The 144179-nt window shown below is 37.4% G+C and overlaps 5 protein-coding genes across 8 annotated transcripts; 2 read left to right on the top strand and 3 right to left on the bottom strand.

Moving 5' to 3' along the window:
- Nucleotides 1-4952: 4952 nt before the first annotated feature.
- On the top strand, nucleotides 4953-7368 carry LOC145772825 (uncharacterized). Its single transcript, XM_082584707.1, has 3 exons — nucleotides 4953-5083; nucleotides 5386-5867; nucleotides 6381-7368. Coding segments are annotated over exons 1-3 (591 nt in total). The 5' UTR covers nucleotides 4953-4976; the 3' UTR covers nucleotides 6383-7368.
- A 12582-nt stretch (nucleotides 7369-19950) lies between these two features.
- Nucleotides 19951-37493, top strand: LOC145772796 (sodium/glucose cotransporter 4-like). The gene is made up of 13 exons (XM_082584674.1): nucleotides 19951-20111; nucleotides 20448-20624; nucleotides 20964-21128; nucleotides 22997-23183; nucleotides 24541-24746; nucleotides 28107-28242; nucleotides 28505-28621; nucleotides 28707-28848; nucleotides 29155-29323; nucleotides 32496-32711; nucleotides 33547-33624; nucleotides 36071-36182; nucleotides 36470-37493. Exons 1-13 carry the CDS (start codon nucleotides 19983-19985, stop codon nucleotides 36691-36693), a joined length of 2058 nt encoding a protein of 685 aa, XP_082440800.1. The 5' UTR covers nucleotides 19951-19982; the 3' UTR covers nucleotides 36694-37493.
- Nucleotides 37494-40697: 3204 nt separating this feature from the next.
- LOC145772167 (basigin-like) lies at nucleotides 40698-47164 on the bottom strand. 2 transcript variants are annotated; one of them, XM_082584016.1, is made up of 6 exons: nucleotides 46941-47164; nucleotides 45255-45497; nucleotides 44674-44813; nucleotides 43901-44056; nucleotides 43277-43406; nucleotides 40698-42839 (listed from the first exon to the last, which is right to left on the bottom strand). In XM_082584016.1, exons 2-6 carry the CDS (start codon nucleotides 45304-45306, stop codon nucleotides 42748-42750), a joined length of 570 nt encoding a protein of 189 aa, XP_082440142.1. In that variant the 5' UTR covers nucleotides 45307-45497; nucleotides 46941-47164; the 3' UTR covers nucleotides 40698-42747. The 2 variants fall into 2 exon arrangements, with proteins under 2 accessions (XP_082440142.1, XP_082440141.1); XM_082584015.1 differs by lacking the exon at nucleotides 46941-47164 and adding an exon at nucleotides 46609-46721.
- Nucleotides 47165-56761: 9597 nt separating this feature from the next.
- On the bottom strand, nucleotides 56762-76745 carry LOC145772016 (N-acetylglucosamine-6-phosphate deacetylase-like). 3 transcript variants are annotated; one of them, XM_082583822.1, is made up of 9 exons: nucleotides 67038-67173; nucleotides 66353-66489; nucleotides 65975-66114; nucleotides 62053-62104; nucleotides 61360-61569; nucleotides 60651-60750; nucleotides 58587-58720; nucleotides 58208-58337; nucleotides 56762-57438 (listed from the first exon to the last, which is right to left on the bottom strand). In XM_082583822.1, exons 1-9 carry the CDS (start codon nucleotides 67097-67099, stop codon nucleotides 57171-57173), a joined length of 1233 nt encoding a protein of 410 aa, XP_082439948.1. In that variant the 5' UTR covers nucleotides 67100-67173; the 3' UTR covers nucleotides 56762-57170. The 3 variants fall into 3 exon arrangements, with proteins under 3 accessions (XP_082439948.1, XP_082439947.1, XP_082439949.1); XM_082583821.1 differs by lacking the exon at nucleotides 60651-60750 and adding an exon at nucleotides 60781-60880 and having other exon boundaries at nucleotides 56764-57438; XM_082583823.1 differs by lacking the exons at nucleotides 60651-60750; nucleotides 67038-67173 and adding exons at nucleotides 60781-60880; nucleotides 76188-76745 and having other exon boundaries at nucleotides 56765-57438.
- Nucleotides 76746-98011: 21266 nt separating this feature from the next.
- On the bottom strand, nucleotides 98012-119354 carry LOC145772247 (mitochondrial import receptor subunit TOM22 homolog). Its single transcript, XM_082584105.1, has 4 exons — nucleotides 119213-119354; nucleotides 118482-118603; nucleotides 104493-104610; nucleotides 98012-98580 (listed from the first exon to the last, which is right to left on the bottom strand). Exons 1-4 carry the CDS (start codon nucleotides 119249-119251, stop codon nucleotides 98506-98508), a joined length of 354 nt encoding a protein of 117 aa, XP_082440231.1. The 5' UTR covers nucleotides 119252-119354; the 3' UTR covers nucleotides 98012-98505.
- Between the last annotated feature and the right edge of the window lie 24825 nt (nucleotides 119355-144179).

The raw sequence follows: 144179 nt of genomic DNA, 5'->3' as shown, positions 1-144179 counted from the left end.
TTAAAATACAAACTACCAAACTTTATAGCCTAGTACGGTACGTTAGTCTTTGATTAACTATGACGTGCTTTCACCCAGAAGGTTTTTTCACCCCATATGGTTTCACCCAGAAAGCCACTACTGGTTTTTTCAAACACTTCCAACAAAAAAGGTTTGAGTACCTTAAAAAATTATTTCCACATCAAACTGATATAACTAAAATTTTCTAAATATTGTAAAACTACAATTTTTGATAAAAATTTTAAGTAAAAAACTTTTAGTTTTATCATTTACAGTAAGATTTACAGTAAGATGTTAGCATTAGCATGCGAACTGCGAACTATCCTGAAATATAACAGAAAATATAAAGTCCACCACTTAAGCGCTGAATTAGTCAACACAGTAGCGAAATCATATCATTGGAAGTGTGTTTTGGAAACGTTTTGAAAGCTAGTCAGCATTGCTGGTTAATAACTAAACAATAATTGTACTGACACATTATGCTTTTGTGGTCCATTTGATAGCTTGTATGTGTAAACAATGTTTATGTGAATCATAAGTTACCAAACAGATATCGCTTTGAAAAGCTTAGACGCGTTAAGCCAAACAATAGACTTACCTTTAAACAATTTAGAATACTTCGATGGAGTCTTTGTAGTTTATCGGAAGTGAAGTCAAACAATTACAATTATCATTTTTGAAATAGTTTTACAATTAAAATGTATCCGGAAAGTTGGTCAGCGGCGGCTAAAAGTCAATTTTAAACAAACTAATTATATTTATTTAAACTCGTTTCAAGTTAAATATTTTCACCATGATGTCTTGCACAAATACAAATTTAATAATAATAATACTAACATGTTTTATTTTGCGCCCATTGCGACAACATACAGTACACTGCGATTACATATGCAACACAACAGAGGACTGGAAGCAGCGAAGGAACTATACAGTTATCAAGTCAGCTGCTCCCATTATTTTGGCCTTTAAGTGTCTTGCCGAGACACAGCCGCGTGCTCTACAGCGGTGTCGAACCCACGTCCTTTCGAACGTCGCGCAGACGCTCTCACCACTCGGCAACGCAAGGCGGCAAACACTTTACAAATGTTAAAAAATACCAAATCCAAAGCTGGGCATAAAAGCAAATTTGTACTGCTGCGTAACTGTTTCTTCTGGTCACACGCAATGCAGTAGGCCTATCATATTGAAAGCAAAGTTTTATATCTCTGCCAAAAGAATGAGTGCTCACTGCTCATTGCACATGTGAGTGCTTGTTGCTAGCAAAGCATTGCTCATAAATTTAAAAAGACTAAAGCCTTCACAGTGATGGCTATCACTGTAGAAACATCATACAGGATGATTTAATTATACCGACTTCTGCTTACATCGACAGTTAGCCTGTATTGACACTTTTGTTGGTCTGGGTAAAGTTTCTATCTTTTACATACATTCGAGTTCCACCACATCATTTTGTTCATTTCTGTTCAGTTGTAGCTGACCTTGTCACTCCGGGTCGTAATCCCACCTACGAATTTCTTTTCGTAAGAAGCACACAACAAGCAAGAAGTTCGACTCTCGGAGCGTGCGCTTGAACAACGAATTCTAAGGACTGCTCTCCATTCAGTGGCACCTAGTGAATGGAATAATTCCCCGGCAACAACATTTCAACAATCGGAAACTTCATCCTGTCAATCTCGGTAACCGGTCCTGCGTCAAGAGCCTCTACAAGTATGCGAAAGTACCAGGAATAACCTATTAAGGCTTTGTCAGTCCGACAAGTCCGAGGATACAAATTCAAAACCAACCAACCAACCTAGTCTTTCTGATTTGCTAACACAAATTCAGCAACACTTGCAGTAAATTTGTCACAAAAACAAAAATGTATATTTTTTAGCAAGAACGCAAAGGCTTCTGCAGCTTACCTTGCAATGTCGTTACGCCAAATTGATTTCCATCAATACCGTCTTGTGTGTATTGCGTGTCAGTACAACTGCAATCTATTGTCCATTATTTTTCCCAATTTGTTGTTTGCGTTATTCTGGGCCGATTATGTGCAAAAAAAAACAATAAAGCTAAAGTTAATTTTCAATAGAGTAGGCTTAATTCTTACATGGAACTAAAGCCAAAAATTAAACGGATTCTTTTATGTTGACATTTTGTCTATTTATAGGCTATTGACACATTTTTCAGTCTCTTGAGGTGTTAATGTGGGCTAGTCGCATTGTATTTCGTCCGAGATGTATTAAAATTCAGACAGAAGTTTTTAGCAATGAACAGTATGAAAAATAACCGATTCACAATGCCATAAAATCCTAGAAAAGATTCTTGATTATTTTAATTGCATGAGTGATGTCAAGCTATACGAATGTAACGTTATAAATGTACATTCCAGCTTGAAAAGCATGTTTTTGCAAATTCAACGTCTGCAGACATTGAATCAATGTAAAATGGACGAATTTTGCTTGCGAGGATAATGATACATTTCCTGCTGCACAAAGTGGCTGTAAACATTTCGATGTGTTTGTGCAAATTTTAGTTTTGACTTGAAGCACGTTCTTCTCTGTTTTCGGTTGCGATTTAGAAGTCTTGCAAAATCCTGTTTTTAACAACTCTGCTGTTTTTCGCATTAACAATTTAAAGGGTTTCTGAATAGTCATAGAAGATACTTTTAATATTAATCGCAATTGGTCGAATGAATAATTTATTCTGTTAAAACAACAAAGTTTTAATGTTCATTTTTCCTCTGCATAAAATGAAAAAACAGTACAGTATTTATAAACAAGTTAAAGTCTAAAAAATATTTTCTTCGACTGTTTTTTCCTGTGAAGCGAGTTTTTGGGGGGTTTTCTGTCTAAAAAATAGACAGCCGGTTAAGCCCCGGGCATTATTAAATAATTACAATACGGATGTAGAACGATGTTAATTAGAGAATAGTATCTTTTTAGAAACGGTTTTAATTTTCTAATTCAAACATCTTTGCAATATAATTGTTGAATTTTTGTTAACTCCGCAATCTTTAAATAATGTGCTTCAATATTAATTAAATTCACTTTTTGTTACTGCGCTGAAAATGGAATGTCACGTTTTGCTTGATTGTGACAGAGTTTTTTATATTTTATGCGAAAGTAAGCAATCCCTGATGCCACTCAGATTTAAATTAAATTGCGGCTGAACTGAAGCAAGATTTCTTGGAGTAGTGATGGCAGTTACAAAAATGACAAAACAAGTTTCTTCCTTTTCCTAGAGCTCATCTTCTGCGTCATGTCCTGAAAGCTCACTGTCTTCAACCGATGTGGATTACACTCGTATGACTGAACGCGGTAAATGTGTAAATCGAATGCGACTTCTGTGCTCTGAACACAGTGCCAATTAATTTTCATATTGAAATGGATACAACCTTTTTTGAAAAAAACATGGATATATATTCTTCATCATGCCAAATCTATAACACTTTGGTGCAGCAATTTAAAACCTGGGTAGTTGTTAGGGCTTACTGTAAAGGTTCCTCTGAAATGCTAAACGCGCGTCCTTTTAATCATCATCAGTCGTCATCCCCAGCAGATTGCACACCAGCATGGTTGTTTCCAAGAGCGGCGATTTTAACTAACTCGCCCAGTATGGCAAAATCTAGTCATGTCCATGCCTGAATGTTGTCTTGCCATCGGTTTGGTTGTCTGCCACGTTTTCTTTTTCCTTTGACTTTACCTCCTGTGCAAACCTTGTCGATTCCGAATTTTGATCTTTTGGTGTGGTCTAACAATTTTAGAACTTTTCATTTTATTGTTGCTGCAATTGGGTGTTATAGTCAATAGATCTTCTATTTTCATGTGGTCAAGTAGCGTTTTTTCGGTCATGCTTCTCATCATCTGATTTTGGAAAGTAATGAGTTTTTGCATTGTTGATGATGTCCAATTGACGCATTCCAGTCTTTCAAATAAATGCAACTAAAATTTAGTTTTAATTAACACAAAATAATATGTTAACTACCCAAACAAAAGCGCCGTTTAAAGCGTTCATGAAAAGTTTATTTCGTTTCTTAAGAGTCAACACATATCGTCTGATACTTTTGCAAAAATGATGTAACTCCAGCATCCCTTGACGTCATCTTGTAATAGCAGCGACATTAGCACTAGCAGGATCTAAATTTTACTGTCTTGCCTAAACAATTGACTGTGGGTTAGAAGACTGACATGAGAAAATGATGCAAGACAATCGCAGCGAATAGAAAGCTTTGTGTGATGCCTTGAAAGAGACTAATGACACATTTTCATGTTATCAAAGACCCCTCCGAAAATAACCTAAATAATCTATCGAAAGAATTTCAAAAAGTCTTTCTTTTCACCGACAATTGAATAAATATTTAGTAATAAAGTAACGAAAAATATGCGTTTTTTTACGTTACCCTTATTACGCGAGACGATCAATAACGGAAATATTGGTCACTTGCTAATTCGCAACAGAAGTGAGATGACATCACAATCATAGGTATTTGTGAGTTTAGAAAAAAAAGCGGACAGGTTAGACGGAAAGAAAAAAGGGACATGCCTATATATAGATCATTAAAGTGTTCACTCCATCTCCAGTTTACCTGAGCATCCAAACAGAAGTGTTCAATAATTCTGATTTTCGTAACAGCAGTATGGATTGATGTACTTGAGTTAAAGCCATTTTGCGCTTTTAAGATTTTTATTGACTAAGGCGTATTGAAAAAATTTTACGAAATTTATTTTTAGGAATTATCAAACCAGCAAAAGAAATAATCACACAAAACGTACTTACGACAAAAAAAGATTTTCAAATTTAAAAATTGTACTTTAAATTAACCTACGAAACTTTGGAAAAGTGGCGTGAATGTCAACTTGATCGGTTTTTAATGGGATAAAAATTGTTGATCGGATATTAATCGGTTATTTCTTGAAATAAATCAAAAAGTTTAACAAGTCTTATGTGTTTAGATATTTATTTTCAACGTCAAACAAAAGTGATTTAAAGAGACAATGAATATTTTAAAACTTGCTTTTATTTTCTTTGCCTTGCTGAGTGCATGTGGGTCTGTTTTCTCAAAGGCTATTCCTCAAGAAGAAAAAGAAAAGCACAAACGAAGGTAAGAGTTCGACTAAATGTGTGAATAGATGATATATTAAAATAAAATTCAACAGCATGTCTTGATATTTTTGCTTTTGTTAGAAATTTAAACATTTATTAATTTGGTGCTAACATCAATGTATTTTTGATACATATATACATAAACTACTATAAGCCTACAATTTGCTAAAATACTATTGCCAAGTAAATTATTTTTTTCTTAACTTAAATGGTTACCTAGGCATTGTTAAAAATATTTTATTGAACAAAACTCTTAACATTATAGAAGTGACGCAACTAACAATTGTGATGTTTTTGCAGCAAAAGATCTAGTTCTGCGGATCACACCATAGCTGAAAAGCAAGGTCGAGATAAAGAAGCTTTGAAAAGACAATTATATCTCGCCCGATTATTGAAGCCTCTCGACACCAGCGGAGAAATCGTCGAAGTCTCTGAAGCCCCATCTGGTTCAGGAGTTCCCACAACATCCACTATCAAGCTCCGGAATCATCACGACGGAAGTGGAGGATCCAGACACCATAAAAAAGGAAGAAAAGGAAGAGGACGAAGAGGAAGAAAAGGAAAGAAAGGAAAGAAGAGGAGAAACCGCGGACACAAGAAACACCCGCGTAACCGACGGAACAGACGAAACCGACGAACCCGAGCCGTGGCCGATGATATCGCTGTTTTACTTGAAAGCAAAAAAGGTGAATCAATTCTCGAAGCGATCTCCAGCGTCATGGAACACGACTATGACAGTTATGAACTGCTCGAAGATATCAACAAAAACACAGCAAAAAAATGTAAGTATCCTCCAATAGAACCTGTAGAGAAATAACATAGCAACTTTAAACCGATGAGGCAATCGTATGCTACCAAAACTTGTGATACAACCATCAACCTAACGTTGCATAACAAATAGAGTCCTAAGCAGAAACCTCACGTATTGTATATTTCACTGCTCCATAGAAAATATTATAGTTGCTTTTTACATTAAATTTTAGCATGTTGTCGGCGCAGGTGCCGCATGGTTCTTTTACGTTCAGCAATTATTTAACAAGTCTATGAAAATTATAACGTTCTTTTTTGGTAGCATACGTAGTTAGATATTTACTTTGTCACTTTCTCACTTTGTAGTAACTTTAAGTCTTACATGATGTCTTGATATCTCGATGATACAATAACAACCTTTTTGTTTGTTAACACAATCATAACATCTGTGCATGATTAGTTTTCCACTTTAGGTTAGAAAAGTTTATTCAACCGATTATATCCGAAAAAATAACACATCATCAACAAAAATATCTTGATTTCAGAAAACAGAAGATCGAAAGAAAACGCAAATGATTCACACTGCCATGGAAAAGAATCTTCCACCAGTAGTCGCCCAGTAAAGCTCATAGAAACCTAGCTGCATAGGAGAATCTCTTGGAGAGGCAGAGACTTTGACTGCTTTCAGTAGACACTCAGCTGGTTTTGGTGGTATCATCGTAGATTCTAGGACAACCACTTGCTCTTCAAACATTGCCATGCATTTTTACCGCAAGATTTAGGTGGTTCGGTATCATATAAATAATTGCTAGAGCTGACATAAACCAGTTACCTAAATTTAGATTTATACAATAAAAATTCTAAAAAATTTTATTTAAAAAAACAATGTAAAAAACTCGGATTGTTTTGCAAAGCTTCGAAAATCGAAGGAAGTCAGAAATCTATCCAGTTAGAAAACGACTTTAAATTCTTTAAAGAAAACTAAATTTGTTTGGGGAGTTTTAAAGAATACTTCAAATTAATTTATCGTCAGATGACGTCAAACCTGGTTTTGCTATTGCAAGCAAATAGCTATTTAGCGTTTTTCTTTATATTTTTTATTTCTGTACTTTTAATTTATTCTTTTATATCAGTCTGTACTATTATGCGTTTCAGTTTTCTGATGTTCACCCACAGAATAAAAATTTAGGCTATAAAAATTCTTTTGGCATAATTAATCAAGCGATAAAGTTTCAGTCTTTGTGTTTAAAATTTACAGAAAAATAAAGTTGCATTTGCATTTCTAAAAAAGCGACAACTGCAAAATTGACAGTAATCGTAATCATTTAGAATAATTACAATTCTGCTAACACTGGCGCTTTCCTAAAATTTTCTGTGTTCTACTCATTTATTCATCTAAAATGCAACATATCATCAAGTCGTAAAAGAGCGGCGTTCCTGACTTTACCAACATAGTGCAGTTTTTCTCATATTATTTATTTTATTTGTTTTTTTTTCACGGTTTTGTATTTTGTCTTGTTATTTAACACAAACCAATTTTTGCTTTTTGTTGTTTTTGTTTGCCGATAGATATTTTTGCACCACTGTATATCGTTCAATAAAAACTGTTGACAATTTGTTAATATACTTGTATTAGTATTCATAAATTACGGAGGCAATCATTGAATATGACCCGCCTTAGTACAGTGCAGAAAGATTGTAGGCCTATTTAGAAAAGCTTGAAAAATTAGCTATTTTCAAAAGGGTAGCACTCCTTTTTACATTTATTTTTAAAATGCACATTCATTTGAAAAAGCAGATTGTGGTTTGGGCCCTCTCACGGAGCCATCCGTGAGGATTTAAACTAATTTTTAAAACTTTGAGTTTTTCTTGTTGCTATTAATAAAGAAAGCCTGTAACAATTAAATAAACTTACCTCTTGTAGATGTTAACATCGAAAAAACAAAGTTTTCATGAAATGAATGCGTTAACAAAACCGAAAATAAATAACAGCCAACCCATTTCAACTCTAAATGTGCCTGAAAAGCAATGTTAGGTGTATTGATAAATACTGTATGATTATGCATGTCGTCTTATTCCAGAAGCTATTTCCACAAAAAGAAAATAACAACAAACGCAAATAAAATATCTTTGTAAATGAGGTGCCAATTTGATAAACAGATTTTTAGCAATAGACTACTGTACAGTATATGGTGTTTGAAGAAGCATTAGGAAACCTTAAGTTTTAAAGTAATGATTATTTTTGCACACATTACGTTTAAGTGTTGCATAGTTGTTTTCCTGTGTTTTGTGAGCTTGCCATAATTTTCACTGACTTAATTGAGAAGATGAATTGGCGTAAAAACGATGAAGTAATTTCTTTAAAAGACCGACAAGTGAACTAAGCCCTTGTTCATGCTTGCTAAACCATTAAGTGAATTTTGAAGCTGCTGTTAGAAAAAAAATCGCTCAATTATAAAGTATTGCCTGTTCGGTCAGTTAATTCGTCTGTCAAACAACTACTGTAGTTTTAATTTATTTTTAGTTTCAATCTTCGAAATTTATAAATTCTTTTGCTTGCCATCAAAGACTCGAAAGACCACAAAATAGATACCTTGTTCTGTTGCCTATATTTTGTTACAACAGAAGGTGCTTCAAAGCATTATTTTGTGGTGTTTCTAACGTCATAATGCAAGTAAAGCTTGGCTTACTAGGTTTACCTGTGGTTTAGAAAGAAAAGACTAAAATGAAAAAATTCTTATGAATTAAATTCATTATACAAATATCGGTTGTAGGATACCAAAAGTTAATCAGAAAAGTTATACCATTATTAATGAGTTTAATTTCTGAAGTCTACAAACCCACACAAATTGTTGAAAATTTCCTTAAACATTTGTGATATTCCAGATGGCACCATGTTAGCATAAATACGTTTTTAATAATTTTGTAAAAAATCTGAAAATACAAGACAAGTTCGGTTTTGTTAGCGTTGTTTTAATTCATGGCTCTCCAACTGCTTTTTGCGACTTTGCACAGGATGAATGATCTTTTGCCTTTGTTGTGTTGAAAAAATTGTTCACGCAAATTACCAACAAATTTCTAACAGTTTTCAAATTTTACGCTTTTGTACATAACTTATTGAATCAATATATATTTTTGCCTAATTTCTGTGCAGTGTTATGTTGTTGCAAAACAAGTTAAATAATTATATCAACTTCCTTTCCGTATGAAGACGGAAAAAGTAGTTTTTTCAATAACTACAATAGCCCATAAAGCATTTCTAAGCTTGACGAGTTATTAACAAAGAGTCATAGTGGACCAGTGCCAGGTAATTTTGGATGGACATGTCCACTTTAAATTTGGCAGTGAGTTGAGTTGCGTTAAATATAGCGCTTTATTGTATATGCACCTTTGTCTGTAGTTGCTCAACCGTGACGTATTAAAATACTCAGTCGATGAAAAGACATTTTATGACAGAAAAAGTAAAGACATTGTCATTTTTCCCACGGCACAATTATAAGTTGGAAAAAAGCCTGTATAAACAAAAACAGGAACGGATACCCTGAAATAAATTTTTATCCCTAGTTGAGTAGAATGAGACAGCAGCTTGGACTTTTCCAAACAAAAGACTCTATGATTCGGCGATACTTTTTCACCACCTAAAAAGAAAACTGTCAGAATCGTTCTCCCTAATCCTCTGTGACTAAACGAGTCGAAATAAGTTTAAAAAGATCGTATTTCTCGAAATGAACAATTACTGTCAATAGATTAAAAAGTACCTTTGCGAGGCAGCAGCTAAAATAGGATTAGACATTTGGAAAATTCAGTTTGTAACTCAAAGATGACAAACAAGCGCATTGTTTGAAATCCGGCATAGAAAATGAAATCATCTACTTACAAAAACAATATAAAAACAACAATTTTGCAAACATTTCAAAATTGAGGGGCTTCCATATATTCAGCAATAAATCAGGGTTTCCTTCTTGGCCTCGGAAACCTGTTTAGGTTTCTAAATATTTTTATGTCATAATCTCCATAAAATATTTCTATAAAAGTTGTTTTATAACACGTTGAAATCTTCAACAACACAAGCTACACTTTATAAGTAGGCTATACAAATACCAACACTAAATTTCAGTTGTTTTTAGATTGCTCTTGCCAAAAACTTGAACCAATAAAATGAATCCAAACAAAAAAACTACAATTTTAAATGTATATTTTGAACTTTCTATAAACGAAAAAGAATTATATGTTTAAGATTTTATCTACAGAAAAACATACTAAAATAGCACAATAATCGTAGTTTTTTTTTTTAGTGGTAGACTACATTGACCAAATGAGCCACAGTCAAGTTGTTGTAGAATGCTGATAACTAAAAGACGTAAAAGTTGAGAAAAGCGAAGGTCTACACAGCCTTTACTGTTCGTCTATATTACAATAGCCTACTCTTTTTTGTCTGTTTACTCTTTAGCCTACTCTTTTTTTGTCTCAAAAACTGTGAGTAGCCTAGCTAGAATAAATTGAGAAACTGCAGTGGAAAAGATTTTTCAATGTCCATTTGTGCTTTGAAGTTGATATTTTTGTGTTTACCCTGAATGATTGTGAACATTATAATTGGACAACTTTGATCTCTGGTAATGATAATGTTGGTTCTGTAAAGGATGATCCACAGAGTTGTTTTGAAAACTGTGCTGCTTTTTTGAAAGGAAAATTTTACATTTCGTCTTAACGTTAAAATGAAGTTCCTAGTTCATCGAGTAACACTTCGTTTAATGACGTCAAAATAATGGATATTGGTCGTATTTATCAAATTAAATATTGTTTTTGGATAGATCTCTAAGGTTAGACCTCTAGGTTAAACCTCCAAGTTGAACCTTCTGCTCGGAGTGGTCGTTTAGTTTGCTTCATATCAAAAAAATAACATCCGTCAGCAAATCAAAATAATGTTGGGACAAAACGTTTGAGGTATGAATAATCGATTGCTGTATTGTAACGTTTAAGGGATTAATTCTTCTGTCATAACTCTTTGACAACGTTTATTTTCTTTAGGTCAGTGGAAACAAAAAAGCGGAAAGTCGCAAATGTTTAGATGGGTCTATTCAAACAGTTTTTTGAGTAAACTTGCTATTGAGATGGTTTATAAATTTAGTCATATTTTAGCACTTTGTCACACACGTAGCCCAATGCAAACAAGTTATGAAATATAAATATACACCAAGTACAAAGAGTGTTGCAGAACTTCGATAACTGATTGTGCTGTGACGTCAAACAACAAATCGATAATAAATTAAACAATGAAGATGCTTTTTGTTCTTTTATGGTTTCATCATTTGTCGAGTATGTGACTTACCATTTCATGTTTTGTTTGCGAAAAAGTCTACAAATGACTTTGTCAAAAAACATGTTCGACAAAGATGTTTCTACAAACAAAGAATGATAATAACCACACTCGTCGTCAATTGTTTATTTCGAGAAGACAACTGAGTTGGATGAGCGTATGACATTGCAAACTTAGAAACGGTAAGATCAAACTGCATTGGTTCAATTCTCCAGGTGTGCGCTTGAGCGATGGCTTGCAAGGACAGCTTTGCATGATGGCACTTTATGGTTGAACTTGAAGTAATATACAGACAACCGCATTTCAAGCGGAGACTTGTTTTACAAAAATATTTTATGGTTAAACAAACTTGTTAGTTGCAATGAACAGGTTAGTCAACTTTAATATACAAGTGTAAGTGAAGGACTGGGTCGAAAAAGGCAAGGATAATCAAAAATGTACGCAATGATCACATTCAGATGCTATTTTTTTAATTTAAAGTGTGAATTAACGGCAGTTTTCGATTTTCTTTACCCGGTGAGCCTCTCGATCTCTCTCTCATTATTTATTTTTTTTAATGCTCAATAAAACGATGTTTTCTATAATAATAATAATAAGATTGATTAGAATACTTATTGCAGCACTGCAACCAGTGTAGGTTTCCGCAAGCGTGCGTGTTTATTTTATATCTTTGTTATGCCCACTTGCCATGTCTGTACAGTTTGTTTGTTACTAACTCGGTTTAACTTTACTATTGTGCATAAAAAGAGGCACAATCGGTACCAATTTTGCTACCGTTTTTGCACCATTATCGGTACCAGTACCATGACTTGACTACGAATTGATCCCAGGCTCCTTGAAGTCAAAACTGAAGGAAAAGATTAATAACTGGCCGACCACTACTCGTTTTTAGGTTTTATTGTATAGAAGCCTAATTGGACCATTTGAAGTAAAACTAGGCTACTGCTCATCCAAGCGTACCACCCGCTTGAATAACCGGTCTGGTTGGTTGGTTTTGAATCTTTATCCTCGGACTGACAAAACCTTGATAGGTTATTCCTGGTAGTTTTGTATGCTTGTAGAGGCTTGTCATTGAATTTCTCTCATCATCAACACCATCATCACCATTATTATCACCATCACCATTATCATCACCATCATCATTATCATCAGAATCATCACCACCATCACCATTATCATCACCATCATCATTATCATCACCATCACCATTATCATCACCATCATCATTATCATCACCATCACCATTATCATCACCATCACCATTATCATCACCATCATCATTATCATCACCATCACCATTATCATCACTATCACCATTATCATCACCATCATCATTATCATCAGAATCATCACCACCATCACCATTATCATCACCATCATCATCATCACCATCATCAGCCAGTCATGACACTGCTGGCAGATGGTCTCACATATTTTTCCACACCAATCTGTTATTCGCTATTCTCATTCAGGTGATGCCAAAATTTTCTTTAATGCCATCCCGCCATCTTCTTTTTGGTCTCCATCTAGTTCTTTTCCTCATATCTTGGTGTCCATTCCGTGGTTATTTTTTCCCATCTGTGGTCTGTCATTCTTGCTACATGCCTCGCCCATTGCCACTTCAGATTTGTTGCTGTTCCAATGACAGTTTTGATATGTGTTTTGTTTCTAATAACTTCATTTCTACTCTAGTCTTTTCTATTTATGTTTATTATTATTCTAGTCATGATCCTTTGCTCTGCTGCCAGTTTTCTTGTTGGCTGTTTTGTGAGTGACCACGTTTCTACTCCATATTATGTTAATGTTGCCATTATTATTCTGTCCATAATTTTTAGTTTTAACCTAATTGGAATGTCCTTACTCTTTATAAAAGTTCATCTATATTGATCAAATCTTCACTAACCTGGTGTTATCCTTTGGGTAATTTCAGTTTCGATGTCGTTTCCCGGTGTTATCATTTCCTTAGGTATTTGTATTGATCAACTTCTTCTAGCTTTTCTCCATCTATCCAATTACCCGTTCTTGGTTGTTTCCTTGCTATCTCATTAAGCATTAATTTTGTCTTTTTCTTGTTCATCTTCATTTCATCTCGTTTTCCTTCCTGGTTCAGTTCCTCAAGCAATTGTTGCAGAATGTATTCTGACTGCAAAAAGAATGATGTTATCTGCAAATCTGAGATTGCTCAGCAGTTGTTCATTAATGACAAGACCAGTCTCAGACTTCAGCGTCATACTTTATATCTTCAACTGCATCTGTAAACACAACAGGTAAAAAAGTGTGATCTTGGCGAACCCCTTTCTGAATCTTTATTTTATCACTTAACCTTTCTGTTCTGATTTGTGCAGTGCCATTTGTGTATGTATTTTTGATAATGTTTTCTATTTTATCTGATATACCATGAGTTTGAATTGCATTAAAAACAGAAGAGTACTTAATGGAATAAAATTTCTTCTCATAGTCAACAAATGTCATAAATATGGGTTGCTGGTATTCATTCATCTTCTCTAACTTCTCTCTCTACGTAGTCAAAGATTATTCATGTGACTTACAGAAAATGTGAAATCATCTGGAGGCAAACGCGAGACTAGTTTAGTTTCTCGCGCGAGCTGTGGTGATCGAAGCCAAACGTCACAGCCTATCATTTGCCTGGTGTTTTTTATTTTGTGAAGTAAAAGTAGATTTCCATAGTTTTGTTTAGTGTTGCCTCTCGTAATTATTTTTAAACTGACAATCATAAATTTTAATGCCTACGCCACTGTCAATTGCAGCATAGTTTTGTCAACGTATTTTTGTTCTCTCCTTATCAAGCGTATTAGCAATCTTAAGTTTCTTTTTTAACTCTCTAATTTGTTTAGCCTTTCTGATAGTCACATTTTTAATATGTTTAGTTTTGTCAGCCCCAGAGCCAGAGTGGTAGAAAAGTTTTTACGTTCCCCGAGTACATGTTTTATGTCTTTCGCAACTGCTAACGCTTTCATCTCATGTAACTTTGAAACTTTGATGGTCTTGCCATTGTTTTCTTTCATATTACTTTTTTGACTAATTTCCTACCACACACAATTTCTGTGGTACTTTTTTGGTGTCCAAACCTGTCCAGATTTTCGCTTTATCTCTTTGCCTAGTTTTTAGCCGGCTTGGATAATTGAACTCAAATACATCAAAACATGTGTTTGCCTTAGCACTTCCTCCTACAATTTTGCTTGTTTTTTATCAAAAATGTGATGCAAAACTGAACAGCTCATCCATTGGTAAGTTTAAAGTGCTACCTAGCGGATATTTTATACTGACAACACAGCAATGGTTAATCAACAACATTATTTTATTTACAATCGCGTAATTTCTTTGGCATTAATCAGGTATTGGTGTACTCCAATCAACTCAGTTTAACCTTGAACATACCAAGCTTATCTCTATAGCGTTGTTTACCAAGTTGTGTCCTCATGATGCATTGACAGCTTGTTGAGTATTTAAGGACAAAGTGTATTCAAACTACGTTGTTTGCGACTGAGAAACTGAGAAGCTGTTAATTTAATCATTGCTTATTTTAAAATCCTGGATCTCTGATTGAAGTTTATATCTCTTTATTTTAAAAGAATTCAAACAATGAAATAATACATAAATGAAAAAAATAGTTTGCATACAGTAGCGTTGATAGGGGGGGGGGGGGAGGGCCAAGAGTAGCCTACTTTTGGACCGGGGCTCGGGATAATTTTTGGGGCCGGAACCTTTCCAAGGGGCCCAGAAACTTGAGAATTCACCGCGTATTTTTGGATATGATGCGTTTTTCTTAGAAGTGCCTTGGTTTGGAGCTCGAGGATCTAATTGGTACTGGGCCCAAAAAATTCCTCTTGACGGCCCTGCTTGCATTACATGCCCCGTGCCCGGTCAATAATGTAGGAACCGTTTAGATTGGGCTTTAGACTTATTAGCCTACTGGAAATTCGTCAGCGAGATTTCATCTGAATAAAACCGTAATAAATATCATTTTAAGAAATTAAGGTACTAGCCTACACAAAGATACAATTTTAAACTAGATAATATCACATAGCCTAACATTTGTGCTTTGCAGGAACATATATGAAATAATTCTGGCGTTTCCGGTTGATACAAAGCCTATTTGAAGAGTGAAAAGTCATACACACACAAAATAAACATAGCCTACAAAAATACACACACCTACCTTGAGGACTCCCCTTGGCATGCTGAAGGTAATTGTTACTTTTTAAGTTAGATATTTTTATACACCATGGACGTTTATAAACAACAATATTCTAGACTAGTGGTTCCCAACCTTTTTAGGCTCACGGCACCCTTCAGAAAAGAAAAATTATTTCTGGAAGTTTCATCTCGAATGTAGCATGTTGTTAGAACAAACCTTAATCGTTTCATATCAAAGACTTTAAAAAATAGTATCCATGGCTTCTCTGCTTGACTTCCAACTCTAATGCAGTGTAGAGAAAAGTAGACAAGTTCGCTTGTTGTGCCTGCTTTTAAGAAAGGTAATTAATAACATTTTCAGAAATCAACATAATAATATAGTTACATTTCAATTTTACTTAGTAATTGAAATCCACTTTGAAATGACATTTTGATAAGAAAAGTTTACTTAATTCGAAGTCAGTGTGAAACTTAAATAACTGAACTTCCCACAGCAATAATAACCTCTCCCTGAACAGTGCACAGCATTCACCGACAACAATCGACAATCAGCCCAACTTATAGGTTACAAACGTTGACATCACAAAACCACAGCAATGCAGAGTGCCACACTAACAATTCGTGACAACAAAACAACATAAATCTACGGTATCACAAAAATCGTGCATGAAATGTTTTATCAGCAATAATGATCCTAGTTAATATTTAGAAGATAGATTAAAAAAAACAATATGAGAAATAGATTGTGGCACCCCCAGAGTATTGTAAATGGCATTCCGGTTGGGAACCACTGGTCTAGGCCTATAATATAATTTATTTTTTGTTAATGTTGACATAAAAATTGCTCCTAACTTGATTGTTTGAGAGCATTTTTATCCTCGAAATGACAAATCCTTTTTATAAGCTTAATGATGGAAGTTTCACATACTTGTGGAAGCTTTCAAACACTGACGCAGGATGATGATCACCAAGATTGATAGACTAAAGTTTCCGCTTGATGAAGTGTGGTTGTTTGTAAATTATTCCATCCACTAGGTGCCGTTTGATGCACAGCTGTAGGCTACTTGAGGTGCGTTGCTCAAGGGCACAGCCAGAGAGTTGAACCATGGACTTCTAAATAGTAGCATCTGGACTGGGTCCATGGTTGAACCATCTTTTGCTTGATTGAGATTCTAAAAAGTCTTTCTCAGTCCGAGGATAAAATTTCATTCCCACAATTGATCAACAGTTTCAATAAGTGATCAACACATCTTTAACGTCACAAGTAGCGTAATAAGTATTAAAAGCTTCTTTCATGACTCCAACTCGCAAAGTCAATTATGTTTTCCTTTTATTTGGTTTGTAAGATAAGTGAAAGATTCAACAAAACAGGTTGGTTTTGCAGTTACACACCAAACTCAAACATCAAATCAACCGTTTTTTTACATTGATTTAACGTTTGCAGATGTTGAATCATTGTAAAAAAGGATTGATTTGTTGTCTGGGAAAGGTTTTCTTTTCTTTTTGTTTTCTGAACGAACATAAGGTTATCGCAGCTTAAAAGTTTTGTCGGTCAAATGGCAATGAACTATTGCCAACACAGCATTAAACATTTCTTTTATTTTCTAGATTTTACAAAATCAGCGTTTACTGATAATGATTCATGCTCATACTTGCAGGAGATGTCGCTGGGTAAATGTTTGAACAACTATAAAATCAATCAGTTACTAGAGAACAATTATGCTTGGAATAGCATTACGTTTGCACAACTAAAGACATCATGACATGGTTTTGTCATAAATCGCATGACGCCAGAACTAAAGAATACAAAAGTTAAAATGAATTAGCAATTTTTACCACAAGTTTTTCATTTCAAATTTGAGATCAACCTAATATTGAATTAACTGCTTAACTGCACATGTTAATCTGAACTATCAGCAAAAAACTGTAGTTTGTAATTTTACAACAGTGTATCTAACTGCACACAATCTAAGAAATGAACTGTTTCATTTTTAATGACCGTTTTTGTTGTTGTTGAACTGAATCTTCGAATTTGTAGCTTTAAAACAGTAGGAAGCTAGTGACAAAGTTTCGTGTTTGTGTCAAGGAGTAATCGTAGCTGGAAATAGCCGTCTGGTCACATTTGTGATATAAATGTCGTTCTTGACAGCAAATATAACAAAAGGAGTTTCCAGCTTCTACATTAGACTTGCCAACCAGAACTTTTGTGTTTCTTTAGTTGCTGTCAGTCACACTTGTGCTTACTGAGGAAGCAGTAGCCTATTTTATCGCTAACTTTAGTGCTTTTCTGTGATTAGCATTTTGTTTTTGCACCTGGTTGTGTTGACAACAGGGCCGGATTTAGTTGATGGGGGGCCCGAGGCACTTTTAGATCGGGGGGGCCCCCGTGCAAAAAAATTTTTCAAGCCTACGGCGCGAAAAACCACCTCTACGTCTTCAGTAGCATCAGTCCAGTACTGCACAGCATTTTGCAGAAACTTTAAAGGCCAAAAGGAAAAAATAACACAAAATCACATTTTTTTTCACATAGGGGGGCCCTTCAAAAGTCGGGGGGCCCGGGGCAACTGCCCCCTCTGCCCCCCCCTAAATCCGGGCCTGGTTGACAATGCTTGCAAAGTTCTACTAAACCTGACGTGAACTGAGTTGTTAGAATGTGATTTGTGAAGCACATTCCTGAAATCAAATCGGATGTTTTTTCTAAGAAAACGAATTTTTTAAAAACAAAAAAAATCGGCTAGGTGGTGTGGTGAACATTTTCAACACGAAAAAATTAACTAAGTGTTGTGAAAAAAACAACACACTAAAAGCACTAACTTGTAAAGTAAATATACTGCAGCCCAGTTTTAAAAATACAGATAAATTTTTACTGCGTTTAATTGAATGACGCGCAATGATTTATGGCAGCAAACAGACAAATTTCCATCGTCAATGCTTTTAACTTTTGTCCAACAAGCATCGTTTCCTTCTACCGAGCATAGCAGTGATCGATCACACCCCAGAGCAAACTATGATTTTAATGATTTACCAAACTGCGATGAGATTTTGTCATTTCTGTTAAAAGTTCTTATGCAACTGAACTGTACTATGTTAGTTGCTTTGCAGAACACACATGCGCAACACTAGTTGCATAAGCTCAGCCAGGTGTGAAGCGAGAAAATTGTAAAAAAATACATCAACAGTGGTTTAAAAAATATTTATCGACTTTTAAGATGAACTAAAGCAAGTAATTCAATATGTTAAATAAGAGCAGGATAAAATGTGAAAGGAATGCATTCCATTATAAAACAGCAAAAACTTCATCTACTTAAGTGATAAATAATTTTTTCTAGGCTTATAAATATTTATGTTGGGAAAGACATGAGCATAGCATGCATAGACAGAGGACAGTAAACAATAAACAATATCTGCTTCTCCAGTTTTGTCAATAATTATCTCAATCATTTATTGTCATTATTCAAAGTTATTAGTTCTGTAGATGTATTAGGTTATTTCTTGATGAGGGCAGAGAACTTTGCCGAAAGTCTTCGAGTTTTAATATGCTATGTAAAATTGTTAATGTATCGTAGTGTTTTTTGAATAATGCCATTCAATCCAATTAAGTTGTTGTCTATCATAATGCGCAAAAATGTGAACAAGTACAGAAACTAAAATGAAGAAATTAACCTAGCCATAGTTCAGTAAACGTTTTGAAAAGTTTTGGAATATTTACTTCTAATATAGACAAACAAAACAAAGTAACTTTAGCAGGTTTAACATGTTTTTTATTTCATGTTTCAAATTTGAAAAGAAGTATAACGCATAACTAAATGAATAGTTAAATAAAAGTTTTTTTTTATTTTTTAGCTATGTTGTATTTCTTAGTAATGAAACATGTTAAATCTGCTAAAGCTGCTTTGTTTTGTTTGTCTATGGTTCAACAAAGCAAACTCTCTACCAAAGCTTTAAAATATAAATCCTGAATACACTATTCTTCTCATTTAGGCTACCCATGTGAAGAGAGACTATGTGGTTTTATATACGTGTGGTATTGCGACTTAACTTCCTACTAAAACGTTTAAAATTTTTGGCCAAGCAAATATTTCAAGAACTAAATATTTCTTTGATTTATATCGTTAATTTTTTTGCAAAATATCATCATTTGTTGAATGTACGATCACTGATGAAGGACAATTTTTATTTGTTATGCTTGACACCAATGCCGAAGGAAGAGATCTGTAGGCACAGCGCACAGTTGTATTTTGGCTGGAACTTGGCAAACGTTTTTAAGTTTAAGATTATTTTAAAATAGCTTGCGTGTATTTCTGTCATTGTATATATATGTGAAGAGATATAAAATGCATACTATGCTTAAAGCATGGTTAGCCTACAGTACTTTTTTGTAAATGCGTTTTCATGGACTTGTAAACCTGCTCGTTAGCTAAAACGAGTTAAAGCAACAAACGGCTACTTCCCAGCCAGCAAATGTTTTTTTTTACATTGATTCAATGTCTGCAGATATGTCAAAATTTTAAAAATGTCCTGGTTTGCAAGCTAGGTTACTTTACTTCTGCTTTGCAAAACCATTGAATGCTACCAAAATAAAAGTGAAGAAAAGTGTAACAATTAAATTATTCTTGTTTTGAATTAAAATTTTAGCATATTTAATCAAATAAGAAACGTCGTAGCTTATAAAATGGCAACTACGGCGTCTCAAGGTTTCACTGGAACCACTGAGCCCCAGCTTCCGGATGCAGGGATTGAACCTGCCGACATTGGTGTGATTGTTGCTTACTTTGCCGTTATACTAGCCGTGGGAATATGGGTGAGTGACACAAGAACTTGATTTGAAATAATTATTACTATCTAAACTTCAAAGACTTGCAAATATTAAGTGGTAAACAGTAGGCTAAAAGTTACGGCTTTCTGTGAGATTCTCTAGTAAGCCTTAAGGTTAGGCTTGGGGTTAATGCTATACTATGACGTTTAAAGAAAGTCAAACTGAGGTGTGGTTTGTAGCACATGCATTATCGTTGTATAACAAAGCAAAAAATAAATTTTATAAAAATTTGAGAAAACTTTGATCATTTTAACGCTGCACAGGCAAAACCTTTGTCCAGTTTTCTTTTGTCTCAAACAAAAAATCGGTTTCGTTGTCTAGGCGATGTGCAGGACAAATCGAAGCAACGTCAAGGGATTTTTCCTTGCTGGACGAGATATCACATGGTTTCCAGTTGGCGCCTCCTTGTACAGCAGCAACATCGGTAGCGGTCACTTTGTCGGACTTGCCGGATCCGGAGCAGCTACTGGAATAGCTCAAGGCTCATTCGAATGGAATGTAAGTCTCATCAAACATATCAGATTGATTCTAAATTTATGTATAGAAGACAGACATATTGACCAGATTAGGAATTTCTACGGGGATTTTCTATAATTGAGTTAAGTGTCAGTAAAAATGTAAAGAAGTTAAATCAAGGAAAGGGGAAATGGCCACGCAATTTTCAATCTTGACATTTTATGATTGTAAATACAAAACCAGCATATCCTTATTAGTAGCTTTCTGCGTGAAAATAACCGCAATGCAGTATTAATAAACAGTTAGTTTTAAAACACCTAATTTTGTTTCAAAGACGCATTTTTAATGCTTTTTTATGATTTCGTTTTTGTTTTTAACCAGGCGATGTTTACTTTGGTCATCCTCGGTTGGATATTTGCTCCTATTTATATTGCGTCGGGAGTTGTCACAATGCCGGAGTACCTCAGGGAGCGATTTGGAGGACAAAGAATTCGAATTTTTCTTTCTGTTTTATCTCTGGCAATCTATATATTCACAAAGATATCTGTATGTATTCTACTGCAATGTAGAATAAAAAACCTTTTTAACATATAGAATTTATTACCTCAATTGAAGTATTGTTCTCTATATTCTTTTACTTCTCAATGCAGGATATAGAAAAATAAACGTAGCACAAATTTGTTGTCTTCTTGTTTTTAGTAAACTACGCCTAATAACCAGTTGCTTGAAATCTGTCAAAAACATAACTTAAAACTTGCAATGTCAATGCTGACAGTAACTCTAAGATATCTTTTTCCAAAAACGTGTATTAGACTAAATTCTTTTACCCCAATTTTTGATTTTCTTTGAAACTGTAGAATTTACCGTACGATTAAGCTTAGATTTATAGTAGCCTAACTAGCTTTTAACTATCTTGTGTCACAAATAACGTAACATACGATAATTGACTAATTAGTCTCATTGCAATCAAAATTTTTCAAGAATATGGCTTACCATCATTTCAATTAAGGTGTCCTTTATTTTGACATTGTAAACAGTTTACTTTTAAAACTTTCAGGCAATTCACTTCAATAAAAAATATGTGTAAAGTTTTTAAAATTAAATTTACTGAGGTTAGCTTGCCAAAGTAAAAAATAAAAGATGATGCGGGTTACTGACGAACGCGATTAATCGCTTTTCTAAGCGACAAAAGTTTTTTACATTATCATCCGACGTATGCATTGCGTAAGTCTAATTTTTTAAATGTCAAAATAAAAGCTACACTATCATGTGTTTCTACGCAGTCGAGTGTAACAAGAATTGACAGCGATAGACACATGTTTCGCCCATGAGGCTGGACTCGTCAGTATCGCACCTCTAATTCGTGCCACATAGTTCTTAACCGCTGCTTTTGGCATGAATAGTGGCGCGATACTGATGAGCCCAGCCACAAGGGCGAAACACGTGTCTATCGCTGTCAATTCGTCAATTCTTGCTGCACTCGATTGCCGAGAAACACATATTTTTGGAAAAGTCTTGATGGCTATAATGGAGGCTACACTGGTATGGTTAGCGAAACACAATGCCCGCTGTTCTATAGTGAGTAGTCAGGTAGTGCTGTTGCCAGGAAGATCGCCCCTTCTCAACAGCTACACTATCACATAGCTTACCGCATGTTGTAGGATAATGATTAAAGGAAAGTAAATGTATTGAGAATAAACTGAAACGACTGCAATTTTTACAAAACCAATATAAAGGCAATAATCTAAGATACAAAAAAATTCAATATATAGGCTAAGTTATTAAAAAATTACTGTCACCCCCCTTCCCCTCGAAAAGCCGTGTGATATCCACCGTACGTTTAGTTTATTCCGTTCCAAGCTTCCAAGTGCCCAGGCTATTGACTTTTGTCTGATTACATAATGTCAACATTGAAAGCGACGTCAGAAAGTAACCGTTAAACAATGATTCTGCAAATAATTTATTGCTCAATCTTAGCGATAAACAAGGTTCAAAATTTTCAGACATTTTTAATGTATAAATGCTTTAATGTTAATACGCCAGATTGACAATTGTAGTGTAACAAAGTGTCATAATAGCGTACTCATTTTGTTAGATCCCTAATATTTTTAATAGGCCTATTCACGTAGTTTTACGTATCCTAGTAGTACCAAGTACAAGTTTGCAGTTATTAAAGGGCCAGTTTAGTTTTTTTTTTTTACCGGCATTTTCATGTTTTGAGCAATTGCTCAAATTCCGTACTTTTTAGTGAAATTTGTTGGTTAAAATTATTTTGAATGTAATACGCTGGTATTACATTTGTGTATAATTATAATCTAAACATGTCCATTTCTCTGTGCAAATTAACGACTTAATACTGACAGAATGTAGAGTTAACGGCTTTACCTTATATAACAATATCATTTCCCATTTAGGCTGACCTTTTTGCTGGGGCCATCTTCATTCAGGAAGCTCTCGGCTGGAATTTGTACTTGGCTATTTGCGTATTACTCGCCATTACAGCGCTTTACACCGTCACGGGAGGTCTTGCAGCCGTTATTTACACAGATACTGCTCAGACCTTCATTATGGTAATTGGAGGTCTTATCATGATGGGCTTATGTAAGTTCAAATTTCAAAACTTTAATTTGAACGGTAATAAAAATACTACACATAAAGTTGTAAATTATATAAGGTTTGTCATATGAACAAACAAAAAGAATTATTTTAGTTAATAAATGGCTTAATACAAATAGCCTTTAAAAATGCTTTAGGCGTATAGCCTATAGATAACTTATTTATAAAAGATAAAAATAATAATAGAAATGGTTTATCAGCCTAATTCATAAAACAATTTAGGTAGAGAGTTAGTTTTTTAAACTATAAACAGACTACTAAGTAACAACACTACATTTAACATTATATTAAAATTAAGTGAACGTTTTCGGCTATTCATATATGGTATATTTATGATATAAAATATGGTATATTTTTGCTGTGATATTGTGTGATTCTTTAGTATTTCTTTTAGAACATTTTTTTTATACACTTAAAAAGGGTTATATGAATAGCCGAAAATGTTCGTTTATTGTTTTTTTTTTATTTTTATTTTGTTAAATGTAGTGCTGTTGCTTAGTTATGTCTGTTTATGCTTCATAAGAACATAGCAAAACTGCAAAAAACTAAATTCATAGTTTAGCAAAATTATGCATACAGTAGTTTACACATTTCATCTCCAGTGCTAAAAAGTAATAATATCACATTGTTGTTGTCACAATTGTTTCTAACTCTTACACGTTAAAAGACTTTGGAAAGATTGACGATGTAGGCTACTTTATTGGGATATCAAACGTTAAACAGTCAGTTAAATGGTCGAATAGTTTTACTTGTGAGATGATAGATAAAATCCTTGAAGGATTAAACAAATGGTTCACCACTTCCAGCATGTGAAGAAATCAAATTCTGAACAGCACACGTCTTCGTCAATTTCAAAATAAATATACACTACTATTTGCATCAGCTACTTTACAATTGGCAATAACTTTCACAATCTATACAATATCGGCTGGAACTCTATAAAAGTCTTCGACATACTTTTATTAAAACTTCTAATCCCCATAATTTATAATACATAACTCTAATAACCATACTCAAATCACGTGGCTATTTATAATAGATTTGCTTTGACTAGAAGTTTTCAGAGACTAAAGTAATATTACATTACAAGAAATCATTCTTCTGGTCAACAAGTCAAAAGATATATTGAGAATCGTAATACAGACTCTTCTAGTAGCAGGTTTCGCACTAAAAGATTGCGTAACCTAATTAAAGGTTACTATAGGTCAGTGATTGACGAAATAGCTACCACAGCAGAATTACACAATAAAATAGTTCACCTATTCTGGGACACAATGCAGCCTGCTACGGGACTACGCATATTAATTGGGACAGTTGCCATGTACATTTATAATTGTTTCAGCTTTTGACTACATTGGTGGTTATAACAGTTTGGAACCAGAGTACATGGCAGCCATACCAGACGTACGACCAGAAAACACGTCTTGTGGTTTGCCCCGAGAAGATTCCTTCCACGTTTTCAGAGACCCAATCGACAGTGATTTGCCATGGCCTGGCATGATATTCGGTATCTTCATCAATTCAATTTGGTACTGGTGCACAGATCAGGTTTGTTTGCAGTGATCTGTAGGCCTTTTTTACAGTGTTTTATGTAAAAGTCATATTTTTGAAATAAATTTTGGTCTAATATTCCAATATCTTTTCAAGAGATAGCCCACTTTCACTTTTGTCATTTACTCTTTTACATATCGTTCATTAGGCTACTTGACAAACAGAACAAGTTTTCATCTGCAAATTGTATTTTGCAATTTATGATATAGTCAGTGGCGTACGCAGGATTTTGTCAAGGGGGGGGGGGGGGGCATTGACAGTAGCGTAGCCAAGAATTTTGAAAGGGAGGGTTTTTGACGACCGGCGGGCGAAGCCCGACGGCGTTTTCGCCTAAGACGACACCCAGCGGAGGGGGGTCTGGGGGGCCTCCCCCAGAAAATTTTGAAAAATTACTTTGAATTTGGTGCATTCTGAGAGCATTTTCAACAAAAATGTGGGTATAAATATTCCTGTAAAATGGTGCTGTCAGGTGGCATAGCAAAAGGATAAGATCATGTTTTCTTCGGCATTTTTAGGAATAAAGCTAAGTCTCTATGTTTTCTTGTTGCTAATTCCTGGCTGAGATGTTTGAATGTTTAGTATTGGCAAAGCTCGCTCTTTTAATGCAGTTTTGTTTAAAATTAGGCAAGTTTTTTTTAGACTGAAAGCATCATTCCCAAGCATAAAGAAACTGAAAGCATCATTCTCAATATCGTGAAGTCACACGCGTGCCAAAGGGGGGGGGGGATTGTAACCCCCAAACCCCCCTGGCTACGCCACTGGCCATTAATATCCCAGACATCTTCATGATATCCCAGTATGGTTTTAGTTTAGACTTTATCCATTTCTTTCTCACTATAATAGGCTTACAGAACACTATGCTACATTGGCATACCTGGGGTGGGGTAGGTGGATTGGGCTATGTATTTCGTATTGGCTTAGTCTATAGAACAACATTGTTAATTGCTTTAACAGTGCAATCCAAAACATATTAAATGCTTTAATCTACGTCGTTAACTACTAAAACATTTAAGGGGGGGGGGGGCATGGCCCAATGGCCCCCCCCCCCCTGCGTACGCTAGTGGATATAGTCAAGTTGTTTCAAAAGTAATCATTGCAATTCAAATGTTGTTCAAAATTGATCTATTTCCTTTTCTCATGTTTTTGTCTTAGATTTATTATAAAATGGATAGGCTACACATGGTTCATTAAATTATGATTGATTAAAGTTGGTTGTTAGGTATTCTTTGTTAGTAGTTTCACAGAATATTTTTCTGACAAACAATAAATACTGTGCTGGTGTAAGAAAAAACTTTTAGTCATAACAAACTGTTCAAACCTAATTAAAAACCACATCAATTGGTTTGTTTGGAATGTTTGGTGAAAATTTTTAATCTCTTGTAAATCTCATTGTGCCCTAGGATACATTTTTCTAAAGTGATTGCTTGTTTAATTGTAGAAATATTTATCCTCAGACTAAAAAAGGTTTTTTGAAAGCTTAATTCTTGCAGTTTCTCATACTTGTAGAGGTGCTGAGCCACGGACGCAGACCGGGTCATTGAGATAAACAGTGTAAAGTTTCCTTTTATTGTTGAACGTTGTCTGGGAATTGTTTCACCCAATAGGTGCCGCTGAATGGAGAGCAGTCCTTGAAATGCGTTACTCAAGCGTAGGGTAGGCTACACCTCGAGAGCAAAACCAGCACTGCTTGATCGTGCAGTTTTTTTGTTCGTAAAGGCAGAAGCTTCACCAACTCATAGCCGTACGAGCCAGGGGGGCAGGGGAGGCAGCTGCCCCCCCTGTTGTTTCAAAACGTCGCGAATTCGGGCAAAATCTTGCAATTATTAGGGAAAACATGGCTATATGAAAAGCTTCAAAATTGAATGAATTAAGAAAAACTACAAATTAATATCTTTTACCTATCAAACTAAGTATGGTACAGCCTCTTATTTGCACAAGAAATATGTGCAAAATTTTCATTCGGCACACCCGTATTGATGTATTGTATGGTGATCAAACTGTAGTACGAAATGCATTTAACCAAATGCATCATGCCAATTTGGGCAGCCACCAAAATATTTCTCTAAAACTTTTATGAATCTGCCCAATTCAAAACACAACATTTGCTATATAGATAATTTTATTAATTTTCACAAATGCATCGTGTTGATTTGGGCAGCTGAAAACATGACGTTATCTGATTAGTCTGTTTATGCAACTGCCCAAATTAGCGCGAGGCAGTTTCCCCAAAATGAACAAATTCATTAATTTTTCCTATTTACATAACTGTACCGTTTAGATTTGGGCAACAAAAAATATGAAATTATCTGATCATAGTCTATTTATAAAACTTCCCAAATTGGCATGATGCAGTTGCCTCAGCATCAAAATTTACAAAGTCTTTAATTTTTTTCATAATATCCGTAAATGCATCATCTTGATTTGCGCAACGAACTACAAAATATGAATTTATATAAATCTGGTGAATACTTTTATAAAACAATTCTAGTGGAGAGGTTACAGTACTTTTTCAACCATAAACGGACATAGCTAAGCAACACCACAACATTTAACGAAAAAATGTTATACTGTACCTGTTAAATGTAATGTTAATGTTGTGGTGTTGCTTAGCTTTGTTTGGTTACTTTTTATAAAACTATCCAAATTAAAATGATGCAGTTGCGCCCCAAAATAAAAAATAAATACTTAGTTTGTATATACAACTGTGTCATGTTAATTTCACCAACATTTAAAATGCTACTGCTGAAATATATAATACCCTAAATGTTACTCCTACCTACCATGCCACAGTGCAGAAGCATCGAGCAATGCACAAGCAAGGTATATTCAAAGATCAGTTCAGTTGTTCTATCTTGACTACTTGGGTAAGAAATTCTAGCTAGCTGGTGATCTTGTTATGCTAGTTTTTCACTGTTATCATGCACCGCATACATTATATTTGGGCAATTTCTATAAAAGCGTGCAGATTTGGGCAAATTTACGTTCTGCCCCCCCCCCCCAAAATGGTTTGGTCTCGTACGGCTATGCACCAACTATACCAAAAATGAACATTAATGCTACACAAATCAATTATAATTTGTTGTTCAATACTCCATGAAAATGCGTACAAGTTATGGGAAGTCCACATTAAATCTATAAAAACGCATTGCATTTGTAAATATCAAAGACAGGCAAGACACAACAATAACACAGGGTTGAGCATTACAACAGTATATTACATATTTACAAATAGTTCAACATATCAAACGTTTTCGACTTAACTTAAGTCCTCATCAGGAATCTGTAAATAATTATAAACTACAATCAATTTCACTTCTTGACAGTGGGTTTGTTATAGTCTATGCATGGTTTTTGTAGGTGATAGTACAACGCACTCTGGCAGCTAAAAATCTCTCACACGCAAAAGGTGGTTGCGTACTGGCTGGCCTTTTAAAAATTCTTCCAATGTACATGATGGTGATGGTGGGCATGATCAGCAGAATCATCTTTCCAAGTCAGTATTTTGTATGGTAGCAATGTAAATTTGAAGACTAGTTCTAAAAAATTTACTGACAAAATAAACCTAGAAGTATGTACATAGGCAGCTATGATACCATTGGCATTGCCAACAATAGCTAGCCTTGATACTGGCCCAGAGTTATAGAAAGTTATCAATAATGGTAGCCTATCTGTGAACAATAAGGAAAAAAATGTAGACTACAAAGTTCCTTGTGTTCAGATTAGGTTGTGATTGTGATCAGTTTGATCCATTTTAGATTCAATTGGATGTGCTGATCCTGAAGTTTGTTTGGAAGCTTGCGGAGCGAAAGCGGGATGCACCAACTATGCCTACGCTAAACTAGTTTTGTTTATTATGCCGACTGGCCTCCGAGGTAAGCAGAAAACACATTTCTTTAGTTTTTCTGCTTTAACGTCAACCTGCTTTCAATCTTCATCTTGTCAGTTTTTATCTTGCAGGCTTGCTTCTTGCTGTCATGATCGCTGCTCTCATGTCTTCCTTGACATCAGTATTCAATAGCTCTAGCACCCTGTTCACGTGTGATATCTGGGTTAAACTGAGACCTCAAGCAAAAAACAAAGAGCTTATGTTGGTTGGCAGGTACATTTCTAGTCAGACTAAAAAATAATGATTGGATTATGGAAATGTATTAACTCCTCTCAGACAAAGCTTTACTTTTAAAACGTTCTGGTACACGTAATTGCCATTCGGCTATATATTCTTATTCTTACATTAGTGATGAGACGATTTCTGATGGATTAAATCATTAAATCACGAGTGGTTACGTTGTTATCAAAACTAACATCATTGTGACATTCTTTTGTTGATTGCTAAACGTTTGAGAGTAGTTGGTATTAGACTAGATATACTTTGATAACTAAATCGTGAGTTACTTTTGCACTACAGAATATTTATTCTGGTTATGGTGGGAATCAGCATAGCTTGGGTCCCAATTATTCAAGCGGCTGCATCATCACAACTCTTTGACTATATTCAAGCCATCACGAGTTATCTTGCTCCTCCAATCACAACGGTGTTTGCTTTGGCCGTTTTTTGGCCAAGACTAAACGAACCGGTCAGTACAAATTGAAAACCTCGAAGTTCTTGTTTTGTATTTGATATCTAATGTTTAGAAAACAATTTTTATTAAAATTTAATTGCTGTTTTCACTACAGGGATGTTCTCTTTTTTTCAGTAGATAAAATTGACAGCCATGTTTACAATGTCCCTGTCTCACTACAACGGTATGAAATTTAATCATTTCAAATTGTCTTCATACGCCACTGACCATAGTAGCTTCATTTCATTTTATTTATCTTTAGCTCCCGGAATATGGCACCTCTCTGAATTGATATATCAGATAGGCCACTGTCTTTTATACTATCTATATCGTCATCTCTAGTTTTAGTTGAAACGTTTTATCTGCTAAAAATCTGCTGGAACAATAAAACAAGAAGTACGATAGCTTAAAATAACTTACTAGGAAAAAACTATCAAAATAGTTAGGCAGCGCACATTAAGTCAACAAGCAATAATCACAAAATATATCTATGGGATCCTGTAGGCTACAATATTTGTGGAATCTCTTTCGTCGGATAAACTCCAGCTTGTAAACGGTTTAGTTTTGATATGAATCAAGATTTGATATTAAACATGTTATTGTGAAACGATATTTCGTAGGTTGAACCATAGCCTTAACCCAAACACTCTTGAGAGCTTCCAAATCAAGGTAGACATTTCACATGCTATTTTACATCATGAGCTGGTAATTTTGTTCTAGTTCACGAGTCGAAAACTGTCAATAAGTATCAATAATATCGTCGTCATTAACTACAATGCAATTTTAAGTAAGCTACAAGCTATAGTTTCTTTTTGTATTCTGTGAAATACAGTAGCTAAGTAAAAGACGATTCATATAAAATTGATAAAACTGGAAACTTCTTGGCTACACTAAGTCGACTGCATTTTATTTCTATGAAACTTTATTCGTAATAACGCAATCCCTTTGAACGACATTTTTGCTTTTAAGTGTCTTCAAATATTAATTTATATCTTTTTCTTGGTGTTCTAAATCTAAACCAATGGTCGGCAACCACCGGGCGTCACCCCGGTAGCGGTCCGTGAAGAGTTCAGTTCGCCCGTGGAGATTTCATTTCCGGTCCATATACTTTTTCAAGTTAAAATGCGTAGGAATCCGTAATATATTTTCATTAATAACACAAATATTTGTGGCGCTTCTGTAGGCTATTAAGTGTTCAAGACTCATGGCATTGGCCAGATTGGTCGTTTGTAACCTTCTGAGAATTCTCCCGTTTCTTGCTGCGTTTGCCGTCAACTAGTTCCAACTAGTTGCAATCGGATCACATCACTCATAACTTTTCAAAGCCTCCTGCTCTGGCTGAAATATTTGATCATACGCAATGTGTTTTTGTTGTACTAAAAACGCCACAGCCTCTCAACTATTCAAGTCTCTGAATCATCATTCACACAGAACCGGATTTACCTGATGGGGGGCCCGGAGCACTTTTAGATCGGGGAGCCCCGTGCAAGAAATTTTTTCGCGCCAAGCGCGAAAAACCACCTCTACGTCTACAGTAGCATTAATCCAGCACTGTACAGCATTTTTCTGAAACTTCAAAGGCTGAAAGAAAAAAAAATAACACAAAATCACATTTTTTCCACGTAGGGGGGCCTTTTAAAAGTCGGGTGGCCCGGGACATCTGCACCCTATGCCCCCCTAAATCCGGGGCTGCATTCACAGTACAACTGAAGTGGTCTTTTTGTGTCTTTTGTGTGCTGTGTGCACGGATGGGCACTGTAGCCATAATTGGCCGTTTATCTGGTTTAACTTCGGATAAAGGAGGTCGCACCAGAGTGCGAGACCACTCATTGTGTCACTCACAGAGAAATGCTGGCGAGCTGAAAAATATCACAGTTTCAAATGGTGTGTTCGATGATGTAGTTAAAGTGGGCAACCTCATTAAAGCTGATTTACATAACACCCGGCTGTTTGAGCAAATATGTGAGCACATGGATGCAGAGCACAAATGCCTTCTCTTGCACACAGAAGTAAGGTAGGAAAATTATTGAACAGGGCATTTGAATTACGTGCACCACAGCCAAGGTTTCTGTTGGAGAAACATTCAGACCTTACTAACAAATTTATTGGAGAAAAATAGGTTTTCAAACTTGCCTACTTGTGTGACATATTCAATCTGCTATCAACATCTGCGGCATGCAACTGTGGTGCAGAGGAACAGACAGCAGATCACATTCTCTACCACTGCCCGACGTTTACTCCTCCAAAGGCAGTTGGCCTGTCAACGCTGGAGGACGCTACAATCAAGTGGCTGCTCGAAGAATGCCCGGACATTTGACCCCAAGGAAATGTAGTCCAAACAATCAACCTCTCATACGAAAGAAAAAGAAGAATCTGCTCAACGAACTAAATCTTTCCCTTCAGGGCAAAATGACAACTGTATTAAAGTTGTCATATAAGATGACTACATTTAAAGACAAACTTAAATTGTGGGAGCAACGCATAAACCAAGGAGTAGGCCTAGGTGACATGCTTCAAACATTAGCAGAGACTTGAAAGACAGTCAACCTGAAAGCGTTCTCCGACCTTATCAGTCACTTGCGTGTGCCTAGAATCCTAGAACTGCAAATAAATGAATCCGTAATCCATTTATTTTCAAACCAGATGAATCGATCTTACCTGTAAGACAAGAGGACCAGTTGCTAGACATTGCAAATGATGATAGCCTGAAATATATTTTTCATACAACGACTCTATCAATGTATTGGATGAAAGTCTTGCCAGAATACTCTGACCTTGCCATAAAAGCATCAAAGCATCACCCTTGTTGCCGTTTTCGACATCTCAATGCGAGTCTAGATATTCAGTGATGGCAGCTCTTGATGGCATCAACAAAGACAAAACCGCGAAACAAGACTCGACGTGGGGGATACATTGCGGGTATCATTGAGTTGCATAATTCGTAGGTGGGAAAATCTTGTTTCGGCAAAACAAGCTGAAGGCTCTCTTTGAATCAAAATTATGATAATTTATACCAGCTGTAATAAATTTTCATTGCTAAACATTGGTTGTTTTTTGAAGGCCGGTCCGCCATACAATTTCAGTTTTAAACCTGTTCGCAGTGCAAAAAGGTTGCCTACCCCTGATCTAAAGAATGGTCACAACTAACATATTATATTAACTAAAAGGGTTTGCTGATAAATTGCAGGGTACGTTTTGGGGACTAGTTCTTGGAATGGTTATTGGAGTTGTTAGAATGATCATGGAATTCACCATAGGAGCTCCAATTTGTGGACAACCAGAGTATCGGCCAACTGTTTTGTACAAAGTTCATTACCTTTACTTTTCCATAATACTCTCCGCTTGCACTGTTATCATTTCTGTTTGCGTCTCGTTAGTCACTCCTCCGATTGACCACAGATGTGTGAGTATTTTTGTAAATACAGATTTCGTATTGCGTGTTTTCTTTTTTTTAATCACTCTGACAGTGATGTTTGAATAGCTTATCGTAAAATTAATGTTTAATTAAGTTCTTGATCCTTGAAACAAAATAAATTAAATCCAAAGACTGAGTTATTGCAGTAGACCGAGTTGACCAGAAATACATTTAAGTTGCTTGAACCGCAAAACTAGAAGCAAATAGGCCTACATAGGCCTATGTCTTTTATTAATTTAGCTTATTCAAAACGAAACACAATTGTCGACTTGACAAAAAAATCTTGACATAACTGTCAGTGTCAGCTAACTTGTATCTAACCATTGTAGTCAATCGGCTGTTGTCTATTCTTCTGCTCAACCAAAAAAAATTCCTAATAGCTAGAGGTGATAAAATTTTATGATCAACTGTCAACTAAAACTATTAAAGCGTAGGTTGAAATGGAAACTTCTAATGTTTCAAAGTTTTGCATTTGCAAACTTTTGGCAACCACAACAACTTTACGATAAAAAGTTTTTAAAGATACTTTAGTTCTCACACATCTTGAGATATTTCAGTTTAGCTAAAGCTACTTTTCTTTGATGAACCCAATCGCTTAGAGTAGGCTATAGCCTACAATAGACTATATCTTTGGAAAGATTAACGTTAAATTGTCATTTAGCCTACTGCTATACTGTAGCCTACTTGGGTTACATTGTAAACCTACCTTATTCGTTCAATATTTGTTTGTGAACTAACTTATTTGTTACAATTTAATTTAAAACAGCAACCTAATACAAACTCTGACATGAACAAATAATAGCATTTGCATTGAAATGTTCAGCTTGTACGATTAACCTGGTGGAATCGCTACAGCAAACGAAAAAGATTACACTTGGGAGACCTGATGACAGAACAAAAGGTTCGAGTTTTAATGATAAAATGTAGCAAATAAAAACATAATACACTTAAGTTATCAGTAGCGCACCCAGCATGGGGCTAAGGGGGCTCAAGCCCCCCCCAAACTCGCCACAAAAAATAGAGTTTTTGTATGTTCCCTATGTAGGCTAGGCTATACCTTTTGCTTACAGGTTAGATATGAATAAGACACAACAATACAACCGGCCCGAGCATTATAACAATATATTTTACATAATTACCGTACAAATAGTTTTAACAGTCGAACGTTTTCGGCTTAATTTTAAGCCCTAATCAAGAATCAGAAAATAATTAATAAATGCAATAAATTTTAACTTTTTGAAGGTAAATTTACATTAGGAAAAGGCAACTACATAAATAACTACAAAAACATGTGCACTACAGGGAACGTGATATATCAAGTAAATGTTGAGGAGAATGGACGCGCCTCCAGCAAATAATTGTTTGTTTAAATTTGGGTTGTAGCGTATAGCGTTAACAGTGCTTCCTGAATTTTGGTGTCAAATTGGGATTTTCCTTTGCGTAAAATTACAAATAAGTCAGCAGAAAATTTTTGATCTGTGCAAAAAGAACACTCCATGATATGGTCTTTGATGGCACCTTTCTTTAACTCCCTAAAGCTCAGATGCTCCCGTACTCTCGTGGTCAAATGTCTGGTGGATAACTGGACATACCGATGTACCATAGCGTCATACGTCAATGCCGAATCACACGGACATATAAAACTGTATAGGCCTACGACATTTGAGCAGAAAGACGAAGGCGTCTGGGACTTTAATTGAAAATACGAACTAATTTTGAATGTTTTGTAAATAGAAAAAACGTCCACATCAAATTTACTGTTTACAAAATTAGTGTTTTGTTTCAAACTGTTTTCGTGCTAGTTGTTGGTTTCGCACTTATCTGTGTTGGCAAACGGAAAGCTAATTTTATCTTGTCATAGGCCTAGATGACGAAAAGTCGAGATCTATAGAAGATTGCGAGAGTGGACGTAGGGATGAAAGTGTTGATGGTTCTAATAGAGTGGGGTTCACTAGGCCAACTTCTAATCTGATTTAAGAGAACGAATCCTGATGTATCGGCAAACCTGTGGGTAGTGGGCCGTGAGTGCCTTTAAATATTAATCAAAGGGGTGGGCACAGTGCCGGTCTTAGGGTATTTCGGGCCCTGTGCGGAATATACTTTGCTGGCCCCAATGACAATGATCCAATTCAGTAGCGAAGCTAGATATTTTGAAAAGGGAGGGGGGGGTGGTCTTACGGTCGGCGGGCGAATCTTGACGGCGTCATCGCCGAAGGCCACCCTGTGGCGGGGGGGTCTGGGGATCCTCCCCTAGAACATTTTGAAAAATTACTTTGAATTTGGGGCATTCTGAGAGCATGTTCAACAAAAATTTGGGTATGAATGTTACTGTAAAATGGTGCTGTCCGGTGGCATAGCAAAAGGATAAGATCATGCTTTCCTCAGCATTTTTCGGAAATATAAAGCTATGTCTCTATGTTGATTTGGATGCAACCTATTTCGTCCCCTAAAAAATTCTTACCCCGATTCCGTACCCTGAAATCGGAGTAACAAAATCAAATTTCGACTTAATTTGTCCCCTGAAAAGATCAAGAGAAGTTTTGAAATGTTTGCGGCAACTCCGATCAGCGACTTCGGCTCTGTTGTTTTTTTCTCGATCTTTTCAGGATACGAAATATTCAGGAGACAAAATAGGTTGCACCCGTTGAGTCTCTATGTTTTCTTGTTGCTAATTCCTTTGTTGAATTCACTTTGTTGAACTTTTCCATTGGAAATAACAAAATTACTGCATTTTCTGAGTAGATTGCGGGCCCCCTAATTTGCGGACCCTGTGCGATCGCACGGTTTGCACACCCCAAAGACCGGCACTGATGGGCATTGGCCTACTGTCACTATTATCGCAAATCACTCGGCCGACATTTTTGAATTAGCCCCCCCCTAAATTTTTTTCTGGGTGCGCTACTGTAAGTTATAATACTTTTTGCCGTGTCAAGATAACGTGGTTTGTTTGCCTCTTCTTCAATACATCCTCTTTGTTGGTGACATTTACTGGGAAGACACGTTAAGACAGTAGGCTAGGTTAGGCCAACTAGTACTGTAGAAAAGTAAAGAGGTAGTTTTTAGAGTTTTCGATTTGTCTTTTTTTTCATTATTCAAAATGATTTGTCTTTTCAATTCATTATTCAATTCGATTCATTATTCAATTCGATTTGTATTTTTAAAATTCGAGGGAGCGTGATTATAACAAAGTGAGAAAAAAGCACAGGGCGGGCATATATTCAGATGCCACCATCATGTGATACTTATTTTATTAAACCCAATAGAGCAAGATCAAAATTTTGGAGATTCCAGCGTTTGAGTGATCTCGAAACTTTTCTCAACTATATCAGTTTCTGTTCATGTTACAGAAGAAGGCCCGAGGCGGAATGGAAAATGGAAGTTATGAACAAGACGAACCCAAAGTTGAAACAGTAGAGTTTAACGGCAACGAACCAGAAAAAATGGAAACCTTTTCAAATGGTTTGTTTAAAAAACGTTTTTAAAGTGGTAAAATGCTTGAACGACCAATTTATCAAACTGAACACCGGTTGTTGACGAGCATAGTCGTTTACTATAGTATATTTTCAGTCTTTAAAGGATAGGGATTGACAATTTATTAATATTTTCTAATTAATAACATAAGGCAGCATTCTCGACCCATTATCTCGTTAGGCATCTGGTGGCAGTGTTGTAACATGGCTTCGTTCTGTGATTAATCTGATGGCTCACCCTTATAGTCTGCTAATATTTCACTTATTTTGGTAAAGATTCCGAGCAAATTGCCCAAAACATACCATTATGGAAAAAGGCCGTCAATTTATTCTGTGGTTTGGACGAATCACAACAAGTCGAAGTGAGTGCTGAAGAAGCTCAATTGCAAGAAAATGCTATGATTGACATTGAAGAGGAAAAATGGCCAGCCATATTCGTCAACATTGGTTGCGTTTGCATGATTTGCGCTGGGGTGTTTTTATTTGCTTTTTACGCATAGATTTAAGCAAAAGGTTTAATTTTCTTTCCAAGAGATCGTTTTTAAAATGGACGTTTGAGGTAGGGTAAAGCATCCTGGCAAAAATACTAAACCACTTAATACGAACAAAGACACAAACAAGTCCGGTAAAAATGATCATTAGACATTTCGAATTTAAATTAAGCTAACCACCAAAACCGTTTAATTGTTTTGTCTAATAGTATTTTTTTAACAAATATTACGAAGAACTGTGCCTCAAGTGACAATTCAATTCGTTTTAACCATCATGATAAAACTCGTTTTATTCCGTATGTCGGATATAGATTTTAACGTACTGTAACCTAAGCTACTTCAGTGTTTTATGTAAGAGGCTGTTCATGTGTCATTTACTTTCGTTTTTTAACCCTCCTACCCATATCCCGGCTTTTGCCAACTACCGCAATATGATTCTGATCTCTATTTCTGTAGTACAGAACATCACATTCACACGATAGCTATAGGCTAGTTGAACAGTCTCCTAATCAGTGGTTCTCAATCTAGTGATGCATATAGCCTATCTCAAAGGGGTGAATGCGTTGTTTTTGGAAAAGGTAACCTATTAAAATTTAATTGTAGCCCAGAAGCCTACAATAAAGAGTAGACCGTAGGCTATTCCACTTTCGCAAAATATTCACTCAGGTTCACTCTTAAGCTTGATAATTCTTTGAATGAGTTCCGTAACTAAAAAAGGGTTAGGAATCACTACCTTCACTGAACGGCATTGCTGGTATTGCTTTATTTTAAAAGTGTAATTCTTTAATACAATTCAACAAAATTTCCTACATGGGAAGTCGTGTTTCAGCAAAAGCTTGTTTAAATAACAGCCAGTTTAAGCACCAGTTTTAAGTTAGAACAACAGAAATCGTTCAGTGATACAGAAATCAGTAGACTTGCCAGCATCACATTTTATGTCCTGAAGCAGTTTAACATTGCCTACCTTAATACGAGAATGATTTATTCTTGATGAGAAACATCTGAACAAGCATCTGCAATGACAGAAAAATGCTTGGAACTAGCATTTTATTCAAAATTTTGTTTATGTTAATACAGATTTATTGTAGCAAAAAAATGGACCCTCCTCAAAAGCGAAAAAAAACGACTCGTTTCTCCTTTACATTGTTATGCTAGGGGGAAAGTTGTCCGACTTGCCTTCCCTCTCGGAGCCCATGGCTCAGGAACACTTCGACAAAACTTCAATGAAATATAAAAATACCGTAGGCTACGGACTACGGAGTGCGTTTTTATGATCAGCAGCAACCACGTAGTATTGTGAGCGTTCTTCTCGAATCTTTCCAATGTAAAGTACCGCAAATAGAACGAACGATTCGGCATCTAAAGATTAGCGTAAAGATTTGGTCAATAGAGTTTGAGAGATAATTATTTTGACGACGTGGGTTCGATTTCCACCGCTGCCATCGATTCCCACCACTCACAAAGCGAGTATCAATTCTTTGTCTGAGTGCTTCAAGAAGTGCAGTCAGCTGGTTGATAGAAAAAATTGTCGTATCTCTACCAGTCAAAACACTCCATCTGCTGCAGCGACGTGCAGAGTACAACTTCGCCAACGGAGCTCAATCTATTTACACGAATTAACGTCGCTTGTCCGCATTGCGAGGATTGGATGACAATAAATGCCTAATTGCCTATTGTATCCAATGGCATTTCTCCATACCGCCCGGTCGTGAGGAACGACCGAAACAAAATCTTCCAGTCACAGATCATCTCGAATGTTTTCTTTGGACGTCTTTGAGGGTTATTCCTATGGACGTCAAAGGACTGAATTTTCTTCGGCCACGCGTTGCTCGTGTCCGCACCACTCGGTCACAAAGGCGCTTGGAATAGATCCATCGTTCCACGGCATTGTCGTAGCGACATAGCCGATTTTACACTTCGACAGTGATGGACCAGACAGAGAACCTTTGTATGATGGATAAAAAGTGATACTTGTAAAATGCGACGTGTACTGTCTGCCATAGGCGCCGACTTTTCAAAAAACCTTGGGGGGTGAGAAAGGTGATGACGTCATAACGAGAACGCTATTTTACTCAATTAAAATAGCCTTTGATTAAGCTTACTGTCTTGTTTATATTGACACCTAGATCGCAAACCGAATTTATTAGAATCGCTGCTTGAAACGACTAGTTTTACTTTTACGCATGCAGTATGCCTAGTCGCAAAAATTTTGATATTGTTAGCTCATAATTGGAACGGTTGGAAAACAAGCCGATTCATTTCCTTTTCGTGCGAGTGAATAACGATCAAGACAGTGAAGCTATCGAAATAAAACGCAAAAAAATCATAATCTCAAGCAGAGTGGAAACCCGCTATCAGTTTTATTACCTCGTTTCGCTCGTTTTGCTAATAACTTACCTTCAAAGCGTTAACAACGGCGAAGTGTTTTCTCTTTTGTTTTTTATCGAAAGTCTTAATAAGTTAGTCTTTTATCGAATGACCGTATATACTCGAGATGTTAGCAAGTAATTTTTACCTCAAAGACAGGTTGGTTCAACTTATGCACGGGACAAGCTGTTGTCTCCAGCTCTGCAGTTTACAAAATGAACGCATTTTTGCTGCAGAAAAATCATTGCCGACGTAGATTACGGAGTAAAAGGCCGAAGTAAAAGTTTTGAAGACCTGTATTGGCAGTGGTTCAAACTTAATTTTCATATTCAACGATTTCTTGTCAATTCTAAACTTTATGCACTTGTTGAGCATTGAGCAATATATGCAAAGCTCACGAGACAAAACAGCAGAAAGAGCTGTTTGAAAAGATCAATTTTTTTATTATTGCGTGTAGGATATACAGTAATTGTTCTTATTACGTAACATTCCATGATCGTTGAAGTCGATGTCTAACCTTAGCGACCGCATAAAACAATGATGTCAGGTTGGCTAGGTGATAATAGCGGTAAGAGACGACGTTAATGCAGGCAATATCTGCGACCAAGACCATAAAACACCTTTTCTTTTATCGGTTTTCGATTTAATTCTCACACATTGTGAACAAAAAAATGCGTTCTGTTAAATCATAATTGATCTCACAGCGGGAAGACCTCGTTGAAAATAGCGTGTCTAATTTAGCTGGTTTACTTGATATTGCCCTGAATAGTTACGTGACTATTCCAGCAGCATAAGTTACTCTAAGATCTACTTTGAAATGTCCTCCAAGTATGTTAATGCCAATACTTAGATGAACCATCGAATGGTAGTGTCGGAAGCTATTCGACTTATACACTGGAGAAGGAAATATCACCGATTTTCAGCTCAAAAGTAGGGGTTCGACCTATACTCGAGTACTATAGGCTACTACACGGTAGCGCAGGAGTGTAAATTGATGAGTGTATGGCAATGAATGAGATGTATATATTTTCACAATATTTACATCAATACAGTGTTTATTGAAGCAAAACACGGATGACAGTTTTGAAAAATGCATTTTTTCTTTAAGCTTTATTCACGTAATTGTTCGTTGCGTCGATGTTTCAACTCGATAAAGTTTACTAAAATCGATTTCATATTTGAAGTCACCAAAAATCCAACGGACGTTTGGATAACTCGTGAAATAAGAATAAACATGCAACCTCGCATTTGCTTTTTCGCTACCACGCGTTTTGACTTTGAAGTTGCTCCTCACGCGCGGGAAGATAAGCAATGTGTGACTGTGAGCGTGCATGCCGTGCGCATCTCAGAAGTAATTCACGTTCCAGAGAAAGCCATGCGATCAGCTGCTGTTTTGTGGGCGAGAGCAACATAGGCTGTTTTTCGCTTTCGGCATTCTTTAAGTCCGATTAAATGATCAAAATCTCTTTCGTATAGTATTTTATCTTTGAAACACCACTTGTAATAGCGATTTTTGTTGCCCCTCAATCATAAATTCACGGGGGACGCCGCCCCCCGGAAGTCGGCGCGTATGCTGTCTGCCATATTATTTTTATCGACTCGTTTCTACTGCGTAGGTAACTACAACAAGTTAAACCATCAATCAATTTAATGCACGCAAAAGCACTCAAGAAATTAAGTCGCACACAAATGAAATTAACTTATGATGTAAAGGGTGTTGGAAAGTTAAAAGTTGAATCTTTTGTACCACGTGAAGCGCACCATTTAGATTAAATCTCGCACAGCAAATGAAAACATTTTTTTACAAAATCACGTCACATCTGAGTGGTTCTGATGATGCATAAAAATACAAAACAGTGTGAAGAGAAATGACATGCTTTGCAGGTGATAGTTTGGCTCCATATTTATTTATAATAGTAGGGGATTACATACTGAAATGCTCTTGGAGTGTAACAAATGGTTTTCAATTAAGCAAAAATTCTTTTGTATATTATGCGGCATTTGCTGATGATGTTGCTCTGCTGGATAAAAACATCAAAAGTGCCCAAAGCCACGTTGAAAGACTGCAGGAGCTAGCTTAAGAGGTTGGACTTGTAATTACAGAGCACAGCACGGAAGAACTGCGACAGTTGGCTGAAAATCGTCACCTATGAAGACTTTTAATTGACGCTATTTTATACCCCACTGGCATGAAATAAATTATTATTATTACAGGAGTTTGTGGCTTAGCTCAGTAAGCAGTGACATGATCTGACTGCTTTGCGAAAATCTGATGTTGGAATTACAAAATACAAGCGATTCTGTTATTATTGCTGGCTAAGCAGAGTGAGTTTTTAAAAACCATCCAACGTAAAAACGTTTTTTTAAAAATATGATATCACAGAACCAATGACTAGCATTCAGCAAGCAAAAAGTAAGAAAAAATACACTCTTCATCCTTTGTGCGTTCAGCAAGTAAACATACAATAATGAAATAGCAAACCACTGTACAGAAATAATCCTGATGAAAGAAAAACTGGACAATAGCGTGTCGTACAAACAAAGCGGTGTTGAATGTCAGTAAAACTTGTCAAGATTTCAAGTAAGGATAATGGATTAAAGCAATTTCATGTATAACAAGCTAGTACCACTTTTCAGCATTATGAAGTGATAAATACAAGTATACAACTATTCATAGACACTCAATTAAAACAAAAATGTCTTGCAACTTATCCGTGCAAAGAATGATGAGTTTCATAATCTTCCGCGTTTTAGCAAACAGGTGCTCTTCACTTCTACGTAGGTTACGCAACACAAAAACGATCCTTGAGAAGTTATTGAATTACTTGATACAAAAAGGAAAGATACATATTACAGAAGCACAGAGACAGAGAAAACGTTAACAGTTCTTTATTAGCTTGATTTTATTCGAATGTTACGTCAATTGCGTCAATACGTCGAATGTTACGAACACACGTTACGTCAATTGCTCAAACAAAACTGTACATTGCTTTACATACGATATCACACAAAATGTGCTTTCAGATTCCAATAATCAGTAAGTAAAATTAATATAGATGAACATCTAGCGGCTGAGCACATAATGTGTTGTGTACACTGTACTGAGCAGGTCAAAATTACGCCGATTGCTCTTCTAATCACAAAAAATTATGTTAAAGCCTGCTACAAAGCATTGCGATTGAGGAAGCCCGTGCAACAGAAACATCTTGTTTATCGACAATCAGGAACCCGTGTGAGTTTCGGACTAATTGGAGCCATGCGGTTTCCATCTGTGACTCGGTTTCATTTTTGAGCACCCCGATACATCAATTTTAATTAGGGCAAAAAACATAACTTTTCAATCTTTACAGATCTTTTTAAGTCTTTAATCAATTGGACGATACTTTCTGACGCAGCAATTATTTTACGACAATAAACTTGAAAAGCTACAAAAATAAACAAGCACCAAAGAAATATCTGTTTTCAAATGCAACGTACCGTAGTTGTCGGATGATTTCTGACATTATAACTGTATTTTTATCTTATCTCAAAGACAACTTAATATTTTCTTGACACATCTTACCTTCCTAGAAAAGCAACAACAAAAAAGTTTGAAGTTTACAAAAATGGCACGTTCTCTAATTGTAACTCTCATCAATACCATTTCATGTAGAAAAAAGCATGCAGTTAAGTGCAAAGTTTTACCAACACAAAAAATTATTTCCTGGTTCCGCCCCGGTACCTGGCGCTTGAGCTCCCCTCATCTTGAGAACTGTAGGAATAGGATTCTTTCAAAGGCTCTTTCAACTCTGTTATAAAAATATTAAATGTATGTATAGTAGTTTCAAGGCAAACTGCCAAAGCTCGTTTCAACATGAGATAAAACTATTGCTCAAAAGTACCACTCTTGCTCTTGCTTTTGAAAAAATTATCTTCGACTTTTTTTTACAATATTATTATTGAAAGATCGATTTTGCACCAGAGGGGTTCGCTTAGGTTAGGCGGAAGCAGTGTATAAAAAAATAATTTTATATATAAGTTTTTATTGAAATGGTCAGTAGGAAATGTGGAGATAAATGGTCAGCCGAAACTGACCACAAGCAGACAGAAGACCGAGTAGGTGAAAACGCACATTAAAAATCATTGAAAGAAAGCAATACCATGAATTGAATACTACTGTAGTACCAGTGTGACTGGTCTACATACGACTTTTTAATCGAATAAAGTGTGAAAAAATGCAGTCTACCTTCTTCTGTTGATTTTGATTTTCTCCTGACAACGAGTATAATGCATGCCACGATAAGAACTTCACAAACTATCCCCAGGAGTGGCCATAAAAAGGCAAGTCGTGAGTGAACACGAATCAACACCGAAGTCTGAAAGAAAATTTTTAATCAATGCTCCACAAAACTGATACAATTCTACCACATTCTGCCTGTAGTGTTGGTCCAATACGCTATCTGGATGGATGTAAACTACGGTCGCTGCTAGAAAAGTAAATAAAGTGATACTTGTTGATTACAACAATTAGCCAGATGCTGTAACTTTGTAAGTGAAGATTTTGAGAGATAAGATATTTCGTATTTTGTTACAAGGCCGACCAAGCGTTAAAAATTAAAACTAAATTTTACAGAAAAGGCTATGTTTTGTAACGGATTACTTTACATTGTAGCGATTTAGCATAATTTTTTTTTTTTTAACTTTTTGATGGGAATCGCAAAAAAATTAGTAATCTCTCAAGCACATATAGCTCCACACAAAGTAAAAATTACATGAATTTGTGTGGAGCTACACGTGCTTGAAAGGTTGCTGATCTTTTTGTTCTCACTGTTGTCAATGCTTAAAAACTTGTTTCTAATTTCCTTCTTACAGTGGCAGTTACGTTGAGAGTGTTGCTAGTGGCTGTGCAATTGTAGACACCCCTCACATTATAATCGACACGAGATATGATCAAGGAAGATGATCCCGGAGTGCTGTTCTGAATTGAATACGTCTTGCTGTCACTCCCACTCAACACAACAGGATTCTGAAATACAGTTAGGTTTGATTACCGTAACTATTGCAACCAAAAAAAAATTCTATTTACAGTAATAGGAAAGTTCAACTTTTCAACATACAGCTGATTCATCTTATTCTTTTTTAAAATCAGTCTTATTTTGAGTTGATCTTAATTTATTATAGTCTTGATATTGCTGTTTTTTTATTAAAATTTTGTAAATAAGGTGTGCTTGTAAACAAGTAGGCTAACTAAAGGCTAAAAAACAAGAAAAAAGGTTTCAGCATCATTTGCCATATAACTAAAGCAAGAAACCAAACAAAATATTCACCATGTGCAACATAGGCTTTAAAAACACATTATGATGAAATATATTGCACTTCAAATCAATTTTGAAGTTTTCTGTTGGAACTTAAAGATCTCCCAGTCCCTGTCTCACTGTTAGATTTCAAACTGTAAGCAATTACGGTACCAGTCCATCAAAAAAAAAATGCTAATATTGCAATGCCTGATACTTGTAAAACATATGTATTATATTATGTACGTTATTTTACCTTTAAACCACAGGACCAAGCAGTAGAGAAGATAAAAAAACTATTTCTTAATAATGTCACAGCATATTAAAGGGCTTAATTTGCAATGCTTACTGGGTCATCAGGGAAAGTGATGGACCAAACTAAATTAGGAGTTGGATAGGCATATGAATAACAATCCAAACTTCTGTCTTCGTCACCTTCCACAAACACTATTGATCTTCCTGTGTGAGGGATCAGTGGATCAGAAAAATCTGAACAAAATTACCAGCAAAATTTAAAATTTTGACCTACGTCTTTACACTTGACACAATGCCATAAGTCATTACAGTACATGCAGTCTAAACAAATTTTAAAACCATGAGTTCTTCAAAAGAGTTTCCAAAATTGGAAAGCAATATACCACAAAGTCACAATAGCAATTAACAATTGTAAAAAATATCTTGCTATGACTTGTTCTGTCTGTTTGTTAATGAACCTATTTGGCTATTTTTTTAAAAAGTTTTTCTGAAGTGTGCACAGGCCATTTTGTCAGACACTACTTATATTTCAATAAGTTATATGAATATTGAATAATTGTCATATTGCCAACAATAAATTAACCGAAAACGTCGAGGAACAAGAACCGATACAGGAAGATGACATGTTTGCTTTATTGTAAGAACAGAGAATAGCCAGAATCTATTAAAACTCACTCTGTGCAGTGAAGGTTTTCATTAATAATCCTCCTACTTCACAAAAGTACATCCCAGTATTGGAAGAAGATGAGATTGAGTAACTATTGCCATTTGCTTCCAAAACTTTTTGTACATTAGTACTTGAGGATGAAAATTTCCATGTGTAAGATTTGTTATAAGCTGTCGTTGTGCAAATTAGGAGTATCTGATTTGTTTCAGATGCTTTTGTGATATCAACTACAGTGGACGTAGCTTGACTTTCTGTCATAACATTAATTATGAATTAGCAAATATATAAATTTCATGCAATTGGTTTTGTATTGCGGTACAAAATAATAAAAACTTATAACACACAAGGAAAAGTGCTAATGAAGTAGCTAGCTTTATGGGAAGATCATGGAAATCTTTAAATTCAATTTTACCAATCCTTGCTAAAAAAGATAGTCGATTAGTCCAGGCTAACATGACACAGCTAGGTTCTGGGGGTAGCAGACAGAAGATTTCAGAGCATGTGTCTAAATCTTTTGCAAGGAGAAAGTGTCAAGTCTACAATAGTACCAACCAGCAGGTAGGTAAACACTCTCACAACTCAGCTACACAACCAAACTGAAAATATTTCTTTGTAAATAAGAAAAATATCTACCAAAAGGATTTGCAAAATTGTTTTAACAGTCTAATTCAAAAATTCTCTTGCAATAAGACTAACAACGTATTAAATTCATCATAATAAAAACCAATAAAGTAGTATGTTTGAAATATGCAAATTGTATAAAGTATAATATAATATATATACATTGCAAAAGTGGCACAAGTTGAATTCAATACATTCTTAGTGTTACAACAAGAAAAGTTTTGAACAAAAATGTTGAAGTAATTTTGAAAAACCTTTTAGTAAATACAACAAATTCTTTGAAAGTAAATTGTACAACTTGTTCGACCTTCCACCATAATCTTTTATAGGTGTCGAATATCAATCAATAGTTTATTTGCCAGAAGCAGGAAAAGTATATACATGTTTGAAATATGCAAATTGTATATACACTGCAAAAGTGGCCACAAGTCGAATTGAATACATTATATATAAGCGTTATTGCAAGAGAATTTTTAAACAAAATGTTAAAGCAATTTTGCAAATCCTGTTAGTAAAGTCAATTTCCTTCAAAATAAATTGTAGAACTTGCACTACCTCTTTGCAGACTTGACTGTACAATGTACATTGTTCAGGTGAAGTCAATCATCATTGAAATATGGACTAACTCAAATACCGTTTTGCATTAAGTTGTTAATGTACTTATCACACTAGTTTGAGTAGCCTAATTAAATTCATATATACAATAGCCCAGTCCGAGTAAAACACAAGGTTGTCACTCACCTACATAACACCATCTTTGAGCACACAACAGCAACACATACCATAGACTTAAAAACCAACGCAGCATATCATTAAATGGTTACAGAAAATGTTAGAAATAATTCTAGTTGTCTGTGTTTTGTCAAAAAAGCCACAACTTTATGGGTTACGGCAATCAAAACTGAGCAAAGTCCTGAACATGAGCACTCATTGTCCAATGTTACCGCCCACCACTTAAAGAGATGTAGGTTGATTTATCAATATAGCCTAGCCCACATGTCAAAAAATAAATTCAATAAATCCAATTAAAATCCATACTTCGACCACAGTATCACATCTAATCTGGGTCTCACCTGGTTGCAGGGTTACCAGATGTAAATTTGGCAAGGGGCCAACTGCACGATCAAAAAGAGCCAACTTCTAAAACAAAGGGCCAACTCAATTTCAAGTACTAAGAAGCAATTTCACTGAATTAGTAACACATTCTTAGCAATATAGCCACATATTTCACATGTAAACAAAATAATTTAAGTAGCCAGTAGCCTAATACCTTAGTAAATAGTTACTGTGTACACAAAAATAAGGAAAATCGACAAACATTATTTCCAGAAGTGGAACAAACATTGCAGCGCTGAAACATAACATACCATACAACATGTAAGATCATACTTCTGGAGAGACACAACAATAACAAGTAAACAATTTCCAAAAAGGCATGCAGAGAATGTGACCCCAATGAATTCCACCGAGCAAGTTATCTAGCAGTTAAATAAACATTTCCACGTTCAATTCACCACAGGCCTCGAAATTCACGGCGGACATGTCAGCCGTCACAGCATGTGATGTCCGCGGGAAGTACCCTCTAGATCGGTCATATTTGTCCGCCGAGAAATATCGCAGAAACTGGCGATACAAATCGTCATTGCATAGCACGAACAACTGTTGCAAGAATATAATTTGCGCTGGGAATGCGAAATTATCGCATTCCAAGCGCGCATCTAGAAAAAGTTAATACTGTACCTCTTACCTTCCATTCAAGCAGAAAAACTTTCGAATTTTACGTTGCTTCAACGATTGATGACATTGAATCAGCGTAACAGAGGTGAATTCTTAGCTAAGAATTGATGGGAGTACCGGTACTTCTACACTAATCACGCGCAACTTAGTTCAAGTCTTATGTCACAATGTCTGGCTTTGATCTCCGAGTAATATTGATAATGCAAGGTTGGTTACAAAGTTAGATTATAAGAGTATAGGCTACTACAGCAAGATGCCGCAAAACTTAAGTTTTGGTATTACAGTAAGAAAGAAGAGGCCCAGGGAAATTTCTGAAAGTGAGAATGAGGGCGATGAACCTACTACTAGGAATTTTAGTGGTGATAGACGCATATACTAAAGGAACAACGAATGTAAGGATTAGCTAGCTGTCAAAGATCACAACACATCGTTTACCCCAAGCCATCAATTTCCGGTCATCAAGGCCATCGACAATATGAGTGACAACAAAAAAAATCAAAATTAAGAGGTTGTTTGAAATCGCATATTTTATCGCTAAAGAAGAGCTCGCATTTACGCTTTTCCCTCAACTAGCCGGTCTGGAGAAAAGACACGGAATAGATCTCGGTATCACGTATCTTAACGACAAGCAGTGATCTCGTGGAGATTGGCGCACGTCTTTGAAGATCGATGTTATTGAAGCTCTAATCATGCGCATATGTTTGAATGGCCTTGACTGCGCTGATTATAACTCCGAGCCTGCCGTGGTCTCGTGGAATACTGATACTATTTTGGAGAGGCGACCGCATCACGGAGAGGGGAAAAAATAATTGTGCTTTTTCTAATGTTTTGTTCATTCTTTTCATCACTTTCGCTCACATGACACGCAAAAATAAACCTAAAGAAAAAAGCCTAGTGAAACTTTGCACATCAGAAAATAGTAGCGTTACGCGTTAGTGTAGAAGTTTTCCGACTCGTGCCCAGAGCATTGTGACGCAAGAAGCCACACGACCTCGTTCGGTGGAAGTTAATCAGTTATGCGGTGGATTATTTTTTTATTATTTATTTGCATCAGACACAAAAAGTCCATAGAATTTAAATTTTTAACAATCATCATATTATGATCATCATCATATTTAGTAGCTACACGGCGTCAAGCCAACGTCGTTGGTCTGATGAAAGCCTTTCAGAGTGACTTCGCCGAAGTTTTAAAAAGCCTAAACCGTAGCTATGGTTCTCAAATGGCGAAGACTTATCAAGATAAAGAGATTAAGTATGACGATCGACGTTACAACTGGTGTGTCCGCCGTAAGACTTAATTTGTCCGCCGAGATAGCTGCTCAGACCGGACACGTTTGTCCGCCGTCAACAAAAACGAATTTCGAGGCCTGCACCATCATCCTCCTATTCGAGTTCACAGTGAAATACACAATGTCTGTGGTAAGTTTTTCCCCAATTGCCGTACTATTGTATTTCCTACCGCTCTCATATCCTGCTTTCTACTTCTTTGGCACCCTAGTTTTCCTGAATCAACTCCAACAAACACAATAAAATTGTGTATCTGTATTACACTGCCACAGTAGCCTAACTAGTGTTACTGTGTTACCACCTTCTCCAGAAGACAAGACAAAAATAATCACTTGCAAAAAGACATTCCACAATCCCTCACACTTTGAAAACGGCCAAACAAGGCCCAAAAAAAGCTAATGGACTGAACTGAAATTTAAGGAACCAACTGGTTTTCAAAAAGGGCCAATAAGCCAACCCAAAATTAGAGAGCTAACTGGCTTTCAAAAGGCCAATTTCTGAAATTGGCCCCAAAAAGGACAATGTAGCAATCCTTTAACTCACTAGAAAAAGGTCATGCTGATATCAGACTCGATCAGAGCCGCGTATGGAAAGAAAACAGGTAACGTCTAGAACATCACATGGCCAGGGCGAAAGAGAAAATTGAATTGAGTCCTGTCTTTGTCATGAGTTACCATGGGGGGTGGGGGGACAGGTTATACCTGGGACTGGTACATAAGTCCCCCCACCCCCTTGGTAACTCATGACAAAGACAGGACTCAATTCAATTTTCTCTTTCGCCCTGGCCGTGTAATGTTCCAGTTTTTTCTAAGAAAACAGGGTGAAAAATCAGAAAGTCAAGAGTTCCCAAAAAATACGTTTTGATTTCCATATTGCTGAAGCTTTACAGAAAAAATCTAGGAAATAGTTCTCAGTCTGCTCATAAAGAGCCAACGGGCCAACCAAAAATTTGAGGGCCAAACAGCTTCAGAAAGAGCCAGATTTCTGAAAGTTGGCACCAAACAGGCCAACCTTGCCTGGTTGTGCAACTGACGGACTCACTTCAGCGGTGCCAGATGTTTTAAAACTATTGTCCTTTTTCCTATTTTTTAAATTTAATTTCACTGTAGTTGCTATCGAAACTGAAACGTCGATTTTCACAAAATCTGACAAAAGTATGCATTTATATTTTCTGATCAAGCTTTAAAGGGGAATACAGAGAACAATAAACAATATTTAAAAAACAAAATCAAAATAAATTTTACTAAGTGAATAAAGAAATAACAGTACGGTAATCTCTCAAGTAGGTTACATGTAGCTCCACACAAAGTGAAATTTACATGACTTTTGACTCTGCTTTTTATTTGTTTAAAAATAATGTCTAAAAAGACATTTTGACTCTTTTATGTTTGTTTAAAAATATTGTTTAAAAAGACAAAGCAATGGCGAGTGGTTAGTGCGTTGGGCTCACAGTCGAAAGCCTGCATGTTCGACTCCAGCCACCCGCACTTGCTGTTGTTTCTCTAGGCAAGAAACTTTACGACAATTGCCTCTACCCAGTGATCGATTTCGAGTAATGGGTAGTACTGTACCAAATTTAAGTCGTAAGTAAAGTAGACAACCGGAAACAGACATTGCCGTCGGCTGCAGCGTGGGTCAGGTGTACGTCGGAAGGCGTACACCGATGCATAGCGCTCAAGTCCGCTTTCCGCAATGCAGGATAAAGATAAACAAACAAACAAAACATTAAAAGTAACTACGGACAGTGTCCAGTGTTTCGATCTTCCGATCTGTTCAGGGTAGTAAAATGAAAGTGGATCAGTTTTTAATTTTATCACGAGTCTCTGATTGCAGGTAGTCTTATTTGCTCTGTGCATCCTATTTTAAAATTAGTTTTTTCGCACCTTGCCAAGCCTGTTTGACGCCATCGCCATTTGCAGTGACCTTTGAGATTCTCGTGTTTATTGCCAAGTGTTGAGCTAGGGGACGTTCAAATATTACGTAACGCCTTCGAGGGGGAGGGGGGGGGGGTTTATGCAAAGCGTTACGTTAGCGTCACATCGGGGGGAGGGGGTTCAAACAAAACGTTACGTAACGCTTTCGAGTACGGAATGGTAGTTTTTTGTGCTGAATTTGTAGTGAAAAAGCGTTACATGGGGGAGGGGGGGGGATTGAAAAAAGCGTTACGTTGGCGTTACATGGGGGAGGGGGGGGGTCAAAAATTCGGAAAAAAAAGCGTTACGTAATATTTGAACGTTCCCCTAGTCAAAAGCACTGTTCAGTTTTTGTTTTTTCCCTGTTGATAAATTTAATAGCCTATTTAACCATTGTATTTTTTAGATGTAAAAGTACTGTAGCCTATGTTATTCCTGAAGAGGACATCTTGCGATGCCGAAAACGATGGAAATTTGTTTCTATGGAGTTTTCTTTTTTGTCTTGTGTAAATATTATTGTAGCCTAAACTTAAATTTGATTGCGTTGCTGTGCTTCGTGTGCCTGTAGTTCAAAAAGATAAACTCATAATCAAAGCTCTAAATACTATTAATACTACAAACAGTGCTCAATGCAAAGCAAAAAAGCCAAGTAGAGCAAATTACATCAAATATTTTTGTAGGCCTACAAGGCTATTGCGGCATCGGATGGGAGTATATAGCCCTTTGCAATTCTGAGTTGTTTTTTTGCAGACTGAATTAAGGCTATAATGATTAATAGCTTTTCAGTAGGCTAGTACCATTTTAGTATTTTTCAGGACCTCCTGATTATCTCCCTTTTAGTGTGAAACAAGCTGTGGAGGTTTTAGAAAGTAGTAGCCTAACTAATGTAACTATATTTGATGTAACATTGTTGCAATCCAATATCATGCCAAACACTTAATCCATACCGTACGTCATTTCCTAAAGATTTTGTATTTTTCCATCTAAGCTGCACTAGCCTAAATAGAAAAAAGGTAACAGAAAATAAAACTGTTCACACTCGCCTTTTGAGAAGAGAGACAAAGGGACACGAGAATAAAAAATTAGAAAGTAGGCTATATAGCCTACAACCCAGCCAGCAAGCCTATATGGGCCCCACATGGGGACCCATATGGGCTGATGTACGGGCCCCATGTGAGATGCCCATATGGGACCCATACACATTGTGTCCGCGGGCATCACATTGCCCCCATATAGGCTGCCCATATTCATTTATGGCAGTGGTTCTCAAACTTTTTTTTGTTGCGACGCCTCTGGAAAAGTTTTCTGGACATGCGACGCACCAGCAAATAAAAGTTAATGAGGAAACTTATTATTAAAGTTTTGTTTATTGATACAACAACAAAAAGCAATGCATATTATTTAATGTGACGTGTGGGCTTGTTTGTTTTTACAAAGTTCATTAAATCTTGGGAGAATTTTTGAAATTGCCACCCTCATTTTTCTTTCAGTGTTTATTGGTGATTGTTCCCGACAATGGTTCACCTAATCAAACGTCATATAAAAACCGTTATGGTCTACTTAACCTAGCTGGCATCTTACGTCATGGAAGTTGCTAGAAAATGAGCCAAAATTGCAGCATCGTTCGTAAGACTTGTGTCAAACCTGTTTAAACATGAAACATTGCATCATCGCCTTTGAACACCTGTTTGAATTGCGTAACAATGTCTTTCACTATTACGTCACAGTACTGCGTACGTGAGTTTGAGATATTGATATCTATTCTGGTCATTCATGAAATGGTTGCTTGAGAGTTGTCGCACATTTAACTGTTTGCTTAGTGCTTGCTAGCTGGACAAAAATTCCGTCTTTATCTAAGTAGTTTGTTCTGTAGTGACACGTTTTAGAGGTGTACGGTGTTGCATCCCAATTTCGACAGCCAGGTGGCTAATTTTACAGAAATACAATTTTGAATAGACGTTTCAAAGGAGTGTTTCTTTCGGTCATTACATTCAGACGAACGGATTTGGGAATCTTATGTTACAATTTTCCCACGAAGAGATTATGGTTTACCGCTGTGACCAGTGATCGAAATTTGCTTTTTATCACTTGCCTAGGCAGAAAATCCTGCTTCACATAAATATGACGTGACATATGGGATAATAATTCGTAGTGCTTTCTTCACCAAAGCTGGATAATCGCCATTCATTGAAATCCAGAAATTTGCCGGATTTCCTGAATTAAACATCCTTTTCAGGGAATTGTCACAAGAAAGGTCAATGTAGGCTTCTTTTTCTTCTGCAGTAAAAGACAGTGGAGTAGATTGGACGAAAGGATCACGAATCCATTCGTAGTTTGATAAATTTTTCGGGAAGTATTTTGCAAATTTCGACTCGAGCTTGGACAAATGTTGCCCAAATATGCTTCACAAATTTCAAGGCAGCGTCATACTTTTCTTTTCAAGCAAATTGGACGAGAAAGTGAAGTATCGAGAGCTTCCAGACAGGTTTGCTATATACCTTCCTTCCACAATAGCAGGGTAGGCACTTTTACATAACCCACTCGTCGAAGAGTGCCTGCTTTTCAATGTGAAATTGCTTTGTGTTTTAGTCACAATTTCGACTTGTTAAAGTGGCTACCATTAAGATCCTTCTTGCACTCAGTTCAGTTGCAGAAGAAAAAATAGTATTAGCAGAGGGTGGGAATCGAACCCACGAAATCGAAATTACTACTCCTTTGCCCTAACCATTAGGCAACGGTGGTTGTGGTGAAGCATTCAGTTAAATTTCTTTGTATCAAAAATTTTCGATCAGAATATCACGTGTCGAGTCACATGACTGAAATCAGCTGAATCGCCAATGAACATGTCACGCATGATTGCGTACCTTTTCGACGAGTGGGTAATGTTAAAGCGCCTACCCAATAGCAGCTTTTTAACGAATGCTGCAATTTTATCTGAAATGTCATTTTTATTCGGCCCTGCATAGAAATGTTCAGTTTGGCGAAGATATCACACAAGTAAAGTAAGCCAATTTCAATAAGAAATTGTTCTGAGCTAAACAATCTGCAAGTGGATTATTTTCTTGCTGCAAAAAGCCTGAAGTTCATCCACCAATTCGTAGAAGCGTTCAAAGAATTTTCTAAGCGAAAGCCACTTGGATGAAAATTAAAAGAGCAAACTCCGATGCGCTGCATTCATTTCTCCACAAAGTTTTTTGAAAACTCTTGACTTCAGTGGGCGTGTTTTAATGAAGTTAACAACTTTGATGACAACTGAAACTGCTAATCAAAGGATTAGCCTATCCTCATCTGTATAAAATAAACTAAATTCAGCTACGAAACGAAACTCTTCTGCGACGCCAGGGATATCTATAACTACGGGATTGGAAACTCTATCCAGTGCTATACATCAGTAGGGTCATCACATTACTACGATTACAGAGAGATTAACAAAACAAAATACCGACTAAAAGATACACAAAATTTGATTTTACAATAATAATACAAAATGTACACTTACATTAAAACTTAATTGATTATAAAAGTACATTTACGCTGCTAGAAAAAAAAACGATGAATCCAAAAAATGAATGAATGCAACGAGTCCAAAAACCGCCTACTGTTGTTCTTTAGCATTTTGCGTGCTGCAAATCGGATCAGAAGTAAATGAGGAGTGTTCAGCAATCAGTGAAATATGTTGTTGTATCATCAACTTGTTCACAGACCAATCTAGTACGAAACTAATCCGTTTACGATGTCATCAGAACTAAAACCAATCGTCATTCTGGAAATTTTTTAAGCAGCAAACAAAATACAACATGACTGCACTAATGGAATACAAACAAATAAACAAACCAGGCAAGCGTAGACCTTACAATTTACAGCTGGTGAATTGATTGTTACACTTTTGGTTGTTCGTTTAGCCTAATACTTGCTGCCCTTTGAGGTCAATTTATGTGATTACTTATCACAGCAGCGCACAAAGAAAAGTGACCCTACTGGTGTATAAAATGGTTTTCAGTTCCACAGAGTTTCCAATCCCGTAGTTATAGATATCCCTGTGCGACGCCCTTGGAAAATTGAAACGACGCACCAGGGCGTCGCGACGCACAGTTTGAGAACTACTGATTTATGGGTTGCTCACACTCAACCCACAAATCTAATATGGGCTGCCTATATGTATATCAGGTATATAACTACAGACAGATGCCAAAGTGCCAAACTGCAAGCAGTGAACTTTGCGCAATGCATAGCAAGGTGCCCCCAGTAAAGTGCTCAATCGGGGTAAGCCAAGATTTTTGATGAACTGTTTTATTTTGGTCAACGACGCACGAGTACAAAATAATTGACACGGCGAGAAGAACACAATAAACATAGCCAGGTCAGAGACTTTAAAGAACCGGCCTGCCACGCCCCGTGGAGGCGGGGAGCGGCGTGATTATGGGGTGGCGATGCACCCGGAAGGGAAATCCACCAGCTTAGGTCGCGGGGGCCAGGCTGGGGAGTCTAGGTACCTGTGGAAGGAAAGTGTGGATCGAGATTTTTGTGCGACTCGTCCGCAAAAGTTAGAATGGCGGAACGGGCCAGGGGCGTCAACTGCAGACAGTGCACACGATGATTTATTTTGATCAACAACACACGAGTAGGTATATAGCTCCATGTGACATTTTCCTATTTGTGGTACGTAAGCACAAAAAATAGTACTACTGCTAACCTTGCCAAAGTGCTCCAACTGCAAGCAGTGAGCTTTGCGCAATGCATAGCAAGGTGCCTCCAGTAATTTTGCTTGTTCAATTTCATTTTGTGTTTGTTTAAAAGATCAACAAAAGTCGTTTGAGACAACTAAAAAATCTCAAAGTCTAGACAAATGCTGATCGAGGTGTATATCATATTAGTATGGGTTGCCCACAAACCTTTGAATCACTGTGTGGGTAGCCCATGGTCTGCCCATAAAACATGTGGGCAGTCCATGGTCTGCGCATAAAAAATGTGGGCAGCCCATGGCCTGCCCATGAAAAATGTGGGTAGCCCATGGTCTGCCCATAAAAAATGTGGGCAGCCCATGGCCTGCCCATGAAAAATGTGGGTAGCCCATGATCTGCCCATAAAAAATGTGGGCTGCCCATGTTCTGCCCATAAAAAATGTGGGCAGCCCATGGTCTGCCCATAAACAAAGTGGGCAGCCCATGGTCTGCCCATAAACAAAGTGGGAAGCCCATCAATATTTCATGCTTAGCCCATGATCAATAATTTTATGTGGCTAAATTTCTTAAAATGCATTTATATGATCACGCATTTGAAGATTGGAAGTTTTATATTCCACCTTGTCATTTAGCAACACATTCTGCAAGAAAGCCCATATTGGGCGCATATGGCAAAAACAAAAAACCCACATGCCCACAAGCCCATTAAAATAGTATATGGGGCCCATATGGGCTTGCTGGCTGGGAATTTGGATGAGTGTTAAAATGTGATAATACGTAATCTCTTGTTATTTCGTTATTTTATAATAGTGTTTAAATTCATATTGTTACAGATCTACCATATTACACAAACAACTTCTGAAAAATCATAATTCGAGTAACAATTGTTCCTTCAGGCATGCCTTTAAGTGTCCTGCCAACGACACAGCCGCAAGCGGTGTCGAACCGGCGCCCTTTCGATTGCCGTTCCTGGGCTCTCACCACTTGGCTATGCAGCCGAAAACAATTGTGTGGAAATAGTTTAACTTTAATGGATGGATTGGATATAGTCAAATTAGTTAGAATGTCCGTCAACAGAATATCATTAGACAGCCAATTAACATTTGAAATCTTAATAAAACCATCTTTACACATAAAACATATTTACCACAACATGATGACTATGTTGTTTGATGTTTGATGTCTTTATACAACCCGCACAACCTATTCAATCAATATATTGTGATCTTCCAGTCTAGTACTGTATTAGCCTACTGTCTCACTCGCTCCTTTGTTTAGCAGATTTCAAACTAATTTATAACTTATTATGCAATAAATATGTTTCTTTATTTGCAGGAAACGAGCGGAAGTTGTTAGGCTACAAGATTAATTCAAAGTCTGATGGCCATAAACAATAAACATCAACAAAATGACATAAGCAACAGCAGCCAGCTTAATGTGATTCTGATGTAGAAATTTTAACATACTAAGTTTTTTCCAGAGTTTCACCAACGCCACACTAAAGGGTGATGAAATCTCTTCAGCCAACCCGGAAAATAGGTCACTCTCCATTACAACCAACTATAATGTTTGAATGACTGAAAATTATGTTGTGTAATACATGCAGCCCAATATGTTTAATTAAAACAAAAAGCAAGAATTATAACCATGATTAAGTGCATAGCAACTAAAAATAAATTTTTGTCTACGTTTTTTCGCGTATCAGTTGTAAACCACGTGATGTGAACTGTGGGGAAACGTAAGCCTCCTTTCCCGCCAAGAATGTCGCTTGGACACGCAACTCATCATCCAAAAGTATGAAGTCCGCATCTGACTCGTAGTCCAGCGTTCCTTTCCGTTTCTCCACTCCGAGGCAAAGAGCGGGATGAAGAGTAGCGGCTTCCAGGGCTTCTTCCAAAGAAGAACCAGTTGCAGATTGAAAATATCTCACACAATGGTCCATAGTTGCGATGCTGTAAACGAACGAGATTAATCTTTGCACTAGCCTACTGTATAGTTTGATTGTACCATTAGCACGCCATTAATTGTGCCATTCAAAAAATATCATAACCAGCCTAACCAGGGCTGTGGAATCGGGCGAAAGATATACGGCTCCGATTCCTCGATTTACAACCGGTCGACTCCGATTCAGTATTGCCAGATTTTTGAGGGTTGCCAGTTTTTTTTAAATTGCATCCTTTTTCATTTTCTTTTTTAATTTGATTTCGCTAAAGTTGTGATCGAAATTGAAACAGCGACTTTCACAAAAACTGACAAGAACAAACACTTCTATTTTCCGGTATAGACTTAGAGCGCAATACGGTGAAGAAAGACTATTTAAAAAAAGGTTTGCAAAAACAAAAAATTGTTGATCGTTTTGAATCAAGCCGGAGTCGGCCTTTTCTTTAACAACTTTACAACTTTGGTGATACCGCAGTCACACAACATGTGGTGTTAAGAAGTTCTTATTTGCAAACACTGTTTGGTTAATGCAGGCAAAAGTTATGTAAATATTTGGCCAAATTTAGACGATATTACAAAGTTTTTTCCAAAATTTAACAGAAAGTTTATTAAGTGTTGAATATTAATAATAATTTTATCACTGTAGAGAAAGTAGAGTAATTTAAACTGTTGAACTTAACATAGCAATTTTGATGTTCACAACACATGCAAATTTTTCGACAACGCAGGTTGCCGAGCGTAAGTTGCATGTAAGCGATTTTTAAACGAGTGTTGCGCTACCTGCCGGCTAGGATGTTGCTGTCAGTCAAGTAAGCTCCAAAACCGGAAATTTGCACACTCTGTTGTCCCAGCTGATAGATTCCTGGTTCAAGTCCCATAGCGGCAATGGCGTCAGTTATCAAGATCAGACCTTGGAATATCACAAATTTAGTAAATTAAGTCACTGTCTGGTAGCACATGCATGATTAGTTTTAGATTAGATTTGAACAAAAAACGTGAAAAAATGTTGAAATGGTCTCTTCAATGTCAAACCATACAGCTGACCCTTAACAAAGTTCAAACATTTTAATTACCTCGTAGATTTATCGCATGATACACAATGAAACCAGCACGAAATATCATATAATTTTAATATAATAGATTGATCACGGCCATATACCTTTAGGATTTGTTCTGTAGGCGATTCTTAGTGCGGCTGGGTTAGTGTGAATCCCATCTGATATTATTCCGTAATATATCTGAAGGTTTTGAGGGATCTTTGAGCTGGTTAGTAATCCTACTAACCCAGGGTCTCTAAACAATCAGTACTTCATGTGTGAGTAAAATATTAAACCAGCAATAAGCTGTGAGTGCACGCTTAGTCAAACACATACATATATCACACACACACACTTGATTTTATAACACGAATAGATGTGCAATTCAGCAAGAATATTGTTGCGGGTCATCATCCGTAGCATAGTCCTCAAAGTTTTGTTGTAAAGTTATTACACTGTGTTATTGCGGAATACCTCAAAGTTTTCAAAAGTGATAACATTGTCAAAAGTTTTTATATGCCACTACAGACCGACGGTACTACACAAAATCAACATGACAAACGCTAGCACTGCAATTATTTACATTGTTATATGTCATTTGCGAACTAGCATGAAAACATCACGTTCAACACAAGATTCCTTGTGAGCAAAGTGCAGTGATTATGATCGCGATTGACAGCGGCGCTTTCACGCGAAATGCATCAGATGATTTAAACCGCAAGGAAACTTTGCAACAAATTGATTGCGCAACGATGTTCAAGGAAAATGGTTTGTACAATGTACATATGTACCTGCAGCAACCAAAGCTTTTATGCCATTTTTCAAAAATAAAAAAATGCTTCTACACCCAGTGATTGAAAAAGAAGTTTGGCCTTCAAAACCAAATTAATATTTCGTATCTTGGAAACATCATTTTGGAAATATAAGGAATTTTTAGGAGGAGATACAGATTTGAAATAAAAACTGAAACTATTATTATATATTGTTATATCAAAATAATTATGTCATATGGACATAAAAGCTAGACCTACAACAAAGAAATTCACAACAAAATTAACGCTTTTCAACTCTGGTGCTACAAGAAAATATTTAAAAAATCATATAAAAACACATTACAAACGAAGCAATTAGAGCAAAAAATTGGAGTGCAAGATAGATGGTAAGATGGGCATACAATTTAGCATAACAAAAGGTGCAATTCGAGGGACGTATTTTGAAAGGATTAGCAGGATAGCTACATCAATTGGTTATTGAGGGTAATGATGGAAGCAAAGAGGTGCAGGGGAAGAAGGAGACAAACTTATGGAGATGATGTAAAACAGTGGGCTGACTTGTCAAGCATCGGGGAAGCAAAAAGAGTAGCGGAAGAACGTGGCGTGTGGAAGCAATTGACAGCAACCTTCATTTCGGAGACGGCACATGATGATGATCTTGAAACCGTAAAGCTGAAGTCATGGTAAAAGCTGCTCTGCAGAGACTACCAGAATGTTTATAACAAAAAATTTTTTCGCGTTTCAAGCCATGCAGCAACTGACAACTTCAAATACCACTACATCAGATCAAATTATCTAAAATAGCATAATCGTAAAAATTGTTTCTCTAGCCAGCAAAGTAGCTATCTTTGCATCGTTTGAACGTTTTGTGACGTTGAAACGATAAACAAATTACAAGTTTTGCAAGCATGCTTGTAAAATTGCTGAAACACGATTACAATCATGATCATTAAAGCAATAATATATGAATAACAAAGGTTCTTGCGTTTCGTTGTGGGTGAATCAGAAGAGAAAGCATGCCATACTGAAAGTAATTAGTAACGACTGATTGTAACTCACCAAGAGTGGAAAATACTGTCAGACTGTCGGGCAAAAACCGTATAAAATGTGACCAGCGAACCTGATTAGCGCTAAGGTCGTGTACATTTGATGCTAATTTTGCAACCGTAGACGATTCATGCTTATTGCTTCTGTTGCTAACTTATTTATGAAATAATTGTTTCCCGATTCAGATAAACTTGAAAAAACGAGTTGGTCCACCATTGACTTACAAAATTTTCTACAACTTTACGATTTCATAAAAAAAGCAACATAGTTAATGGGTTTTTATCAGGTATATAAACATTCAATGCAGAACTAAAATTAAGCTGCTATTGCTTGCGCAAACACAGAAAAGCCATTGGAGCAAAGTACCTTTTGTGAAACAGTTGCATACCATTAAATAAATGAGTGATTACCCTGGCTCCGTGGCTCACTGCTGTCTCTGCCAGAGACAGGTTCGCCACTGAATGGCCTGTGGTAAAATTGAACAGAAATTTAGTACCTGTGGTGAAATGGCAGCATGGCATTAAAGAGATGAGTAATTAGATTTGCTCCATGGTTCACAGCTACTTCTGCCTCTATTAGATTACCTACGGAATGCCCTGAAAATTTCGAAAAATCGGCGTACTTGATGCTTTAAGAGAAAGAAAAGTGAAGAATATTTCCCAAGGTAAGTTTCACGCCTAAAATTTTATGAAATCTATTTTCACTTGAATGAACAGATTAAAACAACCTGTTACTTTTGATGCACTTTTCAGTCTTTTCTATCATGTAACATTAACGTTTAATTTCAAAATGCAGTACAACTATTTACACATAAAAAAAATAATAGTCCAGAGGAATCAAGTGAAACGTTATTCTAAAAAGTGGTATTAACAATTTGTTGTTAAAAATGCATTGAAAAATATTGATTCCTATTAGAAATGCATGCACTAGTTTTATCACAAATGATAAAGACGGCATAAAAAACAGCATGTCAAAATGACTACTAAAAGATATTCCGATTCTGCACAACAAAACTACATTAAAAACACAAATTAATTCAACATTGGAAACAATCAAATAATTGCACTTTGCTTACCTAGAGACACATTTATATTTCTGTCTCGCAACTGTTCAATAACTTCAATGCAATTTTCTATTTCAGGTGCAACTGTCACTATAGAGACGTTATCTAGGTTTCCATACGTGCTCATCAATGTTTCAGATCCTTTATCCAAATATTTTATATACTTGGCAGGGTGGGCACCTCTCTTTTCTTTGCTTATAAAGGGTCCTTCCAGATGAACGCCTAGAAAGTTTTTACTTTGCTCTAGTTTTTGCCATAGTATTGTTTCTGTAACTTAATTACTATGCACACTGCACAGTACTATCTTTGTTATTGCAAATGTTATGATATTATATGCATATATTACTGAAGTAATTCTGTCAACTCTAGTGGTAAGCTGCACTTTTGTTAAGGTTTGGATGTTGATGATTACTTTTTCTACTTTATTTTATTTTTTAAGTTTTTGTAACAAAGGGAACATTGGTAGAATTTACGAACTGAGCATCAAGTTCATCAAAGGCCGCATCGGCTATGATGCTGTAATGGTAGTAATACATTCAAACATTCAAAGTGGGTAAAACAAATAAGTGCACAAAAATACTGCACTCCATAAAAACAAATCTAAAAACCATTCATCAATAAAGTCATTATTTCAAAAAATGCACAAATATATTTAGAGTGAATGCCGGTTTACATCACCTCACAGTAAGCAGTAATTACAATTACCTAAAACTCCAGCACCTTCTTTTGATTCACATCTTTTTATTTTTGGTAAAATCTGAGAAAATAAAATATGCCAGTTCAAAAAAAAAAATCTTTTCGATTCAAAGTTTATTTGATGTGTTTGAAATACAAAATTGTTCAGTAAAACAACTTATATAATGAAATAGTCTGTATATAATTCTTACAAAGTATTGGATGGGATTTTATTTGGTGAGAACTTGTAAAGTCTGTGGGGAAATAATGTAAGAATTTCAACTCAATGCCCCATGCTCAAAATGTAATTGTAAATGTAATTATTCTGGAATGCCAGCTTTAATTTGCTGTATACAGATACGTATATGAGCTCTACAGTCCTAATTTTAGAGCTGTAGACTGTAGAGCTGTAGGACTGTAGAGCTGTATGGACTGTAGGAGTCCTACAGTCTAGGACTACAGTCTAGGACTGTCCTACAGTCTAGGACAGTCCTACAGTCTAGGACTGTAGACTGTAGAGCTGTATAGAGCTCTACAGTCCTAATTTTTAAAACCTTAAAACATTGAACTTGATGATGAAAAAGTCTAAAAAAGTATTGTAAACTATTTTTAGTCAAATGGTAACATTTCTTAGCTGGTTTGATGGGAACATGCTACAAAAAGATTGTTAACATTTAAAGACAACTGAACAATTACAAACACAGTCAATCATAGGCGCCGACTTTTATTTTTGCATGGGGTGGCGGATAGCACAATATGGCAACCTAAAAACTTTCAAACTGCATGTTTTTGTTTGATTTTTACTAAGCGTGTTTCGTACATGCAATTGTCTTTTCACACCTGATTTGTAGCTCGATAATTTACAAAGCAACTTTAAAACAAAGCACAGGAAGTATGTCGTGAATTTTATTGCTATGTTTCTGCTCTTGACATTTAACATTTGGCAAAAGTATTTTTGCGAACAGCAGCTCTGTCAATCCAACTGTTAATCAACTGGTCAAGTTGTAACCGTAAAGCTTCAGCTTGGTAAACATTTAAAATTAGGACGTGGTTCAATCGCTGTTGCGTCATGGTAGATCGCAAGTAGGTTTTTATGCGCCTGAGTGCACTAAACGATCGCTCCGTCTCGCAGGTGGTGGAAGGCAACGATAAGTATATTTTCACAATGCAGACCACGTTTGGAAGCATTAATGAAATTGTTTCATTATATTGATTAAGAAATCCCATTGTAAACCTAACAAATGTAACAATGACTTATGACAAGTAACAAATAAAACGATCGCAACAACAACAAGGAAAAAAACTCGTAGCCACGTGTTGCGTAATCTTCACGTAGCTTGCATGATGTTACGCGAGTATCATGCTTGTGACAAAAACAATCAATCATTTTCTTCGCAATACTGTATTGGTTCACCTCTTGCTTTACGTTGACTTGAAGCGAAAACCAATGATCAAAAAAAGATTTAAACGTCCGTTCAAATTACATTTATTTGCAGTAAGTAATGTAACCTAAACGGGGTGGCTGCCACCCCGCCAATGCGGTTACGGGGTGGCGTGGCCACCCCGTAACCCCGTAAGTCGGCGCCAGTGCAGTCACGGAATGGCCCGTTTCGGCGAGTCCGATTCGGCGAGTCCGATTCGACTAGTCCGATTCGGCGAGTTCCCTATTCGGCGAGAGCCTTTTTCGGCGAGTGCCCTATTCGGCGAGTTTTTGAAATTTTTAAAATGAAATTATCGGGTACCGTAGCCTAATTACAATTGCCGTTTTTACATCGTTTTAACATCGCTAAACGTTTAAATCGTGCAGAAAGGAATAAAAATAAAATGTTTGAACTATTAAATTAAAATTCGTCATGTCAGTTCAGTTATTTTTATTTTTGACCATCATATCAAAAACAATACACGTCAACATAGCAAAGGTCGAGAAAAAGGTAGAAGCGACAAAACGCGAAGTTAAAACGTGCTTGTGACCGAAGTAAGTTATTGAGTTGAAAGAAATTTGGCACGGCCGCAACACCTTCAGAAAAATTTAAGATATGAAGGGAAAATAAAACAAAGACAATGTTACAAAAAAAATCATGTTTATGTCTATAAGTTAGTACTTTTGAATAGTTAAAATGATTAGTTTGGATCAACAAATGTGTGACCTACAGCTTAGATTGAAAGGAAATTATCGGGTACCGTAGCCTAGTTATCCCGACCAGCAAAAATTTGTTCCAAGAACCCAGTTAGCTTAACAGTTCATTTTTACATTGTAGTAACAGAATAAAAAGGCTAACCAAATGTGTGGCCTATCGTTTTAACGTCGCTAAACGTTGAAATCGTGTAGAAAAGAGAACTTTGCTGACTAGGATACGTTGAAACTGAAAAACATTCACAGAAGCCCTACGATACGTTGCATTTTTAAGATAATGTATTCAGACGTTGAATCAATGTACAAATGAAATGTTATGCTAAATGGGTTCTTGGAACAATTCGAAAGGCTTCTGTGAATGTTTCTCAGCTTCAACGTATCCTAGTCAGCAAAGTTCTCTTTTCTACACGATTTCAACATTTAGCGACGTTAAAACGATGTAAAAACGGCAATTTTTGCTGGTCGGGATAACTGGGCTACGGCATCCGATAATTTCCTTTAACAAATTTCAAAAACTCGCCGAATAGGGCACTCGCCGAAAAAGGCTCTCGCCGAATAGGGAACTCGCCGAATAGGGAACTCGCCGAATCGGACTAGTCGAATCGGACTCGCCGAATCGGACTCGCCGAATAGTAGCAGACCCGTGCAGTCAATATACAATTATAGATATAGAGCATAAAATGAAATTTTGCATGAAGCTTTTCAGGAATCAGTTGCAGCAAGTGCAAAAAAGTGCTCAAATGTAGCTAGCGGAACTAATGTAAATGACAAAAAATTAAACTGGCTAAGTCATGCGCTACAAAAGGTTTCAGGCTAGGTGGCCTAGCAATTGTCAGGTGCAACACTGAAAACAAAAATAAAAAGTAAGCAGGAAAAAGTTGAAATTCTAACTGATGGAAAGCAATCAAGTAAAAGCAGAAAATATTGAATTAATATAAAATCAAAATTGTTTGCCGTAAAAAATAGCACACAATTTAGTTAATTATAATGCAGCACTAAATGCCAAAAATGTTAACTCAAATGAATAAAATAAACTAAAAAGTGTGAAATATTGAATCAAAATGCGTGATAAAATTGTAACAAATCAGAAAAAGTATTATAGTTAGTAGGTTAGGGTAACGATTTGAAAACAAAGGCAATGATATAAGAGGGTTGAATCAGTTATAGCTTTTTAATTTAAATTTATTTCTGTACCCGCACTTTGAAATTATTTTGTCTCTTTTATTGATGCATGAAAAAGAATCTGCAGTGGCGATGAAAATCTTGTCTGTGAGGCACAAATCGCATCTTCTTGATCCAAATTCATATATATAGCATTAAATTGGTGACAATTTTCCATTTGATTATACAATTTGTGTTATGATTTTTCAAAGACCAGATTAAGGTTGATGTTGAATGGAGTGATTAAGCTTGATCTTCCAAGAAAAGCACTGTTTTCTAAAGGTGAGTTCACCAAACCTATTGTTGCATCATCTTGACAACCTTCAATTTTCTAGGAACAAAGTTTCAAACTTTTTCTGCAGGGTGAAGGTGAACCACCCCATGTTTTTACTTGATTGCTTTCCATCACTTAGTAGCATTTCAACTTTTTTTTGCTTACTTTTTATTTTCATTGTTGTGCTTGATGATTGCTCAGCCACCCTTAGGTAGCACATGACTTAGCCAGTTTAGATTTTTTTTTGTAATTATATCATAAGTTATATATATTTTTAGCCTAGTGTACTTAATCTCACAAAAGTAACATATGAACTGTTATTTATGACTTGAGTGCATTTTTCAGGTCAGGATATGACATAGAATTACAAGTTCGGGTAATACCTGATTATAAATATGATCCGGAGAAGTAACAAGGGTAGGGCAGAATGAGGTAACGCCATGTTGCAAGATGCCAGCTGCAACTGTTTTAATTCCACCTTCAACATCAGCAACATTGGAAGAAAAATCAACATGAAAACCACCTGAGAAAAAAACGTAGTAGGATTGTAGCTTATAAAGTACTACCATATAAAAAAATCAAGTTACAGAAAGTATATAAAGCTTTAACACTTGTGTACTAACACAGATGGTGTTTCTCCCATACATCACATTGTGTAGAGAAATTGATATTTTAACCAAAGTTGTTAAACTATAAGAAACCAAAAATAATAATGTATTACCATACGACTTATGACCTTTTACCTCATTTAAATTAGTTACCATTTAATTGAATATCAATATATCCAGGTGAGATTATTAATCCATGGCAGTTCACTCGATAGTCTGGCTTTATTTTCTCTTCAAAAAATAGCATTCTTGGGTCAAGAATTATGCCGTCTCGAACCCATAAATCTTCCCTGAAATAATACAATTATTACAAAATTATGACATAACTATGAAAGCATGTTTGTTTATTCATAGCTCATATTTTACAATAAGAATACGGTACAACAGATAATCATGTTCAAAGCATTAATTAATTATTTATAGCCTGAATTGTTAGCAGGTCAAACTTATATAAATCTATCAACTACCGGTATGGTATATAATATATAGAATAGATATTATAATTCTATTATCATCAAATGTAGTTTTGGTCATTTTGAGAATAACTAAAACAATGTTGCAACATGGCTGCTACACTGAATTTAGTGTCAAAGACTGAAATTAAAAACATATGGTATCAAATCAAATAATAATGAGCGATAGGTACAAAACGTATCTGCAGCAAACCTATAATACCATTGAAGATAAAGACAGTTTAGTTTTCGAACAGTTGCTACACATGAGTTCAGTATCTACGGTACATTTTCGGCTCTTATGTTTAGATTAGACTGGCTAAGCAAAGTAAGCATTCTAACCATTTCACTCAACAAATAGGTATATAATAAATTTTTATGCAAACCAAATAAGCTTGTGTTTCCATAATATCCTGCAGTTATGGTATTGAGTTAACACTGATTTCATGTTTCCAGAATGAAGTACGATAAAACAGACCTAACTCTTCTAGCCGTAGTCTAATAGGCCTAATATAGGCCTAAAGTATCCCTGATAAAACAATATCAAAATGAAGAAATACGGTAGCCTAGTTGATATAAAAGCGGAGATGCACAAAATTAAAAAGTTTAGTTAACGCCCTACAGTATTAAAATTCAGTGTGACCAGTTTTAAATCAGTCATTAGCCTACAGACTTAATTGCTTTAATTTTAGGTTCGTGCAGGTTGCTTTAACTGCAAGATACAACTACAAGTTTGTTTTCATTGTGGAACTGAAAGCAACCTCTGTGTGATTTTCAGATAATCTTGGTCAAGATAGGGTAAAACCATTTTTTTAATTGTAAAAATGCTTTTTTAATAATAATCATGCTTTTACAGGAAGCAACGAAGTGACATATAGTTTTCGAGTCAGCTGCTCCCCTTAGTTTGTCTTTGCCGAGCACAGTCGCGTGCTCTGGAGCAGTGTCGAACCCATGTCCTTTCGAACGTCGCGCAGACGGGGTGCAACCTAGTTCGTACCCTCAGTTCGTACCCTGAAAAGATCGAGAGAAAAGATTAAAAAAGCCGAAGTCGCTGATTGCAGTTTAATAGTAGGGATGGGCAAATTCAGGTCGATTTTTCAGGACTCATTTTTTCTAATGCCATTTGGGCTGGTAAATATAAATCCGTTGATTTTTTTGCTCTATGACGTCATAATAGGTTGGTTCAGTGGCCATTTTCAAAATGGCGGCCAAAAATGGCTATTTTGCTCTCAGGACATACGAGTGAGACGAATATACCTGTGCAATATGTTTAAACATATGTTTTGAGGGTCAAAGATTACGGGTCTGCTACTATTCGGTGAGTCCGATTCGGTGAGTCCGATTCGGTGAGTCTGATTCGGTGAGTTACTAACTTCTAACCCCTAACCCAAACCCTTAACCCCTAACCCTAAAACGGCAATGATAATTAGGCTATGGTACCCGATAATTTAAAAAAAAAATTGAAAAAATCCCCCGTTAAGGGATCGGACTCACCGAATCGGACTAACCGAATCGGACTCACCGAATCGGACTCACCGAAACGGGCCATTCCGAAAGATTACAATAAAAGCACTTTTAGCTACCTGGCATGATACCTTCTTGTATTTTTCTGCAGAAAAGATCATTTTAGGTTATTATTTGTGTATTTATTACGATCGTTTGAGCTTCTGCAACCATGCAACCATGTTACCAGGAAGATTGAGAAGGCACTTTCAAACTGCATGGAAGTTCACGGATATTCGTTTTTGTACTTTTAGTTCGTGGTTGTTGTCAACTTTCAAGAGCTTCGTTCACTGAACTTCACACATGAAGCGAAAATGGCGCGCAAACTTCCGTCAGCTCAAGAAAACTTACATCCCGATTTTTTGTTTTGCTGGGTCCAGGTTCTTAGGCTAGGCTATTGAGAGTTTTGAGGTTAGCGGCTTATCCCGTGGGTGTTGGCTTTTAGTGCTGCAAATCCTGCCGTTCAGATTTTTTTGACACTGTGGTGGTTTAGTCAGAACGATAATGTTTTCCATTTTTGTTTGCAAGCTATTTTGCTTTCTGCGTGAAACGAAATGAGCAACAGAGTCGAAGAGGTAGATCTCCACCTTTATTGGAAGTTACTGGTATCTTGAGCTGAAAAAAACTTCTGAATGTGATGTAACAAAACCTTATACAATCGCCATATTCTGCCATATCATAGTGGTCTACCACAAGAACGGTTTGAATTAGGGGAATAACCGTTCCGTGAGCTTCCGTCAACTTATGTGTAGTGTGAAAGGTTTTTGATTTCAATTTCTGTGAACTTACCTGTAGGTGTAGTCTGAAAGCGCCTTAGACTTCTTCTGTGTGTAATTTCATGATATTTACTGACCTTAGGCTCCTTTGTCTACATCCATGTGTTGACCACGGCATAGATAAAGTGTACAAAAATGCTGAGCAGAAAATTGGATTGCAAAATCTCTTACCACTAACTGTTGGTGAGAAAGTCTTCGGCTCCCATGGCACATCAGTTCATACCTTAAGACTCATAGCACTCGCTAAGTTGTTTTCACCAAGTCATGCGTCTCACAGTGTTTCGCTTTACAATGACTATACACAGTGGATGGAAGATAATAATATTGATCACCGAGTATTCAGAGGATTTGTATCTAACCGATTTGGGCGTATTGCAGATTTAGCGCGGCTGTATTTGCAACATCGTGTGCACATAGATGCGTTTTTAACCAAGTGGTAGACATCAACAGCAATAAGTTGATGCTTGCAGTTGCCGCATACGTTCAGAATGAATGGTTCACGCGATGCTCAGAAATCTACACCAAAATGGGATATGTAATCATATTCCTTCTGATGCAATTTTTGGGCATTGATGAGACTGACAACAAAGTGCGGCATGACGACAGAAATTGGAATGGAGTGAAGGTTTTTTTTTTATCAAAAATTGAATGTGATGAAAGAAGTGATGGAGGCTAAGCGAGAAGGCGAACCAAGTGGTCTGGATAAGTTGGAAGCTGCAGTGATGGGGGAAGTTATTAATTCTGTGGAGAGGCAACTTTCGGCAGTCGAATTCCTGTGGCAAGATGTAAATGTGGGCGTAAATAGAGAAGCACTGAAGCAGGCACCACTGACAAATTTGGGCTGCGAGTCACAGTTTGCAAAATTTGACAATCGTATAAGAGTTACAGGTGGGAGTATGTCTGTTACTACACACTCGCGGAAAAATGTGGTTTTCACAAATGGCTTACTGGTGGACTTCAGCTTTGAACAAAAATCTGTATTGGAAAAGAAAGCACGCTGGAAATGAGCAAGATGCTCAGAAGAAGTCAACAGCGTAAAAAAACTGGAATCAGACTTTCTGGCTACTGTCGAGGCACCAAAAAAACTTTCACTAAATAAAAAAGCAGATCTAAAGAACAAAAAGACACAGAAGACCTTACGTCAGATCGACTTGTGCAAGTTGCATGGCGGTCCAGTTACAAGTACATCGCTTGATTAATTGGAATGTTTGAGTGGAAAACAACTTTTAGCCGAAGTTAGCCATCTTCGACTAACTATAGCACCCGAAATTCGACAAATGAGACGAGTTAAGGCGGCTGACGGACGATACCGGGTTGAAAAATTTGGTGCAGAAGAACTGAAGTCCTCCATTAAAAATGTACTAAAGCCAGTATCCAACATTACGATGACTGTGGACTCTCTTTTGAGCAGAATTATGTAAACTGGCATGTGTAATTATGCGGGAATGATTGTCAATGAGATATTCGTATGATTATTTTCTGTTAGATGGTGAAACACACTAAAAAAATTTAATTTTTCATGTAAAAAGCGTTTTTTTTTTGTACTTTCAGATGATATCGCCACAGCAATGCAGTGAATCGCAATACTGAGTTAATTTTTAGAATCTACGCCCCAAACAACTTATATTTAGACATATTACATGACCCATATGATCAAATCTTTATCTGATTGATGGAGAATATCAATTTTTCAGCGGCCATTTTGAAAATGGCCGCTGAACCAACCTAAAATGACGTCATAGACAAAAGAACTCATCGGATTCTTATTCAGAGAGAAAAATGGCCATAAAAAAATTGAGTCCTGGAAATACTATCATCAAAATGCCTTTATTTGCCCACCCCTATTAATAGCACAAAGCGAAACTCGCTGATCGGAGTTTCGGCAAACAAACTCGAGGGTTAGGGTTAGCGGAAACTGAGGAAAAATGTTTGCGGAAACTGTGATCAGCGAAGGTTAGGGTTAGTGGTTCCCAACCTGGGGGTAAATTACCCCCGGGGGGTAATTTGCTTGTTTTTGGGGGGTAACGAGACCCGATTTAGAAACAGTGAAACATGTGAAGGTTGTGAACTTTATAAAAGCGAAAGAATTGAACAGCCATCTTTTCAAGAAACTGTGCAAGAAGATGGGAGAAAGATACGAAGCATTACTGTACCACACAGAAGTACGTACGATGGCTGTCTCATGGCAAAGTGATAACCCGCCTGGTCGAACTTCGTGAGGTTGTCCATGTTTTACTGATAGAAAAGAAGTCCGACTAGGCTGAATACTTCTCTAACCAACAGTGGATTTCCCAGCTGTGCTATCTGGCTGATATCTTTCGTAAGTTGAACAAAGACAATCTTTTAATTCAAGGCAAGAATGTAACTGTGATTGACACCAAACTAGCCGTAGCAGCATTTATCGCCAAGGTTAAATTGTGGAACAAGCACGTTGGAAGAGGCACAGTGGCGCAGTTTCAGACACTTGGCATGTATCTCGAAGGCAATGGACTTAAGTTGACAGCGGCGTTGAAGGAGGACATACCTGACCACTTAGGCCAGTTAGCCAAGAAGATGGACAGCTACTTTCCGAATTTGGACACGGCTAGTCTCGAATGGTGCACTGAGCCCTTCACATATGATGACAGCCAGGTGGATGATGACGACTTTCTGGCCAAAGAAGAAGTTATCACTATCCGAATGAACAAAGCGTTGAAACTTGATTTCAAGGGGAAAGGCTTGGATTGGAACCCTTCAGGTTTGGCAGACTCCAGGACGCACCAACATTAGCGACACTGCATTAAATATCCTGACATCTTTTTCAACAACGTATCGCTGTGAACAAGGATTTTCAACTGTCTTGGGAATGAAGACAAAGAAGCGTGATCACTGATCACCTGAATGTCGAAAGCGACACAAGAATCGCCCTCAGTACAAGAATCGCCCACAAAGCCCAGGATCAAAAAGCTGGCGGCTGAAGTCCAGGCCCAACCTTCGCATTGAATGTTTACCACGCATTGTTATCTTGTATTCAGTATTATATTGCATTTTGATTGTCATAGTTAGCCCTTTGAAATACCGTACATAGCAATGAACGCTTTTGTTTTTGAAAATTGATGTGGGGATAATTAGCTCACTTTAAGGTGGAGACTAGGGTAACAGCCAAAAAAAGGTTGGGAACCACTGGTTAGAGCATAGATTAGTCTATGGTTAGGGTTAGCGGAAACTACGGAAAAATGTTTGCGGAAACTGCGATTAGCGACTTCGGCTTGGTGCTATCTTTCCCTCGATCTTTTCAGGAGAAAAATTTTAAAATGTTTGCGGAAACTGCGATCAGCGACTTCCGCTTTTTTTAATTTTTTCTCTCGATTATTTCAGGGTACGAACTAGGTTGCATCCGCGCAGACGTTCTTACCACTCGGCTATGCAGCCGACAAATTTTAAGTGGGCTACATTGTTTACAACCCTGAATTCGGTTGTGTACCCATATTTTTTCTACCGATTCTAGACCTCTGCTATGTTTGTCAATATTGTTTGTCAGAAATACAAAAAACTGAACCGCAATTATTCTGTTTTGATAAAATTTTGGCAGTGGCTATTTGACCGGCTCCGGTCTTTGAATCTGAAACACTATTTGACCGGTCATGACGTCACTACATAAGCACTTTTTTCTTTTTCTCTTTCAAAGCAAAAGACGATAAGCGGCTTAAGTTTTAAATTCAACACGTTTACTTCAACTGAATCCGTGGCGCATACGTAACGTCTCGGGCTGCCATTCTAGAGGGAATGAGTTCGATTCTATCCGGAAGCGTTCTTTATTTTTTTTTAACTAAATTTTTGAAAGTGGAAAGTTGTCTTGAAGGGTTGGTTGAGATGATGATTTGAAACTTGACTGATTGTTGTGCGACAATGAGACTGGATTTAATTTTTAACTTCGGACTTCAGCGAAACGTAATCTTACAGCCTATTAGAAGGTGTGATTTTTTCAGAGAATTTGTGCTAAGAAATGAAAGGAATTTGTTAAAAATAAAGACTAGAAAAAACTTTTTTAATTTGTTTTGAAACTTTTTTATTCACTTGTTGATTCATTCATATCAGTTTGTATCCTTTTGTAGTTAAAAAAAAAAAAAAAAGAACGCTTCCGGATAGTATCGAACTCATTCCCTCAAGAAAGGCAGCCCGAGACGTTACGTATGCGCCACGGACTCAGTTGAAGAAACCGTGTTGAATTTAAAACTTAACGCGCTTATCGTCTTTTGCTTTGAAAGAAAAAAGTGCTTATGTAGTGACGTCATGACCGGTCAAATAGTGTTTCAGATTCAAAGACCGGAGCCGGTCAAATAGCCACTGCCTAAAATTTTTGATACAATTTTGTTTGTTTTGTTCCAGAGTTCAGCGTTGCCATTTTGTGATTAGTCAATACAAAGCTTTCCCAAGAAGATTTTGATTTGTTATGGATTTGTGTCACTTTTACACTGGACTGAGAAAAGTTTGCTAAACGATAATAATTTACTTCAGGGATATCTTGACATTACTTGTTTTTCATATCTTTATCCTGCATTGCGGGAAAGCGGACTTGAGCGCTATGCATCGGTGTACGCCTTCCGACGTACACCTGACCCACGCTGCAGCCGACGGCAATGTCTGTTTCCGGTTGTCTACTCTACTAATGACTTAAATTTGGTACTACCCATTACTCGAAATCGATCACTGGGTAGAAGCAATTATCGTAAAGTTTTTTGCCCAGAAAAACACCAGCAAGTACGGGTGGCTGGAGTCGAACATGCAGGCTCGCTGTTGTTTCTCTGGGCTTGCTGTTGTTTCTTTGGGCAAGAAACTTTACGATAATTGCCTCTACCTATAGTGATCGATTTCGAGTAATGGGTAGTACCAAATTTAAGTCATACGTAGAGTAGACAACTGGAAACAGACATTGCCGTCGGCTGCAGCGTGGGTCAGGTGTATGTCGGAAGGCGTACACCGATGCATAGCGCTCAAGTCCGCTTTCCCGCAATGCAGGATAAAGATAAACAAACAAACAAACAAAAAAAGGCTCTCGATTGCGAGCCCAAGGCGCAAACTACTCGGCCACTGCTGCCGATTACAGGATATGAAACTTGGAATATGCCTGAAAAACTCTAGGGCTATTGTCTGGGGTCTATTCTGTGGGGTGATTTCTCGCAAAGTTCTGAATCTATTTTAAACGTTATCCTTTTCTCTCGCAACATTAAGCAATCTGTTGAACATGAGTCATGAAGATTAGCCTAACTTAATATGAATTGCAGTGGTGTATTTAGAAAGTTTGTTGGGGGGGGGGCAAAACATTGTGTCAGTCAGTGGCGTAGCGGCTGACTCGGCGGCTGGAAGCCAATGGGGGGGGTCTGGGGGTAGTACACACGTTATGAATAAGTAGTCTCAACGATAGTAGGCTACCGTTCACAGAAAGCTCAAATTTGGTGAAAATGGCTGTGAATTATTTCTACTTGGGTTAAAATTAGACTTGTTTGACCATTTAAATATGGCGGGAGCAACGGCGCGGGAAGTAGGGGTGCTCAAGGGGCTGCAGCCCCCCTAGAGAAAATTCAGCCCCCCCTGGAATTTTTAATAATTGCTTCAGCCCCCCCTAGAAAATTCTGACAATTTAAGGTAGGCCTACATAACATAATTTCAGAAATTTTTTCGAACACTAATTGCTACGATGAATCGAGTTCCTGTTACGTGTCGCGCTCATCATTTGCAATAAAAAGTCGTCAATCACAGGGAGCAATACCTCTCAGTGGCGGTGCTAGCCACCTTCCCTACTAACACGGCGGTACATCGTTTATTGGATATCATTCTGCAATATTTACATTTCATGCGTAGGCTACTTCTGAACATTACAATAATAGCCTACATGATATTGCTTTGTCAAGTCTGACCGACATGACAGAAGATACCGTAGTAGCAGCGTTTCTTAACCTTTTCTGACTTTAGCACCCCTGTAAACAGGCCTGACCAGTTTAGCACCCCCTAACTATCATTGACATAAAACTACTACAGTACCGACCAAAAGTTTAGTAGGCCTACAGGCCGAAATTTTAACATGCCTTCAGATCGCTGGAGATATATTTTGTAATGAAGTCTCTTGTTGTTTAACAAACTGAGCAGTTGTTTTAACGAAGTTGATTCAGGATTTGGTATTTGGCTTTCATTCACCAACAGAAATTCAATTATATATAACCATATGTAAGTGAATCAACTCTCTTAAAACAAGAGCACCGTTTGTTAGGCGACAAAATATACCGCCAGTGATCAAATAGCATGTCAAAATTTCGACGCCGCCATTAAACTTTGGCCTGCACTATTGAAAGGAAAGCGAAGTACAAATTGATCATTTTGTTTATCCTTCAAAACTACTGTCGTCATTGGTGATAAAAAAAAAAAGGAAAACCCGAGAATAGTAAAAGAACATGGACAAACTTAAGCATATTTAAGTTACCCAGCTGGGTATCTAGTTACACATGTATCAATATGATTTCTGTTGTTGCTTATGTGTGACCAATTTCTCTATTCGAGGCTTCGTGTTTGTCAAAGCTACTCTCATATCGTGGAGCAACCCATGTTGAAGGCGGCTCCGGCCAATTGTTTTGATTTGGAGCATGGTGGAGAACGCCTTTTCACACAGGTAGTTAGTCGGAAATGGGACGATCAATTCCATTGCTGCTCGTGCCAATGCAGGATGTGCTGTCAACTGGTCACACAAGAAATCAGCAAGCGGAAGGACGAAAGTTTGTCCCGCAACTCTGATTCACCTGCATGTCAATCATAGCTTCTCCTTTAGTCTATTAGCCTATGATCACTCATGTCTGCCAAGAAGGCTGCTGTATCCACTCTGGATACTTTGCCATGGTGGTTTCTAGAAGCGAGAGGTGAGCAACAATATTACAACAAAACACCCACCAGATAAGTTCGCACAATCTACTCAGGATCAATTTGAGTATTTGACTGGGAGATGACTACAATGACAGCAAATCATGTAGGCTACTTCGAAACAGCAATCATTGATATGACAACTGCTGATACTGGCAGAATAACAAAAAAATGCAGAAAATAAAATGGCATTTTTTGATATTATACTGCATGCATTTAGCACCCCCTACAGTCTATTCCAGCACCCCCAAGGGGTGCTAGCACCCCCGGTTAAGAAACGCTACGTAGTGCAATGAGAAGAAACGCTCGTGCAAACATATTCGGCTTGGTAAAACAAGCACGCACGACGCGGCTTTATTTTGCGATTACCTGCAGCGGGGAAGTTTTTCAGCCAGCAGAAGCCGTCGCAAGACAGCTCCAAAGATCTTTGCTTCTTCAGCTTTTCAGCTTTGGAATCAATCACCACTCTCCGCGAACGGATCAAAAATTTCAGAAAAGATGAATCCGTTTCCAAGCTTATGGAAGCAGCGAACGTCTTTGCGTCTGTCAATAACCTAAAGACGCCAAAGGATCCCCGAGTGAGAAAAACTCCAGCAAGATTTCGAAACACAGAGGAATCGGATGCTTTGTCGTCTGCGGGAGAAGGAGCGTAGAAACGGCAATACATCGAAGCCCTTGATTTGGTTCAAGCTGAGCTTGATCGAAGATTCGACCAGGCGGATCTGCTTACAGCAGCCAACAGAGAGAAAGTCCTTTTGATCTATGCAAACGGTGAGGAAAGATCTGATACTGAGATCAGCTTACCCAATGCCATCAGAAAAGATAGCCTAAAAACGGAACTTAGCCTACTTTGCTCAGCGATGTTGTAAGTGGAAAAACCGCAAACTCCGTTCAAAAGGTTGCTGAGATACTATTGCAACTAAACCCTCAAACACTAAATCTTTTCAAAGAAACGCGAAAATTCGTGGAGCTCTGCTTTTGCCTCTCGGTTTCGGTTGCATCATCACAACGTTCTTTTTCTGCTCTAAGACGCCTGAAAACGTGGTTGAGAAGCTCAATGACACAAAAACGACTTACGGTAGGCCTATTCATCTTGCGTTGATGCTTGTCCACCAAAACATTTTGGACACTGTTGATGTCAAAGAACTTATGACACAGTTTATAGAGAAAACACCTGAGCGAAAATCAATCTTCGGAAGCGCGTGAGAGCTCATTTCTACAAACTGTCGTTTTCATATAACTTTCTAATTTGTTCGTTTTCATTTTAATTTCCTGAACAGCTGCTTTGCTGTTTGCCGTTCTTCATTTGTTACAATTTGCAATGTGTGTGTTTTAGCGTCGTTTTTTTTTGCACAGGAGGAGACCGAATGCCCAGTTGTCAATGTCCCCCCATGTAAGGGGGGTCTGGGGGGCTTCGCCCCCCAGAAGCTGACAACACTACGACAGCTTCAGCCCCCCCTAGAGAAAAATAGTTCCCGCGCCACTGGGCGGGAGTATACCAAAATGTCATATGATGCACCAGAACAGGGGATGGGGTTAGTTGAAACCGTCTGATAGGGGGAAGAGATACAAAATCAAGAGCGAATTTACAGAAAAAAGTTACTGTTCCAATCAATGAACCAACAAAAGACATCAAACTCTTCAGAACAAACAATAGGCTAAGTTAGTCCTCCCGACCTCGAATACCATTTGAATATTCTCGGCGATTTGTAATGACAATTTACAGTTTGATGCGATGGCTGCGCTTGGCAAATATGTCAATGACTGCATCATAGCCTACTCGAGTAGCCTACAATACCGTATTCTTGTAAAATACATCTGAGCTAGACCATCCAAACGTGGCTCGGTCATGGTCGTGCGGTAATAATTTTTCAGGTAGCTTACCGGTAGGCAGTGTTGTAGGCTACGTTGACGCCGTCAATTTGACGGCTTCAAATGACGGCGTCAACTTTTTGTTGACGCTGAGGCTAGCGCCGTCAGTTTATGTTTTAGGTAACGGAAGTGACAGCGCCGTCAATTATTTTGCCGATTTTAAGCGTCAAGCGCTATGCGTCATTTTTCGTTTTCATGGAAAATCTCGTTTCACTATGAGAGTTAAAATTTAACTGTGTTTGACGTTTTGACTTTCAGACTGATAGCAATGAACAATCTTTTGTGTGGCAGCTGTTCGTCTATCCAACTATGCAGTTTCAAGTTTGTTTATCGTAGCCTATCCTGGGTTAATCCGAGTCGAGAAAAGACGAAATCGTCTTTCACAGCTCGAAACAGTCTCAAAAACCAAACTCGTTACAAATCGAATAGCCTACTTCCATTTTGTGAGACCCTGGCTAAAATAGCGCTAGAAATTAGCGCTAACGCTGACGCCGTCAATTCCTTTAAAAGCTTACGCAGTACTTTACGCCGTAAAGTTTTTAGGCAATTCGCGCTGATGCTGACGCCGTCAATTTATTTCATTGACGCGTACAACACTGCCGGTAGGCTATTTCAGTGAACTAAAACATCGCTCATTCGAGCCAGTTGTAACTGGAAGCGTAGCAAAGATTCAAAGCAATTTATGGAAAATCGGATAAGTGCCGAGTTTTTCAGCAGCTTGACACGCATCCACAAGAGTCGCAGGTCGTCTATCCACAAAAACTGCAAGCCAATTCGCTCTCCACCTTTGCAATTCAATAGTAGCTGCGAAGCAATTGCTTGGTTCAACAGCCAGCATTTTATGGTAGGCTACCGGTAGCCTAAAAGTCGAAAATCTCGTCGACCGGGCAGTCCTCATCTTCATGAATCAATGAAGGCAAAAATGTGCTTAGGCTACTTTAAAAACTAGCAAGCAGTGCTCATTGAATCTCCTTTGAATTTGTGCCATGCCATTGTCAAAAAAATGAAAAAAAATGTTCGTTTGAAATAGATCTCCGCAAGGATAAAATCATCGATGAATCATCCAAGCAATTATGTCTTGCGCTACAACTTTTTTTTTCAAAATTTGTATTTTTTTACCTGATCGTTAGCCTAGGGGGGGGGGGGGGGGGGGCGGGCCATCGCCCTTTATCCTCCCTCCTAAATACGCTACTGTATGAATGTTACGCAAAGTTGTGGATCACAGCATCAAATGTAGGCTATGTTAAAACCTCGTTTTCAACACTCAATCTTTGGATGTAGGCTACCTCTGTATGTATAAAAGATTCTCATTTCTCAAGACTACAAAATATTTGGAAAAGTGTTCCGAAAGTTGCGATTAATGATTTTCTTGAGTAAAGATCATGGTTGGTTGGTTGGTTTTGAATCTTTATCCTCGGACTGACAAAGCCTTGATTGGTTATTCCTGGTAGTTTCGCATACTTGTAGTTGTAGAGGCTCTTGACACAGGGCCGGTTACCGAGATTGGCAGAGTGAAGTTTTCCGATTGTTGAAGTGTTGTTGGAGACTTATTCCATTCACTAGGTGCCGCTGAATGGAGAGCAGTCCTGAGAGTGCGTTGCTCAAGCGCATACCCAGAGAGTCGAACTTGCGCCGCGTGATTTTGAGCCGGCCGCGTAACCAATGAGCTAACGGGGCGGACTAATCATGGGACTGAATCATGAGTGATAAGTTCCGGTTTGCAGCTCAAGTTTGCTGTGTAGGCCTAACTTTTGTCATTAATGTAGGCTACAACTTATTTAAATCTGTTGTAGGCCTACATGATTGCAACTGCAATAGGCTACGATAAAATTTCCATAGAACTTCAAACTAATCGATGATGTGTTATGTATTTGAGTAAATTGAGTTTATTTGTAGCCTACATTTGTTACTAGACCATCAACGGCTAGCGAATCTTTTCCAACATAGCCTGCGACAGAGTAAATTTCGTCTGTATGGTTGAAACAGTGAAGCGGTTTTGTGGGAGCGTCAGCTCCGATAGCTCAGTTGGTTAGCACAGGTAGGCTAACTTTTGGAACGAAGAAGCTTTTAGATCAAGCGGCGCTGATTCGACTCTAGGGGTGTGCGCTTGAGCAACGCACGTTAAGGACTGCTCTCAAGTCTCAATGGAATAATTCCCCGGCAACAAGACTTCAACCCGGGACTTCAACAAACGAAACTTCACTTTGTCAATCTCGGTGACCGGCCTGCGTCAGTGATTCAAACCCTCCACAAGTAGGCTATGCGAAACTTCCAGGATTAAGCTCTGCATGAAGGTTTCCCAGTCCGAGGATAAAGATTCAATCAATCAAGCGTTCCGTTCCCAGAAAATCTTTTTCTTTTTGATTCATAGTTTCCACAACAAATTTAACTTGAGAGTAGGCAAGCCTACACTTTCCAGTTTTATCTAATTTTGTTTACATCTTCCTGCAATTTTATTAAATTCGTCAGCTGGTTGACCATTGAACCACAGTCTCTATAATACTAGTCTGGAAACTCAATGGCGTTGCTAGGCAAGGCTGTGTCTTTGCATTTGAGACAGCGCCTCAAGTGTTGGTAGAGTACTTTTGCAAGTCGTAGCCAAAAGTCTAGGCAGTAGGTAGGCTTAGCCGAGTAATGTCAACTGCAGGTTGTTTTAACTTTTAGTAGGCTAAGTTCTTATTTGCAGATTACCGCTAAATAGGCCTAGGCTATTTTTTCTTATTACCAGATTATCCTTCTAAGTTAGTCTTAAGATTTTAATATGGAGACTGTGGTCAAATTACATAATCTGCTTGGAAGGTAGGCTATGCAAATACAGGCATATTGCCAACTATCAACGGTGAAACTGTATGATATTGTGGTTGCAGACTGTTTTTAACTAATGTAGAATGTTTAGGATGTTAGTTACAGTTAATATCTAGCATGACTACAAGTAGTTAAAATATGATGTGAGTTTTCAAATTGCTAAGGAATTGATTACTTTATAGTTTGAAGTAGTGGTCTTTAAAGTTCATAAGTTTCAATGTACCAAGTATATACAGCAGCTTAATAATTGAAGGGTTTATAATTACTAAATATTTGTGGAAGCTTTAAGCTGAAGTAGGCTTAAAATTAGTACCGTAATTGGCAGATGCTACTTAGCCAGCATCATTTCCAAAAACATTGATTGATCAATTAATTCAGTTGACACTTACATAAGTGCATAAAGTTGTTTTATTTAGTGATAGGCCTACAACAAAAAGTTGATATGTTTCAATCTGTGGCACTCAAAATAGTCACTCCCAAAAATAATTTGTAAACAAAGAGCATTAGCAAGACAATTTTAAGTACGGTACTGGTAAGTATGCAGGTTCAGTAATTTAAAGCGACAAAGGTTAAAAGTTCTGAGATTTAACTTGTATTATATATATTATATAGTATATACCGGTATAGCAGCGTTTCTCAACCTGGGGGTCGCGACGGTCATTTGAATGTGAATTTCTCTTTCAATTGGCTTGATGATTTCTTTGTTGTAGTTAGCATAGATGATTTATCTGATGTTGAACTGTTGATGCTAATGTTACGTGCTTTGTTAGTGGACACATTGGACGTAGTGTATCTCACCGAAGAAAGCGCTCGGCTTGCAAAGAATTGCTTGTGCAAGATTATAAATGTACATAAAATCCAAGACTGTGTACCAGAGGAATATGCCCAGTTGTTTGAGTTAGCTGATCGTGGAGGTTTGTCAGCTCCTACAGATGGTTGACTGCACTACATGATTTTCTATATGTTTGTGTAGAGATCCTACCCCAATCAAGGAACTTCAAACATCCTCCGAAACCAGGCAACAATGAGCGACGTGGCAGCCGTGATACCCCCCTTTCAAGGGTTAATATGCTTGCCCATGGCAGCAGGGGACCTGGAGCCACCGGAAACACATAGGCCTAACAATGTTGGCGTTGCAGCGGTATTCATTATCTTTGTTTAATTTTCCAAAAAAATGAATATATACAGTCTTATATTATTGGCGATTCCATGTAGTCTTATGATTTTAAATGTTATAGTGAAATGTTTATAATGCTAAAGTTACGTTTTATTAGTGTTTGCATATTTTTCCTCACCATATACTCAATTGGAAGTGGCTACTTTTCCACACTTAACGCCGTGGTTACAAGCAGGTGTTGCCAGAGTTAGGATTAAAGTTAAGAAGGGTCAAGGTAAGGGTTAGAGTTAGGAATAAGATTAGCGTTTTCATCTTTGCCCAAGACTAAAAAAAATTACAAAATTCAAGCTTTTGTTTTCAACAGCTTTAAACTTTTCTCAAATTAGACCAGAATTCCTTATCTGGCAACACTATTCAGGTAATTATTACACTATATAGTGTAAATGTCGCCACAGCTTTTGTAGTGGCAAAAAATATGACTCCTCATACGTATACAGCACTTAAGTTTAGTTTTTTTTTATTTCTGACCATCACAGCGAAAACAATACACGTCAACATAGTAAGGTTCTAGAAAAGTTCTTTAAAAGCGCCTTCGTAGAGGGTTTCTGTATGGATTGCTGTATACCTTGCACAGTCCAAGTCCGGCAATAAGCTTTCTTCACAATAGTCATGATATGCATTAGGCAGATTAAGGTTGTTAATTTCATTGCGCGCAATATGTCGGTGTAATACCCCACTTTTCGAAGGGAATATCCCGTCATATGCGAATTTCCACCTTCCAAATCTTCATTCAACTGTAAAATACAAATAAATTCAGTAATGCATCATCTTCATGAAGTGCCATTAATCTCTCCGAACTTGGGTGACCATTTGATGCCATAGTTCTTTAGCATACCAGTAATGTAATGCATATGTTTTGTGTAAAATAAGTCACGTTCAATTGCTATATATAGTAGGCAAAATTGGCACCCAAAGAAGAACGTTCATTACCGGTACCTCAAAATGTAAATATAGCTACGGAATTATTGAATTAATGCACTTCTAAAGTAGGTAGCACTGTCATCATAATGGTGTATACTGCATATTATGCTTTTGAAAGCTAACTTTTTCAACCTGCAATTACGTATTTCATTGGCTATATTTCCAAATTTGATATTGATAATATTATTATTACTATTTATTTGCATCAGACCAATCAGTCCATATTAATTACCATACATGCAAAAAGACAAAAACAAAAAATACAAGAATAATCACAATAACCCGGTTAACAGATAATGCTGTTGCAGAGAATTGTTAACCAGTAAGCTGCAAAAATATAAGTGTAGTTTAACATACCTTATCAAAAAATATTGTACGATAAGTTCTTCTTCACTCATGTCTTGAAGAGCCTCCAAACACTGTGACAACATTTTAATGACTTTTTAAAACTATTTAATAAAAAACCTTTCTGTACACTTATTGCTGTTTGTAATAAACATATACTGTATTTATGAACATTCTCTATTTGTATTAAGCATATAAATTGTTTTGTATATCATGAGTGGCCCACGAGTAACATGCTAAATGTGACATACCTGAAATATAGAAGTACTGTATTTCATTTTGTATGAAGCTAGCTGTTTGCATTCAAAAGTAAGTACCGTACCGGTAACCAATATTTTAGCCCACCGATGTTTAATTCAAACATAGTTATTTTGCTTACTGTATGTAAGTGCTTACGAGAATTACCACCAGCATATTTTTAGTGGAATTGGCTCAAAATCAACCATAGTTACGGTAGTGAATAAGAACCCCATAATATATACCGTAGGCTACAAATGTGTCATGTCAAATGCACTTCTTCATTTTGGTGCAAAATATCTTAAGAGGAACAAGAAAGGAGATAACATATGCAACTTTATATTTTTATCAGTAGGCTAGTAAACAAACAAGTTTTTTGCCAGTATATCTGCAGTTTGTAGTGTAAACTGACAAACAATAAATATTCAATGGCAAGTTAGAATAAACTTATTGGGCCTAACCTAGAAAACTAGCCACAAGAATGGGAAATTTTTTGACTGTAATTCACATATTCTTAATGAACAGCAAAATTGTTGATTGTGACAAGTTTAGATTTGACCAGTGCATCATAATTTGCACATGTCTAGTAGGCTATAGGCTACCCTTATCTAGATTTACATAATGTAATTAATATCTTTTAAAAATTCTTCAGTATAAATAACCTGTACAGTGTACATATATATTTATAGAGTTTGAATAGACAAAAGTAGCCTACTGTTTAATCTTCAGTCTTAGGTCAATTTCCATTGGCAACAAGTGCCTTCCTTTAAACTAACCAGTGCCTAATATTCCTGGCAGAAAAGTTTATCAACTAACCAGCCTTTCAACAACCTATGTTTTGGTCTTATGCTGAAGAAGCCAAAATTCAATTGCTTAATAATTTGAACTCACATCATCTTTTAACTACTTGTAGTCATGCTAACCTAAGCCTCAGAAAAGTTAACCAAACGAATTTTTCTAGATAAACACTGGAACTAACATCCTAAACATTCTACATTAGTTAAAAACAAGTCTGCAACCACAATCTCTTTCACAATTTCACCATTGATAGTAGACAATATGCCTGTATTTGCATACCTTTGGTGCTTTGCTTTCATAATATACTCTACCACCACTAGGAGCGCTGTTTCACGAGCGACGACAACTGCCTTTTTCGTTAGCCTTCCAGACTAGTAATATAGAGACTGTGATTGAACAGTCCTTAATTTGGTGTATGAATAAGTCGGTGGAGTGAATCTCGTTTAGGACTGTAATCCACACAATGGCATAGGTTTTAAACTGTAGGCTGCAAGTAGCCTGCTTAAGTAATGGGACAGCTTTCTTTAGAATTTCCTATCTGGCCGGGTAGCGAAATTTTTTTTCCCCACGAGATTTCTGTCTCATTTACATATTTTGGTAAAAGTTTGTATTAAAACCGTGTGAATGCAACAGTTTCTCGTTGGCAGATTGGTTCAGTGGTTTCATCCTCTGCCTAGCAATCGTGAGAACGAGGGTTCGACGCCGTCGAAGTCAAACTTTTTTTTCTTCTTTAAATTAATTTTTGCGGTGCACAAGAACTTTTCAAAAAAGGTAGGGTTAGGGAAAGCTGATATTTTATTATCATTGCAGAATTTCATTGGCAAATAGTTATTTCGCAATCTGAATCAACCAATCTCTCAAAACACTTTCGGAAAATCTTACTTTTAGAGTGACTACAATCAATGAGACAGAAATCTCGTGGGAAAAAAATTTCGCGGCCGGGTAGGCCTACAATTGAAAATGACACAAGCTTAGCCTACATTACAATCGATCAATTACTCCAAAATTGATATGACATCTGGACAACACTAACTAGATTAAAGCAATGCCATCCATAAGCAGGAAGGGTTTAGCCTGCTTCCTTTAATCTTGCTTAAAAATTTGTCACCTTTCCAGACAAGTTGGATCAATATGCCTTGCCAACGCAGTTTTTAAAGTCAAGGTCAGGGATTCATGGTCAAGGTTCAGTCGGTCAAGCAAGAATAGTAGCCTAAGCTACACGCTTAGCCAAAGCAGCACCAGTTTTCGGGTTAAAACAATTAAACAACATAGAATGAAGTTCAGTGACACAGAAATCAGTAGGCAATAGCGAATTTTACGTACCGTATTAACCTGTTTAAACCGTATTAACCTATATTAACCGTACCGTATTAACCTGAGTGCAAGGCAAACAAACAAAAGGACGACAAAAAATGAAATATTTTGACAATATCAAGCAAATTACAGGAATAAAAAGCGTACCGGAAACACTAAGTTAATAAAAACAAAGGACAGAACAAAATGGAGGCAGTTCATAAGGGAGATCACAGCTGATCAAACATGATCAATCTGTTGAAGAAAAATTAAAGCAGTTGAACATAGCCTGCCTTAATACAACGATTTGTTCTTCATGGAAAACAAATGAAGTAACCTACCATCTACAGTAGGCCTACAATCGTAGAAAGACAAACTACCCATTTCACTAAAAAAATTGTTTATTTTTTAGTTGGTAGGCTGCATTTTTATTTTAGTAGCAAAAAATGGGCCCCCTTCAAAAGTGAAAAACCACTCGTTTTACCTTCATAAAGTGCAACAACTCAAACGCATTCTACAATCTACATCGCTCACATTATTGGCTACCCATGTGAGTTTCACTAAAACAAACAAGCCTACTCTCTCTTATATTGGTTTTACGGACAATTTTCATATCAAACGTCACATAGAACCGTTGTATACTAAACCTGATGTTTTACGTCATGGACTGTTGCTAGAAAATAGCAAACACTACATCATCGTTAAATCTTTAATTACTTGAACAGGTGTTGACCGGGCTTGAACAGGTGTGAGCCAAACTTGAACAGCTGCTTGAATATCTTATCATTGCTTATGGATTATTACGTCACAGTAACTGCTTACGTGCGTTTGAAATATCGCAATTTATTCTCGTCTTTTTAAAATTGTTGCTTGAAGAAGTTGGTCGCAAATTTAACTGTTTTGCTTAGTGCTTGCCAGCTGGACAAAATTTCCGTCTTTTATCCAAGTAATTTGCATTGTAGTGACAAGTTTAGTGGTGTATCGCGTTGCACTCAATTTTCGACAGCCAGTGGGCTATTTTTTACAGAAATACAATTCTCGAATAGACGTTTTCGGAAGAGTGATTCTTTTCGGTCATTACATACAGACGAACGGATCCGGGAACTTTATGTTACAATTTTCCCACGAAGAGGTTATGGTTCACCGCCAAGGGCGTTGACAGGGAGGTCTAGGTGGTACTTTTGGACCCGGAATATTTAAAGGGCCCGCATTTAAAAAATTCCCCGCGGCTTCAAACATTATCAAGATCTTAATATAATCAGATCTAAAGGAAATGCCATTAGAGGTTAAAACAGCCATTTCAGTCGTCAGATGGAAAAGTACCGGGCCCCCTTCTGGGTACCAGGCCTACTTCAGCTTTCTGGTGGTAAAATAGCCACTTTAGCCACCAAACAGCAAAATAAGAATTTAGTCTAGTATAGTGATTTCCCTAACCACGAATATTACCCGAAACACAAAATAAACAAGCTAATATTTGTTCAAATTCAAAAACTGCAATGGCACAGGTGAGAAGATTGCTATCCCTATTTCTGCACTAAAAATTAGACCAAAACCGCTTTTCCGATTGCAGCAATCAGCAAATGTTTGACCTAGGCCCAAACACCTTTCCAAAATTAAATTGAAAACTTTCTGACGGTCTGCAGTGCTGTAAATTCTCTTCTGGTAGCCTAGAATGACCAGTGAAGCATCAATGGAATCGGGAAGTAATACTCTAGCGCTATGTGACAAATAAAAGTTCAAAAAAGTAACCGCTAGATAGAGATAGCCTAGTAAGTTTTACAGTTCAAGAAATTTTTAGATTGCGCAAGATTTGTTAAATGACTATATGCTTAAACAACATCAATAAAAGTTTGTACACAACCTTTACATTCATAAAATAAATTGGTACCGGGCCCGAGAAATTCTGTCAACGGCCTTGTTTACCGCTGTGACCAATTTGAACTATTTACGGAACGTCAATCTTGTAAGCACTAATATTTTTCTGATTTCTCTTGGGTAATTTCAGTTTAAAAAAAAAATTCAAGGCACTGAAATTAGCCTACTGCAAAAAGATTAAATATCGTTGGAAATCACGTTTCAGCTCTTTTTACGGCATTTTTGTGTAATTACATATTTGATTTTTGAAAACAATGAAAACTATTAATACTACAAAAAAGTGCTCAATGCTAAGCAAAAAGACAAAGCAGAGCAAATTAAATCAAATATAGTTATTACTATCTGAAGCCTTTACAAATTGTATCACCTAACGGATCATCAGAAGGTCTTATTTTAACTTAAAAAGCACATACAAATAAGTGAGACAAAATAAACACAAAATAATTTGATTGATGACGTCATCACACATATTTTGCTTTTTTAGCCTATTTTGGTCGTTTGCTGTTGGTTTTAGTTGGAGTACCGGTTACTAAAACCATTTCACAATTCCTAAAAGTAGTTTCGTCTTGATTGCATCTTTTATGACGTCATGATTACATTATTAAAACTAGACAACTTCAAATTCAGGAACCAAAGGTAAGTTTATTTCGAAAAAAGCGATCAAATACTCTCATTATCAGTTTTGCAAATGCTTAAAATTTTACAATTGCAAGCAATAACAATAATTTCAGTACAGTATGACGCAATAACGACGTCATCAAGGGTATAACCAGAAGAGCAGATACCAGGGGTGAATTTCCTTTTTAGTCATGCCACTTTAAAATAATATGTAGTAGTTATGATCTACAAATCAAATGAATAGCCTACACCAGTGCTACTCAAACGCCGGTACGCGTACCGGTACGTGGTCAGTTGGGAGAAATTGTAAATTGAGTAATTTGTTTTATGTTGATCAGAACGTCTATATAATAATTTTTAGGCAACGATAATGTTCAATCTGCTTTCCCAGCTATAGACTGTTTGGTGGCCCGCTACTACGACGACTTCCAGTTACGTCACAAAGAAATATTATTTCGTAATTGTTATCCATTATTTCAACAAAGTATCGCAATGTTCGATGATCATCCTTTTTGTGTGTTTGTGCTGTGTCCACGTGCTTGACTATACCTGCAGCGTCCAGTAACGAGTAGAGAAGTGTGTTACGGCCAATCTCTGTACAAATCAAACGTCATATAAAACCGTTCAAGTCTACTGAATATTACGTCATGGAAGTTGCTAGAAAATGTGCCAAAATTGCACCAGCGTTAATAAGACTTGTGTCAGACCTGTTTAAATCTGTTTGGACCTGTTTGGGCCTGTTTAAACATGAATGCATTGGTTCACTAGCTCGAACACCTGTTGAATGACTTCATAATTGTTTTTCATTATTGCGTCACAGTACTGCATACGTGAATTTGAGAAATTGATATCTATTCTGGTCATTCGTAAAATGATTGCTTGAAAGTTGGCCGCTCATTTAACTGTTGGCTTAGTGCTTGCTAGCTGGACAAAAGTTCCGTCTTTTATCCAAGTAATTTGTATTGTAGTGACAGTTTTTAGGTGTACGGCGTTACACCCCCTCGTTTTCGGTAGCCTCGGGCTAATTTTACTGGAATACACTTTGAATAGACGTTTCGAAAGTGTGTTTATTTTTGGGTCATTGCATGCAGACGAACGGATTTGGGAATCTTACGTTACAATTTTCCCACGAAGAGATTATGGTTTACCGCTGTGACCATAAAAAATAAAAGACGAGTTCTTGTTAGCTGGTAGGCCAAGAAGCATTAGAAGCATAAAAAATAAAAGACGATTCTCTGGCTAGTGTTTGTACGGAAGCACAGGCAGCAAAAAAAATAAAAGACGAAGTTAGTTAGTTGGTAGGCCAAGAAGCACTTAGAAGCAAAGAAATAATAAAAGAAGATCTTGTTGGTTGGTAGTCTAAAGAAGCAAAGAAAATTAAAGACATTTCTTCTCGGTAGGCAACTGAAGAACTTTAAGCTAAAAAGTAAAGACATTTCTTCTCAGTTTGGTACAGAAGAAAAATAACTTTGACATTTATTGGCAAGAAAGAAGATTAAAGGCAATCCATCTGTGCTTGAAGATTCAAGTGGAAGAATCCAAGCAAGTTTTGTGGACGTTTGGACTTCACATACTCGTACAGCTACGGTATCGTGCATTTAAATTCTTTTTTGTATTTTTACGGTCTTTGCAGTTAAGTTTTTTATAACTACTGTAATTTTGTGTGTTTGTGTAACTTAATTTTTTAATTGTTAAATTTAGCCCTAACATTTAATATGTCTACACTCGGTGGTGACAGGGACTCGACCGCCGTCGACTCGACTGAGTTTAAGCCTGATGATGTTCTTTGCGGTCGGGCAGGCCATTCTGGGGAGGGACCCATTAACGATGAGGCTAAGTCAGTTCGAGAGGCCCGGCATCTTAGACGGGATATTTTGACTCAAATTGGGAAACTTTCTGTGGCCCTAGGTTCTTTGAGTGATAAGCAGGAACTGTTAATTTTTCGATCTAACTTATCTACTTTAGAAGAGGAATTACGGCATTTCCATGCTCTTTTGAGTAAAATTGTTAACTCTGCAATCTTGGCAGAACTTCGTGATAGGGTAGATCCCGAATTTAACTCGTTGAAAAATAACTTCGAACAAAAAGAAAGTGAGTTGTCAGATAGGTTAGATGCTGACATACATCCTGAGGATAGCGCCTCAAATGTAAGCACTAGGATGTCAAGGAGCTCGTCACGAATAATTGCACAAATTAACCTACAGCTAAGACGAGAGGAGCTCCAGATACAAGCCGAGGCCGAAGCGAGAGCTGCTGAGGCTGCCGCGAGAGCTGCTGAGTTCGCACTCAAAGACGCTCAGTTGAGGGCTGAACAACGTAAAGAGGTAGTTTTAGCTGAATATCGTTCAGAGTCGGGCTCCCGGCGTAGCTCTAAGAAGGGATCTTCTAGGCATTCCAGAAGTGAACATCAATCGCAGTTTAATTTACCTAACCTTTTCCAGACGCCTGTTCAATCTGTAAGTGGACCTGTACAATCCACATGTTTTCCAGCTGTTTCAGGAGGTCTCGGGGCCGCGGCTAAGGGTCTTCCGAAGGCTGTAGAGCCAAGGTCTGCAAATTACAACCGAACTCCTCCCCCAGAGCGTACAGGTCACGGGGCCGCCATTAGCAGTAATGCTTTGCCCCCTTCACAGTTTTCAGCGCCGCTAGTTTTTGATCGCCCAGCTACACGTAATTTGGGTGGTTGTGAGAGGCGTATCGTGTCTCCTGATTTTAACGTATGTGAGGATCGTGATCGGGCTGTGCATGTGACTGAGCCCACTCAGCCCATTAAGGGATATAGCTTGTCTTCTCCCGCTAAATCGAGTTCTCAACAGCAGGATTGCTTTTTTGAATACCAAAATAGTAGGACGTTCTTCGATAAGGCGGCCTTGATTGGTTACGATGGTAATAATATGCCATTTGTCTTCTTTAAAAATCGTGTTATGGCCTTGATGGCAGCTTCGCCCTTTAAGGGAACTCGTTTGACTTTGTTGCAAGCAGCTTGTGTTAGAACAGCTGCACAAACGATTGCTAATTTGGTTTCCGACACTCCTGGCTTGTCAGAGGAAGACAGGATAGAAATGTCGTTAGCTCGCTTGTCCCAACGTTTTGGAGTTCGTGGAGGTCTTTTCGCAGAACCAGAAATTAGAAAGTATCGCTATGGTAGCAAATTGACTTCGATCTCTTCCAATGATTTGAAAGAGTTTAAAGATGAATTGTCGCAGTGTTTGCTTTACGCGAAAGCTTATGGTCAGCGTGATAAATTAGAAGGACGTTTTGTTTTGGATTTGGCTAAGCGACTCCCGTTTGACGCTAAGCAGCGTTATCTTGACTTTTTAGGTGATCAGTATGGTAGCACTGAGGAACCTACTTTTCAGAGTTTGTTTGATTTTGTAGTACGGGAGGAAACGCGCAAGTCGACTGATTTTAGCATTATGCTAATGGGCGATTCTGATGAGTCGCAGCATTTTAAAAAGTTTGGCAAAGGAAAATTGCCTTCATGTCCGGTTAGGCAGACGTCGGTAAAACCCCATGATAATGTGATTTCAGGGAGTTCGCAGTACTCGACTGCTGTTGGCGCACCGCGCGGCGGTGTGGCCAGACGTAGTGACATACCGGCATGTTTTTGTTGTTCGTCACGTGGTCAAGTTGAATATCATTTTTTGTCTAATTGTAAAGAATTTTTGCGCTTGACACCTAAAGATCGGAGAGATGTCATTGTGAAAGCTGGCAAATGCTTGAATTGTTTGCGCCAGCATATGGTTAGAGACTGTAATCATGCAAATAACTGTCGTAAGTGTGGGCCTACCAACGATAGGAAACACTATTTTCTTCTGCATGATTTTTATGTGACGTCACGTGATTCTCTGGATTTGGTCGGTAAAGATGAGGCTGGTGCCAGAGTTCCTGTGCGTAATGTTAAGATTGGAAATGTTAAAGCAGCCTTTAACCGCGTTACTGCTGCTCGTGTTTTGAATCCAATGACTGGCAAATCGAAGTTGGTGTATTGTCAGCATGATCCTGGTTCGCAGTTGACGTTTGTTTCGAGTGATTTGGTGTGCGAACTTGGTCTTAAACCGTATGATAAAGCGTCGTTTAAAATGGATACTCTGGCTGGTCAGAAACCTACTTGTGCTGAACTTGTTAAACTCAACATTCAGTCGTTAGAGACGAATGAACTGTTTTGTGATATAACTTCGGTGGTTAACCCAGCTTGGGCTGACGATGTTAAGACTTTACCACATAAGCAGGATTTAAGTAGTTTCCGTCATTTTCATGACGTGAATATGTTTCATTTGAATGATTGTAGTACTGTAGATGTACTGATTGGAAACGACAACGCTTATTTGATGTGGGCAAAAGAAGAACGTGTTGGTGAAAATCGCAGTGAACCGCATGCTTTGCTCACTCCTCTCGGTTGGTTGGCTTGTGGTGGTAAGTCACCCTTAGTTGAAAGCGTTGCTAAAGTGTGCAGAGTGCAGACGTCTTCAGAGTCGGATGTCATCTCTGGCTTTCAGCGTAAAATTGAGTCTCGCGATATGGAAATAGCAGACCTGAATAAAGTCATTCAGGATTTGACTTTGCAAAATGAAACCTGTGAATTGTCTCGCAATGATAATTTGGCTAGAGAACTTGTCGAACCGAATATTGAGTTGAAAGATGGTCGATTTGAGATACCTGTTCCGTTGAAGGAAGATATTGATCTACCTAACAATTTTGTGTTGGCGTCAGATAGAGCTGCTGCTTTAAGAAAGAAAGCTTTAAAACAACCTGAACTTCGTGATTTCCTTACTGACACCATGAAAGATCTTAAATCTAATGGCTATATTGAGCGTGCGGGTGAAGCAGGAAATGTCAAGGGATTTGAATGGTATTTACCATACTTTGTGACGTCACAATTAAAAAAGCGCATTGTTTACGATGGCAAGTCTGAATTTCGAGGAACTTGTGTTAATGATGTAATGTTTTCGGGTCCTGACTTGTTAAACCCTCTGGTAGATGTCTTGGCTAGATTTCGGCTTGGTAGATTTGGTCTCATGGCTGATGTGACTAAATGCTTCTTTCAAATAATGTTACCTGAGTCGCAAAGGGATTTGTTTCGTATATTGTGGTTTGAAGATGATGACCTTGAAAATGGTAGGATGGTACCATTTCGTTTTTGTGTACACCCTTGGGGAATAAAGAGTAGCCCGTATATCGCTTGCTTGGCTATAAAGAAAATGATCGAGCAGAACCCCAGCGGTGCTGGTGAACTGACTCTCTGCAATATTGCAAATAATATGTACATGGATGATTTTATATTTTCGGCTGATAGCTTAGAGGAAGCTCAGCAAATCACTCATGAATCAATTGCTTTGTTTGATAGCCGTGGGTTTAAACTTGTTAAGTGGAGTGCTAACAAGGAGGCTATGATTGTCTTGTCAAATTTGGATAATGAGATGCTTTCACCTTTGATTCGTGACATTGACTTTCAGACTGAAAATATGACTTTGCCATCAGCGAAGACATTGGGTTGTGTGTGGCAAACCGAGTCTGACGAGATGCGTATCGCATGTTCCTTAAAGCCCTTAGCTAAACACACACGCCGAAGTATGCTCAGTCAGCTTGGACAAAATTTTGATCCGCTAGGCTTTGGAGCGCCATTTTTTCTAAAAGCACGCCTTATACTTCAGCAATTGGCGATAGACAAGTTTGATTGGGACACCGAGGTCCCTGATAGCTTTGTTAAAGAGTGGGAGTCGTGGCTTCGCTCTTTGGACCTGCTTAAGGATTTTTCGTTACCGAGATGGTATTTTGCAAACTCTGGTGTGTGCAGTCCTGATGATATTGTTTCATATCAATTGCATGGGTTTAGTGATGCTTCGAATCAAGCTTTCTCTTCTGTTGTTTACTTACGTAGACTGGTTAACGGAGTTCCGAGTGTGTCTTTCGTTCTGGGTAAATCTACCATTGTTGTAAAAAATCAGTTTTCTTGGCCGATAGCTAGGAAAGAGCTTGTTGCCGCTTTAAATACAGCAAGACTCGTGAAGCAGGCCTACGAGGCATTGAAGATGCCCGACTGCAGTAAGTATTTTTGGTGTGATTCTCGGACTGTGTTGCAGTGGGTTAAAAACCCTGATTTACGTTTGAATAAGTTTATTACGCGTCGAGTTGAGCATATTTTATTGTTGTCTGGAGCCCAGGATTGGTGTTTTTGCCCTACCGATATGAACCCAGCTGATGTTGGCACAAGGCCAAATCTTATTGCAAAGAAAGAGTTTCGAGAGTTGTGGTTAAATGGTTCTAGTCTTCTCTATCAGTGTGAAGAAATTCCATCTGTAGAAAACCCCACTCCAGTACCTGTCCATAGCCTATATCTTCGTGACGAAGAGGGGTCGCTTGACGTTGCACAGGGTGGCCTTCACAGATTGATCGAGGCCGCACCTTCTTTGTATGTTATGAAAAAGAGAATTGCTTATTTGGTTGCTTTTGTTGAATTTTTGTGCTGTAAAACGAGAAAGCGTAGCTTTATGAAGCCAAAACTGGACGCCTCTTATCTTAATAGAGCCTTAGACTTAACTGTGAAGTTTGTTCAGAAGAGCGTGTATGGCGATGTGTTACATTTAATGACCAAACGATCGCCGGATGCACTTGAGGAAGTGATAAAGCGGGGTAGTGTTGGCGCTTCGCAACGTGAGAAGGAACGCTTGAAGGAATTGCGTTCACTTAAAAAGTACAGACCTTGTGTAGATGATGCTGGTGTAATCCGCATTGAAGGGCGCTTAAGTAATTCTCCCGAGATTTCTCTAGAAGCAAAGCATCCGATTGTTTTGCCTTCGAAACACCCCTTCACTAGGCTTGTTGTACTGTCGCATCATAATCGAAATGCGCACTGTGGAGTACAGCACACTTTGTTGTCTACGCGACAGAAGTTTTGGATCGCTAATGGTAATGCTTCCGTGAAGAGGTATCTTAATGATTGTGGTGTATGTGCGATTGAGAAAGCTCGGCCTATAAGGCAGCTCATGTCTGATTTACCTTTGTCTCGCACAACTGCCCATAGGAAACCCTTTTTTGATTGCGGCTTAGACTATCTTGGACCATTGACCTTTGTTGAAGGTAGGAGTCACAAAAAAGCTTGGGGACTCTTATTCACATGTATGGCATCTCGCGCTATTCATGTTGAGCTGGTCACGTCATTGTCGCTGAGTGATTTTTTACTTGCCTTTACAAGGTTTACAGATTTACGTGGGCAGGTTAATGCTATCTATTCCGATAATGGAAGTACCTTTCAGGCAGCATCTAAGAAGTTACCCGAGTTGATAGAATCAGCTGAATTTCACAACGCCCTGAGACAGAGAGAGATAAACTGGGAATTTATACCTCCGTATGCTCCGGCGCAAGGTGGCGCCTGGGAGGCAATGGTAAAACAATTTAAAATCGCATTTTTTCACATTTTGGACTCTTCAATTCGTAAGCCCAATTTTATTGAACTGCTTACGTACACAGGCAGTGCCGTTCGGATCGTGAACGAACGCCCTTTGGTACCTTTGAGTGACGACCCTAGGGATTTTACTGTCATCACCCCTGCCTCACTTTTGACCCCATACTTAGACCCATACTGTGCTGTTGGGCAACCACATGATCGTGACCAATTAAGAAGGGATTATCGGTTCAATTTGTCACTTTCTCAGCAGTTTTGGAATAAATGGATCGATTTTTACTTGCCAGGTCTTCAGGGCCGGAAAAAATGGCTAAAAATGGCCGAGAATTTGGAGCCTGGTCAACTTGTAGTGGTAGGTTCTCTCCAAGACATTGGTAAACGTGGGAAGTATCAACTTGGGAGGGTGCATGAGGTAGTTCCACAAATTAGGAAAGGGAAGCCTGTGGTTCGTAGAGCCAAAGTTGCCGTCTGCAACTATGATGAGAGTACGGGGAAAGTGAAAGTAGACTACGTGTTGAGGGATATTTCGTGCCTCGCCCCCGTAAAGAACACCTAAGTGTTAGGGTTTGAGCTTGGTTTTGTCTGCGGTGGCCGACCCTTGTCTGAGCCCGGAACAGTCGGTTATTAGCGCAACCATTGTATTTCGCGTCGTTTTGCGTGTACCTAATACCTATGGTACCAATTTCATGTATCGTCGTGTTTATTCTTATTGCTGTTCATTCTTTGCATGCCCTTTGTATTTGCGTATTAACTTAAACGTGAGTGATTCAAAAAATTTGTGTATCGTGTGTTTTATTCATTGGCTCACGATTGTCCTTCAATTCTTTTTTAGTTATGCCATGTTAGACTGTCATAACTAGGGGCCGCTATGTTACGGCCAATCTCTGTACAAATCAAACGTCATATAAAACCGTTTAAGTCTACTGAATATTACGTCATGGAAGTTGCTAGAAAATGTGCCAAAATTGCACCAGCGTTAATAAGACTTGTGTCAGACCTGTTTAAATCTGTTTGGACCTGTTTGGGCCTGTTTAAACATGAATGCATTGGTTCACTAGCTCGAACACCTGTTGAATGACTTCATAATTGTTTTTCATTATTGCGTCACAGTACTGCATACGTGAATTTGAGAAATTGATATCTATTCTGGTCATTCGTAAAATGATTGCTTGAAAGTTGGCCGCTCATTTAACTGTTGGCTTAGTGCTTGCTAGCTGGACAAAAGTTCCGTCTTTTATCCAAGTAATTTGTATTGTAGTGACAGTTTTTAGGTGTACGGCGTTACACCCCCTCGTTTTCGGTAGCCTCGGGCTAATTTTACTGGAATACACTTTGAATAGACGTTTCGAAAGTGTGTTTATTTTTGGGTCATTGCATGCAGACGAACGGATTTGGGAATCTTACGTTACAATTTTCCCACGAAGAGATTATGGTTTACCGCTGTGACCAAAGTGAGAGGCTCAATCGATCGGCCACACTCTGACTTCAAAATATCAGATGATTGTAGTGAGTTGAGCATGTTTTTACATAGATTTTTGGAAGCTATAAACCATGAAGCTATAAACCTTGAAATGAATGGATTCGAAACCCATTTGCACCAACTGTAAACGTAGAAGAGTTAAATATAAGTGTCGATTTAAAAGATAAATTATTGGATCTATCTGCTGATGAAGGTTTGCGAAAATCTTTTGAAACAAACTCCTTTGCAAGCTTCTGGGTCAAAGTAAAAGCAGAATATCCGAGACTGTGTACCATGACTATTAAAACACTGCTTCCATTACCTTCTACATATCTATGTGAAGCCGGCTTTTCTACCAGGAGTTGTTTAAAGGGAAAACACAGAAACGCGTTGGATATCCATGCTCCTCTTCGAGTAGCATTGTCTTCCATTGAACCGCAATTGGATAAGCTGGTTGCAAATAAGCAAGCGCACACTTCGCATCAAAATTCGAAAGACCATTAATAAAAGTGTTTTTTTGTGTTGGCCTATTTGGTACAAAAGTAATACAGTAATGACTTTGCTCTTGTCTTTTTTTTGCAAACTGACCGGGACACCAAGTGATGGAAGGTGTTCAGCCGGTACACGGCATAAAAAAGTTTGAGTAGCACTGGCCTACACGACACCAGATTATGCAGAGTCTGAGTCTTAACACTGTTAACTCAAGATCAAAAAACTAGCGGTTTTCGATGTTAAATTCCTACCATACGTAATTTGATGTTAAAAAAATTCGTACAAGTTTTTTTAAGTTACAACATAACTTAGAGTTTAGAAAGTCAAAAGCATTTCTTGAATGATCAGTGTGGATTGGAGATGAAACGTCAATGTGGATTGAAGATGAAACATCAGAGAGGATTGGATATTTTGTGGTCGAATTGCATGTTTCGTACTCGCATGAACAAAGACTTGTGCATTTTATGGATTTTTTAAATTGATACTAATGATTTTGTTTGCGGCTACCTAGTGTTTGTAGTTTTTACGTTGAATAAGTATTTCTATTCATTTTTAGTGTAAGCTGAAATCAAGGCATTCTACTAAAAATCAGGGTTTACCCCAAGCCAAATTAGGCAACGGAGATAAAAGATATAGATAAGAAAGATATATCTAATTGCATAAAAATTCCGAGAAAAAAGCTCAAAATTGATTTGGGGAGAATCCCCGATTTGGGGGTGATCACGTGACCCAAAAAGTTGCGGCACAAACTAAAATTGAAGTTAGATTCATCAACTACAAAAAAATGCAAAAAAACAACGTGTAACGCGTTTAGCCTAAAGATGCTCATTTTTGCCCCTAAGGGCCTGCACTAGTATAGTCAATTGTCTATCTATAAAAATACAACAGAGTTCATGGTACAAACGGTGTATTTTTCAACAGCACACAACTTGTTACTGTATCGGGTCAATGCGTTTTTCCAGTCTGTACTTCGGCAGCAGCCGTGGTCATAAAGTAAATTCAACTATAAATATCGTGACCACACAATATCGTTGAACAAGGCCGAGAAGTCAAATTTCTAATGTTAACATTTCAAAAAACAACATTATCAAGAGACAAGGCGTTTAACTCAGTACAGATGGTAAGAAAAGAAGACCACATAAGGCTTTGAAATTTGTTGCCACTGACAATACAAATATCCCCACAGCAAGTAAACGCAGTTGTACACACAACAGCTCAGGTGCCGAACACGCAATAAATACTTCACAGAAATCTGCTATCCAATGTTAGTCAAAGCAACGACGAACCACACAAGTCTCTTTCAGAAGACTGTAGCTTTCTGAAAAAATACTGGCAAACTGCGGAAGCGCCATTGACTTTAACATTCAGAATCGTTGATCATTTAAGGCGTTTACTTGATTGGAGGTGGAGCCATTCCCATAGCTCCTGGAGCCCCAGAAACTGCAGCGTTGGGACCCAAAAGAATCTGAACATAAAACGCTTTCAAGTAATGCAACGTATGAACAAGTCCATTTCTAACTGTACGGGCTAAATGTAAAACTAGTTCTACTCTCACGTATAGCTATAAACCAACTATCGTATAGTTTGAGAAGCTGAGCAAAGAGGAAGACACTAAGGGTCGAATGCACCAACAGTGATTAAACTGTATTTAACTTAATCTTAAATTAAACTACAATTAAGTGAGACTTTGGTATGCACCAACACCAAGGGCTATTTAAACCATGATTAAACTGTGATTAACTAGGAAGTTAAGTAACAGAGTTAATACAGCTCTAGAGTAGGTTTAAAGCTTGATTAACTTTCCAGCAAAGGTTTCTAGTACTGGTATTGTATTAGTTCTTGGTAATTGCAACATCAGGCTGCACCTTTTGAACTACGGTATGGAAGGTGTGATGTGTGATAGGATTAGAATGACCAAAATGTAATTGTAAAGGTTCTTCACTTTTCATGGACAGCAACTGATTGAGCTGAGGTTATGGGTTGCTTACCAAAATTTGGCTATTGTAGCCAGGGGTGCCGGAACAATTTTCGACTTGGGGGTGCAGGATTATGAAACAAGGGCATTTTTGTTGCTGAAAGGCCAATTCTTTTAAAAGTTTTAAGATAAGATATAGCGATAATGCTCATCTATCAGTTCACTATTGAGTAATGAACAAGTGTCCGGTATACAAAGAAAGGCATCATGCTTTGTTATAATGATGTAAACTACTGACTACTGTGTTGCAGAATTTTGTGCCGTGAATATTATTTTGAGGCAAAAATAAAAGATTATAATTAGGCTAAAAGCGAATAGCAGAAATTGTTATATTGCAATATGTGCAGTAGCTTACCGGCACCCCTGATTGTAGCATATGCTCTATTACTGATGGCTTGGTGTGACTTTATACCTGTAATACACTGTCCCAGGCCTATAAAAAATTGTTTAACAAGCTGTTTTCGAATAAGGACCTTCTGCTGATCCTTCTTTTAGGATGAAACAGGCTGTAGAGGTTTTAGGGAGTATGTATGATACCGTAATAACTATATTTGATATATTATATGCATGTGGCTGTCCATATTTTAGCATTCAATGATATGTTATATAGAACTATTTCTATGGTAGGAGTTGTTGTATAACATAGATATACATACTATTTTAGACCCCTTTCTAGGGATGTCCCAAAATACATTGTCCCAGGCCTATTAAATATTGTTTAACAAGCTGTTTGATATATTTATATATGTGACTGTTCATATTTTGGCATTTCATGACTTATATTTAGAACTATTTTTATGGTAGGAGTTGTTGTACAACATACCGTACATACTTGATACTCATACTACATTGTCCATCCCTAACCCTTTTGCTTGTCATCAATGTTTACCTAATCACAGTGACCATGCACACCTATCACTTTGTATTTTCATTACATGTATGGAATTCATGTGTACCAGTGGGTACAATTAGATACAAAATAGTAATAACAACATGGTTGATGCAGTGAATGTAGTGGATTCTGCTGAACTTGATGCTGAAGACCTCACAAAGCGAAGTTTGGAAGCAAAGGTTTCGGTGCTTGCGAATTCCTCTCCGAACTAAACTGGATAACACCCTTCCCATTATAGTCACAACTGCTTGTTTGCATAATTTTGCTGTTCGCCGTGGTGGATTTTGAAGAATCTTCATCTCACGCCAACTCCAGCATAAAGAGCCAACGGCAACCCATGCCCACAGTTGGTGGAAACGCAATGAGACGGCAACTTATCACTCAATACTTCTAAAGTAATCCGGTCTTGGAACTCATACACCAATCTTGTCACCAGGAGGACATGGGTTGTCAATATTTTTAAACTAAAGTAATATTTTTAACGTAATTGATTGATTTTCACCCAGTGCTGTAAATGAGCCGGTTGCTGTTTTCTTTCATTGTACACCTGATGAGGGATCTGTGAGTAAATACACAGCCAGCAAATCATTTTTTTACATTGATTCAACGTTTACAGACGTTGAATCAATGTAAATAGTGGTTGATTTGCTGGCAGGGTAGTAGTTTTTTCTGTCTGTTTTAATGAAGTTATGAAACCATGGCTACAGCTACCTGGTGTGTTTATTTCTAAATTGTTCTGTATGAATAACAATTACGAACAGCGAAAAGTTACAACCATTCAATTGTACACATACAAAATGTTATCACTAGGGCGATTTTTTGTAACCAAAATGACTTCAATTTTGTGAAAAAGTCACCAAAAAGTAACTTTATTCAACGAAAACAAGAAAGCGAAAGAAATGGCAACAATTCCACATAAAAAAGCATCTAAATTAGTTTCAATTTGTACTCAAATCAGAATTACACATTCAAATTACACAATGTAATGTTTTACATTCTCTGGGAAGAAGTTTCTGTCAATCGAACACTTTATACAAGTTAGCTGTTGCAGGAAAAAACAAACACTTTAGCTGTTGCAGGGAAAACAATTTGGTTAAATATAGTTAACACAATTTGTTTGATCACAAAAATTTATTAACGAGTTTTCGGTAATACACGTGATACAAACAAGCATGGGCTCGTGCATACCTAAAATCCATACCATAGTAGAAGATATATTTAAAGTCTTGGCATTACTGTACATAAAATGTAAATTCATCTCTCCAGTAGCAATAAAAGATATACAAATAGGGGAATTAGGCAAAAAAGTATGCAAAATAAAGTGACCTAACAAATGAAAAGTAATCTAAAAACACAAAAAGTGACTTTTGGTAACTTTATAACATCTTAAACATTGACCCCCCACAACCATGAAATTTTGGTTATATATACATTTCTTTTGTTAATTGGTACAACTATAAAAAATTAACTTTGGTTACAAAAAATCGCCCTAGTTATCACATAAATACTTAAACAGAGTAGCAAAGCTCAAATTTGTTATTTTTTACATTGCTCGATTTGTGCCTGTATCAGTTGTTCAGCTAATTCAAATTTTCTTTTTCGGTGTCATTACTCTTTTGGGGTGGACCACCGCCAGTGGTGAAGCGTTCTTGGCGGGCCAAAGAGACTCTTTTTTTTGCTTGGGCCTTCATGTTTGTCCACAACCTTCAAAGCGTACCCTCTTCTTTAACTGCCAAGGTTGAGGCACCATTAAAATCTTTGGTGAGTTCCCGCCAGGCATCATTTTTGTTGTGTATAGTCACACCATCAGTCTTCTTGCATTCAATAATATTGCAATATGTTGCAATGCAAGTGAGAAACAGATCTTTTTCGTGTGAAGAAAACATTTGCGAACGTTGTTTTGACATTTTATAAATGAATTATATAAATTTAACAGTCAAGAAAAAATGTTGAAATATTTGTTCTACACTGAAATACAAAACAGTAAAATAATGTAGTCAAATCATTTCAGAAAAATTTATATTAGCCCAATGTTTATGAAAATAAATTTCTAGTTGGCAGTTGTGTCTTGATGAAATGCATTCCATTACCTCCACCTTAACATCTAGCCGCCTGACTGGTGAGAGCGTCTGCTCGATAGCTGTATGGTTCCTTCGCTGCTTCCAGTCGTCTGTTGTGTTGCATGTGTAATTGCAGTGTACTGTATGTTGTCGCAATGGGTGTAAAATAAAACATGTTGTTTTTAACAAAGCCTGAGCAGTACCGTACTGTAAACTGGTCTGGACAGTTTAGCACCCTGTAGTCTTATAGTGGCATTGCCAGGAGTTTAAACAGCAAGGAGTCAATTCATATAGATGGACCCCCTCCAGTGTGTTGACTTAGGCAACCCCAGTAACAGGTGAAGGCCTCCCTCAGAGAATTTTGAAAAAATTACATTAAATTTAGTTCATTCTGAGAATTTCGAGCACAAAATGGTCAAAAACAAGATAAACCTCTTTCAAAATGCAACGGTTTCTATCAGGGCCATTGAGAGAACATTTCGGGCCCGGTACCAAGCAAAAATCCAGGCCCCCAAAGCTTTGAAAAGCAAAGCAACTTGCAAAGCGACCTTGCACAACCGTCGCTGACCCTTGAAATGCCCTTTCAAAACTTCTTAAAAAGCATGAGAAATGGTTTCTGATATTAGACTGTCATAACACCTCTCCCATCCCAGGTTAGGAAACACTGTTCTAAGTGGAATTGTCTCAAAGATTCACTTTCAAATTTCTGATGAACAACCTTGTAGCCTAACTGCATCTGCTAAATTCAGCTGATTTCAGGCTGCTTCTGCAATGTAGTGAAAGTTACGGCACCCCAACTTCAGTAGTTAAAACCAGGGAGCACTTTAAAAAGGTGTTTCATTGGCACCTGACAAAAGGGCTGCTTAGTAGGCTACCTGGCTCAGTACATATTACAGCAGATATCATTTCGAGCAAATTTGTGAACACCGGTCCAGCTTACGTTTCTACCAAATAATTTATCAGCAAATATAACGCTTTTTGCCATTACTATGAACAAATAATGTATGTAGGACCTAGGTACCTTTTTCTGCCACTGAACTGTACTGAACTCCAAACAAGTACTCATTGCTAGAGTTATGACTCAGCAAAAACCATCAACAGTCTGATTAAATCATTGATTAGCTAATCATGCACAAAATTTTGTTGGTGCATACCAACAACGAATCAACTTTAATCACTGTTTAGTTAATCAATGATTAACTTTAATCATTGTTTAAGTTAATCACTGTTGGTGCATTCGACCCTAAATGAATAATTTAGCTCAAGAAGTTCAAGAGCAAAGAAGAAAACTAGTGTTCCTTAAAGCAGTAGCAGCTGGTGCTGTTTGTGAGCAGTGGGGCTACAATAAATAGTCCGGGGGGCGAAGCCCGTCGCTGAGTTCGCCGAAGGCGAACGACTTCGCGGAGGGGATTCCCCCCAGAAAATTTTGAAAAATCACATTAAATTTGGTGCGTTCTGAGCATGTTTTTACCCCAAATTTTGAAAAAATGCATTCAAGCTTTGTTGAAAAGTTGATGTACGTATTCCTAAGCTGTAATTAAAAAAAACTAACAGTATTGCTTTGGAGACAAACTTTACTAGTATTGAGCTTAGTCTTAACTAGCCTAGCCGTTGCATACAAGGTTAAAGTGATTTTGAGATGCCCTAGGCTGGACTAGCACTTCCTATAACCTGTTGAATACAAGCCTTAAAGCAGCCGGCGGCCATGGCCGCTAAGTAGTGCTTGAATGACCGCCGGTGCTACCTCTTCAGTCGGCCAAGTTGGCCGCCGGTTTCTTCTAGCTAATTATTTAATTTCGCAACAGAATGATCGTGGTTCAACTGTCAAAAATATCTAGCATTAAAGAGTGACGCAGAATTAGGTCAGCGCGTCAGAATCACCACTGTTGTATAGTGCGGAAACGTTTGCTATTGTATAGAAAATATCCAGCTGCGATCACCAGCTATAAGTCTTGATTGTCTTTTATAACACTTCTACATTCATGGCTCATCGCTACTCTGCGAAATAAAAACTAACTTTAAAAAGTCTGTAAAGTTATTCGGTTAGGTGGGGCTGTTTTCCATGCAACCCCAACAGATTCAAAAATTGCTGCAAAATACCAAAAGAGGTGGAGCTTCAAGGATAATTTTTAGCCAATCAGAGCGCTTGAAATCCAGAATCTCGCACTGCAGAGAAGTTTGCCCAAAATCGGTGTTGCCAAACGAAACTTTTAATATTTTAATTTTCGATCCGCAATTCTTAAGTGAAAAAAGTAACCGGGTCGGACAAACACAGAGAAAAACATATTTTCCTTCTCTTCTTTCTTTCAGGTGGGGCTGCAGCCCCATGGCACGAGCCGCCACTGCCTTAAAGTATTTTTTTTTAATGGTCACTTTTATCATTATCTCAGTTTAGTTCAAGGAAATTAAGTGTGTTAAAATTTGCAAAAAAACATAACAAACACTCATACCTGTCTTTGGTGCTGTTGTTGTTGTTGTTCTAAATTGTATCTTTCTTGCTCAAAAACTACAGGCACAGCCAACAGCACGAAGCAAGCAGTTCCAGTCCATAAAGCAGAACGGGTAAATCTGCAAAAGCAATGCGAGAATGTTCAAGTTGAAACTTTTTGCCAAGAAACACTTTTGCAAGCTACTTTAATTCACTTAATACAGAAGTACCAAACTTTATGCTAATTGGCTATCTCCAATACAAGTTTTTAAAATAGGCTTCTTTTATAAAAAATGTCAGGTACTGTGTTGTGTGATAAAGGTTGTGATCAATAATTTCAAAGTTTAAACTTCATACTTATGCCCATCTCTCTCCACATAGGCGCCGACTTGTATTTTTGCACGGGATGGCGGATAGCACAATATGGCAACATAAAAACTTTCAAATTGCATGTTTTTGTTTGATTTTTACTAAGCGTGTTTCGTAGATGCAATTGTCTTTTCACACCTGATTTGTAGCTCGATAATTTACAAAGCAACTTTAAAATAAAGCACAGGAAGTATGTCGTGAATTTTATTGTTACATTGCTGCTCTGACACTTAACATTTGGCAAAAGTATTTTTGCGAACAGCAGCTCTGTCAATCCAACTGTTAATCAAGGGAACGCGCCAGAAAATCAACAAGAGAAATAGATCAGTGTCGCATTTATATCATTTGCCTTGATTTACTTCATTGTTGGAACGATCACACAATCGTAGCAATATCGCCACTGGAAGGAACTCAACAACGGCTTAAGAACAAAATCAGTATCATAAGATCATCACCCGCAATAGTACCAACAACGCATCTACATCGCACAATGACATATATCATCAAATACTTTAAGAACATACAACTTATTATCACAGCAACAGAAACTACACATTGACTGCACAAGACCTTATCTAATACAATTACATCATTAACTGAACAGTATCAAAATCGACTGACTAATATCAAAACCGACTGACTAATATCAAAACCGACTGACTAATATCAAAATCGACTGAATAATATCAAAATCGACTGCCTAATATCAAAATCGACTGAATAATATCAAAACCGACTGAATAATATCAAAACCAACTGCCTAATATCAAAATCGACTGCCTAATATCAAAACCGACTGACTAATATCAAAATCGACTGACTAATATCAAAATCGACTGCCTAATATCAAAATCGACTGAATAATATCAAAATCGACTGAATAATGTCAAAATCGACTGAATAATATCAAAACCGACTGAATAATATCAAAACCAACTGCCTAATATCAAAATCGACTGCCTAATATCAAAACCGACTGATTAATATCAAAATCGACTGCCTAATATCAAAATCGACTGAATAATATCAAAATCGACTGCCTAATATCAAAATCGACTGAATAATATCAAAACCGACTGACTAATATCAAAATCGACTGAATAATATCAAAATCGACTGACTAATATCAAAATCGACTGAATAATATCAAAATCGACTGAATAATATCAAAATCGACTGAATAATATCAAAACCGACTGAATAATATCAAAACCGACTGAATAATATCAAAATCGACTGACTAATATCAAAATCGACTGACTAATATCAAAATCGACTGAATAATATCAAAACCGACTGCTTAATATCAAAATCGATTGACTAATATCAAAACCGACTGCTTAATATCAAAACCGACTGAATAATATCAAAATCGACTGCCTAATATCAAAACCGACTGACTAATATCAAAATCGACTGATTAATATCAAAATCGACTGAATAATATCAAAACCGACTGACTAATATCAAAATCGACAGAACAATATCAAAATCGACTGCCTAATATCAAAATCGACTGCTTGATATCAAAATCGACTGACTAATATCAAAATCGACTGCCTACCAACAAAACCGACTGACTAATATCTAAATCGACTGCCTAATATCAAAATCGACTGCCTAATATCAAAATCGACTGAATAATATCAAAACCGACTGCTTAATATCAAAACCGACTGAATAATATCAAAAATCGACTGAACAATATCAAAATCGACTAGTTGCTTAAAAGATCAAAGTCCCAATTGGTGTACAATCGAAAGTCCAGCCCAAGCTTTTGCTCGCGTTAGGCTAATGCGATAAAGCAATTATCCCTTGCTCCTCCCTGCAGACAATGGAAGAATTGCACTTGTATAGCGGATTAGTAGGCCTACAGTTTTCCTAGAAAACTGTCTGATAACAATAGACTTAATCTACTTTCTCGCTATTGTTTGTTTTCGTTCCAACTTTGGAAAACTAGTCCAGCTGTGATTATTATTTAATGTTGAGGTAGGTGCTGAAAATACCGTATTATATTAAAAGATAATGTATTTGATCAAAATTATTGAAATTATTTTAATATGCTGTAGCTGAATAATATTTAGGAAAAGTCAAGAAATCTCGTAGTCGTAGCTTCAGTGATTTCAAAGATACAACTGTTGATACAAAAAAAGTTGAATTGACATCCCCCCAACCCCATAGCGTAGCCAGCCCAAAATTTTTGGGGGGCCAAATGTTTTGACTTTAAGCGATTAACAATACTTTGTTTAAGGCATCGCCCATCCAAGCACATCACGACAAAAAATGCTTAGTTGGCAAACCAAGTTACCGTAATAATTAAGCTAAGTCGCTATAAATTTCAGCAACATAAAATCCACTTTTCCAAACAATTTTTTTTGATCTAAAACATGACAAATGTTTATGACGCCATAAGCAAACAGCACTATGATCAAACCTCCATTCGTCGCTTTCCGCCAACTAAGCTCGTGACAACTCGATAGTAGGTAGGCTACCTATGGCAATACTCTACCTAATGACACTTTGAACCAGGAGTTTGCAACCTTTTTTCCACCGCGACCCCCTCAGTGCAATCAATGGAGTCTTGCGACCCCCCTTAAAAGTATTCAACAAAAGCATATTTAATGCAAAATTTACCAAATTCGATTCATGCCGACATCCCGTTATGTTTAGTTTTGCTGTTCCAACGTATACTTCCGAAACGAAAAACGTTTTTTTGCGATGTTGTTAGGCCTACGGCTTTTATTATATTTCCTCCGATTGTTATTTCCATTTTCTATCAAGCTTGGATAGATAGATTATAGGGAAAAAATAATGAGAATAATCTACGTTTTCGCACTTTCACCGGTTGAGTTTATTGCAATCTTTTATGGATTTATTTAAATCAATTTCAGTGAGATATACTGTATAACTAGGCTATTAAGTTTGTCAATGCGTGCACATGTTGCTAAAAGAACTTCCAAAATAGCCGACACTAATTTTTTTAATGCCGTTGAAAACGATACTGAGAAATCTATATTTTGCATAGGATTCTACATAATTTTGCTTTTTTACCATAGCGTTGTTAAACGATATAATAACCTCAAGTAGAGGAACGCTCAATTGCGAAAAAACGCAGTTTTTAATCTTTTCTGGCAAAAAAGAATTGAAAACAATACACTGGAATTTCAAGCGCCTCGCAACCCTCCGACAAACGGCTCCCGGTTGAAAAGCCCTGCTCTAAACTCAATTTCGATAAAAGTGGCGCTTACGTGGTATTGGAAATGGGCTCTTCATATGTATTGACTCAACTCAGTCATTCGTTTTTAAGCAAAAACTGTAGGCCTACTGTACTGGATCTGTATCACTACCAGCTTTACAAAAATTTAACCTTAAAAAAATAATTGAGGGCCGAATTTTTCCAGGGCCTAAGGCTATAGCCTTATTAGCCTAATGGTTAATCCGGCCCTGCCTATAGCCTACTCCTATGAATATGATTTTGTTTTTATCGTGTGAAGCTGACAAACAATTCACAGTTCATACGTAAAGTTGCGCCAAAAACAAAACGTTTAGTGTTTTTGTGAAACGATTAAGCTTACTTTGATCGCTCTGTATCTCAACAGTTTTGTGTTTAAGTATTCGACACCATTCACACCAGGCACTAAAAGTTTATTGTCATTCCAAAATTTGCTTTTCAACCAGAAAATAAATCTTTTCCGAAGAAATACTGTACTGTTGAAAATTAACTAGGTTTTTCCTCACAATTTTCTTGGGACAATATTGTTTGTTTTGAACAGTATATTGCACAAAATGAACATGTTATCGTACAGTAGGCTATCTATCAACAATCGCCTATTAGCAATTTGTATTGAAAATGTTGCCACTAAAAATTGTGGAGAAAGAATCAAGTTCACTTTGAACAGTAATAACCTATCTCACAAATGGATACATTTGTTGATCTGCTCTAAAATGATTGGTTTTGCTTTCAAAAAGACAACTAGAGAACAGTGGCGTAGCCTACCTAGAGAATCGGGTAAGTTAGGGTAAGTTTGAGAGTATTGCGCTCGGGTCGCTCGGGTAAGTTTGAGAGTTTGCACCCCTCTAATGAAGTCAGCATTGAACAAATTATGTCATTTTGTTGTTCTAAAAATAATGTTCTTGTTTAATCGCTTTTTTCGATCCCAATCGCAGCAAAAGCACAGTACCAACTACACGATACACACAACTCTGGGTTTGAAGGCAGAGCCCCCAGCTGCTGAGAAATGCTTTTAGTGTCATTGATCGATAACCTTTTTTAGCAAAAAATGTCACTTGATAAGGGCCCCCACTTTCAGCTCAGCCCAGGGCCCCATAAACCCTTAATACGGCCTTGAATATAATTATAGGGAAAAAGTGACTGGTAAATAAGACTAAAAACGCTGTTTAGACATTATAAAACGTAAAATTTGTGAAACATTAAAAACTGCCAAACATTTGTTGCAAAAGTTATTGTAAAACTGTTTATAAATCAGACGTAATTAAATACTGAGAAACAATGGAGGCAAACTTATGCTGACTCTAATTTCCTGATTGATCTGAGTAGCCTACATTGTTTCTCAATATTTAATTACGTCTAATTTCTGAACAGTTTTACAATAACTTTTGCAACAAATATTTCGCAGATTTTCAATGTTTACAAATTGTACTTTTTAAATTGTCTAAAAAGTGTTTTTAGCTTGAATTACTCGTCAATTTTTCTGTATAATATTCTTACAATTTCGCGTTATTTATTTACGTGTGCTTTCCAGATACTGAAAAAGTTACCGAAACTGGATGATTTTGTTTACTTTGTACATTCTATCGTTCGGGTCGCTTCCTAGTCTATCGATCCTTGTATAATGTGTAACTCTCCATAACACCGAGAAGCTGGAACAAAAGTCGGGGTACATCAGCCATTACTTTCCGGTTCTTACTATAATGTAACCATTGATAGGCAAATCTTAGAAATTTGGGAGGGCATGGCCCCTTTGCCTCCCCCCCCCCCCGGCTACGCCTATGTCCCAACCTTCAAAGTGTCAAGCCACGATTAAAGGAATTTCACGTGCAAAACCAAACATTTACAGGGTGTACAAAATGATCGGATACAGTTGCAGGTTTAATAAAAATGAAATAAAGTAAATAATGAAAAAATTCTGTTTCTTTTTCGGATAGTACGTGTCTGCTAGTAGCAACATGAAAAATTAGTTCTTAACGAAACACAAAACAATAAGGTAAGACACAAGTAGCCTATACAACAAAGTAGAAACATTGGAGCAACACAAAAAACAGCGACGAGAGATAGCGAATAAGACCAACCTGAACATCATCATTGTTTTAAAGTCGAATTCACAAAGTCGGATCGCATCTCCTATAACTCGACCTCGGATTGAGCCCACAATTTTGTAGGCTTATTCAGAAATTAGAAGTTAATCACTGATTCGCCACTTCTTTCATTAATGAAAGATTGTTTAAATCTGAGATGAAAGACAAGTAGAATCAATAATCAAAGATTAAATCCGAGTTTGTGAACAGGAAATTGTGGGTTCGATCCAAGATTCGATCCGACTTCACGAATTCGGCCTTTTGCTGAAGCCTAGAATTGGGCGAAACCAATTTCAAAATTGATAGATCGTAAGTGACGCTGGTCTACTGACCCAGTACATTCATTAAACTAATCTAACATGCAAAGCAAAACACAAACAACGTTAAAACTATGAAAATATTTTAATTATTTTGGCCACAGTTACACGACATGTCGGACAATGATATCCCAAGTCTACGATCTGTGACGCGCAACTTTCACATGCATTAGCGTGGCCACAGGGATCGAAGCAAAATGTGGCTGAACGAGGCTGAAGGCAAACGACACACTTTTCTTGTGATGGCTGACTTGTCACAACATCCGTTCCAATATTCGAAGCAAGATGAACTGCTTCTAGATCTGCTTCATTGGCTGATATGGACTGGATACATTCCAGAAGGGTAATCTGATTACTTCTAAACTTCTCCTTCAGATCAGTTCTCAAATCGAACAGATCTTGAGTAGCCTGTCTGCGTGGCCGCGAAATTTCCAGCCCATTTGCTAACCGCTGATATTCGTTGTCGAAATCAGCTATAACATTGTTAATGTTCTTCATAAAGACCCATACATTGGGCTTGTTTACTTTCACACGCTGCTTTAGTTTGGCGTGAAAGGACTCTGCACCGTTGTTTGTGGCGATGTCAACATCAAATACAGAGAGTTCCATCGCTTGCACCCTATCTAACCAGTATGATTTAACATACTTTTTGAACTTTTCTAATTTCAGCAATCCTGATGGTTGTAAAGTGATGTCGATGTGCTCATTCAATGCATCATATGCAGCATTTATATCTGAGGCGGGTGCGAACGGAAGTGCCATTGCACATTTTATCCAATTTTTCAAGGAGCTGTTTGAAAAGTAACTACTGACTAGACCATGGTGTTGCAATTGGCGCCAAAGTGCTTGTTTGTAATGAAACATACAACCTACAAGGTTGATGTTGGGAAATACTTCCTTAATAGCGCCTCGTGATGCTGCCTCAAAATCAGAGATGGCCCTTGTCGGCTGAAATGAAGGCACCATTGTTTTAATTTCTAAAAATACTGCTTTATAATGTTTCTTCGTTTTTGACACCATAAAACATATCACGGCTGGTAAATGGTTGTTTTTGAAGACAAATATGGTAAACATCTGAAAGAAAAGCTTTGGAACTGTAAAAAAGGTTCCATCAAATTGTATGGTGTGCGAATTTTCAAGTTCACTCTTCATGGTATCGCTGGAGAGAAGGATGGCACACACACTTCCTTCGCACTCAACATTCCGTTGATAGTAGGTGTTAAACCCGCTTTGCATCAAGGAATCAATAAAGTCTTCTATCGTTTTAGGGACTTTGGGCACTGTAGAAGCTCTTCTTTTTGACATCGAGCTTTCCATTTCCTTGAATGAAATACTTGCACCAAAGGGGTTACTTCTCGTTTCGTTATCGAAAAGTTCACGCAAACTTCCTGTTTCATTCTCAGCTTTCCTTTTGAGAGCGCTTTTCAAAGCAACAACTTCAGCTTGATACAATGTCTCATCATGGTTATGAGGTTTCGTAACCAATATACTCAATGACGATGCATCAAAAGTACCCGCACCTTTGCAGTTATTTGATTTGTACAAAGTACATCGCACGTACATCTTTCCATTTCGACTGTAATTTAACAAATATCGAAAGCCTTCGTGTACGTAAATATTGGAACCACGCCTTTGGCCTTCTTCAATTTTAACACTCATTATCAGTAAAGCACACGATTATAATAGCAAGCAAAAAATACTTTCAAAACTAATCTGAAACAAGCAATAACAGTTGAAACAAGCAAATCGATTGAAGCTGAACGTTTCGTACAATATTTTCCGACACACCTAAAATACGACAACCAAAATTAGAGTGATCTAGCCTAAGTCTGCTTTTTTTCGTGGTTACTGGTCGAGCGGTCGTATCTGCATGCTGCTGATATAGGGTTAGGTTAGGCGGATAGTTGCAAAAAACGCTGTTCGAATAACGAATTTATCCAGACATTCGTCTGAAATTCGCAGCTCTTACCAAATCCTTGATTCGTAATACATGAAGAATCACTGCAGTTTAGTCTGTAAGTGCCAAAACGAAATGCTCTCAAATAATTTCTATTAATTTCCAACGTTTCCACTCAAAAAGACAGTACCCTTGCAATAGACAAATTCGAAATAAACTATATCAAATTGAGATTGGTATTTAAAGACAAAGAAAAAGAGAGATTTCGAATAGTTGTGGCAAACACCTACAACGAGCTTAAATCTGAAAGATAGAACTAAACTATTACTGTTTATATTCATGCCATAAATGAAGCTGCACTAAAAGTGCGAATACATGCTATGGCAATGCTCACATCAAGCTACTAAACTGATCAAATAAATTGAAGGATGGATGGAAAGCGCCGTTTGCGCCGTTCACTTTCGACTGCGCTTAGAAAGCAGTGGCCCATATCTTTACTAAATACATAAAAGTTACGTTGAACAACAAAACACAGACATCATAGCGAGAGGGCAAGAAAGTCGCTGTCCCATGATTCCACAGGATTCGTATCGAAAGTTTAAAACAGCGCCACTCTGGCGACAAATGTAGGAGACCTAAACATGACGTTGCCAAGACAAATATTTACGCAATATCTACGTAACATTAAAATCAGAGAGAAAGCATTACAACCTTCCCGAACCGACGATGTGTTTGTAACAACTCCACTGTTGTTTTCTTACTACAATAATTGACGAAAACTAATCGCTTAATTCAGTGGTTCCCAACCTTTTTTAACCGGTGGACCCTTTCAGTCGTTATTCAAATCTAAATTCCCCCCCTATAAATTTAGTTTGTTAAAAACTCGTTTACATTAATATTTTAATCTAAGTCTTGGAAAATAAACTAAACTTTCGCTAGTAATAAGCTTTTTAGCCTGTACGCCTAATATTCCTTTTCATACTAAAATAATTTAATTAATGAAGAACGGTGCTAAAAAGTATTTTATTCAAAGAATACACTCAATCAAAATACAGTATAAGAGTCAGTGCATTTAACAGTCTGTGTGAAGCTTGTGATTTGTTGTTTTGACAACTCATGAATGTGGTGGAAGAATAGTGGAAAGAGCACAACGAATATCATTCTCCACGTCTAATCTGTTTCGCTCTTTTGTTTTCATTTCCAAGAGTTGAAAAACCTGATTCGCATAGATAAGTGAAAGCAAACGGGAGGATATTTCGAATAGCTTTCTCTGCCACTTTGGGATAGAAATTACACATTATTGGCCAAAATCTAGTGATTAATTTTTCTCTGAATAAGTCTTTTGCGCAAGAAACCGTTTTGAGTTGTAAAATTTCATCCTGCAATTTATCTGGAAGGTTTTTCATCAACAATGTGAATGAATTTCCTATTAAATCAAGCTCATCGTCATAAACTTCAGGAAAATATCGAATGAATTCCAATTCTAATGCTGTGAGATGTTGCAAATCAATTCTTTTTCCAACTCTGGAAGAACTTGTTCTTTGCCGTCAACAAGCAGCACCGATGACAATTCTTTAAACATGGTAACATGTTCAATTGTTCATTCTAACTTGAACATGTTACCATGTTTAAAGAATCATCATCGACTTTAAAGAATTGTTCATTCTAACTTTTCTCTTTCAATTATCAAGCTTGCTGGTGAAAACTACCAAAGCATCTTTAAGTGCTGAGCGGTACTGGCATCTGCTTCTTGAAGGGCCACCCAAGCCAGGATGGTCGAAAGGTAGAGGCCAGACAAAACGTAGTCCCCCTCGACCAGGACAGCAGAGCCTTCTAGTATCTTAAGACAACTCCTAATAACAGTGACATTAATCAATCACTCACTTCCAACCTGCCTTGAGCCAGCATGGAAGCAGTAGGCCTACAGCTTGTAAATTCACATGGTAGCCTACCAATATCTCAATGACTCAAAGATACAGATAACCCATGTTGAATTGTTGATGCGCAATCTGCTTTGAACGGAGATGGCGATTGGATATATACCGTATATTGGTGTTTTTCCCTTGCATTTTCAGATTTAGTTAATTCAATGGACCAAACAAATAAGCAAGTAACCTAATCCATTTGTCATCATTCAGCAATGCAACAAATTCCAATTTTATTTAAAGGTCAAAAAATAATCTAAGCTCGTCTATGAGCTCAAACACTCGTTTGGTTACGTTTCCTCTTGAAAGCCATCGAGTATTTGAATGAAAAAGAAGTAGGCCTACGTGATGGCCTGCATCCATGTCAGTGCACAGTTGCTTAAATAATCGGAAGTTAATCTAATAATAATTTCCTCTTTAACACTCTAGTGTAGGCCAACTTACGAGGCTTAAAAAGGTTTACATTTCCTAAAACCAAATTCCCCCCTAAAAATTGCAAAATTCCCCCCCCTAGTGGGGAATTCACCCCCGGTTGGGAACCACTGGCCTAATTACTAGGGCTAGGGCCTATCATATGGCGACAAAACCCTGCGAATAACAAGAGATTAAATGTAGCCTACTTTTGTTTTATATCTGCTAATTTGATTTTGATATTATGCAGTCGGTTTTGATATTAGGCAGTCGGTTTTGATATTAGTCGGTCGGTTTTGATATTAGTCAGTCGATTTTGATATTATTCTGTTGGTTTTGATATTAGGCAGTCGGTTTTGATATTAGTCAGTCGATTTTGATATTACTCAGTTGATTTTGATATTATGCAGTCAGTTTTGATATTAGGCAGTCAGTTTTGATATTAATCAGTCGGTTTTGATATTGAGCAATCGATTTTGATATTAGGCAGTCGGTTTTGATATTGGTCAGTCGATTTTGATATTAGTCAGTCGGTTTTGATATTAAGCATTCGGTTTTGATATTAGTCAGTCGGTTTTGATATTAAGCAGTCGGTTTTGATATTATTCAGTCGGTTTTGATATTATTCAGTCGATTTTGACATTATTCAGTCGATTTTGATATTAGGCAGTCGATTTTGATATTATTCAGTCGATTTTGATATTAGTCAGTCGGTTTTGTTATTAGTCAGTCGGTTTTGATATTCTTCAGTCGAATTTGATATTATTCAGTCGGTTTTGATATTAGTCAGTCGGTTTTGTTATTAGTCAGTCGGTTTTGATATTCTTCAGTCGATTTTGATATTAGTCCGTCAGTTTTGATATAAGTGAACTGATTATTTCAATCATGTGTTGATATTGGTGATGTGATGGCAACGATGCTGAGATGGTATTCATATTGCGATGATACTGTTGTGGTGGTGATACAACTACTAGGATGGTATTGACACGTGGCTGATATAAGTAACGTTTAGGTTACGTTCCTTCATTGATATTGCTATGGTGTAGCTCCACGGCTGCTTTTGTGATTAATACTACGGATTTGATATTATTCAGTTGCTGTTTTCAGTCTGTTGTTGGTACTAATGGTGGAGTCCTTAATCAACTGGTCAAGTTGTAACCGTGAAGCTTCAGTTTGATAAACATTAAAAATTAGGACGTGGTTCAATCGCTGTTGCGTCATGGTAGATCGCAAGTAGGTTTTTATGCGCCTGAGTGCACTAAACGATCGCTCCGCCTCGCAGGTGGTGGAAGGCAACGACAAGTACCCTTGTTAACACTGAGAATCCACACTCACAAACGGCAGTGCTAGATCCAAATGTAGCAATATTTGCTGCAAGGTTGAACACTTCACAGATCAGAAAACTATAAACAAAATTTATTTACACTGATTGGATTGAAGAGAAAAAATAAACACTGCTTAAAAGATTACTGGTTTATATTTTGTATTTTCACAATGCAGACCACGTTTGGAAGCATTAATGAAATTGTTTCATTGCTTGCAAATAGATCAAGCAGTTGCGACATAGTTGAAACAAAAATCTGTTTTTAACATTGTTACATGTAAACGACGAACGTGTAAATTTGCAGAACGTTAAAACTGCTACTTTACATACTAAGTGCACTTTTCAAATAAAACTCAAATAGTTTCGAAAATTGCATTTTTTTAATGAAATTTGAAAATAGATAGCCTATTCATTTAGGGGGTGGAGCCATCAATCATCGAGATAATTTTGTTTCCAAGTATTTTATAGCTGTCATAATTTATAGCGATATTATAAGCAGTTTAAAATTAAAAAAAAAAGATATTTGAGGGAGGCAATGGAAATTGGAAAGATCGTATTTTATTGATTAATAAATCCCATTGTAAACCTAACAAATGTAACAATGACTTATGACAAGTAACGAATAAAACGATCGCAACAAAAAGGAAAAAACACGTTCACGTAGCTTGCTTGATGTTACGCGAGTATCATGCTTGTGACAAAAACAATCATTTTCTTCGCAATATTGTATTGGTTCACCTCTTGCTTTACGTTGACTTGAAGCGAAAACCAATGATCAAAAAAAGATTTAAACATCCGTTCAAATTACATTTATTTGCAGTAAGCAATGTAACCTAAACGGGGTGGCTGCCACCCCGCCTATGGGATGGCGTAGCCACCCCGTAACCCCGTAAGTCGGCGCCAGTGTCTCTCCACCTATATCTCCAACAACTAGTCACTTGCATGGCTGGACCCTTATGGACATCTTGATGAATACACCAAAAACTGGCATGAGTTAGAAACAACCATTCGAGCACGAAAGCGACGACCACACGGGATCTCAGTGCGTAGTTTTATCGAAATGTTTCAAAAACAAAATCTTTTATTGACCGTTTTTGTGTTATTTTTAGAAAACAACAATTCTTATTCTCATCGTTTATTTAGTTTACAACTTTCAAAGCAGTTATGTAAAGCTAAAGATTACTTGACAGACGAAAATGTTAAATAGAATTGTCTTCATTGCGTAAGGCCATCGGTTGCTTTTAATCCGTGACTAACTGAAACCATCAGCCGTACACTAATAGTGCTTCGATTTTTCACAGATCCGAAGTTGCATCTCTTTTTTACATTGATCTATATAGATTCTATACAAACCACTGTATTTTGTCCCGACGACGTTTTTGTGCTAAAGGTATTGATGCACCAACCTTTGTTAAAACATTTGAGGGGAATAAAGTTAAACCACTCACTAACTGTTCAAAAAAGGGTCATGTCAACACAATTCATTGTTGTTTTACATTATTATCTTAAAATTGTTTAAGTTATCTAATTAAAGAAAAAAGAAACGAACATCATGAATAAAAATTTGCAAATTTAACAAAGGGTTCGAAAAAAATCGAAAAACAAAATCTTCAAATTATCATCATTGTAGATTTATGAAATCAACTGCTGAATGCTGATTATTAAAAAAGTTTTGCGTCAGCGAGATGAGTGCGTTACTTTATATCTTTAGTTGTTAATTGTTTATGTTACGTTATTAAACCAACAATATGGAAAAGGACAAGCATTTGGAGATTATGCAAATCTACCGGATTCGAGTGAGCCTCTGTCAAACTGATGGTATTTGATGCTGTTGTATTGGGAACATAACTATGCTGGCACATATACCATACATCAACCAACCACTTCAAGCAGTCAGTTGGCCAAGCTTACTTTTTCAGTACCAGAAGTTTTTCGGCTTTATTAGAGTACTGTAGCGGACGCTATAAGGAGTAAGGACTAATGCGCCCACGACCTTGCATAGCTATCTACTCATACTATATAAAAAGTATATGTAACTACAAACTACGTATATATAAGCAGTCTGACAGGACGACTACAATCCTGGACTGGGTAATCAGAGCACGTGGCTTACTGGCCTAGTGATCTTGAACAACTTGCTGTTACTGAACAACAAGTGCAGCAATATAATATACTGTCAATTTGATAACAGTTTGCATCCAAAAACCTTCATCCAACAGAGAATTGTGATCGAAAGTAAAACTTAAATTGTCTCATTTATTCCAGACAAAGAAAAACACTGCCAAAACTGGTAATGAAAACACACGGCCACCCTGCAACTAAGCCAAACAAGTGAAAAAACAGCTGAAATCATCGGGTGGTAGCTTATCATATCATTATTTGTTAAAACTAACTATCATTCCGTCCATTCAATTCAAACAAGGCACACAACAATACTACAATACAAGGATACCTGTACAACTTTCTACTTCCAGCTGTGGCAACACAAAATGCTGTGGAAGTAGAATTGCGAACTACTTCAGGAAACATTTCAGTTAATCCCCACAATCTTTCTGAAAGTGTCTCATCTTCTTCCTAATAACAGTAAAGTACATGTTTTAGCACTTAGCAGGCTTTGATTACAAAAGGTAAAGTAATCTTGTAGACAAATACAAATGTGGATTTAACACATTTGAATAATTCAAAACTGCATTAAATATTTTATGCACATGTGTACTTTGTGTAGGCTACAAATGTAGGTAAATATTCTCACAGTATTAATCCACCATGAATGTCAACCTGGAAAAATCTCTGGTGAATATTCCCTCAAAAATTAAAACTAAGTAGTAGGGGGTATTTACCATGAGGATAATTACCAAAGTGGATTTTTTCTGAATAATTTTTTGACTGACAGCCATGAGCTACTGCGCTAGCATAGTCAATTAGTCATTATTTAACAATATTGCCATACTTTCTTATTAAGTTTAAAGACATACTGTCTCTAGCCAAATTTTCATGCTATGTCAATATAAAAACAAAGATTTACTTGTATCAAAAACACTTGAACTAGTTTCTTTGTTCATGCAATTATTTAACAAAAAAGTTGACTTTTTAAAGCCATTCATGACAAATATTTGGTCGTACAAACAGCATAGCATATGGTCCATCATGATTTTATGTTTTGCGTAATGTTAGTTACATCACCTCATCATAATTTTCTTCGAGGCTTTGCAATTCCGCCATTGTGTTCAATCAGAATCAGTCAGGCAAAAACAACACAATGATCTGACTAGTAAAAATAGAAATAAAATATCAATAAGGAAAACTTGAACATAAATACAAAATAACTCGTAATCGTGAATAATTCCCAATATTTTTGTGGGGTCACACTGAGCTGGATTCCAGCTATTTACAATCTTGTAGAGTCAATGATTTTGATTTTTGTAACATACCGTAGTTCAATTTTTTAAATTGTGACTTTTTTATTACTGTGTGATTTAATTGCCAACTCAGTCTCTCAGCAATTTCTCTATTGTTCAATCACAAACAATGTGATTGTCTTTCTCATTACAATTCAAAGGTATGATTGTTCGACTTGCAGCCACCAACTATATGTAAAATTTTAATGCACTGCTTGACAATATCTTTGTTCAAGTGAAGTCCCAATAAGCAAACGCCATTCGTAAGGGCAGCAATGCAATGCAGCTCATGTTTTTAAAGAAACAACACCTTTTAAATAGCAAAAACAGAAAACATACGGTAGCTTAGTAAGGTAATCAAAGAATTTACGTAGAATATTGGTACTATTTGCTTAATTATAAAGACACTTTTTGTAAAGTGCATTTTAGAAAAGAACTGTTTGCATAGGTACGTGCTACCAAAAACAGATGACCATTTGAGAGCGTAAGCTCTCAAGTTTGGAAACTCTTCCTTTGATAAACATACACAATAAAATTCAAGCAACGGCTTGTTGGTTACAAGGTGAAGTTGGTGAATAGTGTTTTCCTAACTTTACCTTATAGCTTTCCTATTTTCTAACTTTAAACCCTGAAAGTTAGATTTAGGGCAAGGAAATAGCAAAGAAAAGGTGTACCAGTGAAGGCATAAAACAGCTTTGAGATGTTTGTCTTTAATACATGAACGATTGTCAAATTGTTTTGCGGGCCGCACAAAATTCTTCGACGGGCCGCAGGTTTGTCACCTCTGGTTTAAAGGGTACGCTCGGTAGGCACGGTATCTAAAACTTTAAAGCATCATATTTCCAAAACTATAATAGATACGAAAGTAAAATTTGAAATGCATGGCTAAATCATGCCAAATAACATTTTGACCAAGTTTGAGCAAAATCGAAGAGGGTCAAACTGATAGGTCTAGGACGCTTGGCATGGAATGACCCTTTGTTCGACTCTTGCGTTGCCTATTTGGATGAATAGACCACTAATTTCATTTTCCGAGTTCACATCCTTTGATTGGATGCTTATTGCTTATGCTGTCTTACACCAAAGAATAGGATAGTACGCTTTTCAGCGATGTGTAGACTGTAGAAGTATCTGTCAGAGAAAAATGTGTTGGCATTAATGATGTTAAACTGTTCGATCTGTACCCTACCAAATCTAGTGCAAAGGCGTTTTAAACCTGATAGCTAGCTTGCATTAGCTTTGTTTTAAGGCAGTGGCTATTTGACCGGCGCCGGTCTTTGAATCTGAAACACTATTTGACCGGTCATGACGTCACTTTATAGGCATTTTTTTCTTTTTCTCTTTCAAAGCAAAAGACGAGAAGAGTGCCTATATAACTTCTAAATTCAGCAGTTATGTTCAACTGATTCTGTGGCGGGTAGGATAAATCTCCGACTGGTGCTCCAGAGGGAATGAATTCGATACTACGTGGAAGTGTTCTTTTATTTTTAATTTTTAACTAAATTTTGACCCAAATTGACTCAATCGTTAGGCTGCTACATTTTTGTGGTCAATTTTTAATTTGAGTAGCCTACAGCCCAATTTTTTATGCCTTTTCAACTATGAGTAATAAAGTTAGAGTTTTTAATTTTCTGGAATTTGAGAATTTCTCTGGGTAATTTTCCGTTTGTCATAATTTTCCGTTTGTCATTACATTTTTGCGTCGTTCGGCAAACATGGTCACATCCTCTTATGACGAACGGAAAATTATCCAGAGAAATTCTTACATTCAAGAAAATTGAAAAATAAAATTAAGTAACAAAGTTAGAGCTTTTAATTTTCTGGAATTTGAGAATTTCTCTGGGTAATTTTCCGTTCGTCATAATTTTTCGTTCGTCATTACATTTTTGTGTCGTTCGGCAAACACGGTCACATCCTCTTATGACGAACGGAAAATTATCCAGAGAAATTCTTAAATTCAAGAAAATTAAAAAACTCTTTATTACAAACTTTATTACTCATATTTTTTAAGACATAAAAAATTGGGCTATAGGCTACTCAAATTAAAAATTGGCCACAAAGATGCAGAAGCCTAACGATTGAGTCACTTTGGGTCAAAATTTAGTTAAAAATTTAAAAAAAAAAAATGCTTCTGCATAGTATCGAACTCATTCCCTCTGGAGCACCAGCCGATACGTATCCTACGCGCCACAGAATCAGCTGAACATAGGTGTAGAATTTAGAAGTTATATAGGCACCCTTCTCGCCTTTGCTTTGAAGAAAAAAAAGAAAAAAATGCCTATGTAGTGACGTCATGACCGGTCAAATAGTGTTTCAGATTCACAGACCGGCGCCGGTCAAATAGCCACTGCTTTGTTTTAATGATGGCACATTAAACAATGGACAGAATAGTTCAAATATTGCAGAACTATAGATTTTTTTTAATAAATTGTTAAAAATTGAGCATTCTGCAATAAGCTATGGCTCAAAATGCAAATGTAAAACGCATGTTTTCTGGGAAGAAAATTAAATGAACCGCAAAATATTCATTGACTGAATCTGACAAAATAAATATGATATGTTTTTTATTTGTCACTTTTGCTACATAGGCCTATAATCATCTAAGATGAAAAGTTGTTTAAACGTAAAAATCCACTAGCATTTTACTTGCTTACCGTACTGAACATGTCTTCTTTTTGGGTGATGAAAATATGGTAGGCCTACTTTTATAGATGAAAATACAATCAAATCAATCAATCATTTTATTTTTCGTCGTTAACGCGTCCGGGACGAAAAAGATACTAACTGCAAAAATTGATATAAACCTACCAGCACGTTAACGAACAGGAAAAGGTGGCAAAACCTTGAAATGTTTAAAACGTGCCTGAATGAAAAATTGTGTTGTAGGCTACCGGTATACATCAGTTGCAGTTAGCACGGCCACAAAACCCAAAAAATACAAATAGCAAAAAATAAAACAAAAACAGAGAGAAGCACACATGTTGTAATGTACAACATCAATACTCAACCAATGACATATCTTAAAATTACTTATAAGCCTCATAAAACCGCCACCCTCCAAACTGAAAAATAAAACACCAGCAAAGGTCAAAAAGAGACAAATTTCGTGGAAAAACGTCCAATTAATCTAGCAACTCTAGTTTTTTGTGCTCACGCTAACGCAACAGCGTTGCCAGATTGTAGCCTAATTTTTATTTTCCTTAATTTTCCTCATTCAGTCTCTTCATCGTCTGGTCTGATTCACCCCAATACGTTCACTTCACCACTTCTCACTCACACTAGGGCGCAGTTTTCAAAGAGGCATAGCACTTGCGTTTTTTCTCTGTCTTACCTGTAACTTTATGATTTTTTGAAACGCTGTTCCTGTAACTTCTGATTGGCCCAAGCATTCATTTACCTTGCTGAACCAAAAGTTTTTATGTTTAAGTACCTAACCTTTTTTTTTTGCTTGGGTTGTGCAAACGTATCAAATAATTTGCTTCTAAACGTTTTTTTTACCAATTTTCTACAGTCTACATGATGCAAAATTTGTAATATTATTTTTTAGCTTCAACGAAGCTTAGGATATTTCAGTTCAGTTGTTTTTAATTTTGATCATCAAAGCGAAAACAATACACGTCAACATAGCAAAGGTCTAAAAAAAGATAGAAGCGATAAAACAAAAATAAACCTTTTATAACTTGCTTGAGACCGAAATGAGTTATTACTTAGACAACCACTTTATGTGGTCTAGATCTGGTAAAGGTCTGGTAAGACCTGCACCCGATCTGATGAAGATCTAGACCAGACAGACTAGCTGTCTGAGTAGGCCTGTTAAAAGAAAATTGGCAAGGTCGCATTACCCAGTGTTGTACGCGTCATTGAAATAATTTGACGGCGTCAGCGTCAGCGCGAATTGCTTAAAAACTTTACGGCGTAAAAGACTGCGTAAGCTCTTAAAGAAATTGACGGCGTCAGCGCTAATTTCTAGCGCTATTTTTTGCCAGCGTCTCATAAAACGGAAATATTTCAACCAAGTTCAGGCTAACAATAGCTATAAATAAAGAGCAGGTATTATGTTTTGAGACTGTATTGTAATTAGCTGCTCAGCCTATATAATTAGTTATTTCCTTGCAGAAAAACAAGCATTTCAAAACGTTTGTCTGACAATTTGCTGCGTTTGGGACGCATATTTAGGGGCGCCGGAGCGATTTTTGACTGGAGGGGCAGTAGGGTGGCTCATTTTCCTTGATGTTCTTTAAATTTTTTGTCAGTTTGGAATAATGTTCCATTTTGCTCACTGATATTTGTAAACCAAAAAATTTTGTTGGGTTTTGACCTTTGACCCTGGTTCACCCAGTGGCGTAGCCAGAAATTTTTTTTGGGGGGGGCCAAATATTTGATGAATTGAAGAGAACGACAAAATGTTTGATTTAAGACATCGCCACCTGATGTGCAGTGGCGCATCCTGGTGGGTTAAGCAAGGGAAGCAATAAAACTGGTGGGGGTTAGAGCGTGCCGAAGGCACGCGTATTCTAGGGGGGTCCGGGGGCATGCTCCCCCGGAAAATTTTTGCAAAATTACACTTAAATAATGGATTATAACGCTTTCTGGAAACACTTTCAGGGTAATATTTGTATGAAATTTATTAGCAGATAAACAGCTATTAACTTATTAAAGGTAGCTCTTATCTACACACAAACGGGCAAAAACTGCGGCTAAAATTAGAGAACACAAAAAACTCAGCTACACAAAAACCCTACAGAGTAAGCGATTCTGAAATTGCTTCAACAGATTTGCGCGATTTACGATTTGCAAAATTTATTGGTGTCTTTTTGTGTGTCTAAAACAAGTCCTGGGGGGTGTTAATAGCCAGATGTCTTGGAAAACAATATAAATTTATACAAATTATATTATATTTTCAACAAAGGGTTCAACTTGGGAATCCAAACTTTGAAAATTTGGGGGGGGCCATGGCCCCGTTCGCCCCCCCCTGGCTACGCCTATGGGTTCACCCAAGGAGAAATTCTGAATTTTTCTGAAAAATTAGTAAATTTCGAAGTGGTTTAGCAATATCTGAAAAGGGGATTTCTCAAAATTTGACTACGTGATTTTTACGTCACTTCCTCTGTTAACTTCCACATGGAACATCTTTACCCTACTCCAAGTCTGAGAGTCACTAATAGTGCATGCTTTTAGTGTCATTTTAGTTGATTTTACAGCCTTTTCGCAGTCAGTGAATTTATAACACAGACCAACAAAAAAAATTTGGCACAAAAGATGAGAGTCATTATAAAGTATTTCAGGGCACCTGATTCCGAAAATGCACTTAGTTTTTTCGAATTGGCTCTTGTTTTTGAGATATTCGACAATGAAAATATTTTTGAAATCGTTTCTCAAAAGCTCTCAATTAGCAAATCACTTATTTTCAGCCCTGTTTACCATTATGATGTCATAGTTCCACTTGTCTAGTTCAATTGGTTCATATTACAGGAAAGTTCAAAACGCAAGCAAAGGTTGAAATGAACTGTGTTTAACGTAAGGGAGACATAAATATTCAATGAAAACAGTTGTGAATCAGTAGGCCTACATCACAAGAAAAATATCCCGAAAGTCATGTGTTTATGAATGCAGCTTTATATTGAATAGGTAGGCTTACTGAAATGGATACTGTACAAATGAAATTTTATTCTAAAGCCTTTGCTAAGGCCAAGTCTTTGCTGCAAGAAGTTTTTTTCTGGTCTATAGGCTAAATAAACGGCATATAGGCTAATAAAATATGCCTTTGACAAGTAGGATGCTGTACAAACAACCCAGATATATTTTGCTGCATGAGGCAACGCAGAGGAGCAACGCATTCTGCGATAGATACAGCGCTATATAAAAACAAGCATTATTATTACTTTGACATGAAGCTGGGGGATCAAGATAAGTCCTGGGTTCCTCCTATAAAGTATGCAAACATTGCACGCAAACCCGTTTCTGGGCTCAAGGCTAAGAAGTTCAGAAGAAAGCCGTGGCATCACCATGAAAATTGATACTTCTGCACGATGAGGATGTTCGAAAGAAGTTGGAACATTATGTTTACATGGAGTGTGCAAGGCAGTCATTGCATGGACGTTGCTATTTCTGTTTTTTGTTTGCCCTCTCTAGTTTCAAGTGGTGATTTGCTTGAAACAATAGGAAAACGGGCATGACTGAGAGTAACCTCAATACCTTCAGTAGTGCTTTGGAGCAAGGTCAAGTTTTTTTCTCAAAACCATTTCTACCACCTACTGTAGTAGTTAAAGATTTAGTTATCAAAAGTGGTAGCTGGAATCTTGGCTCCTCATCTCGATCAACATGGCATTTTTGACTCGAAGGCCAAGATTACGTTCTTCCGCAGCAAGGATAAAATTCTAAGCAGCTACTTTACTGAATAACATAACTTTGTATTCTGTAATTATATAAATGGCCTTCATACCTTGACGGGTGTCGCTCAGTAGGCCAATCATAATAAAGAGTTGCGTTTGTTTATCGATAGCGTTGTTTTGCTTATTTGTCTAGTTTGTTAGCAAAACAATGTATGCATTTTGTTTGTACTTAGTAGCTTATACTTAGTAAGTCTGATACTGTTGAAGTCAACAAATATATTAATGCAAAACGAAAGTTATATATTCTACATCTTGTATCCTCAGGCTTACTTCACATCATATTTTGATTGTTACTAGGCCAGTAAACGTTAAATAGCTGTTTGTTTGGGTTGTAATCAACGTGATTGGTTCCAAATAGCGTTTATACAACTCAGAAATGTGCCTGGGATTACTTCCAGTTTTGTCTATGTAATAAACGACACGACGTTAAATCTATAGGGCCTCAAAATTACGAAAAAAATATTTTTGCTGTAACTCAAAAACTAGAGCCAATTCGAGAAAACTTAGTGCATTTTCAGAATAAGGGGCCTCGAAATACCTTAAAATGACTGCCTTTATATAAAAAAAAGTTTTGTTGGCCTGTGAAAATTGATAAACATCGTCAAATGATTCAAGAAACTGAAAGCAGTATATATTTACTACGGTGAAGGGTGCACAAAGAAAATCATGTCTGAAATGTGGTAGAATTCGATATTTTGAGAGTAATACAGATGTCAGTGTTCATGGAGTTGCTAATTAAACTACTTTGCTTGCTACAAGTTGGTCACAGCGGTAAACCATAATCTCTTCGTGGGAAAATTGTAACATAAAGTTCCCGGATCCGTTCGTCTGCATGTAATGACCGAAAAAGAAACACTCCTCGAAACGTCTATTCAAAAAGTGTATTCCTGTAAAATTAGCCCGCGGCTATCGAAAATGGAATGCAACACCGTACGCCTCTAAAACTGTCACTACAGAACAGATTACTTGGATAAAAGACGGAATTTTTGTCCAGCTAGCAAGCACTAAGCCAACAGTTAAATGTGCGACTAACTCTCAAGCAACCATTTCACGAATGACCAGAATAGATAGCAATATCTCAAACTCACGTACGCAGTACTGTGACGCAATAGTGAAACCCATTGTCACGCAACTCAAACCGGTGTTCAAAGGTAGTGATGCAATATTTCATCAGGTCTTACGACCGATGGTGCAATATTTGGACATTTTCTAGCAATTTCGATGACGTAAGATGCCAGCTAGGTTAAGTAGACCATAACGGTTTTTATATGACGTTTGATTAGGTGAAAAATTGGCTGGAACACAAGTTTGTGTTACTGCCTCTTATTGTGTCCATTAAGATGCTAGAGTGCATTAGAAGATAGTTGGTGAGCAGTTTCGGGGATAAGCAAAAATTCGATATTTTGAAAAAATTCAAACCAGGTGAACCAGGGTCAAACGTTAATATTTTTTTGTGAAATTTGGTGTAGGAGATACATTTACCAAAAGGAACAATATTCCAAACTGACGAAAAGTTTAAAAGAAAAAAAATTTTTTTTCGATATTTTGCGCCAGCCTAAGGGGCAGTAGTATGAAAAAAGGGCACTTCTGTTGCTGAAAGGCTAATCTTGTTAAGTTTTAAAATAAGATATAGCGATATTGCTCATCTATCAGCTCATTATCGAGTAATGATACAAGCGTCTGCTATACAAAAGAACAATGGCACGGAAGGGCATCATGCTATTTTATAATGATGTAATATAACTTATGATGGAGAATTTTGTGTCGTGAATATTATTTTGAGGCAAAAATAGAACATTATAATTAGGCTAAAAGCGAATAGCATAAATTGTTATATTGCAAAGTGTGCAGTAGCTTATATGACCTTAAAAGGGCACCATTGCCCCCTCTTCCCTCCCCATCCACAGAAATTTGAGGGCAGGGGGGCATCCGCTCCCCCTGCTCCCCTCCGCTTCCGGTGCCCCTGCGCATATTGTCCTTTCCAAGTGTAAACATGCGTTTCACAGCAGCGCTGGTTGGTATTGGTGTGTTGTATTTCAAAAACAAGTTGAAAACGTTTACTCGGAAAGCATGGCCACCTAAAGATACGGCCTGATTTGTCACACTTTGCAGAAATTTCAAGGTTTTTTTAACTTTGGACGAACGTTTAAATAAATTTATCTAAAAATTAGATTTTTACGGTTTCTTTATTCTTTTCCCCAGATGACACAATAGGTTTTAACATCCTCACATGTTGAAAAACAAAGAAAATTTGATTTTGTAGATTTTAGTGAGACTGTTAATTTTCAATAACAGTCTGATTTTGCGTTTTTCAACTTACTTTTTCTCATTTGCTACTGCTTCCCCAAGGCAACAAAAAAGTTTTATATCATTAGGAAACCGCAAAAAGTAAAAGCATCTCAGAAAATGTCAGTCAAGCACTAGCAGTAGCTGTAATCAAAATATGCAAAATGTGACAAATCAGGCCGCATCTCCAGGTGGCCATGCGGAAAGGTATCACTGTTCCAAGCGTGCTGTGATAGTTTAGCATGTATAAATCTTTTAACGAGGTCCACTGCACCAACATCGCTCTTTTCAGGGGCATAGAGCTCTTGAAATAAAGTATATTCAACATCCGCGATGCCATTCATGGGTTTTTCGCTTTCAGTCTCTGATCCCTCGTTCTCAATACATGGGTGATCACTGATCACAATTTGGCGAACTTCTTCCGCTTGTATTCCAGGGAGCCATTCCAACCAACGCAAAAACTGGTAATTCGGATGAGTCGCGCAGGCCAGAATACATTGTGAAACTCTTATTGTGAAACGAGATTTTCCATGAAAACAAAAAATGACGCTTAGCGCTTGACGCTTACAATCGGCAAAATAGTTGACGGCGCTATCACTTCCGTCAACTGAAAAATAAATTGACGGCGCTAGCCTCAGCGTCAACAAAAAGTTGACGCCGTCAAATGATGCCGTCAAATTGACGGCGTCAACGTACAACACTGGCATTACCTTTACAAAAATTTAAGATAAAACTGAAAAAAGGTAGAACAAAAATAAAAACAGCAATATATATTAATATAGCTTTTGCTGATATTTTCAAGATTTGCATAAATAGACACTGGCACATGCTATGAAAATTGACCATATTGCATTATCAAGAGTCAGGGATATCTAAAGAAGGGGATACGAAGGCTTTTATTACGCCTGACAATACAAGGGCTTTTGTTTATCGTTAATAATCTGTGTTTATCGTAAAATGACAATTGGGCCGATAGTACTTTAATAAATCTTGTTATGATAACTTGCATTGCGCTATTAGCATCAGGCCTGGATATTCCCAACATGCTCATGGTTGCTTGTTAATTCAACTACCCATATTCTTGCTTTACATCTAACCTACTGCAAAGGCTTTGTTAAAAAAACAGCTTACTGGTAACTTTTCAACTGTCTTTGTAAACAAGTAGTGTTGTGTTGAAAATGAATTCCTAGTTCCGCCCGTGAACTCACACCCATAGACAGGCCCGCAACCAGCAACTATTTTCGGGGGGGGCATTTAATTTTTATCAAAGAACAAACATTAAAATAATGCATTGTGACATTTTTATGTTAATGTCCACGCCTACTGATAAGAGACAAGAGTGTGTGGCACTACCATGTTACGGTTCAGTGGTCATAACTTATGTCAATCACGTGTTTGTTTAGTTCAGCATAAAAGGAAACTAGCATTTGTAACCTTTTCTCATTTAGCTATGACTACCCAAGGAAGAAAATTACGATAATACAGTAATGTGTTCAGTCGATTACAAATAAAATACAACATCTGTAGGCTACGAACTGCATTGGCACGACTGGAGTCATAAATTAATCAATAACATATATTTACATCAACATAAACAAACAGATACATATGAATAAACTCAACACGGTAATTACAAATTACAATCCTGAAACATTTTGTTGGCTCAACAAGCTTTTATGTTTGTAGGCCCAAAGAAGTTGACTTTGCAAATGCAAAATGACATTTTAATTTAGAGCATAATGTATAACTTTCTACTTGATTTGGCAAGTTCGTTTAACACCAATTCCGCGCTTGGAATTTGAGTAACAGATAATGAGGATGCCAGCCTAATTTATCGAACAAAATCGTTAGCATGGCTTCCAACCAGCGTAGCCTACTTTCGGTTTCGATAGTCTACACTCTACAGCAGTGGTTCCCAACCTTTTTGACCTTGCGGCACCCTATCAAAGAGATAAATAGTTTGCGGCACCCTGGTAAAACTGGATCAATTTTATGAGGTTTCTGTATTTCAAATAACTGTATGAAATGACACAGAATGAGTTGTACAGTATAGCGCGCGTACATAAATGTATTTATTCAAAAGTCAGTGTGAAATTTGGGCTTCTTGCACAAAGTCCCTTAATATCTGGGGGAACATTCGATAAAGTCACCGCATTTCTTCCTTGACTATAAACAGTCGTTCTCGTTTTTTAGTTTTTATGTTTGATAATATAGAAAATCCACTCTCACATAGATATGACGTGGAAAACTGCAACAAAAGCACAATAGCTTTCTTTCCAACGCAAGGATATTTATTTTGAATTTTTATCCAGAACTCGTCGAGAGGCATCTGCTTGTGCATTAGCTTAAAATTTCAATCTTTACGAATGTCAATTAATTCTTCTTTACGATTCAAAACAATATGAGAGTCCAATCAAAATAGATTTCTTACTCATGCGTAATGTTCCATAGACAAGCTGGGAAAATACTTCTTAATTTTTTCTTCCAATGATTTTAGGTGCTGAGTTATTAATGAGACAACTTCTTTGTTCTTCATTTCAGAGAATGTCAACATGAAAGCATGTCAAAGTTCCCGTTCTCCACTTTTAAGGACTAGGCTACATTTTCAGTTTTTCTCTCAGTGCTTTCATTTTATCGGTTGAGGTTAAAAGAGGTTCATTTTTGCCCTGCATTTGGCTACCGCATTTGGCATTCACGTTATTTAAGTGGTCGAAGATATCTACTAGAAACGACTCTCCAGAAAGGGGCTGGGAATAACTGCTAGACGCGAAACTTAATACACACTGAAACTGGGTTAGAAATAAATAAATTTCGCACTTAACGGGTTATAGTTAAAATAATGAATGGGCCTCAGTATTGCAATAGGCCTACCTCGCGGCACCCTTGAGCATTGCAATTGGCACCCCAGGGTGCCACGGCACCCCGGTTGGGAACCACTGCTCTACAGTATGGCTGTACGTGTACGACGTATTCATAGTGCATTTCATACTGCATAGAACGCTTAAAATTTTTTCAAAAAATTTCGGGGGGGGGCAAATGCCCCCAATGCCCCCCCCTGGTTGCGGGCCTGCCCATAGATGAGAAGTATAAAAGAAATGATAACTTTAATCTACAAACGATACCACCCAGTATATCGTGGACGCGTGAAAATAGCAAGACAGTCCGACCCTCGTGTCGTTATCTTCTATCGTTGATCACGGTCTTTCTGTAAACAAAAAGACCTTGGCTACTAACATGAAATAATTGCGCTTAGAATTACGTTATAAGCACGTTCAAAGCAAAACAATCTACGATATATAAGAATCAAAGGAATCTACAAAACGGCAAACAAATCTACAAATCGATGTTACGTCGGAAGAACCGAATTATTAAACATTTTATCGAAATGTGCTCTGTTGATCAATAACTAAAAAACAATAATGAAATAGCAGCATAAACTCACCGAAATTTTGTCGGGCGATCCTTATAACTACGGTACTAAATCGATTCTCAACAGAACTGGTACGCTCATGTACTGTAGTTAACTAATGTAACATTAAATTATGAATTTCGCTAAGAACAGACTTCATAGTTCATATATAGTACGAAAAGAGAAGAGAAATGATTCGAATGATAGCGTCATACTCAAAAAGATACAAGCTGCCTTTGCCGGCGCAAACTTCTAACTACGTTGGTTCAACGTCAAGATACAAAGAGTAGACAAAATGTAAGATTTCGCTGACGCTCAAATAAACGGCTAAACGAAGCAGCATTCACAATAACAACACATTGGGCATTACGTAGCGGGTTTAACATCAAAACAAACCAGTCAGTTGAGGTCAGTTGCCTAAAAAACTCTGTTTATGGCACAAATTATTATCAACGGGGGTTATTAATCAGTGGGGACATTCTCTTTAAATGCTCGAAACAAAGGAAATAATTTGTTTTTCTTGTTATGACCCGAAGGGCCGAAGTTATACTTAGACATCAACTTCCGATTTCGAAACTAAAAAACAATGATGTAATAAGGGTGCGAACAGTGAACGTAACAAGTAGGCTATTCTTTAAATATAGGCTACTCTACGTAACATTTGCTAACTGTCTTCTGAAGCTCACTGTACCCGCTGCACCAGGGCCGTTGACAGGATTTCTCGGGCCCGGTACCAATTTATTTTCGGGCCCCCTTCACAATGTTATGAATATAAAGGTTGTGTTTAAACTTTTATTGATGTCGTTTAACCATGGTCATTTAACAAATCTTGTGCAATCTTAAAATTTCTTGAACCGCAAAACTTACTATCTCTATCTAGCGGTTGCTGTTTTGAACTTTCATTTGTCACATGGCGCTAGAGTATTACTTCCCAATTCCATTGATATTTCACTGGTTATTCTAGACTCACCAGAAGAGAATTTACAGCAAAGTTAGTGAAGACAGTCAGAAAGTTTTCAATTTGATTGGGAAGGTGTTTGGGCCTAGTCCTAGAAAGTCAAACATTTGCTGATTGCTGCAAGCGGTTTTGGTCTAATTTTTAGTGCAGAAATAGGGATAGCAATCTTCTTACCTGTGCCATTTCAGATTTTGAACAAATATTAGCCTGTTTATTTTGAAATTCGTGTTTCGGGTAATATTCGTGGTTAGGGAAATCACTATACTAGACTAAATTCTTATTGTACTGCGTGGTGGCTGAAGGGGCTATTTTTGGAGTATTTTACCACCAGAAAGCTGAAGTGGGCCCGGTACCCAGAAGGGGGCCCGGTATACTTTACCATCTGACGGCTGAAATGGCTGTTTTAACCTCTGATGACAAATTCTTTAGATCTGATTATATTAAGATCTTGATAATATTTGAAGTCGCGGGGAATTTTTTAAATCCGGGCCCCTTAAATATTCCGGGCCCGGGTCCAAAAGTACCACCTAGACCTCCCTGTCAACGCCCCTGCGCTGCACTACAAAACTTTCTACAATTTAAAAAAGAACCACATGTTTAAAGCACTACAAACTACCGCCCTGGTAGTGTCATGAGAAATAAGGCAATCGCTGCGAGCCTTCATATCCCCTTCTCTAAAAATCCCTGTCAAGAGTAGTGAAGGATTATGTAGCCTATAATGGTGTCGTAGCGCTGCAGCACCATTTTGTTCCTCGTTCTGCCAGTTATGAAAAATGTACTAAACGTCGTGATTTTTTCTTGTTTTTATATTACGGTAGAATTCGCCTGTAGTGACTTTGGCTATAGTGACACTTCGCCTATAGTGACACCTGTTGCAAAGTCCTGTTTGCATACGCAACAGTTGAGTAGAATTCGGCTATAGTGACACTTCGGTTATGGTGACACTTTTTCCGCGGTCCCTTCAGGTGTTACTATAGGCGAATTCTACTGTAATTTGTTTTGCTTTGTAGACCTTTCTAACTTGTTCGCTTTGTTCACTGGAAACGCCTTCTCACATAAGGAAACTACCTTGTTGTCACATGACTTTCAGTTTGTTTTCTTGTTGTCATTCTATTTGAATAAAACCTTCTGATGATCCGTTAGGTGAAACAATTTGTAAAGGCTTCAGATAGTAATAACTATATTTGACTTTCAGTTTGTGTGCTTTGATAATGCTCTGCCGAGAGTAGACTCGAGTTAGGCAAAGAACTTTCACAGCACCAGAACCTACGCGTCATCAAAGCAGTCGTGAAAAGATCACATCTTGATGAGTTTAACTCATGGCAAAGAAGAGCAAGGCACGCAAAGAAAAACGCACAAAGAAATCCTCCCACGGGCGAAGCCATTTCAAGCGCAACACTCCAAACTTGCACGACTTAGAAAACTGTTACAACTTGACGATAAGAAACAAAAACAAAAAAAAACGAACAAGCAAAAACAATATCATCACCTTGCGGAAGTCCAATAATAAGTTAGCCTAACTAGGGTAGTAGGCTAATACCTACCTTACAGATGTCAAGCGCGCCTTGAGCATCAACGTCACGTCGATAAAGCGATAATTACCGTAGTCTATAAGACTCCAGCCAGCAAAACACGCCACTTCCACACCGACCCAACGTCTGCAGAAATTAAATCAGACAGGCCTTGCTAGCCAGGATGTAGTAGCCTATATAGCATTGGCATGTCACAGTGAGTTAATGTGAGAAATTTGAGTTACCGTAGCCTATATTTTACGCGTTAGACCAAAATAGAAAAAGTAATTCAATTCCGCGCATTATGTTGAATGTACTAGTAGACAAACAATAATGGCATGACAATTCAGTCTAAGATAGCCTAATGATTGTTCCAGACAATTGTTCACCTAATCAAACGTCATATAAAAACCGTTCAAGTCTACTGAATATTACGTCATGGAAATTCCTAAAACATGTGCCAAAATTGCACCATCGTTCGTAAGACCTGTGTCAAACCTGTTTAAACCTGTTTCAGTTGAAACCTGTTTAAACATGAAATGTTGCGTCGCGCTAACTGCTGGCGTGCCTTTGAGTTATCACAAATTTTTCTGATTCATTCTCGAAGTTGTTTGTTGGAAGTCGGTCGCACATTTAACTGGTTTATTTGGTGCTTGCTAGCTGGACAAATTCTCCGTCTTTTATCCAAGTAATCTGTATCGTAGTGACAGTTTTTAGAGGTGTAAGGCGTTGCATCTCGATTTCGATAGCCGCGGGCTAATTTTAAAGGAATACACTTATAGAATAGACGTTTCAAGGAGTGTTTTTTTTTCGGTCACTACATGCAGACAAACGGATCCGGGAACTTTATGTTACAATTTTCCCACGAAGAGATTATGGTTTACCGCTGTGACCATAAAAAATAAAAGACGAGTTCTTGTTAGCTGGTAGGCCAAGAAGCACTAGAAGCACATAAAAAATAAAAGACGAGTTCTTGTCAGTTGGTAGGTCAAGAAGAAATTAAAGCAAAAAAATAAAAGACGATTTTTGTTAGCTGGTAGGCCAAGAAGCACTTGAAGGCATAAAAATAAACGACGTGTTTGTTGTCAGCTAGTGCAGAAGAACTACTTAGAAGTACAAGAAATAATAAAAGAAGATTTGTTGGTAGTCTACACTCTTACAGAAGCAAAGAAAAGTAAAGACATTTCTTCTCAGTTTGGTACTGAAGAAAAATAACTTTGACATTCATTGGCAAGAAAGAAGATTAAAAGACAATCCATCTGTGCTTGTAGATTCAAGTGGAAGAATCCAAGCAAGTTTTGTGGACTTTAGGACTTCATACCCGTACAGCTACGGTATCGTGCATTTAAATTCTTTTTGTATTTTTACGGTCTTTGTAGTTAAGTTTTTTATAACTACTGTAGCCTAATAATTTTGTGTGTTTGTGTAACTTAATTTTTTTTAATTGTTAATTTAGCCCCAACATTTAATATGTCTACACTCGGTGGCGACAAGGACTCGACCGCCGTAGACTCGACTGAGTTTAAGCCTGATGATGTTCTTTGCGGTCGGGCAGGCCATTCTGGGGAGGGACCCAGTAACGATGAGGCTAAGTCAGTTCGAGAGGCCCGGCATCTTAGACGGGATATTTTGACTGAAATTGGGGAATTTTCTGTAGCCCTAGGTTCTTTGAGTGATAAGCAGGAACTGTTAATTTTTAGATCTAAGTTATCTACTTTAGAAGAGGAATTACGGCATTTTCATGCTCTTTTGAGTAAAATCTTTAACTCTGCAATCTTGGCAGAACTTCGTGATAGGGTAGATCCCGAATTTAACTCGTTAAAAAATAACTTTGAACAAAAAGAAAGTGAGTTTTCAGATATGTTGGATGCTGACATACATCCTGAGGATAGCGCCTTAAATGTAAGCACTAGGATGTCTAGGACTTCGTCTAGGATAGTGGCACAAATTAACCTGCAGCTAAGACGAGAGGAGCTCCAGATACAAGCTGAGGCCGAAGCGACAGCTGCTGAGGCTGCCGCGAGAGCTGAGGCCGAAGCGAGAGCTGCTGAGGCTGCCGCGAGAGCTGAGGCCGAAGCGAGAGCTGCTGAGGCTGCCGCGAGAGCTGAGGCCATTCGAGCTGAGGCTGCCGCGAGAGCTGAGGCCGAAGCGAGAGCAGCTGAGGCCGCCGCGAGAGCTGCTGAGTTCGCACTCAAAGACGCTCAGTTGAGGGCTGAACAACGTAAAGAGGTAGTTTTAGCTGAATATCGATCAGAGGTGGGCTCTCGGCGTAGCTCCAAGAAGGGCTCTTCTAGGCATTCCAGAAATGAACATCAATCGCAGTTTAATTTACATAACCTTTTCCAAACGCCCGTTCAACCTGTGAGTGGACCAGGGCAATCCACACGTTTTCCAGCTGTTTCAGGAGGTCTCGGGGCCGCGGCTAAGGGTCTTCCGAATGCTGTAGAGCCAAGGTCTGCGAATTACAACCGAACTCCTCCCCCAGAGCGTACAGGTCACGGGGCCGCCATTAGTAGTAATGCTTTGCCCCCTTCACAGTTTTCTGCGCCGCTAGGTTTTGATCGCCCAGCTACACGTAATTTGGGTGGTTGTGAGAGGCGTATCGCGTCTCCTGATTTTAACGTGTGTGAGGATCGTGATCGGGCTGTGCACGTGACTGAGCCCACTCAGCCCCTTAAGGGATATAGCTTGTCTTCTCCCGCTAAATCGAGTTCTCAACAGCAGGATTGCTTTTTTGAATACCAAAATAGTAGGACGTTTTTCGATAAGGCGGCCTTGATTGGTTACGATGGTAATAATATGCCATTTATCTTCTTTAAAAATCGTGTTACGGCCTTAATGGCCTTAACGGCCTTAATGGCCCTTTAAGGGGACTTGTTTGACTTTGTTACAAGCAGCTTGTGTTAGAACAGCTGCGCAAACGATTGCTAATTTGGTTTCTGACACCCCTGGCTTGTCAGAGGAAGACAGGATAGAAATGTCGTTAGCTCGCTTGTCCCAGCGTTTTGGGGTTCGTGGAGGTCTTTTTGCAGAACCAGAAATTAGAAAGTATCGCTATGGTAGCAAATTGACTTCTATCTCTTCCAGTGATTTGAAAGAGTTTAAAGATGAATTGTCGCAGTGTTTGCTTTACGCGCAAGCTTATGGTCAGCGTGATAAATTAGAAGGACGTTTTGTTTTGGATTTGGCTAAGCGACTCCCGTTTGACGCTAAGCAGCGTTATCTTGACTTTTTAGGTGATCAGTATGGTGGCACTAATGAGCCTACTTTTCAGAGTTTGTTTGAATTTGTAGTACGGGAGGAAACGCGTAAGTCGACTGATTTTAGCATTATGCTAATGGGCGATTCTGGTGAGTCGCAGCATTTTAAAAAGTTTGGCAAAGGAAAATTGCCTTCATGTCCGATTAGGCAGACGTCCGTAAAACCCCACGATGATGTGATGTCAGGGAGTTCGCAGTACTCGACTGTTGTTGGCGCACCGCGCGGTGGTGAAGCCAGACGTAAAAACCTACCGGCATGCATTTGTTGTTCGTCACGTGGTCAAGTTGAATATCATTTTTTGTCTAATTGTAAAGAATTTTTGCGCTTGACACCTAAAGATCGGAGAGATGTCATTGTGAAAGCTGGCAAATGCTTGAATTGTTTGCGCCAGCATATGGTTAGGGATTGCGTTCATGCAAATAACTGTCGTAAGTGTGGGCCTAACAACGATAGGAAACACTATTTTCTTCTGCATGATTTTTATGTGACGTCACGTGATTCTCTGGATTCGGTTGGGAAAGATAATGCTCGTGCCAGAGTTCCTGTGCGTAATGTTAAGATTGGAAATGTTAAAGCAGCTTTTAACCGCGTTACTGCTGCTCGTGTTTTGAATCCAATGACTGGCAAATCGAAGTTGGTGTATTGTCAGCATGATCCTGGTTCGCAGTTGACGTTTGTTTCGAGTGATTTGGTGTGTGAACTTGATCTTAAACCGTACGATAAAGCGTCGTTTAAAATGGATACCCTGGCTGGTCAGAAAGCTACTTGTGCTGACCTTGTCAAACTCAACATCCAGTCGTTAGAGACAGATGAACTGTTTTGTGATATAACCTCGGTGGTTAATCCAGCTTGGGCTGATGATGTTAAAACTTTACCGCATAAACAAGATTTAAATGGTTTCCGTCATTTTCATGACGTGAATATGTTTCATTTGAATGATTGTAGTACTGTAGATGTACTGATTGGCAACGACAACGCTTATTTGATGTGTGCAAAAAAAGAGCGTGTTGGTGAAAATCGTAGTGAACCACATGCTTTGCTCACTCCTCTCGGTTGGTTGGCTTGTGGTGGTAAGTCACCCTTAGATGAAAGCGTTGCTAAAGTGTGCAGAGTGCAGACGTCTTCAGAGTCGGATGTCATCTCTGGCTTTCAGCGTAAAATTGAGTCTCGTGATATGGAAATAGCAGACCTGAATAAATTCATTCAGGATTTGACCTTGCAAAATGAAACCTGTGAATTGTCTCGCAATGATATTTTGGCTAGAGAACTTGTCGAACCGAATATTGAGTTGAAAGATGGTCGATTTGAGATACCTGTTCCGTTGAAGGAAGATATTGATCTACCTAACAATTTTGTGTTGGCGTCAGATAGAGTTGCTGCTTTAAGGAAGAAGGCTTTGAAACAACCTGAACTTCGTGATTTCCTTACTGACACCATGAAAGATCTTAAATCAAATGGCTATATTGAGCGTACTGGTGAAGCAGGAAATGTCAAGGGATTTGAATGGTATTTACCTTACTTTGTTACGTCACAATTAAAAAAGCGCATTGTTTACGATGGCAAGTCTGAATTTCGAGGAACTTATGTTAATGATGTAATGTTTTCGGGTCCTGACTTGTTAAACCTTCTGGTAGATGTCTTGGCTAGACTTCGGCTTGGTAGATTTGGTCTCATGGCTGATGTGACTAAATGCTTCTTTCAAATAAAGTTACCCGAGTTGATAGAATCAGCTGAATTTCACAACGCTCTGAGACAGAGAGAGATAAACTGGGAATTTATACCTCCGTATGCTCCGGCGCAAGGTGGCGCCTGGGAGGCAATGGTTAAACTATTTAAAATTGCATTTTTTCACATTTTGGACTCTTCAATACGTAAGCCCAATTTTATTGAACTGTTTACGTACACAGGCAGTGCCGTTCGGATCGTGAACGAACGCCCTTTGGTACCTTTGAGTGACGACCCTAGGGATTTTACTGTCATCACCCCTGCCTCACTTTTGACCCCATACTTAGACCCATACTGTGCTGTTGGGCAACCACATGATCGTGACCAATTAAGAAGGGATTATCGGTTCAATTTGTCACTTTCTCAGCAGTTTTGGAGTAAATGGATCGATTTTTACTTGCCAGGTCTTCAGGGCCGGAAAAAATGGCTAAAAATGGCCGAGAATTTGGAGCCTGGTCAACTTGTAGTGGTAGGTTCTCTCCAGGACATTGGTAAGCGTGGGAAGTATCAACTTGGGAGGGTGCATGAGGTAGTTCCACAAATTAGGAAAGGGAAGCCTGTGGTTCGTAGAGCCAAAGTTGCCATCTGCAACTATGATGAGAGTACGGGGAAAGTGAAAGTAGACTATGTGTTGAGGGATATTTTGTGCCTCGCCCCCGTAAAGAACACCTAAGTGTTAGGGTTTGAGCCTGGTTTTGTCTGCGGTGGCCGACACTTGTCTGAGCCCAGAACAGTCGGTTATTATCGCAACCATTGTATATAGCGTCATTTTTTGCGTGTACCTACTACCTATGGTACCAATTTCATGTATCGTCGTGTTTATTCTTATTGCTGTTCATTCTTTGCATGCCCTTTGTATTTGCGTATTAACTTAAACGTGAGTGATTCAAACAATTTGTGTATCATGTGTTTTTATTCATTGGCTCACAATTGTCGTCAATTCTTTTTTAGTTATGCCATGTCAGACTGTCATAACTAGGGGCCGCCATGTTCCAGACAATTGTTCACCTAATCAAACGTCATGTAAAAACCGTTCAAGTCTACTGAATATTACGTCATGGAAATTCCTAAAACATGTGCCAAAATTGCACCATCGTTCGTAAGACCTGTGTCAAACCTGTTTAAACCTGTTTCAGTTGAAACCTGTTTAAACATGAAATGTTGCGTCGCGCTAACTGCTGGCGTGCCTTTGAGTTATCACAAATTTTTCTGATTCATTCTCGAAGTTGTTTGTTGGAAGTCGGTCGCACATTTAACTGGTTTATTTGGTGCTTGCTAGCTGGACAAATTCTCCGTCTTTTATCCAAGTAATCTGTATCGTAGTGACAGTTTTTAGAGGTGTAAGGCGTTGCATCTCGATTTCGATAGCCGCGGGCTAATTTTACAGGAATACACTTATAGAATAGACGTTTCAAGGAGTGTTTCTTTTTCGGTCACTACATGCAGACAAACGGATCCGGGAACTTTATGTTACAATTTTCCCACGAAGAGATTATGGTTTACCGCTGTGACCAATGATATAAAACGACTAGGTAAAGCACATGGCCACCACTTCACAGAAAGATGTCGATTAGTCGAAGGAGATGAAAAACTTTTGTAGACAAAAACACAAGAACCAAAAATTCAGTGGGAGTATTTAGCCTACAACCTTATTATTTTTCCAATAAGTACACAATAGCCTACATATAATATAGGCTTAGCCTACCAATGCCGAAAATTATAAAAATTGGTATTTCCGTGCGGCATGTCTCAAGTTGTATCCGTATCAAGCCTTTTAGTCAATGGTTCTCTGTCTAGTACGTTTGTCCACTGGTTGAGGCCCAAATTTGGAGCTCGCAGAATTTGAATTGGAATCACAAAGTCATTGATTACAGTGGAATTGCAAGAGAACTTAAAGCGAAACTAGATCGCAAGGGAGCCTTGAAAATGACTTTAGCAAAACGTAAGTGAGTTTTAGGCCTGAGCGAAAAAAGCTTAGGATGTCGGGTGCAATAAGATTGAAAATTTGAAAAGTCGTGATTACAGTATAACAGCATCGCATCACCAAAATTGCCTTGTGATATTTTTGTTATTCAGCTGGAAGTGTAGGCCTACTACCAGAGATGGGCGTGATCTTGATCTTGAAGATCACTTTTTTTTGGTGATCTTGATCTTGATCTAAGATCACTTTTTTTTGTGTGATCTTGATCTTGAAGAACAATAAGATCAAGATCACTCTAAAATTGAAGTTACCTTACCAGAAAGAGGCGTTTTTTTAGAACTCCTACTGTGCAAAGTAGTTAGTGACAACTACTAACATTAAGCCGCTGTTAATAGGATATGTGTCCAACAAAAGACGATTTAAAGTCTCCATCTAATCTGGTCAGTGTTGCCATTTCAAAATTGAAATAAGTTTTCTGTGTTGGTCATAATAAAGAAGTCAACTTCCGTGTACTTTATGTTGACACATAATAAAAAAATGATTTAACTTTGTTCACAATTTCCATGTGTGAATTTTAAAGAAATGTTTGCCTTCTTTGACCCAATTTTAGATGTTTCAAAAGTCTAGAATGGCGGTGTTAAAAAATCTGGACTCTAGCCGACTTTGGTCATGTAAAGTGGTTTATTGAAGCAAATCAACCAGACCAAGACTTGTTTAGGGTCTGAGTATAGAGCGGTTTGTCTGACCGCAAACCTCTGAACTTTTTTGATAGCAGACAACAGTATCAAGGTTTCCAGATGGGTAAATGGTGCAATAAACATTGACATAATACAGTGAAAGTTGAAACTGCTTAGTAACACGTATAAAAACTCCAACATGAACCAAACAAAAATTTGGTAAAAAATGATGCAGTTCAAAATTTATTTTTATTTATTTATTATAAACAAAAGTATAAAACTATTTGCAAATTTTGCGACTTTTTTGTTGCTGCTGTAATTAACCTCTGCCTTGGATGTGGCGTTGCGATTTTACGCAAACTACGTCAACAATTGATAGGCCCAATAGTAACAGTCACTAACTTATTACAATATTTTTTGCAACATCATTGATCAAAAACTTCATATTTTTTTCAAGTAAGTTCATATTTTTCATATTTTTTTCAAAAAACTTCATATTTTTTTTAAGTAAGTTACACAAAAAGTGATCTTGTAAGTGATCTTGATCTTCAAGATCACGATCTTGATTTTCAAGATCACATAATTTGGTGATCTTGATCTTCAAGATCACCTATTCTTGGTGATCTTGATCTTCAAGATCACCAATACTGGTGATCTTGCCCATCTCTGCCTACTACTGGGTGCACTTCTTTTTGTAGCTACTGTCAGATTACACCCCAGACAACCACTTTATCTAGTCCATATCATTAGGCTATCTGATCGGGTACGAATCTGATCAGACCTTTTAAATCTTTACCATTTTATTTGGTCCAGATCTTTACCAGATCTAAACAGGTAACATAATATAAACAGATAAAAAAATAGTGCTTGTCAATCATGCTTGCCTGTAGCCTAGTAGTAATTGTGTGTTACAACAATCTATATTCACTTCATTTTTGCTCTGTAGGCTATGCTTAGCCTACAGCCCGTAGCCTACAATCTGAATCTTCAACCACCGGGTGTAAGCCTGGATACGACAAAAAAAAAAGTGGATCTAAGAAAAAAATTTGAGATGGGGGCACAAGGTTTTCAATGACGTAAGAATTTTAACGTGCAAATGTTTTAGGCCTAGTTACGAAATAACACAAAGACTGACAGGGGCTTTGGGGGCAAGCCCTCAGAAAATTTTGGCCATTTTACGTCTTGTTTTGGTCAGCGTTGGCGTATGCAGTGCTCGAACATTAATTTTTCCATTTAAAAGTCACATTTTGTAGCCTATATGATTAGGGTAAATCCATAGAAGCTTTAGTGGTAATATTTGGTTTAAAATTGATGTTCAGTATCCAATCCTTTTTTGCATGACTATGAAAGAATTTCAGCAACATATTTTTTTTTAATAAATTTTGCCTTGTCTTGCAGGCTATGTAATAGGTAGGCCTATCACATACTGTTTCAGAGAAAATTCGAATACCCGTCAGCGGTGGCCCCACCTTACCATATTGTAAATAAACAAGGTAATACACATTTCACCTTCAACTACCACTAAAATAAAAAATATTTTATCTGTTGACTACGTTTACTTGGTGAGCAATGTGTTTTTATACGAACTACTGCATCTTTTTCTCAGTTTTTGGGTGAAAAGCTGATTCAGCAAGATAGTGGCCTTAGAGGAGAGGGTGCAATTTAAACATAAAGCAATGTTGTGTAGATCTTCATTAATCCGACTACTACTGAAAATACGCTGGCTTTGCTGGAAAAGATTCGCTAGCTGCTGTTGATAGGCTAGTCTAGCAACAAATGTAGCCTATCAAAAAACTCAAACACATCATCAATTAGTTTGAATTTCTATGAAAATTTTATCGTAAGCTTATACTGGCCTGGCACGCAGACTTGTTAAGGGGAGGACACGTTATCACTGACCAAACAACGGCTCTTCCAGGGTTTCAAACAACCAACAGACAAAAATGGGTAAAATGCATGACACAAATTTTTTGTTTTTATTTTTGCTGGAAATTGTTTTTTGGGGGCCTATAATTCGTATTGTTTCCCAACCAGTTGGGATTTCTCTCTGAGGCCCTAGGCTATCTCACTAACTCATGTGAAGGTTTTTTTTATCTTAATTTTTCATCACAGTTTGAAGCTGAATATACGCTCAAAATACAACAAACCTAATGCAACTTTTCAAATTTTGATTTCCCAGACCACCGCTATTTTTCTCTCCTTTAGCAACCAATCATTAATCTATCATTTTATTTTTCATCATTAACGCGCCCGGGACGAATAAGATAAGTCTATTAGGCTACTAACTGCAAAAGTCGATATAGACCTAAGCTATAGGCTACCAGCACGTTAATGAACGGAAAATGATGGCAAAACCTTGAAAGGTTAAAAACGTGCTTGAGTAGAAAATCATGTAGTAGGCTATGTCTGTAGTTAGCACGGTCACAAAACCCCCCAAAAAAACAGCAAAAAATAAAACAAAAACAGAGAGAAGCACACATGCAGTAGCCTAATGAATGACAGCCTAATGAAAAGTGTTGTGGATTGAATTTTCCAGTTTCAATATTGATGTGGATGAGCAGTCACCATAATAATAGGATGGAGAAAGAAAACCGGACATGAAAGAAACCCAT

Source organism: Aplidium turbinatum, chromosome 6 (genome assembly GCF_918807975.1).
Source record: "Aplidium turbinatum chromosome 6, kaAplTurb1.1, whole genome shotgun sequence".
Classification (NCBI taxonomy): domain Eukaryota; kingdom Metazoa; phylum Chordata; class Ascidiacea; order Aplousobranchia; family Polyclinidae; genus Aplidium; species Aplidium turbinatum.
The sequence above is the reverse complement of the archived record's forward strand: the minus strand, read 5'-3'. Positions and strand labels throughout refer to the sequence as shown.

Excerpts from the sequence above, each read along its gene's own strand:
- LOC145772825 (XM_082584707.1), top strand. The coding sequence starts at position 4,977 with ATGAATATTTTAAAACTTGCTTTTATTTTCTTTGCCTTGCTGAGTGCA. Across the intron at positions 5,084-5,385 it reads AAAGAAAAGCACAAACGAAG|CAAAAGATCTAGTTCTGCGG; the intron begins GTAAGAGTTCGA and ends ATGTTTTTGCAG.
- LOC145772796 (XM_082584674.1), top strand. The coding sequence starts at position 19,983 with ATGGCAACTACGGCGTCTCAAGGTTTCACTGGAACCACTGAGCCCCAG. Across the intron at positions 24,747-28,106 it reads GGTACTGGTGCACAGATCAG|GTGATAGTACAACGCACTCT; the intron begins GTTTGTTTGCAG and ends TGGTTTTTGTAG. Across the intron at positions 36,183-36,469 it reads AATGGAAACCTTTTCAAATG|ATTCCGAGCAAATTGCCCAA; the intron begins GTTTGTTTAAAA and ends ATTTTGGTAAAG.
- LOC145772167 (XM_082584015.1), bottom strand. The coding sequence starts at position 46,675 with ATGCTGCGTTGGTTTTTAAGTCTATGGTATGTGTTGCTGTTGTGTGCT. Across the intron at positions 45,498-46,608 it reads TCAAAGATGGTGTTATGTAG|AAAGTCAAGCTACGTCCACT; the intron begins GTGAGTGACAAC and ends ATGTTATGACAG. Across the intron at positions 44,814-45,254 it reads GAAAACCTTCACTGCACAGA|ATTTTTCTGATCCACTGATC; the intron begins GTGAGTTTTAAT and ends AATTTTGTTCAG.
- LOC145772016 (XM_082583822.1), bottom strand. The coding sequence starts at position 67,099 with ATGAAATCAGTGTTAACTCAATACCATAACTGCAGGATATTATGGAAA. Across the intron at positions 58,338-58,586 it reads CTACAGAACAAATCCTAAAG|GTCTGATCTTGATAACTGAC; the intron begins GTATATGGCCGT and ends TGATATTCCAAG. Across the intron at positions 57,439-58,207 it reads AGCAACATCCTAGCCGGCAG|CATCGCAACTATGGACCATT; the intron begins GTAGCGCAACAC and ends GTTCGTTTACAG.
- LOC145772247 (XM_082584105.1), bottom strand. The coding sequence starts at position 119,251 with ATGGCGGAATTGCAAAGCCTCGAAGAAAATTATGATGAG. Across the intron at positions 118,604-119,212 it reads TCGAAGAAAATTATGATGAG|GAAGAAGATGAGACACTTTC; the intron begins GTGATGTAACTA and ends TACTGTTATTAG. Across the intron at positions 98,581-104,492 it reads AACAACAGCACCAAAGACAG|ATTCTTTTGGGTCCCAACGC; the intron begins GTATGAGTGTTT and ends TTTTATGTTCAG.